General features: G+C 35.1%; 1 long non-coding RNA gene and 1 pseudogene across 2 annotated transcripts; both read left to right on the top strand.

The window, feature by feature from the left end:
- Positions 1 to 30,639: 30,639 nt before the first annotated feature.
- LOC120532868 lies at positions 30,640 to 99,406 on the top strand. 2 transcript variants are annotated; one of them, XR_005634394.1, is made up of 3 exons: positions 30,640 to 30,837; positions 60,462 to 60,530; positions 98,940 to 99,406. It is a non-coding gene; the product is annotated as an uncharacterized LOC120532868 (long non-coding RNA). The 2 variants fall into 2 exon arrangements; XR_005634393.1 differs by lacking the exon at positions 30,640 to 30,837 and adding an exon at positions 33,606 to 34,203.
- Positions 99,407 to 133,472: 34,066 nt separating this feature from the next.
- Positions 133,473 to 135,675, top strand: LOC120532076 (annotated as a pseudogene).
- Positions 135,676 to 144,179: the final 8,504 nt, after the last annotated feature.

The raw sequence follows: 144,179 nt of genomic DNA, 5'->3' as shown, positions 1-144,179 counted from the left end.
TTAGTATTGAATAAAAAAGTATTTCTTGTCTTTTCAATTAAGTAAAAATATAAAATGTAACATAAATGGAAATGAGCCATAGTCAGATTTGCTTATAGGTAACTATTTTTTCCCTGTTATTGGGTACATAATTGTCTATTATATGCTTAACAGACATATTTAAAAAGTGTATATTTGTATGGCTTTTTTAAAATTGAATTTCTTGAATTAACTAAGGGAATATTCAGTGATGTACGAATAAGGTGTAAATTGTGTTCTTTTTTTGATGCTTTAAGAGCAACGTTTGTAGAAAACTTACAAATCCCAGCCTGCTGAAATGATGAGAACATTATTGATTCCATTGTTTGTAAGCTCATGAGGTGGTGAAAAGGTACACTGATTCTCATACATGATCGACTACATCACTCTTTCTAAGAAAGCCAGAAATAAGCTTGCAAGCTTTTCACACCGGTTTTCAAGATTTTCAAGAAACCAGTCATTAATCTTTCTTTCCTTGTTTAGAAATCCTATACAATTAATTCTTTTTTAATATGCTAAACATTAAATTTCTAGTTTATTTGTTTAAGTAAATTGAATGTTGAAATGATTTACTGTAAGACTTTCTAAATTATTTGATTGTTCTGTAGATAATTCAAAGTGATAGCCAAAAGTGTGTTATGTGACATCATTTCAGAATTGGTATTTTAGAGAGGGGCATATAGATTTTGTTGTCCAAGTTTGTGGATATTGTGTGAAAAACAGTGGTTTTTTCTAAGCAGAAAAACTCTTTCCAGGAAACAAATTTTTGAATATTAATTTCAACTGCAGTTTTGTTTAGCATGTAGGGCTCTTGTATTTTGGTAACATACAGTCTCTTGACTTTTGCTAGTTTAAAAACAATTTCCTGGTATTGGTGCTATACTTTTGATTGCCATTTCACTGTGGCAATACAATGTTGATGTCAAAAATGACATAACCTAATAAATAATTGCTTTGGTTTTTTTTTTGGTCAGTAGATTGAATTTTACTTTAAATTTTAGTCGTGTATAGCTGAATCGTAAAATGTCTTGTCTATTTATTATAATTTTTTCCAGTATTGTTGATTATCTCTGTTCTTCTAGGTTTTGGTTTATGTGACAAATAAGAAATCATGCATTCTTTAAAATATGCTCAAAGTGTTTAATAAATGTAGTGGAAACCATTATGTAACATTTAAGTTACCGTATATACTCGTGTATAAGTCTGGTCTTGAAACCCGAAAAATCAATCATAAAATCAGACCCCGACTTATACACCCGTTCAAAAATACAACACTTAATTTATTTTTTTTTACATCTTCTTGCTTCCTCTAATCTTGCACCAGTTTCTCAGACACATTGAATTTTGTTACAGCAGTGTAGTTACCAATTTCTTTCGCCACTTCAACGAGTTTTAATTTAAAACCAGCTTCATATTTTCTTCTGATCAAACGTTCCATCGTAGATAAGGGATGCTCTTACAATAAAGGTGTATGAGGATGTGAGATACAAAAAACACAAAACAGTGCAAACGTCACTTCAGAATAGTTTGGGTATTACCATGTGGTCACGTAGGCACAATACAAAGAAAAAAAGGCAGCGTGCTCTGTGGTTACTCTCTCAGGTGGATGTTAGTATATATTAATCTCTTGGACCGATAGCGTGAGTTTTCCACATTCGACTTATTCAACCAACATTGTAAAATATCGAAAACAACAGGGTATAATCAAGCCTCGACTTATCCGCAGGAAAACTTATACATGAGTATATGATATATTGCCTTTTGTCTAACTGCTGTAAGAAGGATAAGTTCATCCTAGTATGCCATCCCTAAAGAGCGCTCCTGACTTGGAATGAAATATCATGTATCTATCTGTGTAATGTAATACAGGATGATCTAATGTCCCATATCTGGACCAATTTATATTAGACTAACATGTCATCAGCTATATGCTAACTATTCTCTTGTATATTCAAATTCTATAAACCCTCACTCTTGTTTATGTCACACAGTGAAATTAATCACCTTTGCAATCTAAGCTCCTTGGTAACATCAAATTATTTTTCATTTCTTAAGACTTACACAAACTAGGCTTTTGTCAGTAATGTATATGAAGCACTTTCAAGGCACTTTTTTGACCGGGTCTCAGCAGAAATAAAGAAAAACATGATGTAAAGCCTGTGACAGAGATAAGCCACAATGAAACAGAATTTTATTGATTTTAATTGGAAGAAAATAACATTCCATACAATCAAGCATAACAAAACCAAAATTCAACCCTCAGCCAAGAGAAAGACAGAAAACCCAACAATCAAAGCAAATCTTTAAAACCAGTCAGGAACCCTAACCCTATATAGAAGTTTATTTTAAAATGTTATTGATTAGATACTGGCATATTTTAAAGAGGTTTTGAACCAATCCTCTTAGTAAGATTTTAATTTATTTCCAATTTCAAATAGTATAGAATTTCAGTTACCCACTGACTTAAAAGAGGTGGAGTGAATTCTTCCATTTGAGCAAGATAAGTCTACATGCTAGTTATGAGGTAAAGGCAATTACAATTTGTTTGTCCTTCTCCACTTTAAACCCATCTAAGAGTGCAAGAAACACAGCTCTTAATGGTTTAGGAGTGATTGTGACACCAAGGTTGTCTGATAGACATTCAAAGATTTTTGTCCAAAACAATGTTAATTTGGTGCACACCCAAAACATATGGCCCAGTGAGGCTGGAGCTCGATTGCAATGTTCACAGGTTGAATCTTGCCCTGGAAATAATTTGGACAATTTTAAATTATAAAAACGTGCTCAATAACAGGTTTTAAGTTGAATGATTGATTGCTTTGCACAATGGAGCTAGATTTAAAACTTAATTTTTTAGTGCATTCTGAGTTGCTGTTCAAAATATAGTAGTAAGAGAATGACTGAGTGTTAGTAACTTTTATTGTTTCATAATGGTAGACATTTCTTCAAGTTCACTTTACAAACCGGATTCCAAAAAAGTTGGGACACTATACAAATCGTGAATAAAAACTGAATGCAATGATGTGGAGGTGCCAACTTCTAATATTTTATTCAGAATAGAACATAAATCACGGAACAAAAGTTTAAACTGAGAAAATGTATCATTTTAAGGGAAAAATATGTTGATTCAGAATTTCATGGTGTCAACAAATCCCCAAAAAGTTGGGACAAGGCCATTTTCACCACTGTGTGGCATCTCCCCTTCTTCTTACAACACTCAACAGACGTCTGGGGACCGAGACCAGTTTCTCAAGTTTAGAAATAGGAATGCTCTCCCATTCTTGTCTAATACAGGCCTCTAACTGTTCAATCGTCTTGGGCCTTCTTTGTCGCACCTTCCTCTTTATGATGCGCCAAATGTTCTCTATAGGTGAAAGATCTGGACTGCAGACTGGCCATTTCAGTACCCGGATCCTTCTCCTACGCAGCCATGATGTTGTGATTGATGCAGAATGTAGTCTGGCATTATCTTGTTGAAAAATGCAGGGTCTTCCCTGAAAGAGATGACGTCTGGATGGGAGCATATGTTGTTCTAGAACCTGAATATATTTTTCTGCATTGATGGTGCCTTTCCAGACATGCAAGCTACCCATGCCACACGCACTCATGCAACCCCATACCATCAGAGATGCAGGCTTCTGAACTGAGCGTTGATAACAACTTGGGTTGTCCTTGTCCTCTTTGGTCCGGATGACATGGCGTCCCAGATTTCCAAAAAGAACTTCGAATCGTGACTCGTCTGACCACAGAACAGTCTTCCATTTTGCCACACTCCATTTTAAATGATCCCTGACCCAGTGACAACGCCTGAGCTTGTGGATCTTGCTTAGAAATGGCTTCTTCTTTGCACTGTAGAGTTTCAGCTGGCAACGGCGGATGGCATGGTGGATTGTGTTCACTGACAATGGTTTCTGGAAGTATTCCTGAGCCCATTCTGTGATTTCCTTTACAGTAGCATTCCTGTTTGTGGTGCAGTGTCGTTTAAGGGCCCGGAGATCACGGGCATCCAGTATGGTTTTACGGCCTTGACCCTTACGCACGGAGATTGTTCGAGATTCTCTGAATCTTCGGATGATGTTATGCACAGTTGATGATGATAGATGCAAAGTCTTTGGAATTTTTCACTGGGTAACACCTTTCTGATATTGCTCCACTATCTTTCTGCGCAACATTGTGGGAATTGGTGATCCTCTACCCGTCTTGGCTTCTGAGAGACACTGCCACTCTGAGAAGCTCTTTGTATACCCAATCATGTTGCCAATTGACCTAATTAGTGTTTATTGGTCTTCCAGCTCTTCGTTATGCTCGAATTTACTTTTTCCAGCCTCTTATTGCTACTTGTCCCAACAAATTTGTTGACACCGTGAAATTTTGAATCAACATATTTTTCCTTTAAAATGATACATTTACTTGGATTAAACATTTGATCTGTCATCTACGTTCTATTACAAATAAAATATTAAAATTTGCCATCTCCACATCATTGCATTCAGTTTTTATTCACAATTTGTTTAGTGTCCCAACTTTTTTGGAATCCGGTTTGTATGATTAAGCACTTACAATTTTAGGCTTCAATGACAGTACAGCATCTTGATTTGTAGAAATTTAAAATCTGCGTTAAATAAACAAAACCTTTAATCACCTTTATAACATTATTGAATGCTGCTACTGATGTTCTCTACTGTAATAATGCAGGGACCTGCAGCAGTATCTGTAAACCTCAATGCCCATAAAGCTGTAAATGCTCTCTGTAGTCCAGGGATTGAATTACTCAACAAACAATTCAGTTTTGTTTTAATGTTTTTTTAATGTGTGTTTGAACATTAATGTTGAGTAGTGAAATTTTCTAAAGCATTTTTTGGTGTGAACATTCTTTGTGTGCCAAATAGTTTCCTGGAAATTTGCATTGGCCAACTTAGAATTTAGGCAGAATTGGCACTCCGGCCACCAAAAAAAAACCTCACACTGTTCCACTCCGTCTGAACTAGTGTGGTGCTGAGGTATCACCTGTTGCATGGCTATACTCAGGTCCTAATCTGGTTTGTCGTGTGGTGGGTGCGGCAATGCACTCACTGTATCAGTGCATGCTCCTAACCTCTCTCAACTTAGATGAACTTTTTTCGGTAACACCCCATGATGCGTTACAAAGCCAGTGTGACATCACAGAGCTATAGTGAAAAAAAAATTAGTGAAAACGTGTGGAGCCAAATACATTTAAACACAAAACATGCACACAGAAGGAAATTGGTAATATGACAATGCACTTTTGCCTTAGCAGTAATGTTTTTTTTATATGGATTTGTATGTGACCTGTGTGTAATACATAACCCTATCCTTTTTACAATCTTACCAAGAGTGCTATGCAGTTATTACAAATAGGAAGAACTGAAGAATCCACATGCTTAAATGTTGTGCTTATTTTGTAGCAGCTGCAGCGAACAAAAAAAAACAAACAAAACTATACTCTTCGGTTTGAGAGAAGTGAGCACCCACTGTTGAATCAGTGGGGGCAATCCTTAGTTATTTTATGCTTCCTATTTGCCAATGACTGCAAGAATTTGTATTGTTTTGATATTTAATTCTATTAATTTTACCTCAGGAATGCATAGTTGTGCAGTGGTTGGTACCACACATTCACAGCTCAGGTCATATATTTAGTCACAATAATTGACTCGGCATAGTTTGCAGACGTTTCCCTAGTCACCAGGGACACATAGAAGACCATTGCACCATTACAATTCACTCAAAACTAGTTCCGCGTCTTCTTCCCCATTAACTTCCCCACTGACTTCAGTGACGTTCCAGAACAGTTCTACAATTTTACCAAACCCGAGGCAAAACTAATTCAAAAGGTTTCTCTCATCAGTATTCATGAACTAACACTAAACCAGGAAATACAAAGAATTTGTATTTAATAGTTGAGATTTAAACCTAGTTGTTAGCAGCAAATTAAAAACTCCTATGGTACTGTGTCTCTCTGGAAAATCCTTGGGTACCGTTGGTTTGACTTCCTGTCAAATGAGCGGTTGCTCATGGAGTCCCGAATGAGGCACATTACCTGCATTACGAGGGAGCGTCAGTTACGGCACTACAGCCATGTGGTGATCCGATTCATAAGATCCTCATGGTTAGGGACCCAAGTGGCTGGACCAGGCCAAGGGGTCACCCACGTAACACCTGGCTGCGGCAGATGGAGGGTCATTTCCGGAGAGTAGGACTGGACTACATGTCTGCCTGGGGGGTTGCCAACCGGGATCCTGAGTTGTTTCACTGTGTAGTGGGTGCAGCAACGCACTGTACCAGTGCATGCTCCCCAACTTGACTTGATGGATGTCAGTGGAAACAGTCAAATGTGTCCATAGTGAACTTCTAGTGTATCTGTGTTTTTTCCAGCTAAACCTGAGAATCATCAAAAGACAGCAAAATGAGTTTTCTTTATTTTAGGTAGGTTTCTGAGTTCCCATAGCATGTGCCTGTTATTTTATAACTGTATGGAGCTTTTTTTGAAGTAAACCATTTAGTTCTAAACTAACATGCAAGTGTTTTCTCTAATGGCCATAAGTGTAATGGTATTCTCTTTTCATATAACTTAAAAAAAGACCCTCTTGCTGCAGCCATAGCTTTTTTTAAATAATATCTGGCTTTGATGTTATCATTTACATAGAAGTTAAATGAAATATAAACAGGTACATAAAAAACAGTATGTTAACAGACCACAGTAACATTGATTACTAATAAATGATTAGCACACCAGCTACATGGCTTGTCCTTTATTCAGCCTAGCTACCACCATCTCTTTTTAGTACTACAGTGCAGTCAAGGCAACACATTTCAAACTGTATTAATATTCACTGGAGTTTTAACAATTGCAGAATATCCATTCTTACTCATTTTTCATATGTGCTGTTGATCTTCCATGTTTCTGTCATTATATCCATTTTCAGAAAAGAGATAAGAACTGGGCTCACAGTACTATTTTCCTATCCCATGGATGTTTAAAATATTAGTTAAAAAAAGAAAAAACAAATTGACCCATGTGATTAATCAGGCTGGAATAACACAGCAAAATGTGTGAAGAAACTCTTACCTCCTGCAGTGGGAGAAATCTGTTGATTAGCATAAAAAATGACATATCGTAAGAGCATGTTATTGTTGAAGACTGTCAGCAGAACAGTATCAATGCTGCCACTTTAAACATATCTTTATATATAATACGCTACCGTGGCTGTTTGTTTGTCTGTCCAGGATTTTAAATCACCCATAGCTCGCAAACCTATTGACTTGAAACTTGGTACACATATACTACGTGATGTCTACTATCCACTTTCAGGGTGATGATTGACCTCCAAGGTTATTCCTCTTTTTATTTTATTGTAGAATCAATTCTCGGCAGTGGCCAGCCGTGCGACACATTTGTACTGGCGCCTTTCTCATTCCTACCAACTTTGCCGTCACTTCCCCTAACCCTTTATATCTTAAATCATTCTTGAGGCAGATTGAAGTCTTAAGTGCCAGCTTAAGTGAAAAATGTAAGAACATGCACTAAGTAATTGCAACACAAACACTGACTTAATCAGTTTTAACGCAAAAAGGTGCTGACGAAAGAAGAGAAGAAGTGAGCTGCTAGAGTGGAGTAAAGAAGAGCTGCTCAGGAAATAGCAAGCGCATCAATCTCTGAGCAAACGAATGCTAAATGTACAGAGAAAGAGTGAAAACTATGAATGCTCAAGTCAATTGTATTCGTGCAGTGCGACTTTACTAGTATGTGAAATAATACTGCTGTAAAATATGTCAGTAAAAGTTTCCATTGTGAATGACAAAAAAATACTTTTTAAATGTAGAAGTATGCTGCAACTTATGCATTTTTTAATGGTTCAGCCTAAACATTATGAGTATCACACAAATTTCTTTCCCTTAAAAAGCTGCGACCAAAATGATTGTGTAAATTTTCAGGAATGTTCACATATACTTTACAATTCCATGTTTGCATGCACTTCAACAACCCAATTTTTCACAGACACCTGATTTCTAAAATGCCAAGTAAACCCTACCTCTGATCAGACAAATCAGATTATTGGCCTCTAAGAAATCTGACTAACAGAGGTAGATGTCTCTGTGAATAATCCAATTATGTGGCCATGTACTGCGGTGGGTTGGCACCCTGCCCAGGATTGGTTCCTGCCTTGTGCCCTGTGTTGGCTGGGATTGGCTCCAGCAGATCCCCGTGACCCTGTGTTCGGATTCAGCGGGTTGGAAAATGGATGGATGGATGTGGCCATGTAAACTCATAACTAGGTTTTGTACTCTGCGCATGTTTTTTTGTACTCTGTCAGCCAGTGCATGTATTTCACATGCTTTAAGCAGCCACTGGTAGAAGCGTCCACAAAATACATTTTCAGAGGCATCTGTTAGGGCAATTATATTGTTCCTTTTACTGACTAAAATAATCCATCCATCCATCCATTTTCCAACCCGTTGAATCCAAACACAGGGTCACGGGGGTCCGCTGGAGCCTGACTAAAATAATCTACCTCCATATTCCAGAAATTTCTAAGTTTATGTTGATAAACTGAGCATACAGTGATAAGCTCAGCAATGCAATCTTGAGAGCAGTACTTAAAAGTAATGTGTGTTACGTAGTCCGATTTTATTTAAAGCAACAAGTAACCTAATTCAATGCTTATCTTAAAAAATACTTATTATTAAATAAGTATTACTTAAAAAATGATTATTATTATAATTATTATTCCAGTAGCACTGGGTTTAAGACAAGAAGCACATATACCACCGGTGCTTTGCCTGACCGAATTGCACAGCCAAGCAGAGAAGAGAATGCTGTGTGCATTCTGTTAACAGAAACCTGTAATTAAAAAGTCAATTTGACATAATTTATTTATAAAACTCATGAAAATTATTACAGATATCATGCTTTTTTTTCTGTCTCGGAGTGGCCGATTATGATGTTTTGCTCTTTTTAGTGCAGTTTAATGACGTTAGAGCGTTTTACCAAAGAAGAAATCCAGAAGATTACTTACGCATGTAAATGCAGACTATTAAGAAACCAGGTTTTTACCTTAACCTGAATGTGTGTGCATGTAAAAGCTCTGAATGTTTTGCTGCATCTATTATGATGAAGATGTAATATAAACCTTTAAAAATGAAGGTGCACACAAATGAAGGGCACACTTTTGACAAAGCATTTTTACTAATTTGTCATTTTGTATTTCTTTCTTCTTTTTAAAGGCCTGTCTGAACTAAGGAGGTTCCCCTTTAAGAGGTTACAAATGAATAACAGCCTTTTTAGTCATTCCGTTTGCTGTCATAAAGCTGTGTTTTTTCCTTTCCATGTGGATGCATGCACATTTCTATGACAAATATGTGAATGTTTAAAATAGTAATGGTACACTTCTAAAAACTGTTAATATCTTTTTTGAATGTGTTAATAGGTGGTAGGGAGGAGGTTGAAATTTATAGGAATTTAGAAGCAGCAAGACATTTATAGGAAATATAATCACTACAGATCAGATTAGTAATAATTATACAGTAGGTAGGTTTATGAACACATAATAACAGCAGTGGAAAAGGTAAGTTATATCAAAAGCCAGTTAGAGAAGAATTTATCTGAGAATATAAAAGTCAATTAAAGAGGTTTTTATAGTATTCAAGTGTTAAGAGAAATGTGAGAGAATTGTTGAGGTATATCTGTATAAGTAAGGGGAAATAAAATACTGTATGCAGAAATGTCATAATTCATATTTTCTGATTTCTTAATCTGTGAAGACATTGAAATATAAAGGAAGTATAGAATAATTTTGAGATTACAGAGCGGTGTGAACAACCGTAACAATTAAAGAAGCTGAAATCAAAACATTGTTAGAACTACGAAACATTTAATCAAATGTGTTCAAATAAGTTACTAAATACATATAAAATTTGCATCAAAGACACAAAGAGAGATAGCACAGTAATGCTTATTAAGTAACAAGGAGTCATTTCCAAAGGTATCAGGTTTAATAGAATTCCATTACATTCATTAGGACTGTACATAAAATACATGTGTTTTAATAGCATTTTACAATGCCAAGTAGTTAAGTACAGAGCTTACATAGATTTATGGTGGCTGAAATAGCCTTTAAATGGGGTACTCTGCCTCAATTTGTGTAAAAACTAATGTTTTTGTATTCATTTTAGTTGATGGTTGTGGAGGGCTTAAGGGTTTCTTACTTAAATATTCAGTACCTCAATAGATAAAGTTTTTGTTGAATTCTCCAGCTAACATTATTTGTTGCAATGAACCATATTGAATAACTGATCATTTTGGTGCTTTGCTGAAGTGTTAAAGTATCAAAGAAATGCTGAATTATCAATATCTGCAGAAAGTCCAGCTGTAATGTATTTATTCAGTATATGCATAATGGCATAGTAAGCAAGGCCCTGGGAACACAACCTTAAGTTATGTGACATTGTTTTCCTTCCTTGGACATCTTACTTTTACGGTTACAAAGATCATTAACTTAATCAGCCAGAACAGTGACTTGGGGTGGCAGAGGAGAATGGGCTGACTGATTCAAGCTGATAGAAGAGCAACTTTGACTGAAATAACCACTCGTTACAACTGAGGTATGCAGCAAAGCATTTGTGAAGCCACAACACGCACAACCTTGAGGCGGATGGGCTACAACAGCAGAAGACCCCATCGGGTACCACTCATCTCCACTACAAATAGGAAAAAGAGGCTACAATTTGCACGAGCTCACCAAAATTGGACAGTTGAAGACTGGAAAAATGTTGCCTGGTCTGATGAGTCTCGATTTCTGTTGAGACATTCAAATGGTAGGGTCAGAATTTGGCGTAAACAGAATGAGAACAGGGATCCATCATGCCTTGTTACCACTGTGCAGGCAGGTGGTGGTGGTGTAATGGTGTGGGGAATGTTTTCTTCTTAGTGTCAATTGGGCATCATTTAAATGCCACGGGCTACCTGAGCATTGTTTCTGACCATGTCCATCCCTTCATGACCACCATGTACCCATCCTCTGATGGCTACTTCCAGCAGGATAATGCACCATGTCACAAAGCTCGAATCATTTCAAATTGGTTTCTTGAACATGACAATGAGTTTACTGTACTAAAATGCCCCCCACAGTCACCAGATCTCAACCCAATAGAGCATCTTTGGGATATGGTGGAACGGAAGCTTCATGCCCTGGATGTGCATCCCACAAATCTCCATCAACTGCAAGATGCTATCCTATCAATATGGGCCACCATTTCTAAAGAATGCTTTCAGCACCTTGTTGAATCAATGACACGTAGAATTAAGGCAGTTCTGAAGGCGAAAGGGGGTCAAACACCGTATTAGTATGGTGTTCCCAATAATCCTTTAGGTGAGTGTATGTGTTGATCAATTTTCTTTTATTTTGCTTATTTATTTTTTTTACAATTGTCTCCACTATTTTTTCCATTATACATGTTAAACTAACTGAACATATTTTTCAAGATTAGTCCAATTACCTTTTGTTTGGGTATTTTTTTATAAAATGTGAAATATGAAACTACACGGCTACCAGTGAATCAATTTTGTTGAAATTGGGTATGCTTATTCTTATTCTTTAAATACATTTGCTAAAAAAAGTTCTCAAATAGACCACACTGTACAAATTTTTGAAATGATCTGTCTTTAAACAGAGAAACATTTTGAGCAACCTCAATTACAGATTAATAATGCTTTTAAATTTACCTTGAGAGAAATCCTTTCTCAGCAGGAGATCAGCATGCAGTTGGTAAATGTGACATGGGCTGCAATTTTCAGTCACTAAACTTGACATGTTGTAGCAGTGACTGTGGTCAGAAAATCTGACATACCCAATGACAAAAAGCTTTGTAATGGGACATTGGCTTCAGTTATTTACTTATACATACTGTATACTGGTCCAAATATGGGACATTAGATCATGCTGTATTACATTACACAGATAGATACATGATATTTCATTCCAAGTCAGGAGCGCTCTTTAGGGATGGCATACTAGGATGAACTTATCCTTCTTACAGCAGTTAGACAAATGGCAATATATCATATATACCTTGATTTTACCATATAATTCCAATATTTCCTATGATCAAGTGAGCCAAGCAACCATTTGTAGGAATCTACTCAGGACATATGACAATAGATGATAATGGGGATGTAAACCAACCAGTAAATCAACAGTTTTGTCACCATCACAGCCCAGTACAATGGCGGTGGTTCTGTAGAGCAGTTAGGTTAGGTAGAAGCTCCCTGCGATTGTCTGTTCTCTTCCAAATGTGACAGCACCTTCTGAGAATATCGGGGTCTTATAGTCCACAGGACAGAAGGGGCAGTGTCAGTTACCCATATTGGTCTTGTTCTTGGTGCTGTGAGTGGATAAAGATATACCGTATATATTTGCATTTAAGTTCTCCCATGGATAAGGCGGGCTTGATTTTACTGTATAATATCCCGTATTTTATAATGTCAGTCGTAAAAGTCGAATGCGGAAAACTAACACTATTGGTCCATATGATTATGATATGCTAACACCCACCTGAGAGAGTAACCACGGAGTACACTGCCTTTTTTTCTATGTATTGTGCCTACGTGACCACACGTTAATACCCAAACTATTCCGAAGAGACATTTGCAGTGTTTTGTGTTTTTCGTATCTCACACCCTCTTACACCTTTATCGTAAGAGCATCCCTTATCTACGATCATTCAATCAGAAGAAAATATGAAGCTGGTTTTAAATTAAAAGTTGTTGAAATGGCAAACAAAATTGGTAACTGTGCTGCTGTAACAAAATTCAATGTGCATGAGAAACTGGTGAGAAATTGGAGGATTCAAGAAGATGTAAAACAAAAATTTAAGTGTTGTATTTTTGAATGTGCGTATAAGTTGGGTCTGATTTTATGATCGTTTTTTGGGGTTTCAAGACCTGACTTATACGTGAGTATATACGATAAACATAGTTTTTATTAAATGCTGCCCATTTTTTCTTATACAGTACATACTCCAACACAATCTTGCATATTACAGCTAGAGCATTCCAGGTGCAATTCTCATGGTTTCATGTACACCTTTTTGGCTATTGTGTGTCTGGTGTGAGGCTGTTTGTAGTGGTCTCTCTGTCTACATTCCTTCTTTACTACTTCTTTACATTTGTCCATCACTGCTGTTTGGCTTACTGCTCTGTAGTGGTTCAGATTTTCAGCCACTATTAGAGGGTCATATTGTAATTCCATCTGCCCACAGTCTTAATTCATGCCATGCTACATTCATCTTCTTGTGTATGCATATTTTAGCTTTACTTTAATTTACAAATCTTCCAATATTTGTTGTATCATTGAATACACTTTTACATCTTCATTTCCTTTCTTTCTTTCTTTCTTTATTGAGTGTTTCTCACCATACCTTATCAGTGAATGAATGCATTATAAATTCATGCTCCTTAAAATTTTTTTTCTTTGTTAGTGGGCATTTTTATTTTTTTAATACACATATTTAAATAAATATCTGGTACTGCATTTCCTGTCTTATTCTTTTAATTTAATATGATTTTGGTATTTCACTTAAAACTGTACTGTATATTTCTTGACTTATTGCGACTTAAATTTCTTATTATTTAAATGTTAGCAAACAGAGACATTTATATAATCAGAATAGGCTTTGGCTTTCTGTGACCAGCAGTCTGGAAACACAGGCTGCAAAATGAATGAATAAATAAATTCAAACAAAGGATTAATTATTTGGTATTTCTGTTACTGTTCATTTGTTTCTCTTGGAGTTTGCTAACTGCAGTAAATTTTCACTGCAAAAAAAATTTTTTTTTTGTTCTATTGTGTCATTCATATGACTTTATATCATTGACTTTTGCGCATTGCCCCACATGAAGGTACCATGTCCTTCACTGCTTTAAACAGACAAGAGTTTAAAGGGAACATTTTCCACAGAATGGTTTTCAATCTTAGTGAATGCTTTTATTATGAAGCTCTGGAAAGAGTTGAAAGAGTATGCTATTTTTCTCATCAGATGTTTAGAATTGTCATATTTTCCCTGTTTTAGTTATTTTATATCCGCTGAGTCAATTATAAAACATATAACGAGAAAAAATATCAAAATAGAAATAATGTAAATCATTTGTTATATAGTACATCCATCCGTCCATTATCCAACCTGCTATATCCTAACTACAGGGTCACCAGGTGTCTGCTGGAGCCAATCCCAGCCAACACAGGGCGCAAGGCAGGAAACAAACCCCGGTCAAGGCGCCAGCCCACTGCAGGGCTACAGTACATTCAAGACAAATAATTTGAAAAAGATGAATTTACTATGTGCTGCTGTTTATCAGTATCAGTAAGCAAGCAACATTTAAGACAAAAATGTACTTAATATTCTCAAAAGATCTTAATTTAGTTCAGGGTTGCAGGAGGCTGGATGCTATCCTAGCGGCACTGAGCACAAAAGGAAAAACAAGAAACATAATCACACTTGGGCTAAGTTAGATTGCTCATCCTAGAACAGGTGATAGGAAAACTATAAGAAAAAAAAAACATTCCTAGCTGAAGGATGCATTTATGTTATTGTTTAACTATAGAATGTAATGACATTTTAATTGGTCCTGTCTTGAATTTATTTTTTTTTGTTTCTTTGTTTTTAAGACTGTTTTAGTATGTAAAACATACAGAGCGATGGATAGATCAAAAGACAGAACTTTATTTGTCCCCAGGGGAGACTTGGCTTTTCATTAAGTACAACCTGATTATCCAAGGTAATGTGGACCAATGATACTTTGGATAACTGAAAACCTGGATAAAATGGATGGCTATGGCCACTTCGGACTAGAAATTACGGATATAACTGACTTTGCCAGTTAAATTGTTCAGTATCACTTTTAAGCCTCATTCATAAATTAGTGAATTTAATGTTCTTTGCTTCTTTGCTATAGTGTTTTGCAGTCACCACATCATCAAAATGTCAGCAGGTGTAATGTGTTCCTGCTGCTCAATATACAAAAGTACTGTTTTGATAGCATTTAGAACATCTGTATGAGAAATCTTGTGAGGATTTTCTGTGTAGTCCTCATTGCTGTATACACAAATAAATCCTATGTAAACAAAACAGTAGAGCATGTGTACATGGTCATTGCTGGCAACACACTGAGGAGTGCAGTTGGAGAGGGGTGAGCGAGTCATGCCCACACAGTCATCAGCTCTTAGACTGCTCACTCAGTACAGATGAGTTTAAATGTATAGTAATTACATGCTTGGTGCAGTATTCACAGCAAAGCTTTTATGAATTATAAGAAAAGTAGTTTATTATACTTACACGTTTGCCTCTGATAATGCTGAATCTTCAATAATCAGGGCACAGATCAGGGTTGTAACATGTACACAGCTCAAAAAAAAAAATAAGGGAACACTTAATCACCATTGTGTAAAACTAAGTCAGTTAAGCTTCGGGAATATCAATCTGCCCAGTTAGGAAGCATAAACGAAAGTGACAACAGGTACACTGAAGAGGCAACAACAAGACAACCCCTAAAAAGGGAATGGGTTTGCAGATAGTGGTTACAGACTTATTGCTCTCTCCTTATCCTTCTTGACTGATTCTTCTCTAGTTCTGTGTGTTGCTCATGTCTTTATCACTACTGGCAGAATGAGGTGGTACCTGCAACTGATTCAGGTTGTACAGGCAGTCAGCTCATCACGTGCCATCAGAAGAAGGTTTGCTGTCTCCCAGCACAGTCTCAAGAGCATGGAGGAGATATCAGGAGATGGACCATTGCACAAGGAGAGCTGGACAGGGCCATAGAAGGACAACAATCCAGCAGCAGGACCAGTCTCTGCTCCTTTGTGTGAAGAGGAACAGGAAGAACATTGCCAGATCCCTACAAAATGACCTCCAGCTGACAAACTGTTAGAAACAGACTCCATGAGAGTGGCATTAGGGTCTGACGTCCTCTAGTGGGACCTGTGCTCACAGCCCAGAGAATACACAATTGCCAGCTCCGCCATTGGTGCCCCATTCTCTTCACAGATAAGGGCGGGTTTACACCGAGCACATGTGACAGAGGTGAAAGAGTCTGGTGACACCATGGTGAATGTTATGCATCATGCAACATCATCCAGCATGTCCCATTTGGTGGTGGATCAGTGAGGGTCTGGGGAGGCATATCCTTGGACAGTCGCAAAGACCTCCACATACTAGGCAATGGTATCCTGACTGCTGTTAGGTACCAGGATGAAATCCTCAGAGACTTTGTAAGATCTTACAGTGGTGCAATGGGCCCTGGTTTCCTCCCGGTGCAGGACAATGCATGGCCTCATGTGGCCAGAGTATGTAGGCGGTTCCTGGATAACAAAGGCATTGATGCCACTGACTGGCCTGCACATTCCTCAAACCTGAAACCAATTGAGAACCTCTGGGACATTATGTATCTGTGCATCCAACACAGCCCGGTAGTGCCACAGACTGGCCAGGAACTCATTGATGCCCTAATCCAGGTCTGGGAGGAGATCTCCAGGACACCATCCACTGTCTCATCAGGAGCATTCTCAGACATTGCTAGGGGAGCATACACGCATGTGGTGGCCATACACACTACTGAGTCACATTATGAGCTGCCATGATGACATTCATGCCTGTGGAATCAGCCAGTGATTTCAATTGTTGACTATGATTTTCACTGTAATTTTGAATCCAGCCCTCAGTGGGTGATTTTAGATTCCATTGACTGTTGTTACATCACTTTGTTCTCAATGAATTACATGGTATTACTCAGTAAGGATTTTCTACTTGAATATTTCATTCATTGATATCCAATGTGTGATTTAAGTTTTTCCTTCATTTTCTGAGCAATATATGTACACATGTACAGTATATATATATATTCACAACTAAGAGGATGTGGCGGATATTTGCCGATTCACCGACCAACCACACGTGTTACTTGGTAGGTAACCATCCAAATAATCAAATTGCGATTCAGAGCTATGAATGTAATACTCTGATCTTCACCCTGTCAAGTAAGCAAACCAGCCGCCGAGGCTTTGCTTCAGATGCTGACATCCGAGGTCCGAGATTTGATCCCTGTAAGGGGGGAAAGCAAAGAAGCACACACCTGATGAGCCCCAATTAGGATATCATGTACTCTTTGTATTCTTTTCTGAGTACTATGTCATATATATATATAAACTGTATATATATATATATATATATATATATATATATATATATATATATATAGTACTAGCTGTGGAAGCCCATTCTGTACAAAGCCTATTGAACTATTGAAATCGTCAGAAAAACAATTGAAATGCAGAATCTGTGGTTTCATTTTGCGGATGTGCTTGCACCCCTTGTCTATGAGTGGGTAAGCAAATTTCTCTCATCTTGGAGGTTTTGTTTTCCTGATGTGCTCGCCTCACTTGTGTATTAACGTCTAAATGAGTTTGTCTCTGTCCCGTTAACTTGGGGCTGCCTTGCCGGCTGTTTGAATTTTATCCTGTAGCCTCGCACTTATAGGCCGCCTTGCACTTCAAGACCTGACAGACAGGCACACACACTTCCACGTGTAGATGTTTATATATATATATATATATATAAGTATATACATGTTGGTGTGTGTGTGCGTGGGTGTGTGTGTTACAACCAAAACCCAAAATCGGCCAAAGTGGGAAGTGTCTGGCCAAATTAGGAAATGGCAAATGTCGCTGTAAATTGACCAGCCAATATCCGATCTTTTCCTTGATTTCGGGATTTGGCCAGCTGGTTTGGAAAATAGCATGGGATGATCGGCCAAAGTCAAAAAAAAAGGCATTACCAGCGATTTGTTGTGCACTTAGTAGTGCAATTGCATCGAGCCTTGGCAGCTCTTATTCAGAAAGTGGACGCCACTTGGTTGTTTCACAATAATTAAGATTAGGTATATAAGTAGGTTTCACATTTCTGTTATCATTTTAGCCTTAAAATAGTGACTTAAAATCAGGGACCTATTTTATTGTCCTTAAGGTTAGTGTTTGGGTGAGGGGAAGGCGTCTCAAGTAATGTCCGCTTTCTGGACAAGACCCACCTTGAGCAGTTTCTCGTGCAGAATGGAAAAGTCACTTCTGAATCTTCATATGAAATTTTTAAGCATCAGCACATTGAATTTTGGCCAGGGAGTTCTTGCCACTTTGCGGAATGGCCGGCCAAAGTAGCATATACACTGGTCATTTCTAGTAATTCGGGCTTTGGCCACACCTCTAGGCCAAAATGCGAAATAGCCAGCGAATTTGGGAACTGGCCGAACGGGTTTTGGCTGTAACACATATATATAGTATGAGAGTAAGAGAGACTAAGGTATGAACACACACCAGAATGACTCAAACAAAAGGAAACTTCTGACTTGGAAGTTACCTGAGGCGTTACGCAGGTGTATTGTCATTGGTATAAAGGAGCACCAGTAGCGTTGACACATGTCTGTGGAATGATTCACTGGCTGAAAGTCCTCAGTGTTAATGTGTCAGAGATAGGATGTGCAGCATTGTCTATAATGAAATTCAGTTTTGCATTCAATCTCTCCTTTGTTACAACCACCAGGGGAACCAGAGTGCATCCCACAATTGAGCAAGTCTTTTTAAGTAGGTTGTTGTTTTGGTGGGCCTTTCTTAAAGTGATGCTACTGGGCCAGCACATCACAGCACAGAAAATCACACTGGCAGAGTTTTAGAATATGTGAAATATGTCACTACTGACATTAAAGGAATGAAATCTCATAAGTAAAAAAGTAGTCTGTTCTGCCCTTTCTTATACAGTGTCTCTGTATTATGAGACCAGTCCAGCCTGTCATTGATGTGGACCACTAAGTACTTGTACCAGTGCACCTCTTCCACATTAACTCTCTGAACAGTGACTGAGTGAAGACGTTCTTTGGTGTGGTGAAAGTCAATAACCAGTTTCTTGGTTTTGCTGATGTTACGTTGAAGACAGTTCTTTCTGCACCAGGAAAACAAAGTTCTCCACCTGACTCCTAGAAGTCTTTTTTTAGAATGCAGATAATATCATGAGTTTTGCAAGGGTCAGCACATGATATTTCAATTTCAATGTGCTTTGGTGGTTAAATTTAACTTGCATGTCTATTGTGCAGTATTCAACATCATTTTAAAAACAAATTGAAAAACATTATGTTACTTTATATGATCATTATAGTACATATGCTGTTGTATAAAAGTGTAAAAAATGATTTATTTTCTAAATTTACTTTATTCATATGATGGTAGTATTTTTCTGATGGCCAGTAGCATCACCACAATTATAGCAAAATTGGATTCTTTCACTTTGGATAAGTAACAGGCATATTGGTCAACTCCTTGAATGCTTAAAATGTAAATATAATTATTAGTAGAAGAACTGTACTTCCATATAAACTTTTATTGGTAATGTTGAGATTACTATAATTTATTAGGTAATGAACCCCCGGTCTTTTTTTTAATCTTTACATTGCATGAATGTGATAATCCGTAAATTGAACACATTCATGTTTAAATTTGGTCAGTATTGTATAATAAAGGAAAGTAGATGTGTTAAATAAGAATCATATTTCCATCAATTTCTGGGAACCCTGGCATACAGGAAGGGGTGTTACAGTTGGAGAAAAGTGAAGTAGGGAGTGAAAAACAAAATTATTTTAACATGCTTTGATTGTAATACCAGGCATGCTTCAGTCCATCCGCTGATCTGCGTAATCGCCACTAGAGGGCTCGCGTGTACCGTTCATGAAAAGAAACCGCGCGATTTCTATCTCCATGCAATTAACAGGTCCTTTAATTAATCACGTAGTCTGCGCCGATTTAATGACTAGGAATTGCATCGTCTTCCAATAAAAGCCACGTCATTGTCTAAAACGGAATACAGATAGTGCTTAGAAAGCAGGAAAATGCTGGTTAAATTTATATTTCAATTTAAAGTAAGTAATGTTTTAAAAATTGTTCGAATAGGAATGAAGTAGTAACGTATTTTTAAACAGTGCTCTGAATTCATTATTCGTGTGATTTCTAATTCAGGTTCTTGATAATGAATGATAAACGTCAGCTTGAACGTTATTTCTCGTGATATCGCTTCTTGGTGATTAAATAAATCAAGTTGCTTTAAGCTTAGTTATTTACATAATGCTTTCGAGAAGTAATTACTGTAGTTATTCGCGTAGTCATTTGGTCTGTAATCTACTGGAGTATATATTTTTTTTTCTAATTTTGCAATTTAACTTGTTTATATACCAGTCCAGGCACTGTACAAAATCTATATTATGTACAGTAATATAAGAGTTTTTTTGGATAATGTTTAGTTTCCCCTTGGTTTCTGTATTTAGGAATATTTAATGGATCGTTTCATTAGAATATTAATACTAACGATCGCCGGTCATGAAGAAGAGGTTCTATAATTCCACAATTATTTTTTTCCGTTTCTTAAAGATGGCATCGATAACTGAGCATATTTAAACAATTTAAAAGCAGCACATTAAGTATTATTACGTTGTGCTGGTAAATATGTTTTTAAAAAATGCATATGATACCAATGAAGGTAAGTGACCGTTTAGAAAGAACACACACTTGTGTCCTCATAATTTAAAAACACATTCCTAGGTTTTATGTTTTTTGTGCTTGAAGTTTCGGTATAATTTGTATTTGATTATTTTCGGGGATTTATGATTGGTGCTTTTTAGCATTTTCTCTGTATACATCTGCAGAACATTCTGACATCATTAAAATGGGTGCTTGTGTATACAGTATTTGTTTGTTAGTTCTCAGAAGCGCCATTCTCGACAATACATTTAACTGTGCAGGAGAGTAAAATCTTAACGATGTAAAGGTGGTTTTTGTAGTTATTTTTACTAAATTAATATGACAGTTACCGCACATCTTTTCAAAGCCAATTTATTCTAGTTGTTGATATATGTTATTAACACGTGTAAAATATGAAATTACATTTGACACACATCTGAATACATTGGAGTAACTGGGATTCTCAAAATCCTAACCCACTCCAACTCTTTAGTAAATCTTCATATCATACAAACGTCAAAAAAGTGTTCGCAATATATATATGACTTTCTATAACACGTTATACAGTTGAAAAGAGGCTGACTGAGTGTTACGGACACGCCATAAGGCTGATAAGCAAGCTAGTGGATGAATGTCCTGCTTGGGAGGTCTGAATCTGTATGCTCTTATTGCGTTTCCAGCCAAAAATACTTGAAGCAATCACACCTGCGGAAGTAAATGACATAATTTAAATCAAGTCTCAGACAAACACAAGCCAAAACAGGTTTATGTATAGCCGAGTGACGAAGAATAATTAAAAACTACGTAAAGAATTAAATAAGGCTTTTGTATTATTAGTTATGTTGGCGCCCCCTCCAGAGCTGGTTCCTCTATTACTCCAGTAGATGTTCCGATATCCCTCGACAACTGTAAAGGCGGGTTATAAAAACTGATGACTGTATTCGGGTAATTAAACTTTGATGCATGTTTTCGATGCCGTCAGGCTTTACGTACAGTGAAGTTGGATTCGAGATTTCGCCTCGCTGGGTACACAGGAATCGACCGTCACCGGCAGCTCTGAGTCTTGACCCACCATACACAAAACGCGTTGTTTTGCTGTCTGTTCTCGTTTTTTGACCCATATATTAATTTCTCATTTTACATATTCCACAAACGCATTTGAATTCATCTGGCGTAATCTGGCAGCAATGAGTGTGCGTTTTAGCTTGTCTGTATTGGGGTACTTTCTGTCTGGTTGCTACTCTGGATGCGATGCCGTCGGGGTAGGCGTCAGCGTCCCGCAACACTAAGAGATAAAAGACGTAGTTTGTGCAGATAACTGTTTTACATTATGGCTGAAACAACATATTAGGGAAATAGCGCCATTTAGTTAAAGGGTACAACGATATTTACTAATGATTTGTTTTATTTCCCTGATGATGCTGTCATAAATATCAGCGGTGTACATTTACATATTTTACTTCTGTTTGTGATCATGCCTGTTTATTTCCATTTGATATTTGTTTTAGGTATTAATGTTTTCATTAGTGTAAATTTCTTTGATTTGCTTTGTTGTAAATATTCCGCTGTAATTATAAACGTATTACTATACAGAAATCTTCAGGCAAGGGGGCATTTGTTTTTGCAAAGGAGGACTTGCCAATTACTTAGATTTCACTCTTAATTAATTCCTGAATTTTTTTCATCTCTTTCAGTGATAATAATTTATATTTGTTTTATTACACTTATTTACACCATTTTTATTTAATTTCTCTTGTTTATTGCTCCACATCGAGTTTTCGTGTATTTCATTGCTTTGGACTATCACGCTCCCAAAGGCTTATTTATTTATTTATTTATTTATTTGTTTATTAGGGCTGGCTTGTTTATGGTGCCATTTTTCATGCGTTATGTCCACGCTATTTTTTATAATAAGGAGTCGAAAGAATTTGGCAATAAAATATCTGCCGAAAAATTAACAGCGGAGAAAGGGGAAATTCGTTCCTAAAACTCCGCTGTCGTTAACAGGAATGGACTGTAAAACTTTGTCAAATTTCCATAAGCAAGTCTTTCACTTGTGGATTATTTGCCATTTCCTCCCCATAATACCGCGTGTAGATTTTACTGATTAGTTATTCTAAAATTAGAATGGATGTTTTGTCAGCATTATAGTATATCAACTATACACTTTATACATTGGATATTAGGTTCCACTTGTACACATAAGCATTGTATATAGTTTTTAAACGATTCCTACGTTAAGTAACTATGAAGAGATAACTATTTTTTCAAAGTAAAATGTGCTTAGTATTCTTTTGTACTTGTAATATCTGTTGAACAACTTTGTAATCATCGAATAAAAACTTCATATACAACTAGTATTGTATAAACCTTACTTCCGATGAATTTATCAAATCTTTAGATTCACAGGTTTTAAAACTGTCGCCTATGAAATATTAGGACTGCAAAGCCTTTAGCTAACTAAACGAGCTCAGTGGACTTAATCATCTCCTGTCGTTTGTAGAACACTCTTATACTCCTCTTAATATATTCAAAAAAGTGTAAAATACTGCGTACAGTTAATATTCGTTATGAAATATGACTCGCAAATGCATTTCTTATATGGATTAGATTAACTAAAATATCATATTGTCCTGTAACTTTTTTTTTTTGCAGCTGAAGGTAAAAATGCTAAATATTAAAAAATTAGGAACAGATGGAGAAGGTTATTTTAAAAAAAAAAATGTATCTAGATCTCGATTTGTTCTGCTTTAACTGTTCTTACATAGATTCTGTAACTCGGAATTTTTAATCGTTAATTTTAAGTTAACGTGGGTTAAAATGCATTTTTTAAAATGCCATTAGATTTTCGGTTGTTTTGATATGGAGCTATATGGGTACACGTGTGTGGCTATAAATGTCAAATAAACATTAGTCCGCGTTTGCAATCTAGCCTGTTCCTAACGCGTTCTTTCATATGACCATTTTTAATTATTGGGCACTGTCGTCCATACAGAGTAAGCAATTAAACGATTAATATAAATAAATACGCCGGGGAGGGCGGGAGGCACGGAATATAGGTCAGCCAATAAACTACTAATAATACATAACCAACCAATAATCTCCTATATTCATAAAGAAAATGACATTTATACAGTATGTTCAGTAACATAAAGAAAACGTGGCACGTTTAATTTTAATGGCAAAGAATTATAGATCGTATGGATAGTTTGCACCTTTGTTTTATACACGGAAATAACTAGAACACTGTATTTTGATTTACAGAACAATGTGTCGGATTACTGTAACGCAAAATTGATTACCAATGCTTTGTATGAAGTATTTTTTGATTAGCAGACCATTTAAGGTAGATACAACTCCTTATGGAATTATACGTTTCAGATTTCACCTGTGAACCTCAGGTACATACATCTAAGATTTATTTTTTTTGTTTCCGCTAGAAGTGCTACTACATTATCTTTTAACATCCAAAAAATATTGTGTAACTTATATATTAGAATAAACGGTAATGTTACCACGAAATTGCACATATTTTCCATATTTCGTTACTCAAACATCTAATGTAGATTATAAAAAGTATGATTCAAACGAGCAGACCAATTAGTTAATAATGAGACGACTAAAATATGGGACGGTAGGTCAGCAACCTGTAATTTTCATATCTTTCTGCGAATATTAAATACCTAGGGAGCTAGAGAGCTAGAAAACATGTTATAAATAGACAAACAGACAGATAGATAGATAGATAGATAGATAGATAGATAGATAGATAGATAGATAATCATGTCAAAGTACTTTAAACGAGTAAGGTCGGAATGCACTCGTGGCATTAGACTCAATACCTGATAACTTAAACTCGGTATTTTATTGCTTTATGCCCACCAGATTTTGTTCTAGGCCGTCAAAGATGATTATTTCTTCGAGTAGAGCAAGTAACACCTTGCTTACATTTTTAATGTATTTCCACGCAGTACATTTCATAATTACCATATATAACTTGTAAGTCAGTGGTGACTTCCAAAACCCATTTTGTATATTTAATGTTTAATATTGTAAGTTAGGAAAGAGCCTGTAGAAAACCTGTGTAAGAAATTACGTTGGTTAGAATATAGAGAGAAGCCAAGCAAAATGACACCTTTCATTGGCTAACTAAAAAGATTACAATATACAAGCTTTCGAGGCAACTCAGGCCCCTTCTTCAGGCAAGATGTAGAAATGTTCAACTTATATAAATGTTTAACTGTTTAATAAACGTTTAATTATTTAATTGACTTACTCGACATTATTGGATATGGCGTTAATAAGTATCTACACAAAAAGAAACGGACAATAAATTAATGAATAAACAGACAAAATTAAATATTATTTTCGATATACTTTGAAGAGGTAATGGTTAAGATGACAGTACAGTATATTAATCCAAAAGTACATTCAGAAGAGGTATTAATTTATCTTTAAAATTAAGTCGATCTTTTTTGTCAATAATGCACAACACAGAAGTCACATGCCTTACTTACCTTACCTACTTGACTACTTTATACAGACCACAACACAAGGCGGACTTTCTGAGCAAACACAACCTTTTTGTGCAGAAGTCACAAAGTATGTAGCAGTAATTTTAATTTTCCATGCCATGTTTTTTTTTTTTTTTTTGCCATTTGTGTTTGTTTTATCAATAAACATCAGACATGTTTTGTTAATGCAGTGTAAACTAAGTTTTCCTCTTTTGAAAGCACTTTATTACATAACCAAACGTTATTGTAGAGCGTTTTTAATTCCAAAAAGTTAGTGGAGAAAAGAAAACTTTAGTCTGTAATTTCAATCATACGATTAATAAAAATGATTAATCATTGTGTCTGTAATAAATGTAAAAACAATGTTTTTTCATACACAATTCACAGGTGTGTTTTCGTGCAATACTGCAAATTTTGGCGGCTAGAGATCAGGCATACATTAAAAAAAATAGCTTCAGGAGCTCTAACTACCCTTTACCTCGTATCCTTACCCTTTAACTATGTATGAGACGTATACAAACGTCCGAAATTCGGTTGTGTACCAGTTAAGTACACTATTGTGTAAGAAGTATTGTACCGCGGCGCAATCCCCGCCACACGTACCACACACACACAGCACGCGCAGAAAACAAAATAAGTGAGGGGAAAGTAACTGCCCAGCTGAACAAGTTCGTTAAAATGGGAGTTAATTGTGACCAAAGAAAAAAAAGACAGGAAAACAGTGTCCGAATTTTCCCACAATTTAAAATGTCTGCATTGTTTATGCGTCAAACAGCAAGAGACGGTTTCTTAACAGATAGGCTTTTGTGTCTTTGCTTCCGTTGATTAACTTTGAGTTGCAGACACAAATTAAACAGCTAAAAGCAGCTGGCTTGGAGTTCCCAGCACAATTCGCGGATAAAATGAGCTTTTGGCTACTGTTCAGTAATTTGTGGTTAGCCTATGAAAATCGCAAATTAATCTTTGCGGCTTGAGTTAGACGAGAAGAGAGCTGCACTGTCTTACTGTGCACGTGTAATTGTGGAATTTGAGCCAGTGGGCCGGATTTACATTTGACATTACGCATGGGTAAGTATAGGAACCACTGCGCTGGCTGTTTCTGCTATTTGAAGGAGTTGGTTTTTCTCTTTTGCTTTGTGAACTTGGACTGTGCTGAAAGGATTCAGCGGTTGATGCGTCTCCAAACAAATTTAGGGGAATAAGCGCAATACCACATTTTAAAATGCACAATGCATTTAACGGTCCAATTGACCGTTTCAATAATACACTTTTTGAAGGAAAAAGAAGTCCGATCGCTGGGATAATTTACTTTTTGCTGTATTTCACTTTTATCTGTACATCGATTGTTTATTCGTCTTACAGTTTTCTTGACTTATGTTTAAAAATGATTTAAGGCTATTGTATTATGCAGGAAACACGGGTCATTGGTACATTATTGTGCAAATAATGCGTTAAGTTCGCAGAAGACCAAATACGTAGAATACATTTTCTGTCTTAATCGTTTTTCATTCACATATATATATATATATATATATATATATATATATATATATATATATATATATATATATATATATATATATATATATATTGCTATTATAGAAAAATAAGCACTTTTGTCGAATTGTTATTGCATGTTTTTCATAAAAAATTACAAAAGATAGTAGTATCCTTATTTCTTTAATTGTTCGTTATTACGTCATAGCGAAAAAAGGGCAACCTTAGTCGATACTGGGTACAGACTTTAAATTAAAATTGACTCATATACATAGTACAGAACATCACTCAAAACAGTTGATATTTGTATGTTCCTGCATTCACACACAAGTAGACACAAAGGACCAAATATGTATATAACAGAATGCGATCCTCATAGTTATTAAAGCTGAATATATTTCTGAGATGTACAATCGTTGTACTTTCTCTTTGGTCTTTATTTCAAACAAAACAATGTGCATAATATACTATCATGCAATTTGCACTTCTGGTGTAGCCTGACTTAAAGATATGAATGGCTGCTGTGGAAAGGTATATTGTACATCTCTCCATATTTTGTACAATATTTTGCTGGTAAATATTTTTTGGAAATATATGCTTAATTTACTCTAGTTTTGGTTATTATTGTGGTGCAGCTCAATAATAATGAATTTAAAAAGATTATCTATCTATCTGTCTCTGTTTTGTTGCATACAAATCACGTTTCTGGCAACACTAACTCTAATTAGCTTAATCTAAGATATATATATATATATATATACGGTCCTTCTCAAAAAATTTGCATATTGTGATAAAGTTCATTATTTTCTGTAATGTACTGATAAACATTAGACTTTCATATATTTTAGATTCATTACACACAACTGAAGTAGTTCAAGCCTTTTATTGTTTTAATATTGATGATTTTGGCATACAGCTCATGAAAACCCAAAATTCCTATCTCAAAAAATTAGCATATTTCATCCGACCAATAAAAGAAAAGTGTTTTTAATACAAAAAAAGTCAACCTTCAAATAATTATGTTCAGTTATGCACTCAATACTTGGTCGGGAATCCTTTTGCAGAAATGACTGCTTCAATGCGGCGTGGCATGGAGGCAATCAGCCTGTGGCACTGCTGAGGTGTTATGGAGGCCCAGGATGCTTCGATAGCAGCCTTAAGCTCATCCAGAGTGTTGGGTCTTGTGTCTCTCAACTTTCTCTTCACAATATCCCACAGATTCTCTATGGGGTTCAGGTCAGGAGAGTTGGCAGGCCAATTGAGCACAGTAATACCATGGTCAGTAAACCATTTACCAGTGGTTTTGGCACTGTGAGCAGGTGCCAGGTCGTGCTGAAAAATGAAATCTTCATCTCCATAAAGCTTTTCAGCAGATGGAAGCATGAAGTGCTCCAAAATCTCCTGATAGCTAGCTGCATTGACCCTGCCCTTGATAAAACACAGTGGACCAACACCAGCAGCTGACATGGCACCCCAGACCATCACTGACTGTGGGTACTTGACACTGGACTTCAGGCATTTTGGCATTTCCCTCTCCCCAGTCGTCCTCCAGACTCTGGCACCTTGATTTCCGAATGACATGCAAAATGTGCTTTCATCCGAAAAAAGTACTTTGGACCACTGAGCAACAGTCCAGTGCTGCTTCTCTGTAGCCCAGGTCAGGCACTTCTGCCGCTGTTTCTGGTTCAAAAGTGGCTTGACCTGGGGAATGCAGCACCTGTAGCCCATTTCCTGCACACGCCTGTACACGGTGGCTCTGGATGTTTCTACTCCAGACTCAGTCCAGTGCTTCCGCAGGTCCCCCAAGGTCTGGAATCGGTCCTTCTCCACAATCTTCCTCAGGGTCCGGTCACCTCTTCTCGTTGTGCAGCGTTTTCTGCCACACTTTTTCCTTCCCACAGACTTCCCACTGAGGTGCCTTGATACAGCACTCTGGGAACAGCCTATTCGTTCAGAAATTTCTTTCTGTGTCTTACCCTCTTGCTTGAGGGTGTCAATATTGGCCTTCTGGACAGCAGTCAGGTCGGCAGTCTTACCCATGATTGCGGTTTTGAGTAATGAACCAGGCTGGGAGTTTGTAAAAGCCTCAGGAATCTTTTGCAGGTGTTTAGAGTTAATTAGTTGATTCAGATGATTAGGTTAATAGCTCGTTTAGAGAACCTTTTCATGATATGCTAATTTTTTGAGATAAGAATTTTGGGTTTTCATGAGCTGTATGCCAAAATCATCAATATTAAAACAATAAAAGGCTTGAACTACTTCAGTTGTGTGTAATGAATCTAAAATATATGAAAGTCTAATGTTTATCAGTACATTACAGAAAATAATGAACTTTATCACTGTATATACATGCAGATATATTGATTAAAACGATCACTTTTTTGTTATATGATGTCACAAAAATAGGCTAGATTATAAAAACTATCTAGAAATGTATTATAGCGCAAGGTAAACACACACACACAAACAGTATTGGGTCAGTTCAATGAAAATGAATCATAGAAGTCTACAAAGTTATCCTTATATTTTACACAATGCATTATTTTTAGAATGAATGTCTTATTTCAGTCAACAATAAATATGTGAAATACACAAAGGTCTGGTACTCTTATTCTAGAATAATCTTCAACCCTAATTGTGTTCTTTATTTCAGATGAACTTCTTTTTCAGTATTTTCATTCATTGCCAGTAGTTTAGTGACTTCAAAATAATTCGTCTGAAGAAAGAAAGAAAGAAAGAAAGAAAGAAAGAAAGAAAGAAAGAAAGAAAGAAAAAGAATAAATATAACTCAAAATTCCCAGAGAGGAATAATGCTTTTGGCATAGGCAATTTTATTTTGCAGCAGTCAACAATATGTGACCAGGAGGTGTCGCGATTTTACTGCAAGAAACAAAATGCCCTCTAATGGTCAACAAACTATAGCATTCGCAATCTTCAGTGATGGGAGAGGCAAAATATAAAAGCAATATATGTATTGTATTTAAATAGTAAGGAGAGCCATGAAAAACGTTTTTATAAAATGCAAACATAGTGCATTATATTTATTATAGCATATTATAATTATTATCCAGAGTTTTCCTTCTTGTTGATTACACATACATCGCCTATTATAAAACAATTTCAGCTGAGAAATGACAATTGTCAAATTTGTCAACTGTTTGCGAAAACAATGAGTATAGTCAGGGAGTGAAATAATGACTAAATAGTGAGTACAATAAAGATGCATTTGTGAATACGTTGAACTGTGCAAAAATAGTGCCATGCGTTACATTTTGTTTACATGCATAATATTTTCTTACATTTTATTTAAAATCTAAGGTTATTGTTAATGTACTTTTACTGTTTTATTGATACTGATCCTTATGATTAAATTTCGAATTGTTTCGAAAATGTATAAAATTTATAGCGTCACATGAACTATTTGTTTTACTCTATAGTCACAAATGATACAATTGTTTTAGCCACATTTTAAAAATCCCGAAGACAAAACCTGATGTTGTATGTTATTTTTATTGAATAACTACGTATGATCTATTAACTGTAATAAAGTGTAGCGCAAGTAGCACTTTACTTACATATTGATGTAAGTCAAAAGTAGATTTTTTTTTCTTTTTTAAACGTGCGATAACTGAGACAAAGAAAGAGACATTTTTCAGATTAAAAATACATTAATAAATGTTCAATCCGTTTAATCCACATTAAGTGCTACACATATTAACGCAACTGGTGTTCGCATTTTGTCACCGGAGTTCGTATTTGACGAAGGCGGCTCGATGTCATATATATATATATATATATATATATATATATATATATATATATATATATATATATATATATATATATATATGTGTGTATAGTAGTATAGTATAGTAATATTATATATATATATATATATATATATATATATATATATATATATATATATATATATATATATATATATATATATATATATACTTTTTACTTTTAGGGACAGACACTTTTAAAGAACGGTGCAGGTTCGAAACACTGGCTATTCGAATTCTAGCAATTAGAATTCGAACTTGTCATTTAGAAGGGGATGATATGCGCGTTTACTGATGTGCAATAGGTCTCATGGTTTTCTTTACATGAGTGACGACTGCTGCTATTTTATTTTCAGTGAATACCCATAGATATGATAATCTTGTGATCGTCCAGAAATGTCTTCGCGACACAACTCCAGCAACTTTCAGGGGTACTAGAGGGGAAAAGAATACCAGGTAAGTATGTATCTTTGCGCCATGTACGTTTATTAATTTGTTTAATATATAATATGACAGTGTATTTTGCCTGAGATATTAGTTATAGCAAATAATATATAGAGCGCTGAGTAAGTACGTTTATACACGTACTCAGTGCAGTCTCCATAATATTTGTCAGTGTGTAGTGATATTATATTTTTTTTACTTATTTAAAAAAAATGGCTTTTTACTTTTTAACCTTAGTAAAGTTTTATTATATGACGCGAAATACATCACTAAAGAAACCTGTTTTTTAACCCCGTTAAACGAGTATTTATTTACTTGGGCGTTTGTGATATAACCAATACATTAACGTTGAGCGAAGTCTGGAAACAAATGTTTTATTTTTGAATTACTTCGGTTAACTAAAAACAGATATATGTTTATACAGCACTGACATCTTCACATTTGAATGAAAAGCCTGAATAATGTTAACAATTAAACAGGAATAATCTGGTAATAATAGTATAACATACTATACTACGTTCATTTTGCATTTAATACCATCTATCAGTCGGTCTTGACAAAAAAATAAATAAATAAATAAATACGGAGGGAACATCAGACAACAGTCTGAACTGTCTTTATACCACTCGCACAAGCAGAGTTTGACACGATATTTAAAACGTTAAACTGTTAAAGCAACGTTAATTTATAAATTGTTAGATGCTATATACCACATACTAAAGCAGTTTCCGTAAAAAAATAAGCATTGCTATTGAACACTAGAACGCAGAAAATGTCTAGCTGTTATTCTGTATTATCCTGCTTTATAACGGTAAAACTGAAGAATATCCAAATTATTTTGTCTTATGATTGTGTGTTTTAACATATGTGCGTGTATGTGCTTATCTTCAAGAGAGAGGGAGACCAAATGTAAAGCAGGAAAACGTCCAAGCTTGTGAATTAAACGTCATAATTAAATAGTTTTTAAACTGTGTTTCTTTGTTTCACTGTAAAATGTAAAATTTTAGATTCGGAAAAATTTGAAGATGCGCATAACATAAATACCATTTTTACAATTAAAGAGAAAAAAACTTGACAAGGAATAAAACCATTAAGAGCAATTTAGATGACTTTCCTTCAAAGAACCACGTGAAAAAAAGCATCCAGTAAAGAATAAATGCAAATATACCTTTACATATGCATCAATATTAAAAATAATACACAGGCAGGAACCAACGGCGGCGGGGGTATGAGAATGGCGCAGCAGACATCTCATTATGCGCAGACGATCTCTTCAGCATCAATCTCTGCCTCTTCACTTGTACGACGCCGACATCACCGGACACGCAACACACAAAAGAAGCTCGAAAACAACATTCGGACAGTTAGAGAAAATCATATGCATGCTAGAAAACAAAATATTAATTTTAGTCCTTCGACTGGAACAAGAGACTATGCAAACCGGATTTGCATATTTTGGTGCACTAATTTCCTTCATATATTTAAATATGGCTGGACGTAGCAGATATGCTAGACGACGTCATTGGACGTGACCTCGCAGTTAAACCTGAACGTGAAGCAGAGGGGCTGACGAAGAAGCTTGCAACAGGACCAATGAATCCGCGTTTTAAGGAGCCTTCTGTCTTCATCTACCGAGACAACGTTTGATTTTCAATCTTTTAAAAGAGAAGTTTATATATATATATATATATATATATATATATATATATATATATATATATATATATATATATATATATATATATATATATATATATAGTTTAATAGATAAGAAGAACATTATAAAACCTTACTGGAAAGTCACGTTCCAATTAACCTGGGTTAAAAAATCCGATGACAAAACTTGCTTTATCCTAAACATCTACAAAGGTAATATAATAGAAAAGGTGCAATTACCAGTAACTCAGTCAGTGTTGTCTTTAATTTCACTTTACGCAAATTTAATTTTTTTTTTAAGCCATTATGTGTGGTTTAGATAAAGATAAAAATACTTGTAAAGTTATACAACCTAATAAAGGTTTTTTGTGAAATGTAGAATCCTTAAATCGGTTTGCGAACATATAAGTAGACACGTAAAGGTAAAGCAGAACAGAAGGCGTTCTCCAACGTGTTTTTTTTTCCCTGTTCACTGTTCATATGAATAGTTCCTGCCTTAACAAACAAGCTATTTTAGTTGTTTGCATGAATAATGTAAATTTTACATTTTATCTTTAATGTCATCCAAAGATTGAATGAAAACTATACATTGTAAAAATCATAGACCCCAAAAAATCAGACCCCTGTATTACTGTAGTGTTATACATTTATATCGTGCTTGTTTATACTACACACGGTGTATATGAATTTTAAATCTAATGGTTTATTTCCAATCATTTTCATCGCAGATTTAAAATTACCATTCAGTATTATCTTGCCCTAAAATTAAGGACGAAGTTTAGTATCTGAGGTTTTTCGAAAAGTCCAGAAAAACAGGTGTTTCCGATATTTTTCATCAAACTAGTATGAAACATAAAATGAATAAACCAATAAAACAGTTGTATCGTATTTTAATCTAATTATAAAGAAACAAACACACTCACAAGTTTTACACATATCCGCGAAATACAGTAGTGATATTCTTCTTGTTTTCTTCTTCTTCTTCTTAATAATAATAAATAGCAATAATAAATTTGTATTATTACTGTGTTATTTTTTTCTCACTGTAGCAGCATGCTGTATACCAGGCGACTTTTGCTTAGTTTTTTTTGGAAATATCCACTTTTCAAAGATGAATGTTTAAAAAAATCTAATTTGTTCCGTCTGTCAGACGAAGTCTGAAATGAGGATTGGTGCAAATTCATTAGGCCATTGCCATCAACGGGTAACCTGTTCTGGGAACTAAAAAAAAAAAAAAGTCCATGGCAATAAATGAACAATGGCTCTTCAGTTTAAACAGTAACAAAAGAAACGGGGAAGTTGTTTGAATTTCAGAGCACGTCCTTCTTAACATAGAGGGCTGGACTAGACCTTGGCCAACCCCAAAAACTTGCAGACACTCATCTCTCTCAACAGTTCACTTTTTCTTTTGGCTTAGCAGACAAAATATGTTATGCGGGAAATCGTCTTTAAGGATGGAATATATTGCTGTCCAAACCACACCAAGGGGAGCAAGTATAATTATTCCAAGGGAAGCAAATATAATGAGCTGGGAATAATTGACAATTTTAAGTTAAAGGGTAGAAAAATGTGATGGCCTAACATTTTGGGACGTCTTCAAGGAGCTTATTTACAACTACATGTCGGGTGGTCGTTGGATGCTTTGCAGACTATGAGGACTGCAAAGAAAAAAGGAGTTGCAGCGTATTACAGAGTACGTGTCCGCTCACAATGTACAATACTGTAAGTACAATTTATACTACCGTTAAAGAAAACTTGCGTAAATTATGTTAAAACTGTTTGTAAACGTATAACTTTTTATTTTCAAAAAATATGCCGTAAAGAAATGCTGTCATATTCTAAAATGCGTTACGAATGCCTGCATGTTAACTCTTAATATTTTAGAAGGTTCTCATAGACGTTTTAATAGGCAATGTAAATAATGTTTAATGACGTTTTTATTTGCTATTTTTTAATAACGTACATTGCAATTTGGTAAATTTGGTTTTTACACATTCTGTAGTCATTGACAATTTAACTCCTTTCTGTATGGGGGTATCTTAACATTAATATGGGATTACAACGGCCTAATTTCATGAAGACTTTAGAATGAGTGAAGTATAGATGGATCACTTGCTGACATTAAAGCACTCAGTTTGACACTTTCGCCTAAAGTCGAAACAGAGACCAGTCCAACAGCGTCTCATGGCCAGGGTCACTGCCACCTTGGCAGACGATAAAAACGAATACAATAGGATTGGAAGAAAGATACTTTAAACTTGTGTTAAAATAGCATATAAGGACACATCCGACCAAGAAACATGCCATCTTTAAGATAAGGTATTAACAATACGATCTATACTTATGAGATTAATTCCAGTATGTCACGCAAAGCAAATGAATATAAATAAAAAGTATATTAAAACTTGACCATTCTCCAGTTAAAATTAGGAACGGGCTTAAAAACTGAATGGTGTTAAAAAATATAGTGTTTCCATACCCTGGCTCCTAGAAATATATTAGATACAGTATAATATGGGTCATGAATAAAGATAATTGCCCCGAGAAACCGGTACGTTACTGTCGCTGCTTTCTATGCAGAGTTGTCTTCCTGCCGGCTCACTCATTTACATTACTGTTTTTTTTTTTTTTTTTTACAAAATGTAAAGTGACGTCACGGTACTGTTCCAATTAGGCAATTAGCTCTTGCTCTCAAAGCCTTCGTAACTACATTCTCTCGCAGTCATTGGTCAGTTTCAGCGCAGTTAGGATTGTTTGATTTTTTACTTTATCATTTCTTACCACGCGAGCAATGTTTATATTTGTAGTTTGAAGTTTTAATGTTTTTTTTTTAATCTTTGGAAAAAGAGTATCAAAATCAAAAATGTGGTAATGGGTATATATAGCACAATAAAATATGTTCAATAACCTTGGATTCTGACTATCTGTCTACGTCTGTGTAGTCATATATTTAAGGAATACCTGAACACTTTTTAAAATGTTTTTTTTTCTCCTTGTTATTTATTTGTAATACATTTTTTATAATGTAAAATGTTATAAAACAAAGCTATTTGCTTTATTACTGTTTCTCCACCGAAAATAAATACACAATAAAGCAAATACTTTGATGCCTCGCCTGAACAAATTACAACATATGTCGACAACAGTAATGCAATGTGTAAGTTAAACCCTCTGAATAAAAAGATTGGTAGATGCTATTGTCACGTGACGGATAATTGGAAAGGAGTATCTTCTGCGCTTTCTATTTGTGACAGATGTTGGTGTTAGAAACAGGTTTTGTAACTTGACCACAAAATAAACTACAAGAAGTATACAATAGGATATACCTTAGCACTGACATGTAAAATGACATCTTTGTACAGTACCTTGTGTCAGAAAGCAGACATGGGAGTAAAACATATTAAAACTGAATCAATATTTCTGAGTCCTCGAGACTAATTGTAGGCTAGTAATCTGATACCCCTCACCTTTGCGAAATATCGTGAGATGTCTCACTCTGTGCCAATCTGGAATCGGTTATAAATTGTTACTTTAACGATGTAGTCATGGATTTGTTTTATTGCTGTCACATATAAAGATGAAGTCAGAGTAAGAATAGCAAGTTCAAAATTGGTGATATGACTAGTGAACACAGAGTACATAATTGCCGCTTTCGCTATATTGACATTTCCTTAGCCTCTAATTATTATTACCATTAAAGCCAGCTTCTGCGTATGAAAGGCAACTTACTGCAAATGGCAGGTAGTTATTTCTAGTGGAGTCATGCTTGACACGTCAAGACTGTTGATGACGTTATTTTAAATATGGCTCATAAGGCAACTCTAAGACTAAAGACTAAGAATGATACAAAAAAAAAAACCAAAATTGTGCCCCTCTGAAAGTTGTTGAATCAGTCATGTCAGTTCTTCATTTGCTCTTAAATTCTTATAAATGTGGAATCATTACGTAAAGTCGTGTCCTTTGAGAACATGCTTGCAAAAGGTTAATTAAAAAATCAGAGTAAGCTCACAACACTTGAATAGGGCTACTTTCAAAAAGTAGCTTATTCTGTCAAAGTATATTAACCCATGAACCGACAAGGGGTACAAATGATACGAATTAACGTTATTATGTTAGAATCCTAACAGTATGTATCTCGTGTGAATACATCATTGTATAAAAAAAAGTCTTAACAAACACTGACAAGACAGAATATGTAGGATTGTGAAGAGACATCAGATGCTACAATAGAACTGTCAGACTACCAGTTATATAAGGAGTGGAGCGTGTGTGTTGGAAATTTCGTCGAGTATAGGTGTGAATATGGTTTGCCATTGCCTTACCATTAGGCGTATTAATCATGCCCATCATGGATAAAACTTTTATTTATTTATTTATTTATTTATTTATTTATTTATTTCAGTCGCCTCTGTAGTTCTATGTACCTGAACAGGGGCCTGAATTGGGCATTCTTAGCAGTATGCTTGCGTTACAGTGAACAGACATTTATGACGTTTAATTTGTGTAATATGTGAACCGAGGTACTTTCGTGTTTTAGTCATTCGAGGGGACACATTGCTGACCTCAAGGCATTTGTCCAGACTTACGTAACAATGTCTCTGTTATAAATCAAATCACATGTTATGCCATATAGCGCTTTCACCTTCGTATATGTAACATAATCTTCATTTTTTTCAGCAGATGTTACATCTGATGTGTTAGATGGCATGTTACAGCAGTTAGTTAAGCGTGTAATGGTGCTAGAATTTCATTGAGAATTGCGTGAACATAGTGTAATGCGATGCTGAAAATATCCTACCTGCATTTAATGCACTAGCCTGGAAGAGACGTGAAAGTAATGTTATTTGGATAAAAAAAGAACGAGACTGAGAAATGTATGACACAGGAAAGCGATGAGGCCAGCACCTGTACCTCTCTGCAGCTTGGCTGAACAGGAGCGAGATGTGAGATGTGAAGCCATTAAAACAGAACACCGCGTAAATCGTCAATGTAATTACACATCGACTCACTGCGTTACACAGAGCAGAGTCCCAGTCCCACAGAGCAAGGCCCCTGCTTTATGCAACAGCAGCAAAGTGCCTTGTTTCTAAGCGTAGGCTTCAGGAGGAGAAATTCAGGCAGAGGCGCAAAACACAGATCCAAATGCTTTCATCTGTCCTCAGAGAGAGATTTTTCCAGTCTTTGGATATTACAGCGATCTGCATTGACAGCATCAGCAGCAGCAGCAGCACACGAAGGTTTTTCAGGCCGCGTTTTATGATTATTATTTTTTTATTCCCCCCCTTTTTCCATTGTAAACCAGAATGTATTTGCTGAGCAAAATTAAAGGAAAAATATATGGCGATGTCGTTTGGTGGCGAGAGCAGATTGTCGATCACTCATGCATATCAATTAATGTGTGTACTTGAGATTTCTCATGACATCATCATTACCTTAGTCTCCGGCGGTCAGGGACCTTTGACCTCGTCGGGTTGGTCCAGATTTTGGCGGGTGCACGCCGTCTCCCCTTTAAACCTCAAAACCCCCACCCCTCCAACACACACACACACACCATCACATCTTTCTCCGACCTCTACCCCTCCCCAAAAGATGGCCCTTTTCTCCTTTCAGTCTGTTGGCAGCAGCAGCAGCACAAGCCAACAAGACGGCATCTTCGTTTTCTGATCTCCCCGCACATGAGACCAGCACTCTCCCCCCCAAAACTCACGCTAGCTGCGTGTAAGCGAGCCGCCACCATTCGGCAACATAGATTCTTTCTGCATAATTATCAGAAGCGATCACGATGAGGTCTTGTGTATCGGCGAAGCACTTTCTAGCACAACCGGGGATTTTTTTTAATCTCAGCGAAGGATACTGGTTATACCTCTGCGGTTTTACGCCTGGAAAGGAGGGCTTTTATTATGAGAATGGAAATATTGTTTTCTTCAACGTCAGTTCCAGTTTGGCCTGTGTAAGAATGGATGCCCCTCGTTCTTAATTACTTCCTACTTAAGATGTTCATCAATGGATTTCATATTTTCTTCTAATGTCCAGGATGACAACTATCTTTTCCTGATGTCAGTCAGTGGGCAACAAAAATGAATAATTAAAAGTTGGGGATAAACTTTAAAGGAAGAACGGAGAAGCTACAAGAAATTAAGAATCGTAAGAAAAAAATAATACTTTAAAGAAGAAGGAGAATTATAATTATAGAAAAAAAATCTTCTTGTGTAGTTGACACTGAACTTTTTGGGTGGATTACTATTAATGGATAGGAAGTGGGTTGTTATCTTTGGTTATCTAGCTGTATGAGTGTGTTGGTCTTCATAAAGCTAGATAACCGAAAGTAAAAACTGCTTCCAGGATCATCGTGGACCTTTGGAGGATGTTAAAGAAACACGTGGCAAAGAGAATAATTAAACGCTGAAAAGCAAGCTTTGGCTTTATGAACTTTTTATTCTGGTAAATATAAGAAACTGCCTTTATCTTTAAACATTTTTTAGAAAATGATGTACGTAAGATTTCTATTTTCATTGCAACGTCACCATTGTGCATATTAAAATAAGAAAATCGAGAGAAACATTTTACATTTTATTTAATCCAGTGCTAAAAAATAGTAAACACATGTTGTTGTTTAGCGTATTTCAATATTTCTGGTGGTCGGCATATGACAAAACTTGCCAGATCAAATGATGATTGGGCACTAGAAAGTTTTATATCACGTGTTCGTCGTGTACTTCACGTTTTAAGATGAAGCCGAGAATTCCAACAGTCCGAACATAAAACAATGAGAAACCTTTGCAGTCATAAGTAACATTAACAAAATTAATACTGAGTTGTGATTACTTCCCCACCGTCTATTCAGTATCCGAAACAGATGCTTTCTTCTTCTAAGAGGGTTTCCTTGAGGAAGGCACTGAAGCAGAAAGACATGATGGAGACGAGATCGCCTCCCCCTTGTCAAACTGCTCTGTGTCTTACTTGGCGCATAGCATTGGAAATGAATGTGACATTTACGTAGAAAACCGACGTGTGTACCCTAACCCCCACCTTCGTCTCTCTCTCACTCTTTCCCTCCCTCTCTCTGTCTCCGTCTTCCTCTACCCGTCTGTGTGTGTGCGTGTGTGTGTGTGTGTGTGTGTGTGTGTGCGTGTGTGTTTTCAGGCTTGATCAGCTCCATCTAGGAAACGGCATTGGCATTCCAAACTGAAATAATTAGGACGTATAGGGCTGACAAAAATGGAAAGGGGTGGAGTGGGGCTGCTGTGAGGTCTGCCTTGCTTAATTGATTCCGTTAAACGTAGTGTAAGAGATGTGAACGGCTGGACGCTCCCATTCCCACGCTCGGGGGCAAGTGGCAATGCCATGCTCAGGCCGCTTATGATAGACAGTGCTGTGGTGGGGGGTGGGGGTGTGGTGGGGTTGGCGTGGTGTGAAGGGCTGGAGAGGTTTAGGTCATGAAGAAACATCAAGTGCACAAGACTAATCTGCATTTCTTAAAAAGAGACACAGCCCCCTTTACCGAAGTATATTTTGAAGTCACAAGGAAAGGGTTTGGGCTGCACTGTGCAGTCTATACCTAAACTTTTCAATGCATCTTACGAATGCTGATGACCGTAGTTGTATTTCAAGTGTTTTTACTAAAATATTTTTTGAACACCTTGAGAGTTTTCTTTCCTAATTTATGATCTCTTTGTTTTGAACTTGATTTTGAAATAAATACATTCTGTACACGTTAAGAGTCGGGGTATTGGATTTATTACATGTTAATGATTCCATTTATTTATTTATTTACTGGTAATTATATAAAGCTATATAACATACAGTATATATAATGGCATATCCGCTTCATTAACATTTCTGTTTTCAATTTCGGTATATATGAGTAGATAAAATAAAAGGAGGTCAGCCCTTTTGTTTGACGTGATAATGTTTTACCAGCCCATGTAGGTTAAGTGTTATCTCTTCTTCAGTAGGCTACAGGGCTCAAATGATTGAAATGTTGAACTTGAAACTATTGTTGATTGTAGAAACATTGCTACCACAGAGTTTGGAACAACAATCAAAGGGAAATCAATTCTCTCCTAATACTTCAGTTGCATAAACTGGCAAATTCTGATTTTATGTAATTTCATCATGTAGCCGCGATAGTGAATAACATTTGCGTATCTATTGCAGAAACGCCTGTAATTGCACTGGCGCACTGTGGGCTGTTAACCGCAAATGAATGAACTAAAGAGGTGATTTCTGTTTGGTTCGATGCACGTGCCAAACTTTTACTACTGTACGCCCATAGGGCGACGGCTGTTTATTTGCATTAGGAGTAATGTTTAGGACAAGCGACCATTGACTTGTAAAGTGGCTGTTAGTTCCCTTGTTCACTGTGTCTAATCCAGGGGAAGCGTAAAAGCAGGCTCTGCTATTTAACTACAGCTTATTGTTTGATACAATCAGCATTTACATCACAAAGTGTAAGTGGGTTCACTGTATTCTTTTTTCAAAGTTGGTTCAATTAAAGCAATAAGTTGTTAGTTTTCGAAACTACAGGGTAACCTTTTGTTACTCATTCTTAACTCAATAAAGTCAAATGGAGTGTGAATGTTTACTTTGAACCAACAAGAAATAAATGAAAATATACACGTTTTTTTAGTTCATCGTTTATTTAGAAAAACAGATACTTTTAAAATACAGCTTATTGACATCACATATCAAAAATGCACAATATGTGTAGTCTTTTTATTTCACGCTTTAGTGATTATAAAAATAATGATTGTATACTAATATAGTTCCAGTGCCAGAAACTGATCGACGCAGAATTTCTCATCACATGGTATTTTAAGAAAATTGCGTTTAAAAATCCCAAACAAAAGTCTGCACGTTGCGTGAGTGCGCATGTTAACTAGTGGGAACTAGCGGCTCATCTATTGTGGCTGGAGAGCACAGCATTGCTATGCAAGGCCAATGTTAAAAAGCAGCTGAATTTAACACCATCTGGGAGAAAAGATCTCTTCCCAACTTTCTCACACCGTCAGACAAAACTAGTGTCTCTTGTTCTGAACCCTTGTCTAAGCAGCTATACAATACCGAGTCATTATACTTTTGCTGAGAGAAAATTTGAGAACACAATATGGGTAAGCAGTGAATGACCAAGTTTCATTGTGTCCGCTTAAGTCGATTGAAATCTACGTCTAGAGCTATGAATGGTGGCATTGTTTTCCCAACTGGGGCTGCACTAAATGTCAGCGTAGTGTAAAGAAAATCTAGAAGTCTGCAAATAACTGACCAAATCTGAATCATTTTATTTCCCACAGTAGAGGAATATCAATATAGTTTCATACAATAAAGACAAATGTAGCATAACATTTAATCATGATTGTTTAATGTACATGTTGTTATAAGATATGTGGTCATTTTGAAATTGGGTTAGAGCAGATTTTATTAATTTGTTTAACCAGTAGTTTATACTTATAGTTAGCAGAAATAGGTAAAATATATTAAAGCACACTGTTGAATTTTTTGTAATTTTTTTTATTTTAGAAATATCTATCACTCAAAATAGTTTAGGAGGTTAAAAGCTCGACTGCCACTACATCATATATTTAAGTAATCATGTTGCCTTTGTTTCTAAAGATGTTTTTGTAAAAAAATCCTTTAAATCCCAAAACAGTTTATAAGAAGAAATAAACAAAAAAATCGTCAGTGACAAAAGTAGTAGTTTAATGCTAGTGCTACATGTAAAACGATTACAGTATAAAGTATAATAAGAGAAATTTTGGGCGCTTATATTAACGTGCAAGGAATGAAAAAAATCTAATGAGTTGCATTGCAGTCAATATTATTTGTTTGTTGAATCTTTATGACCATTTCATTATTTCTATGCTCCTAAACTCATAGTACCTAAGATAAACTTAATTCCTGAATATTCTTTAGCTATTCACTCTACCAATAAAGTTGTATTATTTGGCGATAATAACGTTGACATGTAGACACATCATGATGATTGTAATTAACTTTATACACATGATCATCCTTAGCCACAGTGTTGAAATGGCGCACGTTTTAAAGTTTATAGGAAATCTGATGTAAATATAAAACCTCACAGAAAAACAGTAGGGATATCTTTGCTCTTTATGATGTTTGGGATGAGCCTTTGTGAGTTGCAGAGGAGAGTGCTGTTTTAGTGGTAAGTTACCATCTCTGACAACGTTAGACAGAAGCTCCCCTTTTTTTGAAGGGAGGAGATAATATAGCCTATAAATATCATAAGCAGGGTTATAAAGATAAATCCAGGTTAGAAGCACGTGACAGGACACGTTTGCCAGAGATCGGACAGCATTAAGATCGCATAAGTACATTTCAGTTTGAGAGAACCTTCTAAATTGCTACAGCTAAGTTAATATTACTCATATATGTAATTGTTTGTGAACATGTCACGTGACTTGAAACTGCCACACTTTACTATCCTGTTACCCAACTCTCGTTTTCCCAACATAGGCTAAGAAATGTAAAATTACTGCCAAGTATAAAACAAAACCCATAAGATTGTTTGATGGATTTTATTGATCCAAGATAATTACATAACTAAAAGTATATATGAGAATGCCATTTCTTATCAGAGTACATTCAAACCAGAAAAATTTAGAAATAAATGTTTACATATCGCTTATTGCTGAACAGTAACATCTGGGTGAGAATGTATCCTCAGCCAGCTATCTATCTATCTATCTATCTATCTATCTATCTATCTATCTATCTATCTATCTATCTATCTATCTATCTATCTATCTATCTATCTATCGTCATACATTTTACGAATTATACGGCTGATTCCATTCAATTTGGTCTTGTGGGATATATGAGATTATTGCGTTTTACTTAGCCAAGCAACGCCAGAGGTGGATTTGCAAGTCCACCCAACAGCCGCATGCTCACGTTGTGCTTCACAGCTATCCCACTGATTGGCGTTTCCCTGGTAACAAGAGGTGAGCTCCAGGAGCGCTTGCTAGCACTGACACACTCCAAGGCGCCTCGGTTTAGGTGTTTATTTCAGAGCACACGCGCGTGTACGCGCATCGCGCATGCTCAGGACATAACTTAGAGTTAAGCATTAACTATCAGAAGAACACCTTCTGATCACGCAGTTCTTGCTTATTTTTTATTACAGAATTAATCAACTTACGTAGTTGATTTAAGGTGTTTTGTATTTGTCTCAATGTGTTCAATTCTAGCTTTCAATGTAGCGTACCTATACAAATGTGTAGGATATGATATTTTTCAGATTCCTTAGTCTGCACCAAAGGCCAAGTAAATTTTTTATGTAATGATTTGTACATGATAAAATACCTTGCTAACGTATTTTTTGCAATGCTTAAGTGTTTTACAGCATTTTACATGAGCAGTATTTACTCGGAAAGCCTTTGAGTTGTACCGTTTTGGAGGTGTACATCTATCTATCTATCTATCTATCTATCTATCTATCTATCTATCTATCTGTTCGTCTGCCTGTATCCCTCTCTGTATGTCTTCCACAATTTCCTGACTTTGTCACAGACATAAACAAACATTTTCCAAAAGAAGCAATTAAGCATGGACATTTAAATTTAAAACTGTTAGCGAGGATAAAACAGATGCTTTGCTGTAGAGTGTTTATGGGTTTGTTTTAACAATGTAATTTCCATAAACATGTTGACTCCCTTTAGCTCGACTGTTACAAGTAGTACATTAATATAAAACAAATACTGCTTTGTACTGTCAGAGAAACTGTTTATAGCAAAAACACCCACACAAAAGATGCATTGTATTTACAAATCCGTTTCATTATTGTACTTGCACTTATACAAATACTGTGTATATACTGTATATCCATACTTATATAATATTAATTAAAAATGAAATACATAACAGAACTGTACACAAATTATACACAACTGTATTTACATTTAGATTTATGGTGCATGAATTTGTGTAATCAAAAGTAATCTTCTTCTTCTCTATATAATTCACATTTGAGGTTAGCACGACTGCATCTCAGCTCCGGAGGCCTTGATTCGAACTTTGGCTGCTGCTGTTTCTATTGAGTGTGCACGTTTTCTTCATGTTTATATGAGGATGTTCTCTGAGTTCTCCTACATTCCAAAGACACAAATCAGAACTGAGTGTAGTGTGTGTGTGTGTGCCTTGTAATCAACTAGCTAACCGTTCAGGACTGATTGGTGCCTTGTATCTACTGCTATCAATATTAGGTCTGGCCCTTCAGCCCTGAATAATCTAATGATGAACTGATAGTTTAACAAATGATTAAAACAAAATAACTTTAATTAGTGACATTTTTTGAATCAGTTAATAATAGTTAAATTGTCCTGTCAAATACACATATATATGGTAAGCTGAGCCTATTTTTTTATTCAGGTATAAACTTTCACTATGTTATACTCTTAAGATAAAGTAGTTTTATGGCACTAAATAATCTGGATTAGTAAATAAGTTTTGTATATTCAATGAAACATCCCTGTTTAATAAAACAATTCCATATTAAACCATTCTGACAGGTGAACTTTGTCATCTTTACAGACTACAAGTAAAGACCTTTTTTTGCTCTTTGCTACTAACATGTGAGGTTATCTGTGGAAAGTGGGGATAATAAAATGTAGAAGGAATAAGAATAACACTCATCTATTCATTTTTAAATGGCTTCCAGGTAGAAATGTTGGTAATATTACACACACATATTACACATACACACACACACACACACACACACACATATATATATATATATATATGGTTTGTAGAAAATGTGTATTAAAGAAGATGCAATATTTCTCCTAAAAGCCTTCTGTTTAATGTTGTTATATTCCTAATGTGGCAAATTCTATGAAACAACTGTGACTCAGCATCCATCCAATAATAGTGAGGCATTTTGCTTGTCACTCATTTTTACCTTGCTTAAATCACAATAAGCACCATGCTTTTTTTTTTTTGCTAATTCCAGTTCACTTGAAATTATGTAAAGTTGATGAACAGTACAATATTTGCAAATGCATAATGATTGCTGCTGTAACGTGTTCAATAAGCCATGTTTCTGCTATTAGAATTTTGAAATGTTTGGCAAAGTTTAGAAGACTGTTTTGATTTTACTTGATTTCTCTCAAGGTTTAATGTCCAAAGTATAATCCCAGGAGTAAGACATTTTTCAAAAAACCTTGATGTTAACTGTCACATGGCCAAAAAGCATACTGTAATATTTAGAGAAGTAGATCTTTTCTGGTGATGCCACCATTTTATGGCTTTGGCTAGTTGAACGAAAGGGTAGAGTTAAAATGTCTGCTGGCACACATCTCCACCTTTAGTGTCATTAAACAGTGAACAGAATTGCTGTGAATGCCAATTATTTAATTAACACCTTTGTTAGGCTTGCATAAGAAGTCATCCATTTATATGCAGCCTTCAAAAGGTTATTTACAAGACTCATTTTTATTGGCTTCCATTACTGTGCTCGTTATTCACGTTATTCAATGCACTTTTAACACTTAGGTGGGAAATGCATACATTTAAAACATACAAAATGATGTTAAAATAATTTATGGAAGCTGTGTACAATGAATGTAGAAATTCATTAAAATACATAATACAATTGCGATTACATATGCTGCACAGAAATTAAAATTACATGTGCAGATTTAGTTACTTTTATATAAAAAAGGATGTTGTAAATAAACAAGCTAATGAATGAATTTACAGCTGGGTTCAAAGTGATTGATTTTAATTTTAATCAAGAAAATAATTAGACCTTCTTTTTTTCAACTGATGTATTACATATGTTTAGATGATTAAGCATTTCTGTATGCTATATTTCAGCCAAGTCATCCAGTGTAGTAGGTCAAGAATGTTAAAAATGGCAGGCATATTAAATATGTGTTCTGAGCATTCTTTTCAAACACATTTGATGACCGCTCAAAACACAATGTGCTAAAGTTCATTCATACAACTTTAAAAGTAAATATATGTAGATCCATTCATTTACTGGTCCCAAATACACATTTATTGTCACCAAAAGCTAAAACCTATATTGTACATGTAAGTGTACTGAAGGATGGATATAATTGATAGACATACTATTAGTATTACGTTAAGTTTTCTTCTTTTTTCATCATCTTCATAGTTTCCTTTCTACATTATAAATTCTGGGTGCTGTTTTTAATGGCATTGTTACCAACAGTTTAATTGACCTTTTGTACCTATTCCTCCAAATACCATTTCAGTTTTATCCATTGATATAGCCTCAAAAAATAATTTAATTATTCTTTCATTTATGTCATGTGTTCAAGTAATAAAGGGGCAGATGCCAACAAAAACGTATGGACTGATCCACCAAAAAGTGTATTAAGATTATTTATTTACAACATTTAATACCTTTTATTACTCCCACTTTTCAGGGAGTATGGAAAAAAAAAACACAGATTCTATTTATTCATTTTTTATGTATTTGTAGAATTGTCATGCTTATTATTTAATGATCTTACCATCATTATAGTTAAAATGTTACAAGCCTAAAATATATATGAATGCAGGTATAATAATAAGCCATATGTTGCAAAAAAACTCCTTATATTTAAGAAGACTAAGACTAAAAAATGTTACAATGTCATCAAAATAGCACAACACGGGGCACAGCAATAAATGTGCTTTACCTTTATTTTTGTTGAAAATCAAAACCTACACTTACTGATTCATATGTTCATATGTGCTTATCTGCTATTTGACAGGTAAAGTCATAGGGAAGAGTTTTGTTTGAACCAGAAAACTGAACACAAAGTTTATAGTTGTGCCTTTTGCGCTCAACAAACTCAATTAATCAATCAATCAATCAATTTAACAATAATAATAATAATAATAATAATAAAGATTTTTGTATCACTACACTAATATTATTTTGAGTAGTATATCCATATATTCTTAAAATGTTCAACCATGTGGGAGCAAAACATACTTTGAATGAGATCATATTTTATTTTTGTAACAATGAAGCAGAAAGAAAATAGAAAACATGTTCAGCTTAAAACATTTGACCACCCAATGAAGAACATTAGTATGTTTTATTTTGTCCAAAAGCACCGTGTTACAACATACAGTTATACATAATATTTGTTAAAAACATTACACGCTACACACATTTCTCTCTATAACAGAATACAGTATACATTTTTGTGTTTTTTGTTGACTTTTTGTAAATTGTAAGTAGTGCATATCAAAATTCTCAGTGAATTTTATCATTGCACATATGCATATATAAATATGTACACTTCTTGTACATAATACAGATGATATCATGAGTATAAAATTGCTCTGAAGACAGGCATATTTAAAAATTAATGCAGCAGGATTAGGATCTTCTGTTTGTATAGGAATACTATGTAGATAGATAGATAGATAGATAGATAGATAGATAGATAGATAGATAGATAGATAGATAGATAGATAGATAGATAGAAGTTCAGGGCTTATTGCTTGTTTTCACCCTCCCCAGAACAAAACCAGTTCATAAAATGGAAGTATACTTGTATTAAAAATTAAGGCTAAATGTTTTTACAAAATTGATACTAAATTCATTTATTTGGGCATTATTAATATGTGTTTTATGTGATGGTACAGTGAAGTTTTATGTAATGTAGTACATATGTATACTACACAAATGAATTGTCCCTTAGTATCAAAATATTTTGTTAAGAAATATCTTAAGATACAAAGGGGAAATGGTAATGTAGACAATGACTTAAACCCATGAGTACTTCTTTACAGATATTTTTATAAAGGCAGGTACACTTGTCAAAACATAAGGGAAAAGGAAAAGACTGCTACAGTGAAAAGATGTGCATTTAGAAGACATTCTTTAAACATTTATTACCCAGTTTGTGAATTTTAACTTAGACTAACATATTTAAACCTGAAAAGTCCATTTGTTTATCCATGTCTTCATCCATTTGCCATATCTGTTTTTCTGTTCAAGGTTATGGAGGCCTAAAAATCCAAAGGCATTACATGCTATTTGGGACACACATTTGATGCTTTATTAATACAGTATTTCTGAAAGACAGTATTGTCTGTTCTATTTGCTGTATATGCAACTATTATAATAAACATCGAAAGTAAGACTATAATTGTGTGAATAGGGTTGACAGATTACTGAGTATACATCCGCTCAACTAACACTGTAATTATTACCTGTGTGCCTGTTAAGATTTCGCTGTCCTGTTCTGTTGCTTGAAAGAGATGTCCATATTTCAGGTCCTCTCTTAATATCAGCTGTTTGACTTCTAAAACCTCTCCACATAACAGCTTCTTCAGTCAGCATAATCCTAAAACTTCACATGCAGGTTTTTTAATGAAAAAATGGATTCCCAGCCCAAACAGTGGTTTATGCAGCATACAATAGTTTTTTTTTTTTTTCCATGAACAGTTTTTAGTCTTTCTTTTTAATTTGTGACGTTTGTTCTGATATTACAATGATTATCAATTTCTTCCTTATACAGAGTTCAACACTACACTTGCATAATGAGTAATGAGACAAAGAGTAATTTTCAACCATACTGTGCATGTGTTAGCATATATCCACTGCCACATTTGTAATATATGTTGCTAAGATACGTCTGTGTCTATCTTGTCATATTACATTTTAGTATAATGTTTCTCATGAGTTCACTTTAAAGGGTTTAAACATTTGGGCATGTTCAGGAACACAATGCAACTCATTTAAATTGTGAATTGGATGGCTATTTGCCATTTACATTTTAGCACCTATTTTTATCAAAGCTTCTATAAATTAAGTGCTTTAGATAGATAGATAGATAGATAGATAGATAGATAGATAGATAGATAGATAGATAGATAGAAACTTTATGCATAATAAATTATTTTATACAAACCCAATCAACATAGGAGACAACTTGTCTGTACATTTCAAGTGAAAACAATAGCCAGACATTGCACGTGCAATTGGTTCAAACACTGTGTTTGTGTGAGTTATCTATGCTGGACTGAAACTGTATTAATATTGTAATACAGTGCATGAGGAAAACATTTCAAGATGAAATTAAACATGAAAGATAGTATATATCAGTTTTTTTTTCCTTGGGGTATTATGTTTATCATTTGATTTTAATCTTCTTTGTAGGCACAGCCTTGAACATATTCAGCTGTGGTTGGGTCATAAAATAACTAAAGTAATGCAATTAATTGGAAAATTATCCAGTAATTGAACACATTTTATCGTTAACACACAGGTAAAACATATCTGTCAATATTCAGTATATTATAACTGCTTAATTATATGCTATTGATGATTCACACCATAGAGCTGGTAATAGAAACCAAAGTCAGTTTGGATATCTGACTTAGTTGTTAGTGTTTATGTTAAGGTTTTTATGTGTTGCGATTTCATTTCTGTCGATCTTATCTTTGAAAATAGCAAACAGGCTACATACTTAGACTGTTAGCAGTCTACAAATGAACAGACAGCGCTTACACAAAAGAAGTTCAAGCCCAAAGGCTGGATACAAAGTGACCTCTTTGAACCAAGGGTCACTTAAGGTCACATTCTTCAGGCAACTGCATATTTATATATATATATATATATATACACAGCTATTTAGCAAATAAGGGAGTACACTTGGTACAGCCATTCTAATCAGTATGGATATTGCTGAGTAGCAATCACACATGTACAGTCTGACAAACCTTACTTTAACTTGACAAACATAATACTAATTCCTTCATAGCACTTTCCCATCATTCTTTGTTACAGCTTTTGAAAACTTGAACATTGAATCATCATGAAAAAAGTAGACGTTAACTTTTTGTTTCAGCAATTACTTGATAATGCAGTTTTTTCAGTCCTTTAAAAGTTAAAGTTAAAAACAGTATATACAAAAGAAGTATAAATACGTTGGGCTCAGATGAATGTATGTATACTCATACTGCTAAAGCCATATACCATTTTGTGTATCTTCAGCCAAATAAACTAGAGGGGACTTTTGAAAGAGAAGAAATAATTATCCCTGACGACATAGTAAAAAAGACAAGTTTTCAGGCAAATTTCATTTCATAATTACTCTGGTATTATACAGGTAACCACAAAATATGCTATAATAGCAACAACAGCAACAACAATAAAAATAATAGAGCACTTGCTGCATTATGTCCTTATTTGGGCATAAAACAAATAAACATAGGTTATGACTTTTTTATTTGCAAGTCTTTATACTTAAATATTTTTTTGATACTACATAGAATATTATTTGTTTAGGATTTATAATTCTATTACATGATAAATTGAGAAAATTTGAAAGAAATAGATCTGAAAAACTTACCCCTTTTACTAAATAAAAGAAAATGAGAATCAGCAAAGTGAAGCAAAAAATGCAAAAATATTTCAATTAGTGAAGTTTCTTAGTACTTCTTAATGTGTTTCCTTTCAAAACATGTATTTAAACCATGACATTACATACAGCATAGATAATTGTTTTGCTTGCGTTGACTGCATCTCTTGTTTAAATTGAGGATAGTTCAGTACAGTATATAGTACAATAGTATAATATTTTTGGTACACTGTTAATCCCTGAAGGAATATAAATCACGTCTCATTTAAAATCTATGAGGCAAAAAACGCACACTCAAACAAATATGTGATCCAGTATGTAACACTTGATTTTGGTTCATGTGTAGTTTGAATGAACCTGCCTGGGTTACATGGGTTTTCTTCTGTATCCCAGTGATGTACCAGTAACTTTAATTGCTGACTCTTAAGTTGACCGAATGTGGGTATGTGCGTGACTGGGCCCTGTGATGGACTGGTGCCTCACCCAGGGTCGATCTTCCCTTTGCATAGCTCACTATGACCGGGAATTGGTTTAAAAAGGTCTGAGAACATGTTACTATTATGTTTTAATAACATTCAACAAACTTCATAATTCCTAATTTGGGAATAAGGTTATACTCTTAAGTTTCCGCTTGTGAGTATACAGTACATACTGTATGCCTTCCAACTCGGATACACATTTTTGCACATGTTTTGCTTTTTTATTTCTCTCTCACATGAATCACTGTATCTGATTAGAAATAAAAGTCTGTTGTTCACATTTTATTTTATAAAATTAATTATTATTTATTAATTATAAATATTATACAGCTTTATCTATGTAATTATGGTCCTGGAACATTCAAAAATATACAGACTGCTAAATATTATACATGTAAAACACCTAGGCATAGTGCTTTATGTTCTTAGAGTACTAGACCATATGAGCAAATGTACATAGTTTATGATTAAAATAAAGAGTAATTTAGTTATGAGCCTTTCTACATAACATATAATGTAAACATATTCTCAGTTTCTGAACCAAATTTTGTATTTTCATGAACAATATTTTAGAAGAAAGCCATGCACTTTAGTTACACTACCTGATATGATTCAATAGAATTTAGGGTTTCTTTTTGATTTAAAATAGAATTTCACTTGGCTAATTCATGTCATTATAGAGAATTTGATAGCTGTTGCCTTAGGATTATTTATTTGCAGCCAAAGAGGTGTGCTGTCAGTTTGAGTTGAAAGAAGTGAGAAATATTTTGCGAATAAAAAATGTGAAATCTTATAGACAGGTCAATTTTCTGATCCAACTCAACCAAAATTCATTAGAATGACTGTAATTGTTCACATTTACAGAATAAACAGTTTATCATACATGTGAGGATTTATTATACATTCATTGTTATACTGCACCTATGAATTACCTCCCTTACGATTATGAACATGTTTTTAAAAGGTGTAATATTTAAATACGTTTCCTCATTATTTGAATAGATAGATAGATAGATAGATAGATAGATATCATTTGAAATTCATTATTATTGACCTGCACCACAATAATAATCAAAACAGAGTAAATTGAGCATGTATTTCCAAAAAATATTACCAGCAGAATATTATACAAACATGTGGAGAGATGTACAACTTGTAAAGAAAAGTCTTTTAAATGACGATTTCCACAGCAGCAATTCATATCTTTAGGTCAGGCTGCACCAGAGGTGCAAATTGCATGATAATATATTATGCACCTTGTTTTTTTTTTAAATAAAGAACACTAAGAAAGTACAACTATTGACCATCTCAGAAGTATATTGAGGTTTAATAACTATGAGGATCGCATTCTGTTATATACATATGGGGTCCTTTGTGTCTACTTGTGTGTGAATGCAGAAACATACAAATATCAACTGTGTATAGAGTGATGTTCTGTACTGTGTATGAGTTAGCATTTGATTGTATTGTATATAGTATATTAAGAGTGCCAAATTATTTTAACAATAAATGTACATGGAAAACAAAATTCTCCTTGAAATTTAAATACTGAAGGAACAAAATCAGAATAATTTAAAAATAAACCAACTTTTTTGCATTTTGTTCTGCTGCTGCATCTCATTTCATTTAAATGGATGGAAGCCACCCTTCTGAAAGATTAGTCATAAAGTGTTCTTAATGCTGTAAATGTAATGTTTTTTAATCAAAACTAAGAAATATAACAATAAAATTTAGTTAATCACAACATACCGTAAGTTTTTCAGGAATCACCATTTTATGACGTTCCTATCCTCAGAACAAAAAAGCACATACGTAATGAAATAATGCAAATGAATGCAAATTAGTAAGGAGGGTGGAAGGAAGAAAGCAGAGGTTTTTCTTCCTGCAGCTTCCATTTTTGAAAGAATTCTATTATAACAATTTAACAGAAGGAATATATATATATATATATATATATATATATATATATATATATATATATATATATATATATATATATATAAGAGAGAGAGAGAGTATATGCACACACAATATTCATATTCATTTTTCCCTTTTCTATCTGAACAGTGGCATGTTTTAATTTCTCTCTTCCGAGCCATGATGGATTCTCTGAACAGAATGCTGTGCCTGGCGATAATGTGAATTGCAAATATATCTTGCAGCACATCCCTTTTTATTAACTCCATATCAGAATCAATGCCTGCTAAAAATAGTGTCTGCTTTAAAATGTTTTACTAGTGATGACAGCATGAGGCTAATACTGAATGCATATGTTTTTTTACAATCAAAGAGACCAAAATTGCTAAAATCTGAAACTGTAAACCACAATGTATTATTTAATTATAAGAAATAATTAGGTGGTAGTAAGTGTGGTAGTTTCTATGTTAAGAGGGTATTTTCAGCATACATCTCTTAATAGCTTGTTTTTATTTTTTGCTGAAGGTAATTTCTTCTTAGGGTTTTAACTTTTACATTGTATATTTTGTTTGATGTTGATTTCTGATGTGTAGAAAGGAACTTTGTTGTGTTGTAAATAATGAGAACAATAATCAGTAAAACAAAAACCAAAAAACTGAATGTACTCTAAATTGGATAAGAACAGAATATAAACTGCCAATTTCAATATAAAATAAAAGATGAATATACCAATATGCCATCCTTTTAAAGAAAACTTTTGCACAGGCTTCACAGATTTCTTTATGTTATCCATTTAAGAATAATAATCTTGTCAATGTCTTAATTTCAAAACCTAAAAAATAGCTACTTGAAAACAAAGCACTTAATTTAAACATTGAGCTGGTTCTAAATTAAACTATTCTTTTTACTAGTCATCAAAACCTGATTTCAAGACTGATACCGTGCATTGGATATGAACCTATAATGATAACCTATTCCAGCAGTCTTTGTCTGTAAAAAATATTATGTTGACTTATTAATATATTGTCTTTAGTCCCAGCCAAATACGTCCCACAGTTTATTTATGTTAAAGAATAACTCACAATCAATGAAAACTTTTTCGATGTTACCGTTTGAAAATATCAGTGAATTATAATGAATCTTAGTACATTTTAATATTTCGCAGCCACAAGGTTTTCTGGCAACATGGAAAGCCTTATAGACTGGGAGACAGACAAAGACACAGACACAAACAATAATGCATAATAATGTTAACATTCCTGCATGTCTAAAAGCCTGGTGCTGCATCATGCGCAGCAGCTTGGAGAGGATTCTTACTTAATGCATCTTCAAAGACTATGCCAACAAATCAACATTCAGGTAGAAGTTAATAATTCATTAATTAGCTGACTTAACATCTGGGCCATCCAATGATTATCAGCTTTAATTCTGCTTACAAGCTTTAATACAGCTACGGTTTTTGAGCTAGCCATTTCTTTGAATGAGTCGAGTAAGGTTGACTGCACTGTATATTTCCATGATCAAAATGGAGTGTTATAGAATGTCATTTTAATGTATATCAGTTTCCAAATGAGTTCCAGAAAGTATCTGATTTCATTTAAATGATTAAGTTTTTTGAAAAATGTTAAAATTATGTTTTTTAAATGGTTTGGTATTTTCCGCAATGTCAAATTATTTGTCATTACAAGAAATTTCCACATTTCCTCAAAACCTTGACCATGATACAATTAGAATACAGATTCTCATAATAAGAAATTTTCTGGGTAAATAAGAATCTTGTGTACAGTCATTTCTTCTTTTTGCAACATGCACCCCAGTTGTACATTGCTTATAATATGCCGTACATGTTGTATGGGTCCTGAGTGGGTTTATGCCAATGGTATCTTTTGTATGCTTTGTATTTTTCTGCATCAAATGTCAAGTTAATTTACAGTGCCCTATCAGTGGAGTGTTTCCTTGGTTTGTGGTTTCATCTCTAACACAGGCAGCTGAGACCAGAATGAAGGATGGGGGAGGGGCAGCCATGAAAAACCCAGAACACATACAGTTTCCTAGTGTCTGTAAATTGGCTGTTTCTGCTGTGGAGGTCTGAGGAAACCTGAAGCATTCATTTGCATACTGCAGAATATAAGGGATTAGGCAAAACTGATTTTTGCAGAGGATTTAGACCTGCCATTTACTAAGTGGTTTGCAGACATCTTGAAGGAAACCATTTTCTGCAGCAACATATATGGTTGGCATTTGTTAATCTATTTTATTTAGATATGTACACATTTTAGTTAACAAGCACCTTATCAATATTTTAAGTTTGCACATTTTAGTGTATATGTGTGAAGGCATGTAAACTATAAGAATAATGAAATGTCTGTTAGAGAATAACACTTTCTTTCACACTTCAAAAAGTATAAGAGGAAATGCACATATTTTGAATGTACAGTACACCATTTAATATCTAATATTCTTCTGGAAGTACGGTAGATGATTAGTCCTTTAAGATGTACAGTCTCTATAAACAACATAGTCAGGAATGATAGCTATACTGTATGCCATTCATTTGATCTGTCATTATATTAAAGTTACACTGTACAGTATATAATAGAACATAATTCAGAATTTAAGACCAGTATTAATACAAATTGAAGAACCTATTTTGATTAATATGCTTAAATAAAAAGATGCATGAAACAATTCATCACATTAATTAAACAGGTATTATTTGTTCTTGGCATTTTAGTGTATCTGAATTTATAAGATGCATTACTGAACACCTTTGTACACTGTCATGTGTAAATATATTGAAATACTGAACTATTTTGAAAGTGCATTATGTGAAAGCTATAATAAAATGTGAAACAGCTTCTTTAAAAAAAAAAGTCACACATTATAATATCTACATGAATATTGCAGATTTTGTACTTAATATTACCTGGAACTCACTTCCACAAAAAGTACTGTGCATATTCATATATACTGTACACACATATGTTATAGAAAGGTGTGTATGTAATTACAATGTGAACACTCTTCATAAAACATTCAGTAGAAAAGGAAAAGCCAACAAGGTTACCTATATTAAAAATAATAAAACAAATGACAATCCAGTATTAAGGCATTAAGCTGCAACTCTAAAAATACTAATACAGAATATACATCATTGCATAATCTACAATTCAGTTTGCAACTTCAGCTTATATCTAAAACTGTGATGCTTTTAGTTATCAGGCAATCATTTATAATGTAAGCCCATATATTTGAAAGTGTGTACAGGAGAACTATTTTACTATTTCCTGCATGAGTCTGCTTAGCAAAGTTTATATTTCAAGAGTTACAGTTATAAACTATAAATTTATTTGCTGGCTATGTAAATCATCATTCTAAAGTCCAAAACTGAAAACTCTACAAAGAGTTTGTTATTGCTTACTAACATTCATTTGGCAACATTTACATTCTTTTCTTAAAAATGCAATGCAGTCACTTCTTTTTATTAGCTTAATTTGACACATAGTGTAACATAATGTAATAGCAATATCTGGTGCATAGCTGATGCTTAGCTTAGTGAGCTCTTGTTGTTCTCAAACAAAAATATGGCTTCTGAAATAAAATAATGGCTGTGTGATCATTTTTATTGCTCTTATTAAAGCCAGTGAAATCTATTCTTTTATCAATATACTGATGGGAAATTGCTGTTTTTTTTAACATGTTACAAGGTTAAAAATCCCAGGTTAAAAATATCCACTAAAAATTTGCCCTGCTGTAACAACATAGGCTCAGACACATCTCTTTGGGTGATCACTAAAATAGATGAAAAGCAAAGTGTGTTTCTTATATTTATCCTAACTGGATATTCTGTGGCATATCTATTAAATATACATTTAATAAATGTATATATATATATATATATATATATATATATATATATATATATATATATATATATATATATATATATATATATATAAAAGAAAACAGATATTTTAAAATATTCTGTTTGACCTGTAACATATTTCAATTGTGGAAACAGACTACATATTTACCGCTATAGTTTAAACTCATTTATGCTTCTGTTTTACAAATGTCGTTTTGGCTAGCCCAGAAAAATTATTCAGGCCGTGAATAATTATGCATATTCATGATGTCACTTTGCATATCGTATTTCAAATTCAACTGTAAAAAAGACAATAATAAGCAGTTAATGAAACAAAAATGGTCAGATGCAGTAAATATTATGCACTTTTTTCTACGTCTTTAATGTTCACATTTTTTGGGAGGAAAGCAGCCCTACCCATTACACATTTGGTAACTACATATCAATAAACCTTAAATGTGTCATTCTCATTTATCTTGCAGAAGAATGCTGTAATAAATAAATTACCATCGTGTGGAATTATTAAGGTCATTTACAATGTTGCATGAGTCATAATGCGAATGATTTCTATTTTCTCCCACCCCATCAAATAATCAGTTGTAGTGTATTATATTTTCTTTTGGCCATTGGGTTTTTTCAACACACCGATATGCAGATTTGTTATGCATGGACGTTCTGCACCCTGTAGACGAGCTGTGTGCAAATCAGGGTAGTCGAGCTCTTGCATGAGTGATGAAGATGAGGCCTTTGCAAGGATACAGTAAACCATAAGTGTGGGGGGCAAAGGGAATGAAGGAAAAGAGGAAGCCTAGTGGCTAGCTCAATAGCTCTTTGTGCTAGGGCTAGGAGCAGTTTAATCAGAAGCCCTAGAAGTAATTAACGGTAGAGTTTGGGTAGTACAACTGCTTGGGTAAACAGTGATTGTTCTTCGAACAAGATTCCAAACAGAGGCAACAATGCTGGTATTGTCCGTAGCCTCTCATTAAGGGGATTCAGAGATGGGAGCTGAGCATTCAGAGGCGGGTGGGAACCTGACAGACAAACTATGTTTACAACGAGTCTCCCATGATCCCATTACAACAGGCTGTAGCTTTTGGCATCAGCAATGCCAGCTGGAAGAAGCCAAGCCTGTCATACCATCTTCACATCAAAATGATCTGTATGCTATAGAAAAAAATAGCCTGAATTTAACAAAGATTAAAATAAAGCATAATAGAATGCATTAGATTTGGTTAAATAGATGCAGTCATTGAAAATTAGCACAGAAGAAAGAAAATCTCAGTGCTGAATGTTCTTCAAAGATGACATTTCATGTCTATGTTATGATGCATGTATTGGCCACACACTTTTTCTTCTACAAAGGTGTTATTTTCTGTAATCATTTTTCTATTCAAAAGAAATTAGCTTGCAAATATTCCAAACCTAAAGCACAACAGTTATGATTGATCATACTCTTTATTCTGGTTTTCTGCATACATTTTGGGTTATTGTTTTCCAGGCAAAACACTATGAATGTGGTTTACAAACCTACCACTCAAAGGGGCTCATTTCATATGTATGTGTGGTGTATTTGAAGCAAGCAGTAGGAGCACAATTCAAAAATGTTTCTCAAGGAAGCATTTAATATAAATAAAATATATTGCAACACTACTTGAAGAACAGGTTTTGCACTTAATAATATACTTAGAGCCATACTGTATTGCCTGCATAGTTCACAAATACAATAGTTTTATAGCTCAAATATAAACCTTTTTTTTATCTGGGCTAAAACAAAGCACTGTTTTTATACCTAGCCATAAAATGTGAACATGTTTTGTAAGGTGTCATACTCACAAGTCAAATACATCTTCTAACTGAAAATGGCAGTGTAACCTTCTCAGGAGCAGCCTGGTTTTGGCTTATGGCTGCAACCCACCCAAGCTCGACTTATATTCATCTTTCATTCATTTCCTGAACACATTTGAGCAAGAAACCAAAAGTAGAGTCTATCCCATTGACCAGTGTTTTACAAAATGCCAGTCCAATGCAGGGCACATCCATTTTGGATCACACATACAGATGCAGATACAGTGGAGCATTTTAGATTTACCAATCACTTTAAACACATTTTATAAATGTTGGAGGAAGTTGTTGTTCTTGGCAAAAACATTGAGAGAAAATAAAATTTATGCATAGAAGGTACTGCATCTAGGCATCTAAACTTGAGGCAACCCATCAGAAACCAATAAGACTTGGGTCTTCACCTTTGAGATCATGGAACCAAGCAATGACCCTATGAATGCTTAGTAATACACACACACAAGAAAAAACTGTCATATATCATATAGAGAAAAATTTATTATGGGTAATACATTAAATTAGCCAAATATATATCCATTATAAACTAACAGATGTTCTATATGTATTTGAGAGCTTTTTCAAAGAGTACAGAATAGGCCACAGTAGAGTCTACATTATTCTCTTTGCAAACACATTCCTTGAGAGCTAGTTATGGTTAATAATTTTTCCATAAATTTTTTTACTTATTTGATGGTACTTTAAAATAATAAATGATTATTCTGCCAATAAATCTCTTGTGTTTCAGACTAAACAGAGTTTGCTCTTTAAGACTTGGCAGAATTAAACTCTTTGGTCTCTCCCTAAGAGAACAATATCCACTTTTGAATAGAAGAGCCTAAGCAGTTAAGCAGTGCTAAAACATAATGCATACTTTTGAATGTACTAGTCCTTCAAAAGGTGAAAGCATTTGAATTATGTGTTCTAATTTCTTGCTTTGCTAGCACTGTAATAATTATGTTTTAAAACACACTAATATGTTTGTTTCCAATGATGTCATATAATGCCACAAGCTGTTGGTCTGTTAGTGGGACTTTGGCTTCAATATGAAACAACAAATAATCTCATACTTTGCTTAATTCTCAGAATGACTGCAGCTCACAAATAACTAAATTTAATGTTTCTAATGTTTCAAAACCTGAAGTGCGGCATAGCACAAGCTAGTCTTAATGAGTATGCAAGTGATTTAGCAGTATACTAGTAAAAATGAAGAAACACAAAATCTTTACTCTCTGAAACTAATGATGTATGTGATTTACTACGTTATTTTTAAAGCCTGTTGCACATTCATTTAATTGACCTATAATTATGTGATTGAGTAAAGGGATTCATTTATTCTATGGTATATAAATATTCAGTTCATATTTTGAGATAACAATATCTCATACATTGCAGGCACACACATTTGAGTTTTATTTCCTTCTTTTGTGCACTACAGAGATGTACTTCTAGAAAATGAATAAATGAGTGAATGATTGATTGATGGCAAATTATATTTTTAATGTGTTACTATTCTGAACTTTCTTGCAGACTGCTTCAACATGATGATGTTGGATTTTGAACCCAGGATGAGTGATTCAGAAGGCATTCATTTAAAAGGTAGAAACTTTTGATCTTCTGACTTTAAGCAGAGTATTCTCTTTTTAAACTCCTAAACTGATAATGGTTAATTTGAACAGTGAAAGTAACACTATTTATTCCATTCTGGTAAAATCACCTCCATATTATATTATTTTTTGTTTATTGCAGCTTGCATTATTTTACAGTATTATTTTCTAATTCATATCTCTACAGTATTTTGTCATTTCCTCAGAAATAACACAGATAATCTAAGACAAAAGCTTTTTACAAATCATTTTTTCTGTCATGTGTTTTACATTAAGGATTTCACCTCAAAAAAAGGGAACCATGTTAATAATAAGAAAGTATAATATATTACAGTAAAATAAAAGACATTTCTGTAATATTGCCAAATGCACACTTCAGCCTATACAGAAGATAAAATATGTTTGGCATAAATTATGTTTTGGCAGTGCTTGAGTTCTACAAAAATAAACCATGTAATGAGAAGGAAGCAAGAATATTATATTGCATTAGCTGCACTACCCATCTAAGAGGGATTGAAATCTAAGTAATCAAAATAGACCTCAGCATTATCGTTTACAGTGCATCTATTAGAATGTATTTTGTAATGCACGTAGTAATAAAATGCATTGAATCACAAGCACTTGTAGTAATAAAATACATTACTACAAATGCTTGTGATGTGTCATCTGTTGGAATGACAAATGCAATGTGTATGCCTCTATTAATGCCATTTGGTATAGGATTAATAAAACAGTTTTAATGTTTGTTATGCACCATTTGTTGGGATCAGAAATGCAATGTATTATATTGCTACAAATGTTCATGATGTACCATCTGTTGGAAAGACAGAGACATAGCAATCAGGCAGACACACCGATACATGTCCTTTTATTAAGTTGGATTGCATTATACAGTCATTGTCTATAGGCTGGTACGTTTTCCCTTATCTACATGGGGTTTCCTCCTCCTCAAGACATGCCAGTTAGGGTAATTGATGACAGTAAATTAGACCCAGTGTAAGTGTGAGTACGGGTGAGTGCATGAGATGGATGAGCACCCTGCTCAGAGAGGTTTCCATGTAAGGTTAGCTGTTTGGCCTGTATCTGTACTGTATGGGGATTCTTTCCATAGACCAAAGACAAGCATGTTAACATGTAAGTTAAATGATGGCTCTAAACTGTCCTTGTGTCAGAGAGTGTAGGTGTGTAAGAGTACATCATGTGTTGGACTGGAACCTGAACAAAAGTTTATTCTTTCTGGAGAGGTGGAGATATGCTCTAGAGAGGAGAGGAATGAAGGTCAGTAGGAACAAGACAGAATACATGTGTATAAATGAGAGGGAGGTCAGTGGAATGGTGAGGATGCAAGGAGTAGAGTTGGTGAAGGTGGATGAGTTTAAATACTTGGGATCAACAGTACCGAGTAATGGGGATTGTGGAAGAGAGGTGAAAAAGAGAGTGTAGGCAGGGTAGAATGGGTGGAGAAGAGTGACAGGAGTGATTTGTGACAGATGGAAATCAGCAAGAGTGAAAGCGAAGGTCTACAGGACGATAGTGAGACCAGCTATATCATATGGGTTGGAGATGGTGGCATTGACCAGAAAGCAGGAGACAGAGCTGGAGGTGGTAGAGTTAAAGATGCTAAGATTTGCACTGGGTGTGACGAGGATGGATAGGATTAGAAAGTGACAAAGTCAGAGAGGTGAGATTGCGTTGGTTTGGACATGTGCAGAGGAGAGATGCTGAGTATATTGGGAGAAGGATGCTAAGGATTGAGCTTCTAGGGAAGAGGAAAAGAGGAAGGCCTAAGGGAATGTTTATGGATGCGGTTAGAGAGGACATGCAGGTGTTGGGTGTAACAGAGCAAGATACAGAGGACAGAAAGATATGGAAGATGATCTGCTGTGGCGACCCCTAACGGAGCAGCCGAAAGAAGAAGAAGAAGAAGATGCTCCTATGTTATGCTGTAGTTCCCCATAATCCTATAAACTGCATTAAGTGGGTACATAAAAGAGATGGAAGGGTAGTATAATCTCTGTTCATTCAGTTTCACCATTATGAACAAGCATATGTTTAGGGTTCAAAATGAAATACCTCAAAATAACTGAAAAACTGTGCCCAGAATTGGATTTGAACCCAGGACTCCAGACAGTGCTACTTTGCCACCTCTAATAACTGAATGTATGCTTGTAGTATATATTTTTTTACATTTGCAAATTGCCTATCAACAATAAATAAACAATAACTGTGACAAATAAGCTTTATTGAATGAGATAAAAGACCATCTGAAGCAACAAAATGTTGCCATAGGATTTACTTGTTTTTGATTAGTAAAAATTTAAGGAAAAAATAAAAGATTTCTGCATGCCTGCATTCAAATTAGACAGTCTTGATGATAAATAGTTTTATCATTGCATTGACTATTATACCTCTTTTTTTTATTTATTTATGTATTTGATTTTATTTAAACAAAAAAGAATATCTTCTCAGCACAATGCAACCTTGGTTTTCAATCACTTTGTATGGAGTGATTTGGTGTTCATGTGAGCACTTGTGACACGAACATGAATAATTCTATCTTCCATACTGAAGTGGCCTTGGCATTTTTAACATGGTAGATAGACTTCTTGCCAGGAAGTCTTAAATATGTGCATTCCACTTATTTTCATGCCGTCTCTATTGGCTGGGAAATAAAATGATCAATCTAATATGCTTATGAGATTTATTTGATGGCAAGACTAAAGTAGAGAAAAGGCATTCTTTGTGTTTTTCCAATGTTTTTATACAAAAGAAGGCTAATTTTTGTAGATAATTTGCCATTTTCCAAAATTTCAACTGCCAACAGAATGTTTCATATTGAGTTACATACAGTATATTAGCTGGTCTTTACTACCAACTACAAGAAAGTAATTTCTTAATTTTATAGCTTTTATGAGGCAAACTGGCATAAGGTTCCTAGACATGCCTAATGACATCCATACATACACTTGTGAGATCCTTGCTTTCATTATGTTGGAATGGTGGGGTGGGGATACCAACACCATTTTAATATAAAATGAGTTATAAATCTCAGAATTCTATTTAAGTAAGATGACATGCATACATTTTATCAGAATCATCATTATAATAAATAAAACTATAGTTATTATGGTTCAGTCTCTTTCAGCTCTAAAGAGGGACAGTGTTTTGTTTTTTAAATTCTGTTTTAAGGATATTTTGAGTACCTAGATTTCACGTGGTCATGTCTCCTCTAATTTTATTTTATGTTTGGTTTAAAGCTTTTAGTTTTTCTCTCATTCAGCTCCTCATTCTGTTTAAGAAACTGGAAATATAACCAGAACCATCAATCATCTATTTCACTGCACCAAATGACTCTAAAATCAATCACGTGCCCATTCCCTTTCCCCCACTACCTAATATCATTTTTTGTGATCACTGAGCCAGAAAAAGATTTAAATATTTAATTGATGCATTTATCACAGATCCACATCCTATACTCCTGAGTTCTGACTTTGCTTGGGTTTTTATTTTGTTTTTGCCGACCATTATTTATTTTGTTGTATTAATATAGCTTGTCAAAATGTGCTCTCATAGTTGTGCTTTAAAGAGAAAATGTTCGAGCTACATTTGCTGAAGAAAATTTTGCATCTTGTATGCTTATCTGCTACAAAGTATTTACTTTGTAATAATAATAATAGTATTTTTTGCTGTTTACAGTATTTAAAAATTTAAACATGAAAATAAATTTTAAAATAGTTTTCCCAATATGATTCCCAGTTCTATAATTTTAACAATTAGAACACTAAGAAACCAATATGCTACTCTAAGAAACAGCCTCTTACATTTTTGCATCCCTCAATTGTCAGTGCAACAACATTTATGAGCATTTTTTAATCTAAACATTTAGTGCAGCGAGATGGTGAATGTTGTGTTTTCACTGCCATCACTGTATTTGAAACTTTTTATTTTAATATTTCATCATGTTCAGAGTATATTGAAATGGTCATGACTGACAGCTAATACAGTGAGATCAGCAAACTAAATATAGGCCAGAGGTACTGCGGCTGTAGGCAAAGTGATGACCTGTTAACCTGATTTTCTTTCACAGTTCTCTGAAGCACACATTTTGCAATTGCATTTTGTGGCAAAAAATGATTTACTCAAACCATTGTATTTCTAAAACAACAGAAACAACCCAATGCAACATTTTTTCCACATCTATTAGCTTATTGACGATGTAGCTATTCAAGCATTTGCTCAGATTACTTATTAATGGAGGTTTACCTCTTCAGCTTCAGGGAGTAGCTGACCTAATTGTGTAAAGGAGTACTATAGTAATTGGATTTGTAAAGAAACAAAAAAATAGATAGATAGATAGATAGATAGATAGATAGATAGATAGATAGATAGATAGATAGATAGATAGATAGATAGATAGATAGATAGATAGATAGATAGATAGATTTAATTTTTAACAGTTAAAAGATTATAAAGAAAATGTAAATGAAAACATGTAATAATTTGTTGAGTATATTTTTCAGTCTGTGATATGAATAATGTATTCATAATATATAATAACATAATATGAAACACAAAAAAAATTATGTAATATGTTGTTAGCAATATTCAAGCATATCTCTATCTTTAAACATCTTGCCTGAAGAAGGGGCCTGAGTTGCCTCAAAAACATGCAAATTGTAATCTTTTTAGTTAGCCAATACAAGATGTAATTTTGCTTGACTTCTCATTTTAAAAATTTTAAATGCATTGACATATTAATAGTTAAATAGATGTGTGCTCTAGTATTAAGCTAAGATCAGCTATGAACACAACATAAAAACTAAATTCCAGGTGGGCAAATGGGTTCTGGGTAGACTTTTCTTGTGTATGTTAGTACTGTTCCATGAATATTTGCACAGCAGCCCATAATTAAATAAGCAAATCAATTACAAAATGTATTTTAAGTGCATGTTTAATCTAATAAGAAATAAACTATGACTCCATATAATAGAATTTAGGTTATGCTGAAATGAGGTTTAATAATAAAATTGCCTTATATATGTATACATAGTTTGCCTCTTGCCCTGAATTTGATAAGTGGGTTATAAAAATGAATGGTTGGAATTTAGTAATTAAATGTAAAATCAGTGGTGTTTTTTAAAAATTTTATGTTATTCTGTTTGTTCATTGCCAAGATACCAGGAATGATCTAGAAAGAATAATACAGCATTCATGTAATTTTTGTAATCTTTTCAAATCGGTATTGATTGATTGGTGAAGAACCAATTATTTGCAGATAGGCATATGGTTTTTATTTTCTCTGTTGTCAAAAGTATGCAAATTTGTAAATCCTGCACCATTTTACTATATAAGTCATTCCCCCCATTGGGAAAAAAGTGTAAAAGTGAGTATATTCATAACTGGGCTATAGACATATTTCCACTAAATTCAAAGGAAATAAAGAACATTGTTCTATGCGTGGTGGCGCAGTGGTAGTGCTGCTGCCTCGCAGTTAGGGGACCCGGGTTCGCTTCCCGGATCCTCCCTGCGTGGAGTTTGCATGTGTCTGCGTGGGTTTCCTCCGGGCGCTCTGGTTTCCTCCCACAATCCAAAGACATGCAGGTTAGGTGGATTGGCGATTCTGAATTGGCCCTAGTGTGTGCTTGGTGTTTGTGTGTGTCCTGCGGTGGGTTGGCACCCTGCCCAGGATTGGTTCCTGCCTTGTGCCCTGTGTTGGCTGGGATTGGCTCCGGCAGACCCCCGTGACCCTGTATTCGGATTCAGTGGGTTGGAGAATGGATGGATGTTCTATGCGTAATTCTCTATTAACTATCACAAACAAAATATTTACTCCCTCCAAGACACAGCGCTCACATATTTTCCCCCTCAGTATTGGTAATTTGCACATTGCTTGTGAATACAAATTAAGTAATTATTTCTAAAACCAATTCAATAATTTTTCAACAAATGGGTGCAATATTTGTATTCAACATGTTGGGATCACCAAGCAGGAGTGCTAACCACTGTGCCATCATGCCAACCTTAAAAACAAATATTTTCTCCAAATATATTTCTGCAAAGTAGGCTTAGAAAAAAAAAGGCCTTCAAAGACATTCAATCAGTTAATACTGAATTGGCTGTTTGATTTTATCTAAGTATAAAGAAGTATCTTTAATTAATTCCAAGATTGTATAATAACAGTTGATAACATTCATTCTATATAAGAACAGCAAGTATGTTAAGTGAAAGTGCATTTAAGCTTGTTTACAATTAATCCTTACTTACTCGAAGCCCATCAAACCCATTTATCTATCTTGAGGAAAACTATTCCCGTAAAAAAGTGACAGGAAAATTCCATTTCTCTACTTTTAGGGGGCAATTTATATGCCATTTCCCTTTTGCTTCCATAGTGATTGTGTCTCACTGGGATTCAAGTTGAAGTACAATTTCACTACTTCTTATAGAAGGTACAGTGTACTGTATACTTGCATTTCTCCCACAAACTAGTGATAGTAGTTATTATTTACTTATTTACTAACAGGAGTGGCTGTTGAAAAATCTCATGACCTGTGGATAAAAACTGTTCTGGAACATACATATATCTCCAGATGCTAATTGTCTTATAAAATAAAAGAGAGAGAAAAGGCATTCAGATGGCTGGTCTTCTTTAATAATACTGTTTGCCTTTATTAGCATTTGTTATATGCAGTATGTTTTGAGGAGAAGACAGATGAATGAAAACATTCTTTGCTGACTTCACCACCCTCTGCAGTGCTTTGCAATCTTGGGCTATGCAGGTGTCATACCAGAATGTTATGTAGCCAGTGAAAATGCATTCCACTGTGCACCTATAGAAAAGTCAGCTTGTCTTTTCTCAGATGTCTTAGGATATAAAGGAGTAAGTGAGCCTTCTTCTCTATCGCTGAGTTGTTTTTTGTTTATTTCTGGTCGCCACTGATGGTGATTATAACCGAGATGTTTTGTGTCCACTTCTGGTCCTCAGTAATGGTGATTTAAATGGTGAATTTAAATCTGCTACCCTTTCCCACATCATTCCCTCCAATGTAGATAAGAGAATGATCTGCCTACTACTTCCTAAATTCTATGATCAGCTCCTTGGTTTCTGTGACATTAAGGAAGATATTAATGTACTGGTACCACAGTGCAGTAAGCAAACTTCTTCTCTTTAAGCCATATCATCAGTGCTGGTGATCAGCAATGATGATGACCATCAGCAAATTTAATGAAGGAATTGAAGCTGTGTTTGGCTATACTGTTACGGGTAAACAAGACGTAGAGCAGGGAGCTCAACACAACATACGAGTGCCAGTGTTGATGGTCAACATTGAGAATGTTTTGCTACCAATCCACACACAATGGAGTCTGCCAGTTAGCAAATCCAAAAACCAGTTGCAGTAGATGGCAGTGAATCCCAAATCTAAGAGTTTAGAGATCTTCTTTTGTGGCACAATAGTGCCGTAGTATATAAAAAAGTACACTCGCATAGTATTTTTATTTTTTTTTATATTTTTTGATATGACAATATCCATCCTGCCATTGGTCTATATCATGTGTAATATTCCGTTTATATCCATGCACCATTGTCTCAAAGTATTTCATTACAATTTCAATAAATGATCGAGATAGTCAACTTTTGTTTTCTTTGGCACAGAGTCAAATTTTGAATTTTTGAAATGATGTTCAATGTTAAAGATGGTTTGCAAAACTTTAGCTAGTCACTACAGATTTTTAAAATGGGCCTTTAAATTTTAGCAGAACTTGATGCCTTATGGTCGACTGCTTTGAAAATCCTCCTTACATCATCCACATAAACAAAGTTCAATAACTCTAGTGGCCCTGCAAGCAATCAAAAGTATTGTTACCAGAATTAAAGACGGTATAGAAAGCATTAATTTCACCTGAAAGAGATAATATGTAAGCAACGGTATTAGTCTTTACTTTGTAATCTGAAAGAATCTGTAAACCCTGCTACTGTTTATTGGTATCCCTACTGCTGGTGTTCTGTTTATCTCTTTACTGACATTTAGCAACTTTAATGGTTTTCCTAAGCTTGTACTTCTAGTGCTTGTATTTTTCCATGTCGCCAACCGGAAATGCAGTGTACTGTGGGCCTTTGATAAATTTATAATGTCACTTTTGATCCATAGTTATCATTGAGAAATATGCCACAGTCATGGACACATATTTTTAGATGAATCTGGTCTCAACAGCTGCACACTGATACATTTCTGACTAGGAATCCCCAAATATGTCTCAATTTACAGACTCAAAACAATCCTGCAATTTTTCCTATGCCTCTTTAGTGTAGCATTAAACCTATTCTCACGTTGGGTCCTCCTGCCTCCATCTCTGCTTTAAAGATGGAAGCAGGAGAACTATGACAAGGACTGATTGTCCAAAATTAGCATGGTATAAAAGTTGGGAATTGTCATTTGACTTTGACGTCACAACGATCCACTCTCGGATGGGCAGATGACACACTGATTATATTTAGTAGGAATATTCCTAAATTTTGCTTCCATAGCTATTAACATTTTCACATAATGCCTTCCCTAATTCTAACTCTCCCCATTTATCCAAGCTTGGGACCAGCTGCAAAAATGAAGGCTGAGTTATTCCTAAATTTGCTTTGTTGAATGTAAAGTTAGCCTAGGCGATTTCCAGTTTAATTGTGTTCAATACACAGGGATATGTTTAATTAACAAAGGAGCCAAAATAAGAGTTGAATACAAAGTAAAATGTTTAGTTACTCTTATAATAAATTGAAACATTATCAGAATTAGAACTCTCTTCTGTTAGCACTACAGGCAAGCCAGCTGAGGTTATCAAAATACCATTAGAAATCTTTTTGTAATTGTTTATTGTTTCAGTATTTTTCCATTTGCTCTTATCAGTGATATGTGGATACTTCAGTAAAACATTTTGGAAATTTATATTTAAACCATGTGTTTAGGGACAACACTATTTTACCTTTTAAACCTTGCACTTAATAAGCTTTGTGAGCGCTATGCATAGCACATAGATGACTTGCATCATAATCACCTAAAGTAAAATTTAGCAATCAATTAGTAAAAGTATAATTTAGCAATCAGTAGTAAAATGTGGATTTCAAAAATTAGTTTTACTTATATTTGTATCACTCTTTGTACAGTATATTAACTAGGAATTCATTGTATGCTTTGTATTCACAAGCTTCAATATGAGCTTGTCAAAAAATTGTTATTTTTTTATTTTCACATAATTATAATTAAAACATAATCTTCTGTATTATTGTAGTTATAAGCCTTTATGTGTTGGCCAAGGAGTAGCATAGTGATGTATTAGTCACCCCTGCTGTCTAACAGATTTGTGACTGGCTTAGTATGACTAAGCATGTGTCCGGGTACTAGCAGCTTATTCTGGGTTTGGAGTCTGATCAGTTTTGGCAATGCCTTGCACTCTGTTTTGTTTTTTGTTTTTTTTTTTTCAAAAATGGAGTACCTGTTAATCCTGTAATTGAAAATGAAAATTTAAATAGGTAAAAATAGAAAAAGATAATAACAATTTTGTAACTCCAATGGGTGGTCTAAAATAGAAAGATAAATATTAGTACAAGTGAATGTTTAGTTGTTACCTTTATTTAAATCAACTTATAAAGTCTAGATATATTAAAACAGTTTGCATGTATTTTTACAGTTGGAACACAGGCAGGTTAAAATACTTGCTTATTGACACCCAGTGAGTTACTGCCAGAGACTGAAATGACAAACCTTTGGCTTAAGGGTAGTGCTTTTAGGCATTATATAGTATATATGCTTTTTATATGTATCCAAAATACACACACACAAGCATACAAACATACAGTATGTTATATATTACAATATATATATATATATATATATATATATATATATATATATATATATATATATATATATATATATATATATATATATATATATGTAATATGTTGGTCACCAACTTGCACCAGAAAGTATGAAATTAATCCAGGTTTCCAAGAAAATCAGCTTTATTGCAGGCACAAAAACAGAAACAGGGTTTTTATTCACAATGTATGTGTGTGTGTGTGTGTGTGTTTGCACGTGTATTTTGGATAGCATGAATTAAAAAAAACATAACATTAAAAGGGTTGGTAAATATGTCTGAAAACTTGCCTGACAGCTATGGAAAAAAATGCATGTTTTATGGATCAGTCCCTTCACCCAACAACGTCATCCTAGCAATGTGTGATATGGTGGTAATAGAACTGTACATTTCAAGAGTCGATTAAGCTTTTGAGTCTGTTGTTTTTCTTTTTCCAGCATGCTGAGACAATATGGCTCATCTGCATGTTTTGGTAGCTTTAAACAAAACATTTATAGTGACATTTTCATTTCAGTTGGCAATTTAAACATAAGCATAATTTGTAACATATTGCCCTTTTATACTTGCTGCTGTTACCTTTTAAGGTATTGGAATGAAAGAATGATGATTATGTTATAGGAATATAAATTACTTTATATGTATTGTAAAATAAGGCAATTCACGCAAGATGACTATAATGTTGTATGAAATGTGGAATGCATATGTACTTTCACACCACTGCTTTGTGACCTGTTCATCTGTTATTATGCATTTTGGCTGAGAGCATCTGAGTCTTGATAACCATGAAGCATAAAATGTAAACCAAAGGTTTTTACTACAGTATTTCTGTTTTTGATACAGTCTTTGCAATTGCTATTAGTGTGGTATGTCATCCAATCAGATATTATTTTGGTACTACGTGAGGTTTTGCTTGCTTACATTATATGATGTACATTGTAATGATAATTGTCATAGTACAGTAAAATTCTTACTTGAATATCTGACCAACATGTAGTATGGTAGCATGATAAACAAGATTGTATTAAAACGCATAGCTTTATTTTACATAGCATGAATGGACATAATGTATATACAGTATGATGTATCTCCATATAATAATTATCAGAATGTTTAGGTGTTCACTTTATGAAACAGTTGCTGCAGAGTAAACCTAGTGACAAAAATAAAACAGCTTTAATTAGTAAGGTGACAATAACAGTAAGCGGAGGTGTAGAAGTATCAGTTTCTGTCGATTCATTTCATGGAAATTTGGATGGTCAAAAGGAATTTCTGCTGCACAAGGAGTTAGCATGAAAGCTGCTGGTTCACATTTTTTCATGTTCATACAATGTAAATATCCAACATTCCAGCCATTTTCTGACACACTTAATCTGCTGAGTTTTCCAGAGCAATGTCCATAAAGTCTGTCCATATATTTTTAATGTCCATGTTAGCCCTACCTAGTTCACAGTTTATCAGCTTATTTTTAATGGAAGTTTATTCTCTATGCTCCAGAGAAGCGGCCACGGGGACTGTTTTCCCTAGTGTTTACACAAGCAAACCAGCATAGTTGATATGCATAGCATAACAGAACATATTATACATCAACGAGCCTTAAAATTAGAGTTCTGGCTAATATATTATTTTATAGAGCTTTTGAACTCTTGATATTGATGAAGTTAGTTGTATTTTACAGTGTTAGAGAGACAAAGGTGGATTTTTAATACTATGTATTTATTGTGTATTTGTGTTTTCCTAGATTGGTGATTTTCTAATGCATCCTCATTTTCAGCACAGTCTTACAATTAAATGACTATTTACAGTCGCATGCACTTACCTATACCCCCCTATATAATATAAAATCTATACGAAATGAAAACAGGACAATTGAATATAAATATTCTTATTTAAGGTATTGTTTAGTGTAATGATAGTGCAAGACAAAAAATAGAGGAATTAACTTTAATTTGATGTTAGAATGTTCCTAATCTCTAATATCAGCAAAGTTGCATAATACTGATATGTGAAGCCAGGGTGAATTGTAAAGCTTTCAGTAAATTCATTTAGTGTGACACCTTATGTCCCTATAATTCTTTAACATCTGTTCATATGCATTTTAACAAAAGAAGTACAAAGCCTGATTTAATATTTCTTTGATGCTACTCTCTTGTGGCATCTGTTTAGATTGTTTTAAACACTTAAAACCATGAAAGTCATTTTTTAGATTGGTAGCATCCTTGAATTTTTTTGTACAGTATACTTAATCATAAACGAGTGCTCCTGGCAATGTGTATGTTCTTCTGATGTTAGTATACAGTATCAAGCGTGCATGCCTTTAGTCTAATAATTAGTTTAAATTGCACGTGTGCATGTGCCCTGATGTAGACGATGGATTACCAGGAACCCACCAGAGCTGGTTCCTTCTTTGTGCCCAAAGCTGGAGAGATATCATTCTACTTTGTGTAAATTTTGGTAAATATGTGGATAAATATCTAAGATAAACTTAAAATATTTCCTGCTAAAAAATATAAAAATTACCTGATATAAATAAGCCACACAACAAAGAGTAACTTATTTCAGCAAGTTCAGATCAGTAACTGTTAAATTTTCACCAACCAAATAGATATCTAGCTTTTTTTCTGTATAGGTATCTAAAATATACTTCTTTTGCCAAAATGAGTAGGATGTAAGTAAAAAAAAAATAGTCAATTAACAAGAATATGAACAATTTTTACTTTCTTAATGTCACGAGTCTTCCAAAAAATGTATTACATTTTACTCTTATTCATGTGAACAATTGGGCTAATTAAATACTAAGCTATGCTATCTTCATAGGACAAAACTGAAAGTTAACATGTCTTCAATTATACCGCAGATCATTTTCACGGAGGGTGGCTGTAAGGTTTATAAGGCTGTTATTACACTTTTTATGCAAGCATTATTGGACCTAATTAAGAACAATATTTATAAAATAAACTAATTGTATTAAGTAATAATAGGTTTCTATATTCTGTAACGAATCAGAAATCAATTTGCAATATTTTGCTTATGTTGTATGCCACAATTTACACAGAACTGCAATTATTTCACTCTTAAATATTTGTTTCTAGAACATAATTCAACATGATATAAACACAAGTGAACTGCAAAATAATACATAAATACTAATGTGGCAGAAGGATATGCACTGAATGTGCAGATGCAGTTGGCTGTAGCCGTATTATTCAAAGTGCAGTACATTGTCAGGGCAAGGGCACTCTTTGCCTATCAGCATGCTCCTGATTGACTCTCCACTGCAGTACACAGTGCCAGCCATCTGTATGTGGCCCCCTCCCTCCCCTCCTCTCTCGCTCTTTCTCTTCCTCCTCCTCTCTGCCTCCTCTTTATTTGTTGGTAAAGCTTTCTGTCTCTTCCATGTTGGAAGGAAGCATTCTAATTCATATTTGTACTACCTAACACATTTTCCAATACAGTTACTTACATTGAATGTGAACCTGTATATCTGTATTTACATTTCAATATATCTATTTACATGTCCATTTGTGTATACCTACACACATGTAACATACAGACATTATTTTAAATGTACAATAATTAATTGTATTACATGAAAAGAAATTCAAGACATGGATATCAGTCATATACATCATAAAGAAAAAGCAGTGCTGTATGCAAAATGTCCATTATGAACAACTTTCAGAATACAAAGAAAGAGGCGTGCATTTCTGTGTTAGGTTTCTTTTGTGTCTTGACTCGGTTTCCTTTCAATAAACACGATGCAAGTAACAATGCTCTGCTTGTGCTTTTTCTTTCCATTTAGTGTTTTTTTTTTCTTGTTTCTCCAAAGCGGACATCAGCCTCATTAGAATGCTGAGCATACTGCTACATCTTCACTAAAAACAGAGCATTCATTTACAGTCATTAGTAAGGCCTGGCTATTGTGGTGAAACTCTCCGTGAAGTGCACAGACTACCATAGGAAGTGCAGGAAATAGCTGGTGCAGAAGGCCTCCCTGCGAATGCATGTACCTACTGTTGCTGGAGTCATGGGAATAAAAACTAGTTGGGTTCAAGGTCACTGCTGACACTCAGCTGCCATGGACTGCATTGTCTGCTCACCCAGCATGCCCTCCCCCTAGTGCCTTGACACTTTGAAGAGTTTTTTTCTGTAAACCAAAAAGAATCAGTCAATTGATACCATTACACTCCACACTACTGGCCAGTATTGAAACTACAAAGATGTATTTAACTTTACTTCATTCCGAACAAAATAAATAAATAATTTAATCTACCCCTAGTTTTACTTTGTAAGGCTGAAAGAAAAAAAAAATGTCTGTCTGGCAAACATAACAAGGCAAAATATATACGTGTAGGAAGAGCCTAAATAAAAAAAGAGAACTGATTATGGTTGTTTTAAAATTTAGAAGCAGTTAGAAGTTTTACATTTAAAAATGATGTTAAGACCTAGAAATGAAAAGATAGAAAATGTAAGCTTAAGTCATGCACCGTACAATGATTAGCTCCATTGTTGGGCGCCTTTTGAGCTTCATTGGTCCCAAAGAATACTCCACTAATGAATCTATCGAAGCTTGGCAGAACTTTCTATGAAAGTTATGGTGGGCTTCTGAGGCATTGTAGAGTGCCACAATTACATAGAACATTTGCACATATGGCCTCCTTATTTGAGAGACCATGAGAGCATTTTCTCATGTCTACCAAGAAAAGCGGTGCATTTTGATGGAAGGTTTTTGTTGGAAAGAATGCGCACAACAATGTAGCAAAGTTGAATTAAAATTTGAAGGTATGAGAAGAAAACTGAATTAATATACAGTGTTAGTATTCCTGTTAAAGAATTATACCAAAATTTTACACATTTGTGTGTAAGTTGTTTAATGGCATTTATTTAAGAATCATATCTAATTTCAATTAAGCAGGTAATGGTTAACATACTTTCCAGTGTTGTTGTATATGAAACATCCATAAGTGCTTGTCCCCTGCTAATTCCATTACATGGTGTTCAGATGCTTTACTTGTTCTGATAGATTCAGATGCAAGGCAAGAACCCGAGCTGGATGGAATGCCATTCCTTTTGCAGGGCATAAACATACTGATTTGTTTATATTGGGCCAATGGCAAGTTACCAGTAAACTTAATATGCATTTCTTGATGGTGCGACAGGAATTCAGAATATGTAAGGAAAATATGAAAGAATAAACTCCACATAGAAAGTGGCAAAGACTCAATATGCTACTCTTTATATACATACGTAATCTCTTTTTATTACAGTTAAAATCCAATGAATATATTAAGTGGGATTTTTAAAAAAAATAACTGTTAATAGGCAATAAATATAAAAAAAATAGAGTATCTTTTCTTCATTAACATTTTGCAGCAAAAAGAGCACGGTACCTTTCAAAAGATACTGTCTAGCATTGAGTGCAAAGGTAACACATTTTAAAAGATATAACTAGCAGATGGTGCTTGGTTTGAAAAATTCAATGTTTTATGTCAAATAAAAAATATGACAGATAGTTACTACATAACTAACACCTTTTTGGGGACTTTAAATACTTGATGTAGAGTGCAAAGGCAACATGCACCTTTTATTTATTATTTACAGCTCAAAGCAAATAAGACATTTTTTAACAACTCCCTATTTCAGATTCGTCCATAGTATTTGTTTAAATATATATTTTTAGATAACCATAATTATGAGCAAGTAATATTTATTTTTATTTGTAATTTCTTTTCACAGATTTATGTTTACACCATAGTTATCGAAAAGTGTACACAAAATAAAATTGTTAATGTTACGGATTAAATAAAGAAAAATTATGTCAGAACCTATTTGCCTTGATAAAGGTCTTATAAAAACAATTGAAGTTAAAAAACATATTGATAATTTGTAGGGTAAAAAACAAATAAAACTTTCAATGCGTTGATTGCATAGCTGTACACACACTTTATAATAGAATGGAAAATGCGTTCAGATTTAAGCAATCACACACATCCATAGACAAAGGTAATTTGCCTTTATCTGACATCAAAGTGATTGTGGTTATTTCCAAATAAAATCTATTATTTCTTAAAGATTATTCTGAAGACTTCTTGGTTTAATATAGTGCAGAAATAACCTCAAGAAGCTAAAACAAAAGATCTATGGGATCTTATCATTGAAAGGTACAGATTAGAACACAGAAATATACATTAAAATCATTTTAAAGATGTTGCATACATCATGAAGTGGACAAAATATTACACCAACAGATCATGACACCCCCCCAAAATTGATAATAGGACAAAAATAAAGCTAATATGAAACTTTACCAAGATGCCAATATCATCTTTACAGGACCTACAGGAATTTGTGCAAATAAATGGCTATTCCCTCTGTGCTACTCCCGTTTTGCATATTCTCCACAAATATGAGCTGTGGAGTAAGTCATAGGCAAAGCACTAATCATTTCTCATATTAACAACATCCAAACCTGTATGCATTTTGCAGAAAGGCATATTAACTCTCCAAAAACCATGTAGGCAATGGTGTAAAGTCTACTGAGACCAAGGTACAATCTTTAGGCTTTAATCACAAAAGTTATGTTTAGCACGAATACAACAAAGCTCATCATTCAAGGAGCACCTACCAAATGTTAAGCATGGTTGTGAGAACCTTATGTGGCGCGTCTTCTTCTCTTCAGCAGAGACAGGAACTCTGATCAAGGACGAGAAGGAAATGATTAGCTCCCTGTATCAAGATATTTTGGGTCCAAACCTGCTGGCCTCCAGAAAATTGAACTTAATGCAAAACTAAACTCTTCAGCAAAATTCTGATTAACTATTAGCTAAAGTATATGCCCCCTTACACAAACATGGCATTGGAAGGAATTAATTTTTAACTTTTTTTCCTGAAATAATTGATTTGGTTTTCACTTGAAATTATGGAACATGATTTCTCTGGATATCTGTTTTTATGTCAAGAAAAGTTGAAATTTCAGTGGGAATGTGTAGAATTGTATATCCACTATCATTTTCAAGGTGTTTCCACCTGCAGAACTGCTGTTCAAAGAATTTTTCTTTTATCAAACCATTTTCTGTAAATACTAATAATTACAGTAATTTAAAATATGAGTGAAACAAATGTTTGTGAGATGCTGGATCCACTATGCCTGGCACCAATAGTAACACCACGGTCAAGATTGCTTAGCTTATGAATCATGTCCATTCTAATATTTGATAAAACAATAAATAAACCTCCTGAACTTGTTTACATGCTATTCAGAAATATTGTGTTTCATCCGCATGGTTGGCTAATATATAAGAGTGGAGTAATGAGCAGATGTGTTTAAGAAAGGTTGCCTGTAAGTGAATATAGAAAGAAAATTTTAATTCTAGAAATATTTGTCCTCATTCAACAACAACAACAACAACATTTATTTATATAGCACATTTTCATACAAACAGTAGCTCAAAGTGCTTTACATATTAAAGAATAGAAAAATGAAAGACACAATTATAAAACAAAATCAACATTAATTAACATATTAATTAATATTAATCAATTAAATAAGAGTAAGGTTCAATGGCCAGGGGGGACCGAAAAATTCTTGGAGAAACATTGCTTATCCAGCTATGTTTATAATTAATTGAATGCAGTCTATGACTTTGTAATTAAGATGTTTTGGTTGGATTTAAGGTAGATAAAGCTATCAATGAGAAAATGAATATATGGTTAACGTATCTGCTAACAAAAAACAAATTCACTATACACTAACAAGTTGTGGAAATGCAAAAATTGGCAAAAGTTTATAAGAAAATGTTTAAGGAGTTGACATTAGTCTAAAGCCTCGTAAACTCCAAAGTACAGATATAGAAGAGATAGGGGACAGTTTTGAATTTGTGTGGAATTTGTAAATGCTGACAAAAAGACATTAGTCAAGAAGAGAAGCTACAAAAGGCGTGTGGCACACTTTACAGAAATCACAGTCTCCCAAGGGTGAGAAAGCTACTTAACAAATCTTAGCCTCACAAGATAGACAGAAAATAGCTGTTGTTTTTCCAGAAGTCTTAGAGAGAGAGTTGGAGATCAAGTGAAACAAGATTCTATGGTGAGACCAAACTTGACCTTTTCAGCAAAAGTGATAAACAGTGTGTTTGAGAAAACTTTGTTGTGGAGCATGGGGGTGCCTGGGTGGCAGCATCATGTTGTAACAGTAGTTTGAGCAGGGTCTTGAAGACTTTTGGAACGGTAGGCAACATATGTGTTCAGAAAAATCTTGAAAGAAAGCCTGCTACAGCATATTCAAAATCCAGTAAAGATTTAATGTATCTTCTACCAGAACAATGACCCAGAATGTATTAACTAAACCAGACTGAGGCCTAAAAACAAATCTGTTTAACAATATATTGGAGGAGACAAACGTTGCTGTTCAAAGGTCTCGTCCAAATTGAGAGAGCTTGATTCATTTCGCAAAGAAGAAAGGATAAAATAATTACTGCCAAATATGCATTTACTGTAAAAAGTTATTTTTGTTTAGAATTATCTTGGAAACATTTGTAGCATTTTGTTTAACATTGGCATTAGAGTTATTGTTCTGTACAAAAGCACACATTTAAATGTAATATAAAGATGAGTAGATTTGGTTGATTGGCAACTCTAAATTGAGCGAGTGTGTGTGTGTGTGTGTTTGTGTGCCTTGAAATAGAGGTAGTTCTTGCATTGCATCCAGTGCTGCAGGAATAGGCTCTGGCCCACTGTAACCCTGATTGGGATTACACAAGTGAGGTAAATGGATGGATTCTATATTGTAGCAAAAAAAAAAAAAAAGTGGAAAGAACTAAATAACCTCAGTACACACACACACACATAAATACACATATATTGTAAATATATATCATATATGCTGTTGACTATACAGTTTGGGTCTGATATTTGGCCAAATGGTTATTACTCTGTAAATTGCTACCCTGTGTAGTCTAGTAGAATCACTACTAAAAAGCTTAAATGTATACTACTTTTCTAATATTAAAAAGAATGGAGAAAATGTTTACATAGGAAAATGCAACTCTCCCACCATGTGAAACTTGAACTTTCCAAATTCCTGGGCACATCTGCAAATAAAGAGTATAAAAGTTGACTACAGCAGGATAAATCAACTTGAATTTGAAATCCACTGCAGCATATTAAATGGCACGGTCTCATTGTAAGAGAGGGTGACCCCGCGGCTCCTTGCAGTTTGAAACTAATTGTTTTCGTCAGGATGGGAACGTCTGGAAGTCCATTGCAGTGTCCCACCAGTAAGACTTCAGTAACTGAGCCGGCCTGCAGAGAATGAGCCCACTTTGTAGCAACACAGCGGGCTCAAACACCACCTATTCTGCTCTCCAAACTGTCATGCATAACAACTTTATTGTGCTAAATTGAACTTGAAAGCAACCAAAGGCTATGAGAAGGAGAGGCTATGAGAAAAGCGTGCTGTCAGTGTTGGCAAAGGGCGTCCTGGAAAGAAGGCTCTAAGACAGGAGAATAAAAGACCAGGCCCCATGAACACAGCATATTGTTTCATTTTAGAGTATGATTCCCATACTTGGGGAACATGGCAAATGGGATGTAAATTTATTGAAATGGATTCCCCCGGCTCAAAAGTTTGCTTATCGCTCTCACCAAACTTTCCCAGCTCGCTGATTTGTTGCTTTCTGTGGAGCAGTAATGATATATAGCCATCATTGTATAAGGTTCTTTGCAGGGTTACAATCGTGATTAATAGCTGGCTGCACATTTTCACATGGGGGCTGAAGCAGTATACAATCCAGTAGCCACAACAGTTATCAAATCCCTCTTTTCTGTTCTTGTAAAAGAGTGTCTTTTCTGGTGCTTGTGAGGGAAGCCTATCATTGACCATATCAATCCAAGCAGCTTTTTCTTATTTTTCTCTGTTTTCTTTAAAATAAATAAATAAATAAATGTGTCTAAAACTATTGCTTATTTGAATTCCTGTTATGAAAAAATACCATTCAACATCTACAGGAGTACACTTGCACTACTGCAGCAGTTATAAATACAGCCTACAAGTTAACATTCAACTTACTTTCTTGTGGGGTTATATTTGGAAATGGCTGAAAGAAGCATGAGCTTGCAAACTCCTGCTTTGCAGTCATAAATCTGGGGCTTGGCCAGGGTACTTTGAGCCCTAACAATAGGCCTCTTCTATTATTCTTACCACCACGTGTTCCCTTGGGGGACCTGCTATTGTTAAAGGAGTATATTAGTTTTCAAGACAGCAATGTTTATTCAATTTATAGTTGTAGCCTGTGGTTAATAAAAAGGATTCACCTTAGGACTGGATGTGCTAGAACAGTATATGGCATAAAAGTCTCTTATCTTATTAGAAAGACATAGGATATAAAATGTAACACAAACTGTTAATTTTAAATCATGCACATTTATAACTGTATCATAAATATTGTTTTACAAATCAAAGCCCCTTTCATTAGCCACTTTGAAAAATAAAAGTAAAATGATGGTCTCCAATATGTTTTACAGTATGGCTCATTATTAAATGTTGGACTGGTATTTACACAGCAAAGCTTTTTCAAGAATGCCATTACAGTTGGACCTTATTTATGTTCAAAGGCTTCTGTAACAGTGAAAATTACAAACTGCTGGAATGACTACGTGAATGAAAAGATTCTTGTTTGCTAGGGAGCTCTGTAAATGCTTGTGTTAAATGAATACTCCATTCAGAGAGATCAAGAAAGAAGGCATTTTCAGCTCTTCCCACTCTTTGCTTTGCTTGTCCACGCACAAATACGAAAAAGAAAATGTATAGTTGTTTTGTGGTGCTTCATAGTGTACATTCAATGAAAGTAAATCTGTAAAGCTTTGTCTTTAACGCCAAAATCATTATTTTGGATTAGTTCTCTCAGTTAAAAATACTGCTTATTAGTGTGCTAAAAAAGTACAATAAAGAACATTTGGGTGGTTTTAATACACACAGAAAGCAGTTTTTTAAGTAGAAACCTTTAAAATGAATACAATACAATTTATGTTTTGTATAGCCCAAAATCACACAAGAAGTGCTGCATTGGGCTTTAACAGGCCCTGCCTCTTGACAGCCCCTCAGCCTTGACTCTCTAAGAAGAGAAGGAAAAACTCCCAAAAAAACCCTTGTAGGGAAAAAATGGAAGAAACCTTGGGAAAGGCAGTTCAAAGAGAGACCCCTTTCCAGGTAAGTTGGGCGTGTAGTGGGTGTCAAAAAGAAGAGGGTCAATACAATACAATATTCTAGTGTAATATTGTAAAGGGGTTTAGAGTAGAGATATAAAAATTATATACACCTGCGTTCCTTTTTCTGTTGACTTGATAGCTTATGGAGCATTTAAGGTTTTCTGTTTTTTTCCAGCTCCAAATGTCAGACTTTGTACTCTGCTTATACCCATTGCTCACCTTCTGGGTACTTTTGTGTAGTTTGTTGAATCCAACTTTTAAGGAGAAAAGTAAGTTTAATATCCACCATGTGGGAATCATCTGAGTAGGGTTGTGGGTGACTGTTAAATTCTAAGATCACCTTATACCCCACTCCTGTATCAATGCAACCATCAACAGTGTTCTGCATTTTGTACATCAACCTTTGAAGACTTCTACCAATTACACTATAACATATGTTATTCTTATGCGAAACGAGGGGTCTCCTGGTTTCTGAGTAATGTCTGTTTCACAAGCTTTCTTGAACAGGAATCCTTTATAATTTGTTTCTCATGGTTTTACTTTTTCTGCATGATGGTATTCTGCAATGTTTTGTAATATATACTCGTATACTTATATGTATATATATATCCATCCATTCATCCATCCATTATCCAACCCGTAAATATCCTAATTACAGGATCACAGGGATCTGCTGGAGCCAATCCCAGCCAACACAGGGCGCAAAGCAGGAAACAAACCCCGGGCAGGGCGCTAGCCCAGCACAATATGTATATATATGATTGAAAAGGTGTTATTATCAGGAAACTACCAATGTTATTATCAAGTAACATAATTGAGCATGAATCTTAAAAACCTTGAATGTTTTTTCATCCCCTGTTCTCCATGGCTTGGTCCACTAATGCGCCATCCAGTTCAATGCCTGAAGACGAAGAGCAATTCTTCTGTGATAGCTGCACTAGCGACAATCAATTCGCCGCCATTCTGTGTTCGAATGCAGCAAGGGTTGCCCAGTCCAGCACATCGTTACTCCCATTCTCAGGATCCATAGTGATGTCATTTTCGATACTTTTCACACAGTAAATGCAACAACCTGTGAAACGTCATATAGATAAATTTGGGCCACCCTGTATATATATATATATATATATATATATATATATATATATATATATATATATATATATATATATATATTATATATATATATATATATATATATATATATATATATATATATATATATATATATATATATATATATATATATATATATATATATATATATATATATATATAATCAGTGCCACATGGGTTGAATGGGCATCTAGACCAAAGCAGGGGTCTGGCTCCTTCCTTTCTCTTGGCTGTGATTCCTATCTCCTGCCTGGAGACTCCCATCCGGGTGAGGAACCATCCCGCCTCAACCCATGTGGCACTGACAATATATATATATATATATATATATATATATATATATATATATACTGTATATATCATATACTGCAAAAGAGGGTGCTGCTTTAGAAGTATTAAGGTTATTGTCAGTGAAATCAGATATAAAAGAGAAAATTGTTTTTATAATAATATGTAGTTACTTATTGTATTGTTTTTCATGTACTCTACATGTTCCCATTTGTCTCATCAACAGTTCATCATGCATTGGCCAAGAAAAAGAATGTAAATTCAGACTGGTCGACACCTTAAGAAAAGTGAGCAAAACTGGAGCAGCTGATTCTTTAATACCATGTCCTAATATAATATATGCCCTCACCCATTCTTTAGAATACACAAAAGATTTTTAACACAAATCTCTGCAGTTTTTTTTTCTTCCTAGGAGATAAATTCTTAATAGAAATTACCTGCTCTTTGACATAGCTTCAATACCTCTCATTGTTGGGATGTAACCAGATGCGAAGCTGAAATGTTTGATCCCCTGTTTTTGAATTCAAAGCCTTTTTAACTGAAAGATAAGGCTTGGTCAGTAGAGATTCTCCCTTTCCTTTAGAAACACTAGCTGTTCTAGAGTTCCCTTACACTGCCTTATCCTTTTGGTTTCAAGTTTTACATCTGCCATTTCATTTTAGCCTATGTGAAATATAACGCTGGTTTGAGTTGTTTAGTAAAATATCTCTCTTTTGATGTTACACTGTTAACAACAAATCACACAAACTGTGGATCACCTTTTATCCATGCTAAGCTCATTAAAAATCCTTTGGCAGATGCCAAGGAAATAGGTGTAAAATTAAAGATACAACTTCTTGAGTGCTGTACATAGGCTTAAATCTGCTACAAATTAAACGTACTGTGAATAAAGTAATACAATTTATATAAATCAGGAAGCAACTAGAAAACCTTTTGAGTATTATTGTGTAGGGAAAATCTGACATTGAATAATATTGATGGCAGAGTGCATTTTAGCAGCTTCACTGCAACCATTCTCGGTAGAATACAATGGCAGTTCTGTTGTGGTTTTCAAAGTAGTAGCTGTGCCTTGCTGTGGGCAGGAGAAGCTGATGTTTTAATGCCGCAGAATTCAATGGAAAACCAAAATCATTATGCTGCTTCAATGGGACTTGTCGACTTGCCATCAAAAGAGCTACGTTCTTAACGATGTGTTTGCAAAAAAAAAAAAAACTCCCTTTGTTCCTTTAAGTAATTTTCATGTATTAATACTAAAAAAATAATAGCAAGAATGACAATACCTGAGTATGGGTACTGATAGATTTTAATCAGTTATATTGTCACTTGAAAAGAATATATTTCCATTTGCTAATAAAATGATCCATACCGAAATTGCTACTTGCTGCTTGATTCAGATGATTACTTCAGCAGTGGGTAAAAGCTGATTTTGTTTTTGTGCTAACTTCAGACACAACCATGATATTAGTAGATGGTAGCAAACTATTCTCATATACAGCTTAAAAAACTACACCATATATATTTATTGATGAAAACTATGCTTGTTTGTATCTTCGTGCTTATATAATATAGAGAGTAAACACACTGAAATGTAGCAACGTCATTAGCCCTTTTGTCCTTCTAGCCCATTTTGTTAACTAAGTTTCTCCTGAAGCCATGTAAATTCAGACATTAGAGTCCTACATAGTTCACTATCTACCAGTTTTGTAGAACATCAGTTTTTGAATGAATGATATAGTTATTGTCCGAACATTAGTAAGATCGACATTTTTATAATTACAGATGGATTTGGAAAACTCCTCTTGATTGTGTTTCATCACGATGCATAACGTTAATAAATATATTACTGAGAAAATTAATTTAATGCTCAGATCAGCAATAGAGCAGTAAACTGTTTAACATTGAGGATTAAAGAAAAAAGTATATTAAAAATATCTCAGCATGTAGTGGTTTTTATCTTGCTACATTTTGCTTCAGTCTTTACTTATATTCCACTGGGTTTTAAGTACAAGTTCAGTAACACCATTAACATTACAGAGTATTCTACTCTATTTAATAAGCAAGTGTATCTTGACAAATTCTTACTAATAGCTGACATGGGGAATGCTCTGGCGAAATAAAGAGTGCTTGTGAAATGCATTCATTATAGATGCACAATAAGCAAGCTATCACTAGTTATTTATTTATTTTTATCTTTTTGTTACTATCTGATGTTTAAATTACTGGAAAGACAAAACGAAACGTGGGTTGATATTGAATTTTTAAAGGAATCACTGTGAGGTTCGATTAGAAAAGAAACACTTTTCTTGATATTAAAGCTTTAAAAGTATTTTTTACTCATGTTTTCATACTGTTCTTTCCAGTTGTAAATACACCTTTCCAAACCTGAAAGTCATTCATATTTAATAGCTATAAGTAGGATGAATGATCCCAATTTAACAAAGGTTTTCTCATGTGTTTACTATGGTAGTCTGTGTATTTATCAGTGGCTACTAAAATGAATGCTGATTTAGATTCTCTCAATTTAATATTATTAAAGTGAAATGCTGTAAAATGGATCTTACAAATATCAGAGAACACATATGGTGTCCACTAAACATGGAACTGTTGTCACATATGTGCAACTTTGCAGGGGACACTTCAGAGAGGGCTGGAAATATTGAAACTCGATGAGCATAATGTTTTTGTCTGCATAAGATATAAAGCAAAAGGGGAAAGTGCTTGTTGACAATTTGTGTGCAAGTATTAGTGGAGTCAGCTCTGGGAAATGTGAGAATCCGTTAGTCAATAAACAGAAGAATAATAGACACATGAAATTAGTGGTACAATCATTGAAGGCTGCTTGCTTTAGGTGTACATGGGTAGTCAATGCCGCCATATAATAAAGAAAACAGCATAAAGCTCTGTAGTGGTTACAATTTTTTTCTTACGCGTTTTCTTCGGGTGCCTTATTTGAGGGAGTCATTTTAATTAGAAAACTGTCATTTTTGGATGAATGCTGTTGTAGTGATCATTCATCGGTTCAAATGTGGACATGTGATTATAGTGGCTACACTCCAATTATGATGAATAGGAACATTTAATATTCGCAAGCACTGCTGACTTAAACACCTATATGTAGTAAAGCAGTGTTAGACAAGAAAAAGCAGGGCAAAGCAAATATCTCCATTTAAGGTGTTTGTTTCATAATTATGAAGTTTAATTTATAATTAGAAAAGAATGCCACACTCTAAGAGCATCCTAATTCACTGTTTCATATGCGTGTCTTGCTCTTTGCTGCAAACACAAACACTCTTTCACTAAACGGCAGCCAAACACATTCACCTATTGTATATTCCTTCTGTTTTCGTTTATTCTGGTTTTGGAGTTATGATGTTACACCGCTTATAGTTGGCAGCACTCTGCATTTTTTATTCATTCTTATAAAAAATATGTTAGCAAACTAAAAATAGCTTGTCTATGAAATTGCTTCAACCTACCTCCTCTCTGTTCCAGTCCATCATGGCTATGTTTATTATTTATTATAATTTCAATTATGATTGGCCACAATTATGATGCATGCATGAAAGAGTTAAAGAGATGGTGGTCTGTGACTGGCTGAAATATTCAGAACCTAAACCTAGTTTTGTTACATGGCAACAATAAAGACAAGCTTTTAGGTTAGATGTGTGAAAATATCTCTCGGAGAAACTGCATACATAATTGAGGCCCAAGTAAAGGGGACTGCCTTTGAAGTTGCCAGATTATGTTTTATTATTTCTGGATTGCCTTTTATTTATATTTTCTCACATTTTACAACTTAACACCTTTAGGTAAAAGCTGTATAAACATTTATTTCAATTATACACACAATGAGAAAGACCTATTTACTATTCTATGCTTAAACTTCCAAATCTTCTTTTAGTAAAAATTATATTAAGACGTGCATGCTAAAAAACACTGTTAAAACCATAAGCAATAATGTAGGCCATCCATTTAACAATTATTGCACACTCTTGAACACAGCAGTGTCATGACTGAATCGAGTCTTCCCATACTGTAATCCATTCATCCATCCAACCAGCCAGCCATCCATCCACCCTTCCACTTAATCTACTGTAGCACAGTGTCATCAAATAAGTGGTTGGTCATCTTTAAACTTTTCAAAATTAAAAAACTCAAAGTAAAAACCCAAGTTCAGTTTCCTCTGTCATCCATCTGGAGGCTCCATTAATATTGTAAGCCAGTGACATCCTTATGTACATTTTCTGTACCTGTTTGTCCATGGGGAAGTGAAAATAATCCTGATAGCAAAGAGTTCTGAAAGGGAAATTGCAGTACACAATCAAACGCATAAAAAAGTATAAAGATTTGTTTAAAACAAAGTAAAAATTGCCACAGTTATTTCCATTTAGCACTATCAAAAACCTGTCAATTAACGAGTGCCATGACAACAGAAATTCAAACAAGAAATTGCTTACCTAAGTACTGCTTTGCAGAGGAAAAGGGCAAGCAGATTTTCTTATTTTTGTTTGAAGAAAAGGTTCAGTTTTCATGTCATTAATACATAAGATTGCTCAAAATGTTACCAATATCCTCATTGCTGAGTGAATTTATCATTATTTGTAATTATATTTTGAGTTCGCCTGTCATAATTTAAAAATAATCCAGAAAACTCAACATAAAATGTGTGCATTTCTAGTGAATTTAAATATAATACATAAAAAACAACATGACGGTATGCAATGATGTAATTCTTGCATTTGTGATGATGTGCATCAGCTCAAATAGTTAAAGTACGCACCCAGAAAACACCTAATTGTCATGCAATGTAGAAGTAGCCAAAATGCATGTACCATATTTCTTGTTATTTCATATACTGTATTAGCCTTTGATTGCAGCACAGGTATACTTTATATCTGACTAATCAGATTAGGTATCAATATATTTATATAAAAGGGACAGTTTAGAATTAATATCTAAACCCGTTTTCTGGCATTATTTTCCCATCAAATGTAAAAGAAAATGCCCAACATTTTGGAAATTGTGGGTCATATGCTATCACACCTTGAAATCTCCAGTGATCATAAATTTGCTGCATGTATGTTCTTGCCTGCTAGATTGAAAACTAACAGCAGTAGTTAATGAATTAGATCATTAAATATTCTTCACCAGAATGATTCTTTGACTGAAATAATGATATATATCAAATAATGGAAGATAAATACATGAAATTGATATCATCATCAAGTGCATTTTTTTTTAATTTTCTGACCTTGCTGACTGAAGAAAGATGGCTGTGTTGATAAGGAATAAATGTGTCTACTTTCTATATGTGCGTGGGATTGTAATTGTAATATGCAAGGTTCTTTACTCCTGTTTTTGTTCATAAAGTAAGCAAACAGACCTAGAATCAGTCCTTCGAAGGCCTTGTTCTGGATCAGGCTTTCTACTGATGATAGTAGTGTCTTTGGGTATCCATGACAACACAGTAGAATGCCAAGGAGATACCAGAGTTATTCTGCCAAGGGCAGCAGGATTTTAAAGAAAGGCACTCTTTTAACTCTTTGTTACATTTTGCATACATAAAACAAAGCAATATAGATGTAACCATCTGTATTAGTGAATTTGGATTTTTTTTTTTTTAATTTTAGTAACCTTAGGCTCTTGCAAGCATATCTGGAATAGGCCAGGCTGGGTCTTTCTTTTAACAAATGATTGACATTACAGAAAATTAATAATATTAATTGCTTCAGCCTCTCATGTCATCTAATAAAATGCTTGAAGCTGATTCCTGTGCTGTATTACGAACGTTTTTGTTAAACATTTGCATTACAAAGAAAAGAGATAGCAGCTTATGTAAATAGCGCAAGAAAATGAGAAAAATAAGTACATATAGATTCAGTTTTGGCTGATGTATACACTATACTTGTTTCTAAGCATTATTAACCTTAGCTTATTTGTAATAAACTCAGCTATCTCATGTCAGCTATGCATAGCAGATAGGTGTATATATTCATAGCCTGTAAAATAGTTTGTATTATATGATATAATATTTTATATACAATATTATCATGCATGTTCATGTGTGCACATATCTGTTTATCTGTATAAGTGAGACTAAAGTTACACTGCAGTATCTATTGTCTCCCACCATATGCAAATCTGTTTAACACAGTTTTATATAGATAGATAGATAGATAGATAGATAGATAGATAGATAGATAGATAGATAGATAGATAGATAGATAGATAGATAGATAGACAGATTTAACACACACACACACATATATATACATACACATATATATAAATATATACTGCATATAGATAATACACATAAATGTATACATATTTATGTAGGCATCATATTTTATATGTATGTATTGACCAACAAATACAATGCTAATAGAATAATAACAAAAAACTATGAAAGATTTTCCAATATCATACATTCATATTCACAATTAGATTTCTCAAATTCAGTAAAGTGAAAAGAAAGAGTACCATAGCATTTTTGGTGAGTGTGCAGCAACACTGCCAAAATTAGGTCCCATGATTTTATATATTCCCAGCTGGTTTCAAACCCCTAACATATCCCATTTGCATGGCTAACTGTATTAAAAATTCTGTTTCTTTTTAAAAATCCTTCACATCATAATCATCAAATGCTTTTTAATTACATTGTACAGTATTACTGCCATGAGATTTACATTTCATATGGAATCTCTGGGGAAAAGAGAGCGCGATGAAAAGGTTGTGTAAAAACATGTTCCTTCTGTTTTCCTTTTTTTTTTATAATTACATTTCTATATTTTGATAAAATATGCCAATTAGAAATGGCAACATGCTTTCTTGGTGCCAGGCCCTGAAGTGTTTGGTCTATATTATGACTTCCAGAAAGTTGACCTTTCATGGCACGGGCTTGAGGTATGTCAAGACAGATCTCACCCACTTACTGATGCCAGTGCACAGCCAGCTACAGTAGCTCCATGTTCCCCCCTGTCACACATACAGTGAAGTGGGAAAAGAAAAGAACATTGTGTCTGCCGCTGTGAAAACAAGAATAGTGACATGGCTGAGGTTATCAGCAAGCCCTAGGGAATAAATGGACGAGTGCTCTGAATTCATGTCTTCTGAATATCATAGTCATTTGTTAAAAAAAGAAATATATAAATTTGGACCAAGGCACAAAATAGAATTCTAGAAGTACTTTATCAGCCTTTATGAATGAAATAAAGTTTACATACTGAGCATGTTTTACTCTATCTTTGCTTTTTATTACAAAATGAAAATTTTAATTTCACACACAAGTTTGTGGGGAGGGCTTAAGTTTTAACTAAAGCAGTGTATTAATTGTTATGAATAAATATATTTTCAAGAAAAATGCTGTGTGTATTAGTGTAAAATGTCGTTCCTGTTCTTTTAAAGAAGAGTGTAAATTCTTTAAACATTTCTTAGCAATATAATGACTTACATGAAATAAAGGTTACTTACTGAATCTATCTGTAATATACTTTATCCTAAACAGATACAATCATTTTAACTCCATACCAATACATTTTTATTTACATGTATTATTCATCTAAACTACATATAAATCACAAATGAATTATACATACTAGAGAATTGAAAATGACTTGCACAAGGTTAATGTCAGTGGTGAGGACTTAAACACAGCCTTGTAGTTTACATTGCACTGCCTCTTTGTGTGATTTTTTTAGAGAGTTCTCCTTGTTCCTTGCCATAAAATTAGTTGTACAGACTTGTAGCAATTATTTCTAGGAAGCACCCCAAGAGTAGCCAGCCTGATGGGAGATTCATCAGATGAACAATGGCAAAATAATGAGTTTCTAGTATATTTTTCCAGCTGTGATAACTACGCAGTGAATATTTTAGTCACCACAGACCTGTTTGTAGGAGTAATTTGTGACAGATGGGTATCAGCAAGAGTGAAAGGGATGGTCTACAGGACGGTAGTGAGACCAGCTATGTTATATGGGTTAGAGACGGTGGTACTGACCAGAAAGCAGGAGACTGAGGTCGAGCTGGCAGAGTTAAAGAGGCTAAGATTTGCATTGGGTGTGACGAGGATGGATAAGATTAGAAATGAGTACATTAGAGGGTCAACTCAAGTTGGACGGTTGAGAGACAGAGAGGTGAGATTGCGTTGGTTTGGACATGTGCAGAGGAGAGATGCTGGTTATATTGGCAAAAGGATGTTAACGATAGAGCTACCAGGGAAGAGGAAAAGAGGAAGGCCTAAGGGAATGTTTATGGATGTGGTTAGAGAGGACATGCAGGTGTTGGGTGTAACAGAGGACAGAAAGATATGGAAGATGATCCGCTGTGGCGACCCCTAACGGAGCACCCGAAAGAAGAAGAAGAAGATGCTCCTATATTATGCTGTAGTTCCCCATAATCCTATAAACTGCATTAAGTGGGAGGAAGGCCTAAGAGAAGGTTTATGGATGTGGTGAGAGAGCACATGCAGGAAGAAATGGAAAAAAATGATCTGCTGTGGCAACCCCTAACAGGAGCAGCCGAACAAAGAAGAAAAAGAAGATCTGTTTGTACTGGGTTGCATTGTGACACACAAGTAGCTTACTATTAATATCCAGTATTTCAGACTACTTTTATGCTGGGGTTTCCACTACTATGAAGTATGAGATATTTCTTATCCAAATAAACACCTGCATTGGAACAAAATATGTAGAACACTCACCTATTTTTTGTCGCTTGCAAATAATATTTGTATAATTTACAAGTTTCAATTTACAGTGCTGTATATTTAAAAATGCAATATATCTTTATTTTTGAAACCCCTTGAACTGCTAACAATCTTTTTTCAACCAACTTTTCCACAATGTTTGGAGTGCACTATAAAAACATCAAAAAAGCATTTGACACTTACTCTTTATAAAACTTTCTGAGTAGCACTTAATATTTTCTTCTGTACCTAGTTGGAAAATTGAAAGAGATTAGCAGTTTAAGATAACCTTTAATCAATACAAAGTGAAATAGGCTGACTGCCTGTGAAAAAGCTTGTAGATTCATAAATATATAATATTTAGGGTGACCTATAATGGCATTTTATTCATTTATCATCAAACCTGCTTAATCAGGGTGACATGGACTTGAGCCTATCCTGCTGATACCAGGTGCATGGCGCACTCATGCTTACAAACACATAACTACTCACTCCAGGTTCATTTAGAGTTACCAGTTGGCTGTACCTGCTTGTCTCTGTGGTGTGAAAGAAAAACTCATTAGAAACTGGCATAACATGGAAACTGTGCACAAACAGTGAATGGGCTAGGAATGAATTCCAGGAGTCTAGAATTGCCAAGCTTTAGCAATAACTACTGTGACCATACTATGCAATCCAAAATTTGCAAGTTAATTTACAATGCTGAAACTCACCATCATGATTTTTTTAAGCAGATTGCCTGACACATTTTATTTTCCAATTCTACTCAACTAACTCATCTAAATATACATGAAAATATAGCCACTATGGATTATTTAACTGATGTCTGTTTATTTATCACCGATGAAGAGGAACAGGATTTGCACTGCAGGGTATTTAAACGTTTTAAAAATATGTATACTTTTAATCAGGATGACTGAATATTTGTGCATGGAAAAATCGATACTTTTCAAACAATCACCTTCTATATACATTATTACATTTGTGGAAAACACACTCTAAATGCTCCCAGCTATGTCAAAGGAAATCATGAGGCCAAAAGTGCGAAATCCTATACAGTATATACAGCATATCTGCATATATTTGGTATGACAGGAGTCAAGAGGAAATCTTGAGGTTTCAACCAGGCCACTCCATTTAGTCTAATAATAAAATAACTGAAAATAGCAGGTGCTTGATGATGCGATAAAGAAACAAAAGCAAAATTTAGCTATTTGCTGTGGTTCTGAAGGCTCTGGAGAGTGATCAGGCTTCAGGGTCACAGCTCTGTAGCATGGGTGGCTCATCTTCTACTTGAGACGCCACTTTCCAGGAGTGCCTTGCTTTTACAGCTCCTGGACTGGAAGGAGTGGGGTCAGTTGACTTAACCAGCATCTTTTCTGACCTATGGATGACAAAAGAGACGGAAGAGTCACAGATTGCACCCCTTGGTGTCCAGGGGTGTTAGAGCTTAACTCTGATGCGGCCAGAAGGTGACCCTATGACGTGCATGCAAGGATATATATACAGTATTTATTGATATACAGATATAGATATGAATTTAATTGTAGAGCTGGCATAGGTATTTAGATTTTTCCATTCATTTCTGTTAATTTCATTTTGGTCTAATGTATGGATAATACATGGCCATGTAATTATGATTGTAATTTAACACCTACATAATGTACATTTTCTTGGTCGAATACTACCTGTCATCTTGTTCATACATGTGTAAGTTGCTGTAAATACTTTAAGGCTACTTTTAAGGGTATTTTTCTCTACTATCTTGTGAAAAGCAAACTGACAATACTTTTAATCTTTACACCTTAAAATTAATGAAAAACACAATTTATTACAAACAGCTTTACAGAAGTTCTACACTGGGTTGTATCAAACATGGGCAAACCAGTGAAACAGATCCAATTTTAAAAAAACACTGGACTTTTACAACATTATGATTTCTACTGCATTTATATTTGACTGGAAAAATGTGTGCAATATGGGTTATATGGCTTTTTTACGGTCTGCATAAATGGTTAAAAATGGATATATGCAAAGCTGAGTGTTCAATATGAAAAAACAGAATTATCGCATATTGCTGTTTTAAATTATTTCTTGATCCATTTACGTAATACAACATTTTTGTTTATATTTGAAAAGATCGGATTTCTAATTGTATAATATTTTGCTCAAAAATAGATTATACCTTAACAAAGACAAAAAATGCCTTATTGTAATAAAAGATGCACTGTGACCTTTATTTAAGTTTTCTCCTGACTTCATAAATGTACTGTAAGATCACTGAAAATGACTAAATTTCACCTGAATTACCCCATTTATGGTTTATTTCAGCCTTGATCTTGTTCCTACCAGTTACATTTCATGATCCTGACAATTTTGCACACTTTTAAAAAATGAATGGATGGACAGTTAAAAATGTCTTAAAGGTTCAACATTGATACTCCTTCATTCTAAATTTAATTCAAGCTTGGTTGCCTTCTTTTTGCAGGTATTACATTCTTACTGTGTGTTCACATGAGCTTCCTCTTCCAAATGCATAAAGACATTCTTGTTTGAATAGATTGGAAACTGCCTCTTTGTATTCTGCTTTGTGAAAATTCTGGCATTTCGCACAGTAAACAGACGTAGCGCTCTGCCAAGTGTGATAGGCAATTGTACCAGTGAATGGGAATGAATACATTTCAGAAATTGTGAAAAAAAAAACAACTAAAAAATAACTGCAATACATTTTGTTCTTACTTTTGCTGCATTGTTGTTCATATTCACAAGTAAATGAAAAACGTTTCAGTTAAGTGTAAAATGGAGCAAACTATCTGCTCTAGTAAACCCAAACATAGTTTCATTTTTGAAATCAGACAAAAAAAAAAGAGTTAGTGGTATTAATTCTGTGAATCGAGCAAAGATTACGTGACAACCTCTTCATTTTCTGAATATTCCTATTCCATTTAAGAGTCACTTTAAGTTCTGTCTTATTCTGACAGCATTAGGCACAAGGCAGGAACCATTTTTGCTCAGTGAGCCAGAACATTGCAGGGTACTCTTAACACACACACTCTTATACTGAGCTCTTTTTCATGGAAGTGGGTGCAGACCAAATTATCCAAAGAAGATCAGTAAATTATAATATTTTATAACTGGTATAGTTTTCAAATCCATTGACATGTCTACCATGAAAATGTTGTTGCTTGTTTGCTTGCTCTTGCAGATAAATGTGCCATTCAGGATGTATTCCTTCTTTGTGTGCTTTGCTTTCATGGTTGGTTGTTGCCCTTGTTGATCACAAAGTTAAAGTGGATTTGAAAATAACTGCATAATTGTACGTGACTGGTGGAAAGTATTTGCTTTGTAAAGTCATTTTTGCTTTCTGTGGAACTACAAAACATATTAGAAGGAAAATCCTCGAACTTACTTATTGAAATGTACATATCGTAAATCTTCGAATGTTTCGTAAATGTTCACAAGTCATATCTACATTTCCATGTTGGTTGCAGAAATTCCTTGACATGTGTTAATTTTCTTTTGATTAAATTGCTAAATATACCATGTAAATGCTGATAATGAACAACACAGTCACATAATCTTTCCACCATCCTCACATATTTTTAACCCACAAAAGCAAAATAAATAAATAAATAAATAAAACAGGAATAAGTGCGTTGGCACACAAATAGTAATTAATACAGAAATATTAATTAAGATGGTTGTATGTTAAACTTGTCATGATTTTAGTATTTTTTTTTTTTTGTTATTTTGTCTTATTCGTGCATTGCATATGACAACTCTGACATTTTGGACTTTTGGTTGCTGTGCAGCCACATGTCAACTGTGAGTGTGTCACACTTGTCTATGTGTGATGTTACATAAATGTGGTGGCCATCTTATATAAGGCTGAGGCATTTGTTATACTGTTCTCAGATCATTGTATGTTAAAAAAAAAACAAAAAAACAATTTTTCAAGTGAGAGAAATTATATTATTTCCTTCCAAGGCTGTTTTTGACTTTTGCCTTTTACCTTATTTGTTTCTAACTTCTTGTCCATCTTTAAATCTCAGTTCAGTGGATTCTTTTGACCATTGGTGTTTTGAGTGCTCTGTCTTGATATCATTTACAGTTTCAGCTAGAATTGTTTCCGTTTTAATCCTTTGTATCCTATGATTTACCATAGGTTTGTGAATATTGTAAATTGCAAAAAGCAGTATGTGTTAAAAATGTACACAATTTTCTACAAGGTGAATATAATTGTAATCGTTGTTTTATTTGGAATAAAACTGGCATTGTTTTAGATATTACATATTTTTGATTTTGTGATTCGTGTACAGGTATATACCGTACAGTTATACAGAATGTACTGTATATCATCAATTTCTTCCTTATAGTAAACGGTATGTGCATTTCATTAAGGTAAAAAAGGCAAAATAACCATTTGCTCTTTGTACTATAAACAGCAGTGAATTCAAATCAATCTTAAAGTAGGTGCGCAATATCTATTCACTTTTGGGTAGATGATTTGAAAACATGACATGTATAAGATTTAGTACGAGTTGAATTCTTGATTGATTTTTGTTCTACTCCATCCATCCATTTTCCAACCCGCTGAATCTGAACACAGGGTCACGGGGGTCTGCTGGAGCCAATCCCAGCCAACACAGGAACCAATCCTGGGCAGGGTGCCAACCCACCACAGGACACACAGAAACACACACTAGGGCCAATTTAGAATCGCCAATCCACCTATCCTTCATGTCTTTGGATTGGGGGAGGAAACCCACGCAGACACAGGGAGAACATGCATACTCCACGCATAGAGGACCCGGGAAGCAAACCCAGGTCTCCTAACTGCGAGGCAGCAGCGCCACCGTGCCGCCCTGTTCTAGTCATGTAAATGCAATTAGCAACCAAATGCAATTGGTTATTTTAGGCTGATTAAATCAGAAAGTTACATAATCAGAAAAATTCTATGTGGAAATTGAAGGAATATGTTCTTATTTGGAATTAAATTGGAAAATTAAAACTGAAACTTGGCCAAGATTATTTTTCTGTTTCTGCTGTCTGTGCAACCTCTTGTCTTCAGCATGTGACAATCTGATTCTATATGCTGTTAAATATAGCAAAGCACTCGGAGAATTTGCATACAAGGAGCATGTGATTATTATTGTTTGCAAACCTACACTCCATCGACATCTCCATATATTCCATCCGCTGTTGAAAGTTGCTAAATATCATTTCACTAGGACGTTAAAATGTACCTACTCAGAATGTGGAATTTAAAAAGTTACATTATTTATTAATAATTTGATTTGAAAGTTATTTCTGCATAACAGTCATTCAGATAGATGCATTGAAACTCAGTCACATGATACACCAGAGGTCATATAGTAAGTCAGTGTTGAATATCCGGCTTGATACTTAACTTTCCATACTCAGAAAAATTCTTGAAGGATGACACAACTGTATTTAAATTTTTCATTATTTAATTTTCTTCAGGGAAATCTATCTGTGTCAGGAGGCCAAAAAAATGAAATATCAAGACTGGCTTCTTGCTAGAGAAGAACTATTTAAGTTACAAAATGAATTTTCAGTATCCAGAATTAATCATTTAGTAAATAGTATCTATGGTATATCGTTCACCCTCATAATAGAAGTACATTAATAATCCAAATATGTTAATTATAGTTATTATAAATAGTAACAAAGCAAAACTGTTTATTGCTAAAACATTTTCTTGTTATTATATTGTTTTAAGCACAAAAAAAAGGTCTTTATAATTGGAACTCTTATACCCCTGAAAAGTCAACTGAAGAACTTACAACATTGTGTACACGAAGCCAAAAACATAAAAACAGGCCTTCCCTGGGTCAGGGTGATTATGGGTGAAGTCAAAGTGAGATTTTCCCTGTATCAGGTGTTTTTTTTTTTAGTTTATAACCTAAATACTATTTCTTTGCTGTCAAACATTTCTTTCACTTAAGAGTTTAATTGCTTTCCTTTGTAATGAAACATAAGTTGAACTCATTTTAAGTGAATATTACAAACAAAAAAGCTAAATAAATTAATAAAAATTTCATTTGCAAGGTATGATACCCCTGTTGAAAATAAGAATCTTTAAAAAGAAAGATTCTGCTTCCTTAGACAAATCAAACATAGACAGTACTATGAGATGTTCAGTAAGTCTGCTGCAAAGAAAAAGAACATTTGATATCATTAGGTGTCTCTGTGGGTGAAGGAAAAAGTACAAATGAAAAGACAAAACAAGGGACCTGTTATCTCTCTGGGCATACAGTATATACATTCAAATTCCTCTAATAAACCCAGCGTCTCCCCATTAGGCTGGCTCATTCTCTTGCCCACCTCTTAAGTACCCCTCCAAGCACTCCATTTTCACTTCCAGTCTCTCTCTCTCTCTCTTCTCCCCATTCTTCCTGCCGGAGAGCCATTACCCCCAAACTAAGCTCTATCTGACTCTAGACTCATCTAGCTATCTAGCATGGCTCAGCTTTCAACCTCTGATGTTTCAGTGGTCCTTATATTCAGTATCCCCAAGACAGCAGACCAGTAGGATCCTCTAAAAATGCATTACAGACCCACTCCTCTACTGTACATCTCAAGGTCTTGTGAACCTTTTCCAGATGGACACCTCTCCACACTCAATGATGTCAATCCAAGGAATCGACTTAACTTTGTACCGACCCTATTTTTGTTTAATATTACAAGAAGAATAAAAATCCCAGAACCTTCACATTACACACACACAGTACAGTATAAATGCCATTTAGTTCATAAATAGTTCAGTTCAGTTTTAACTTTTGGGTTTCCATATTCTAGAAGAAAAGATGACGTGATTTTGCAAGCAAGCAATTCAAGGAGGAGGTGCCCATAGGTAGTGAAAGCAGCAATGATCATAATGTTAAAAGAACTTGCAATGCCCATGGACAATTTTTTTCTGTATCACTCTTAAACCTTTTTATGGCTACAATATAGTGACTTTATTGATTGGATTCAATACAGGTTGTTTTTGTATATCATTTTTTTCTTCTTTCTTGCACAAGTTTCCAGGTATAATGATACAAATCATACATCATTTATCATTTACATATATTGATCCATGCCTGGGTAGAGTTGCACAGAATGAGAAAAAAATTTAAAGCCATTATAAATGACAACCTAGATGAAAATGCTGAATTCTGGTATAACTAAGATTTCAATATTCACTATATATACTGACCTTGTTTTATTTATGTTTTTTAGGCAATAATATATGTTTTCTCTGAAGAAGCTACTGTACAAGAATGCAATGAGGAATGGACAGTCTTGGCAACACACCAGCTTTCAACCTTAAATTATCAAAATGCACAAGTCAATAAATACAGATCAAGCACTATGGAACTAATATTGTACTCTTTAGAAAAAGCTGCAGCACTTTAATATAAAAGAAAACTACAATATTTTTATTAGTATATTTTTTGTTTAATTGCATGGTTTTATAAAGAGCTCCAGGGTACAATAAATGCTGATAAAGTCAAAGCACAAATTTCTTCTTGCTAAAGAAAAATAATTAATGCATGCATCACTTGTCATGAAAGCAATTAATGGTAAATCATTTCAAAATTATGTTGTCCATTTTTGTACATGTCTATGAATAAAATATATGTGCAATATAAAGTAATTCTGTTTGTTTTTCATGTAAACAAGCAATTAAAAAATCCCTAATGTTATCGAGTCACTATCAATACTAGTACTTTAGCTTCTTTTAATTTACATGTAAAGTACATTTCTGGCAAATTAATATTAAGCATGTTCCATCAGCATACTTCCATTACTTAATATACTGCATAAAGGCACATATTTTGATTGCTCTTTGGTATTTAACAGTTGTAGGAAATGAAAATGTGTCATATGTGATTTTTCATATATATCGAATGTATTGACCAGTTCTGTTAACATGTAAAATGTAATGTTAACACATCAAATGGCAGAGGCTTTATTTCAGTGACAGGAATTAATTTTGAACATAAGTTGTTCAATGTTATGAGAGATAAAAAAAATAATGTTAATCACCTGGCATTGCGAAAAAATACTGTTTTGATCAAAAGACACATTGGTATGTATCTAAATAGTCTGACATAGACTTTTTTCTTCAACATAATCCTACTAGATGGTGTGTGCAAGAGCAGGACAGTGATGTACAATAAAAACTATAGGTGATACGATAAAACTTGTATGGTCGCCATATCTGTACATGATATTATTACCTAGAGAAATAGGATGTGTAGTTTCTGGGATTATTGTAACTATGTACATTGATGATATTCCTGCTAAAACCAGGAGCATTGGCAATTGTAGCAACAGGAAAGTTAGAACTTGAAATGAATTTACATAATGAATGCATATTGTGATAGTTTATTACTGAAAACATTTTATCAATTCTAACCTTTATAACATTTGCATTATGAACTACAGCATATGAACTTTTAGTTGTCAGTTAAACAGAATAGCTGATTAGGCTAGAGCTATTTATAAATAATTAACTTAGACTAGCAAGGCTGATATAAGACTAGGATTTTAAAAGAGATTTAATATGTAAACTTAAGAAAGGCAACAAAGTACAAGTTGAGGATTACAGTACTTCTGTCAACAGAAACTCATATTTAGCCCATTCAGTTATGTCATTACGAGGTGTTCAGCTTTTGATACCAAGTGGATGGATGAACTTGCCAAGTTTGAACCACTGGTTAAAATAAAGCGAGAACATGCATGCCTACTGCTGAGGGTACAGAAGTTAAGCAACAAAATAAAAAAGCCAAACTTACTTCCTACAGAGATGGTGTCTACCTGGCTTGAAGAGAAACAATACTTTTGGCAACATTTCCTTTCCTAATGAACCATTATTTTTTAATTTTGCAAGTTTTGCACTCTAGGTCCATCAACATCAAAGGCAGAATATGAGAAGAAAAGAATGTTTATTAAATTCCAAGTAGCTTCTTGCAATCAAATTTAAACAAATTTAAAACTTATTAAAGAAACATTTACTTTGGGGATACAACAGATTGAACTGCAAGGTGAAAGAACTATTTATTCACATAATACAAACAGGAAAAAATATAAAAATATAAAATATCTCATAAGTCATATTATCATATAAATAGGATAATTATTTTGCTGATATCTCTGAGGATCTCAACTGTCCACCAGTAATCACAATCTGGTTTAATCCAGTGAGTCAGGGTACATCCCTGGAGAATACACAGGCAACTTACTGCCTACATCTTCTGTCATATTTATTTTCTAAAACCCTGAATGGTGAATTTTAAAAAAATTAAATGACTTGTACAGGGAATTAATAATTTATAAACGGTACCACTCTGGTGATTTAATTGATTGATACATAAAAGAAAAACAGGCACATCTTGACAGTTTTCTAAATTAAATGGTAGTAGTTAGGTGTCCCAATTCAAATCATAGTCACATCAGGAACCCATAAAACTAATATGCCCAGTAAAATCTGTGATAAGGTGATTACTTTTAAAAACAAAGTTCAAACTAGCTTTACACATGCACTGGGTGCTTAAATAATATGGCTGCCAAGAAATTCTATGCAGACGCATAAGCCTAGTTAAACATCATAGCAACAGCTCCACACTTCTCAGATAATATCATAAAGACATGACCTCACACAATCAAAAATCTACTGTAGTAAGAAATAACATTATGAAAATAATGTGTAGTGTTTGAACGTTATTTGATTCTGACAGACATAGTAACACATTGGTTAGCACTGCATCTTTACATCTCCAGGAGATTGAATTTAAATCCCAGTCTGTGTGGATGATGGGCATTCTCTCTGGATCTCTATAGATTTTTCATTGGACACCTCTGTTTCTTATCTGAACACTAAAATGTGAATGAAGAGGTTTCAGGGGATTTTAAATTGGATCCATCGGAGTTCATGTGTATATTTGCATGAGTGTGCCCTGAAACATGCCACAATCCCATCCAGTGTTGCTTCCTGTTTGCGCTTGATGCTGCTGGATACCAACAGTAGAGTTTGGTCCCCAGCAAACATGAACCGCATTAGGGATATTTGAAAATAAAAGAAGATATAGATATATAGCAAAATAAAATTACTGTGCGAGTTCTTGCACACCTACTCCTTGCCACAATTACAGCGGGGACATCCTGCGGCATCCCCGTTCCCCTGCATGAGATCATACTTGCAAATATATCCCAAGTCACAAAATGTAATTATTAAATACTAAAATTAAATGTTGCATTTAAAAAGTCATATATGCCGGGCAAAATATGTTATACTATTATACTATATAACGTTATAATATTTTATATTCAAGGTAATAGCTTGTGACCTGAAATGCTTACAAGAACACTTTTATCTACAATAAGCTAATGTTTTGCAGTACTTAAACTCATCTGAAACAGAAGAAAGTAACTGAAACATGGGCACAGTTTTGCAGTTTAATTATGAAAAATATGCTCGTTGTAGTGCTATAATGTTATTATTAGTTTCATCTTAAATTCAAACTGTGATTTGTACTTTCACTTACTAGATAAGAACATTAGACAATTTTAATCTGAACACACCATTAAGGTCAATATAGTTCCTCAACCCCTGTTCAGTTGAATTTTGAAGATCCTGAAACTATTGTACAACTATCTACAATCCTACTTGGTAATTTATTCCAAATATATGCGGTTCTCTGAGGGATGAGAAACTTGCTAATATGTGCACAAAACTTACATTAAAGGAGCTTCTGTCTGTGCCAATGTGTTTTTGTTGAATATATGGGCACTTTAAAATAATAGATGAAATGTGCAGCATTAAATTTCTTCATGATTTTGAGCACTTCAGTCATGTCTCCTCTTAATTTTCATTTTCTTAAACTGAAAATTTTAAAATCTTTTAATTCTTTTTCATAAATTATACATTGTAGTTCTGAGATAAATCTAGTTGCTTTTCTCTTGACTTTCACTGGGACTGTTACTGTATTTCATTTTTCAAATATGGAGACCAAAACTTTACACAATATCCGCATGTAGGGAAGGGAGATTGAGAGACAGAGGATGGAATTAGCCTCTTTATGCTGATTGCTTATGAGTGGCCCTAAAAAGGTCATACCACTCAGGTTTTCAACTCCCAACAGCTTTATCTCTTTGCCTGCCCACATACGTAAATTGGGATTAATAAAGTATCTATCTATCTATCTATCTATCTATCTATCTATCTATCTATCTATCTATCTATCTATCTATCTATCTATCTATCTATCTAACTTAGCTGTGCCTCACTTCGCTCATCTTCGGTCAGCGGCAACCCAAATGCCATACTATTCTTCCAGCACTCTATGAGCCAACCGAGTGGGGTCCACATCTGAGGTTTGCAAGTGGTGGGCTGATGAACAGCTGTGACAAAAGTGCTCTCTAAATGCTGTCTCTTAGCCCCATTCAGTCTGCTGCTCACAAGGCTTTTCTTCTCCAGGTATTCCTGCCCCCTCAGACATTGTGCAGCTACCCGAAAAGTGGGTTCCTTTCAGGTTTCAACCCTGGGGACAATACACTAATAATCTCTCAGTTTGTACCTGACACACTATGCTATGTAACATTTTGTCTTTTGTAAATCATCTAGATGTGGAGAGAGATTAGTCAACTATGACTCTTAAGAACTCGTGCTGTTAAGTTTCAGAGCCCCCATTACATATTTAAATGTAATAGTTTTATTTCTGATGTGTAGTTATGAGTAAAACATGCAGGGTTTCAATTCTCAAATAGCTTTGCGAAAATAACACTAAAATTACTTTTGTGGGTTTGTTTCACAATTACAAATGGAAACTCACTAAAAGGAGTTTTTGCAAATGTTTAAAGGTTTTCTGGGGTAGAAATCAAGGAATATTACCTGTGTTCTTTTTGCATGTAATCGTTTGCACATCAGTGAAATCAATGCTATTTATGGCTTTTGTTCAGATCATTATCTCTTAAAAATGTGGCATGCTGTGTATTTTCTACACAAAGATACACCAAAATGCCCCCCGTGCACATTCATGTGTTTACTCTACAGGAAAAGCTAACTACCTGGGAAACCACAATGTTAACCAGCAACACCTTTTCTTGTTTCTTGATTCTTACGGACGAGGTTGAGGATATGCATTCTTCAAGTTCCATGGAGGTTCTAGCTTGTTTTCTGTTGTCAATGCATCAGTGTAATTGCCGAGATTGCCATTAAAATTGCCAAAGTGGGAATTGTGCTACCAGAACAAGTCTGGCAGCTGAACACAATGTCTACATGTAATAGGAAATAAGTCTGGTGATTTTTTTTTCGGTAAAGAACATTATTTAAACACTGAATAACAGGTAGATGCATACAGAATTTATGTATTCTGTAAACTCCTGTCTTCTTGTGTCAATATCATAAATTTTATTGGAAGTGAAAATAAATTTGTTTGGTAAGTTTTTTATGACCTGAAAAACATACTTTCACTTCAGAATCATAGGTAATGACTACCTATGTGTAATTCTTTACATTTACTTACAATAAATTTCATCTGCCGCATTCCTGCCCATGTCTGAATTCTGATCAGGTCCATCTACAATGATTCTGGTGACTCTTTAGTATCCACTACTACACCTACTTCAATGATAGCAGTGAGCATAACCAAATTATTAGTTTCAATTTTATCTACATCATTTATATAAACTAAAAAAGAACAGGGACCCTAGGAATGATCCCCGAGGGACACCATTTTTAACTTTGTCCAATTTAGAAAAAAATCCTTTTTCCATAACCCTTTGATTTCTATATTTAAGACAAATGTTCAGACATCATTGCAGTGCACCTTGACCTCCTGCTTTCTTTTTGTTTGATTTAGAGCATCATATGGTACCTTATTAAAAAGATATTGACAATCAGGATAAATAATACTGTATAGATCTCTGCTGAAATATTTTTGTTATTTCTTCAAAAATGTATAGAATATTCAATCCAAAAATTATCTTTTTATATGTTACTTACACTATGTAGTTTGTAGTACTGGCTGAAAAATAATCTCATGTTTTTACCCAGAAAGGAGAAAAGAAAACTTATGGAATAATAGAAATCAATGGTGACCAATGCTGTACAACAGTAAACAATGTGAAAAAGTCCATGGAAAAAAAAAATCTCACCTTAATCATGCTGCATAATCCACATGTTATCCAGTTGTATGCTCAAAATGGGCAAAATGTATGCATTTATTGCTAAAATACCATTAAATAGATACTTCCAGAAAAATTGGAGCACATCACAGAAGACTTTCATTCTTTGGTCAAGACGGTGGATAATCATTTACATAAATACATTTAGATTTATTTACAACTAGCAGAATACCCGCGATTCGCAGCGGAGAAGTAGTGTGTTAAAGAAGTTATGAAAAAGAAAAGGAAATATTTTATATATATATATCAAAATACCCGCATTTGGCAGCGGAGAAGTAAAAAGAAAAGGAAACATTTTAATAATAACGTAACATGATTGACAATGTAATTGATTTGTCATGAGTGTTGCTGGCATATATATATATATATATATATATATATATATATACATATATACACATATATATACACATACATATCTACATATATACTGTATATACACATATATATACAAATCTACATATATATCTACATATATATATTAGGGGTGGGACTCGATTAAAAAAATTAGTCCAATTAATTAGAGGCTGTGTAATAATTAATCTTGATTAATCGTATGTAATCGCACACATAAATTTGCCCCAAATCGCAAATGTTTTTTTTAAATTTTAAAGGGTTTTAGTGGTCGACAGAATCAAATAATAGACATGGACATGAATATTGTAAACTCAAGCTCTTTTAATTTCTGAAAAAAAAAATGCTTTTAAACTGCATTTGAATTTAAAACAGAAACAAAAATATCATCCCTGGTTAAAATTGGGCAGACTTAAAAATAAAGTGGTAGTTTAAGTACATTTTCAGAGTGGTATTGTCTTTAAATAATAACCAAAATTTCAACATTAAGTGCAGTTTTTCTTCTTAAAAAAATAAGACAGAAACATAAAAGGTAATTTCACCAACTTAATCTTTAAACTCTGAGTAACCTTAGCCAAAATTATTTTGTACATTAGACTACAACAGTGTGATCATTGAACATTTTGTAATTAGATGTAATTAGAATTACTAACGGTCACAGAAGTCCAATGATCCCCAGTAAGAGCCACAAAGTCCGCTTTCTGTGATGCATCTAATTTTGCTTGCTTTTCAGTGTGCACAAAACCATGCTTTTATCAAGGCTTCTGTCAATTAGTCTTTTAAAATGAAATTTTCCTCCGATCAGTCGTAGGAACGCGCTTCATTCCGACTCTAACATTTTTGTAGCTGTGATGTGTGCATCAGTGTAATCGATGTACCAGGAAATCATGCATTGACAAAAGTTCCCCTTTGCTTGGAATTGAAAGTGTGATTAAATGCGTTATTTTTTGTTATGGAGTACATGCATTGAAGCTTCTCAGCTGTGCTTGTGCTAAGAAAAGGAAAGATTTTAAAAATAACGTAACATGATTCTGCGTTAACCGCATATTTTTCATACGTCCCAAACCAAGGAGATGCGAGGTTAAAATGAATCGGGAAGCGCGCGTGCATACTCAGTACATCCCCTCTCGGGAATCAAACCTCGGATGTCGGCGATAGAGGCGAAGCCTCTACAATTGCGCCACGGCGTGTGGCTTGTCTATTTGAGAGGATAAAGATCGGGGTATATATATATATATATTCGCAGCGGAGAAGTAGTGTGTTAAAGAAGTTATGAAAAGAAAAGGGAACATTTTAAAAATAACGTAACATGATTGTCAATATACAGTAATTGTTTTGTGAGTGTTATTGAGTGTTGCTGTCATCAAGGATTTGATTATCATTATTTGTTTCAATCAGGGTCGTATTTGTACGATGTGTTGTGTTCAAGTTACATTCCGCGTTTGTCAATCGTTGTAAAGATAAAAGGTTTCATTCATCGATTCGTTTCTTACTGCATCAATAAACAGCTCATGTTCCTCTTTATCTGAGATGTGACACACTGCATGCACGGGTTTTTTTTTTACACTGTCTTCTTTTAGCGGGACATTCACTTTTTCCACCGTGTGCTTTGTTTCTGCAGTAGTTGCACTTATGAATATGCTTGTATGTATCAGACGCATCATATTTTTTTGCTGCCTTCTGAATTGTGTAATTCGGTTTTTGTTCAGCACTCTTTGGAACTGTTGCTTTTTGTCTGTGCACTGCGTCAGTTCACGTGAGCCGCTTGGTGTTCTTGCATCGAAGGTTCCCAGCTGTGCTGGTGCCATCTCGTGTGATGTCCACGGCTGTATGTAATGTCAGCTAAGACCCGACACTTTACGTTTACACCGTGCTTTGATTCTGAAGTAGCAGCACTCATGAATATGGTTGTATATGTCAGTCGCTCGGTTCTTATTGTTTCGCTGCCTTCTCAATTATATAATGCATGTTTTCTTCAGCGCTTTTTTGAGCTCTTCCTGGTTTTCTACATACTGCGTTGATAGTCAGTTCACGTGATTACGTGGGAGGCGTGATGACGTCACACGAAACTCCGCCCCCCATGGCCATCCAGCTCAATTCCATTACAGTATATGGAGAAAAATAGCTTCCACCTATGACCATTACGCGTAGAATTTCGAAATGAAACCTGCCCAACTTTTGTAAGTAAGCTGTAAGGAATGAGCCTGCCAAATTTCAGCCTTCTACCTACACGGGAACTTGCAGAATTAGTGATGAGTCAGTCAGTGAGTCAGTCAGTCAGTGAGGGCTTTGCTTTTTATTAGTATAGATTGAGGTAAACAACCAAATAACATTAGGCTAGGGGCTGTTTGTTCAGCAAGTGTAATACGACTGGTAACAAAAGTTGATTGCCACAAGTGAAAACATGTTATAACTCAAATCAATTCAAAAAGGTATTCCCAAGGGCACTTGCGTTTCCTGTTTATGTCATGCTTACTATATTACGATCAGTAGATAGTAATGTTCAACCATATTCGCCTGCTGAATTCTATTTTGATTATTACAAACTAACAAAACTAGATAGGCTTTTCCTTTTGTTCATTAATGAACATACTGAGTTTTAAAAACAGACAATGATTACAACTAAATGACTTTGAACTTCAGTGCTACACTGTTTATAGAACTTTCTCAGTTTATACAAGTCCCTAGTACTACAGCATCTCAAAATAAATTTGCTTTTATTTTTAAATAGTTTCAGATTGACACTTCTGTTTCAGTTAACACACACTCAATGCCAGGCTTCTTTTGTTGTTGCTGTCTATTTGAATCCATATATCGTCCTACTTAAAGCAGATTCACCCACTTAACAATTACAGAGTAACTCAACATTCTCATGCAAATGCCTACCTCTCACCTTTTTGATTGTGTTTGTGTTTTCTAATTAGAGCATATCTATTTATATTATACACTCCCCCATCTCTAGGACTTAAGGAAGTTTCTGTAACTACTATAACATCACATTTCTATACCACCACATCTCCAATTTACATCCAATTCATATACATCTCCAATTAATTTATTTTATTTTTAATATATCTAACTTATAGTGGTGCAGTGGTAGCACTCCTGCCTTGCAGTAAACAAGACCAGGATTCACATCCTGGGTCTTCCCTGCATGAATTTTCCCTGTGTCTACGTGGGGTTTCTCTGGGTTTCGATTGTATAAAGACATGCAAGTTAGGTGAATTGGCGATGCTAAATTGGCCTGAAAATGTGTTTGGTGTGTGTATGTTGGACTGGTGCCCTGTCCAAGGTTTGTTCCTGCCTTGTGCCCTTTGCTGGCCGGAGCAGTTTCTGGCACCCACCCCCTGCAACTGTGGTCTGGATTAAGCAAGTTATTTTATGATTTTATGATTTTTATTTTATAAGTACTTGTAGCATATGTCTATTTTGTTTTAATCCCTTAACCATCCATTACTTTTCAGTAAGATAGATATATGTGTGTGTACTGTATTTGTCAGTATGGCAAGGTTTTATCCTTGTCTTCAATGAAAAGCTCTATGTAAGAATACATTAAAATCTAATTTAATGTAAGAAAAATATCTGTTAATCTTTCATAGTTTCTGACCAACAATGAAGTGAATTAGATTATGTGGGTTTTAGAATGTTATATTCTTGTGAATTTAATATCACATAAAAAGTTTTAAAATGAAAAAATATATATAAAACAGCAATGCTTGGAAAAAGCAAGATGTGCATGGATGATCTACCCTCCATCTTACTTTAGCAGGAAGAATGAACACTGTCAAGGTGAATATCCTTCCTAAGCTTCTGTTTCTATTTCAAAACTTCCACATACACATTAACAAGTCATTTTTTTAAGAAATTAGATTCAAACATAGCTTAATTTATTTGGAATTGAAAATATCCATGCATGCAAAGGGTGACTCTACAATGACCTGAATCAGAAGATGGCATGGTTCTACTTAATATTCAGTTTTATTACTGGGCAGCAAATATACAAGCTACAAAAACCTGGACATTGATGAACACACACTAGCTTGGTCCTCAATAGAAATTAAATTCTGCAGTACTTATTTATATTCCTTGCTTTGTACTCCAGTAAATACAAGATATCGTCAATATACTAACAACCCAATTGTCCTTCATTCAATCAGAATATGGAACCAATGTAGGGAGCACTTCAAGTCAGAGAATATCTGTGGCACTTCTACATGATAACCACCTTTTTCCACCCTCTCAAATTTACAGTTTTTAATTCTTGGAAAACACATGGAAACAAACTTGGCTAAACAAAATCTGCCCAATTCATAAGAAACGTTGATCAGTCTTGAAGACTCAGACAGCATTTCTATAATATATAAAACATTTAAAAGTTTCTTCTTTTTCAAGATCTCAGAATACAGTGGGAAAATGATCTCTCACTCAACATTTCAGAAAAGGAGTTGAAGGCAGCCATGCACAGAATTCACTCCAGCTCCATATGCGCAAAGCATTCAATTATTCAACTTAATTTTTTTATCAAGCCTATCTAGTTTAAAACTGTCCATAACGTTTCCAGGACAAAATCCAAACTGCAAACGTTGCAACCAAGCTCAAACCTCACTTGGACACATGTTAATTCACTTAAAATAGACTTTTTCAGCTGATGTAATGAAGAGCTTCCTGTTTAAATGGGACTGTGAGATGTGAACTCAGCTCTTCGGTGCACCTCATTTGATTTTTTCCAGCAAAAAAAATTTTCAAAACAAACCGCATGGACTCTAATCAGAGTCGGAGTAATAATTATGTTGGCGTGGTCATTTTAGATCTGACATCAGGTAAAATTTAAACAATGACCGTTGTTAATACCCAGCTGTCATTACTCAGTTTGCCAATAGATGTCAGATGGACGGAGGCCAAAACCAAACTGCCCAAATATAGATTTCGACATACCAAGCAAATGGCGATACTTTCTAAATTACTTAAGGTTCCGGAGCTGTCGAAGGGTTTAAGTCAGTCGAAGATGTTAGTCCTGGAAAGTACGCCCCACCAAACCAACGTTCTAAAAACCAACCGAACTTACTGTTATCTGCTCAATCCAACACTATACTATACTCGGCCGCCCAACAGCGTCACCGAAGCATTCGAAGATTCTTAGCCAATCATGCAATACTGTGTCCGCGCTTGCCACGTTATGTTCTAACTACAGAGAATGAATTCCATTGCATGGTTCTACCTTGTATTGAGTCAAGATATTGACGAGAACACCATACATACGGATAGTATCAAATTATATATAAGGATTACACTACAAACAACCTCACAGCTTTGTAGATAATTCTAAAAATTTATTAATGATTCACTGAAACTATGATTTATTGGTAAAAAGCCACAATGGCCTGCTGTTCATTATCCACTGCTTTTCTGCTACCTCTAGAGAGGCAGAAGTGATGTAATTAAGCTTTTAGTATTTAAAATAGCCAACTACTGAACAAAATGGTGGTGTGACACATTAGAAAGAAAATGGTAAAGATGAACAACTAATTGTAAAGATATGTTAAGCTATAAAATAGTATAATACATAAACCCTTTATATTCTCTTATATATTAGGTAAGATTCGTTGAAATTATTTATGTAAACACACTATTTATAAACTAGATACAGACATACAGTACGTATCATATATCATTGAGGAGTTTTATCTAATACGTAATACAGTTTTAAACACATTGTAATTGATTAGGTAATATAAAAATAAATGAGAAATCTACAACATGTAAATATAAATAAAACCTAAATGTTATTTTAAAGATATTGAGAGTCTCCGATATCACATATGTCACAGCCATTACGATAGACAGGCCACCTGCAATAAATATGTACAATGCAAGAACTAAAATGTGTGTACAGTTACACTAAATGATGTAGAAAATTAGTAGCTGTTCCCTTTCTTCAACATATCCAAAACTTTTCTCAATCTCAAGGACTTAGACACCATCTCAGCAATATATAAAATCATTTTACAATCCCTCCCTTTCAAAGATCCAAGAGGTCACTGGGAAAAAGATCTCTCAATTAATATATCAGAAAAGGAGTGGAAAGTAGCAATGCAGAGAATTCACTCAAGCTCCATATGCGCAAAGCATACAATTATACAACTCAAAATTATATATCGAGCACATCTGTCTCGACTAAAACTCTCCAAAATGTTTCCAGGGCATGATCCAACCTGCGAACGCTGCAAACTAGTTCCAGCCTCACTGGGTCACATGTTCTGGGCCTGCTCCAAATTAACATCATTCTGACATCAATCTTTAATTACCCTTCAGACAGCCTTGGTCTCACAATCCCTCCTAACCCATTAACAGCTGTGTTTGGTGTTCTTCCAGATGGGCTTAAAGTGGAGAAGGACAAACAAATTGTAAATGCATTCACTACACTTTTGGCAAACTCTCCTTTTAAGTCAGTGGGAAACTGATGTGTTATACTATTTGAAATTGGAAAAAATCAAATACTCAGTTAGAGGATCCGTACAGACTTTTTTCAAAACATGGCAGGATCTAATCAGTAATGTTTTAAAATAATCTCATAAAGCACAGAGAATCTATTAATTTAGGTATGTTTATAGGTCTTAAATTTCATGCTGTTTGGCTTGCTCTCTCTCTTAGGGGTGGGGATCGATTTGTTTTTAACTCAAATTTTCTTTATGTAAAACTTGATTGATTTGTATGAAATGCAATAAAATTAATAAAAAATAATAAAAAAAAAACATATCCAAAACTTTTACATTTTCAGCAGTTGTTAGCATCTTCCATTGGCGTTTGGGCACGGCTCTGGAGGCAGTAGCTGGAGCAGATCGTTTTGGAGACATAACGAAGGGCTTGACTATGCACAAAGATAAACACAAAAGAGCACAAAAAGTTAACTCTTTACACAGCGAAACACGGTGATGCTGAATGAGCGAGATGAGAGGCTGGCTAACGCAAAGCAGAATCGAATGCTGCTGTCCGTCGCTGAGCCAATCAGCATCCAGGAACTTAACCGCGCACTCTGATTGGGTAGCTTCTCAGCCATCCGCCAATAGCGTCCCTTGTATGAAATCAACTGGGAAAACCTACTAAGGAAGCATGTAACCATAAATAAAAACACCCATTGTCCACAGAAATCTGTGAACCAGCGAAAAATCTGCAATATATATTTCGATGTGCTTACATGTAAAATCCGCAATAGATTGAAGCTGCGAAAGTCGAAGCGTGATATAGCAAGGGATTACTGTACTGCTAATTGATACAAAAATATATCTGCTTTACTAGTAATGTAATTTTAAATAAAAATAATAGTAAATAACATGTATATAGTGCTTTTCTCACTACTTAAAGCACTTTACATGTACTGTAGACAGAGGGGCCCACTTCAATGACTACCAATGTGCAGCATCAACCTGGATGATCTATTAGGCAGTAAAGGGGTGAAAGAGATAGTTAGAGACAAAGGGATGATTAGGAGTCCAGACAAATTAGGCTGTGGTAGATAATGTAGCCAGGACATCTGGAGACACCCTACTCTTTTCGAAAGATACACTGGGGTCTTTTATAACCACCGAGAGTCAGGACCTCAGTTTTATGTTTCTTTCAAGTGACAGTCCTTACCTTTGCCACACAGTGTGCACATCACTGTACTGGGGCATTGGTGCCCACAAAGACACCATAGAGGGGTGCCCCCATTATTAATGTTAATAGGAATGTCACAAGAGTGCATGCAATTTTTATTTTACACACAACTTTATGCTGGATAATATGGATTCAAAAAATGAAGAAATGGATGTCTTTCTTTTGATTTAATGCTACACATTTTTCTGATAAAATTAATTAGTATTTGTAAGCCTGAAATGTTTTCTGTATTGTAGAGGAGTAGGTGTAGATTCAATTTCAATGAATAACTCCTCCAATAATATGTTTAAGATATTTTTTAAAAGAGTTGATAATCAAAAGTAATTGTTTTTCGAATTATACCAAAATGTCTAAGACCTGGCATTTTAAGTATAAGGACATTCTCTTACATACAGATCACAGTTTTATTGAGTCATATCTTCTGCTCCGTCTGTCTGCTTAAAATAATATTCTTTTAAAGAAACCAAGTTTTCACAAAAAATGCCCACTTTACAAACATTTTCTCACTAGTGTCAGGTTTAAGTAGTTCTTCTGGCAGAAGTTACTGGTGACATAATAACCAATTTTATATTTAATTTTTCATGGCACTGTACATTGTTTCAGGTTTGCACACCTACATGGCAACTATACTTTTTCAAGGAAAAGACTTGCTAGTTGAAGAAGACTATTTTTGGAAGCAATGTTTCTAAGGTATTGTTTCTGGTTTTTGATGTTTTACCTGTTTGAATTGTTGGTTTCTGCTTGTTTCCTTGGTTTTAGATACTATGTTGATTTAAGGTGTAATGATCTGGTCTGTCTAGGTTTTGTCCAAGAAATCACCATTACTTCCATCTTCTTGCCATTCTCATTTGCAAATTAATCTTGTCTTGATTGTGCAAATAGATACTTTTAGAAATTTGATATAATTAATTTAAATAATTACATTATTTTAAGCACAAAGTCAGTTATCTGTTTTCTTGCTGAAACTTGGCTTACAGATTTTAACACTGTTCCATTAGTTGAGGCCTCACTTTATGGTTTAATCCTTTCCCATCAATCATATACCATAGGCTGTAGAAAATGATTTAGTATAATGAGTTCCAAATAACTCAGAAAAAAAAATCCAAATAAAAATAATATCCTTTCACATCCTTTCAACATTATTATATTTAACTGTATTGTAAATATCACTCAGTTTGTTATTATGATGCCCTAGGTCCCTGCAGCCTTGACATTACCTGTTTCCAGGACATTAACAGTCATTTATTGAGGATTGTCTAGTGTAATGAGGACACAAAACAAGAAGTTTTAGTGCAGAAATGGAAAATATGGCTTATTTCCAGTAGGCAGTGCCCAAATAAATAATGCATTGCATTCTTCAATAAATAATCCACAAAATCCAGTGCTTATATGTGGGACCTATTCAGAAATAAAAACATCAATCAGCGTTAAAAATCAAGAATAAAAACACAGAGTTAAAACTGGATTATTTTTCCTCCTGTCCTTGTCTCAGTGCTTCTCTATTTGTTATCTTCCCTCATTCGCCCAATGGGACAGTCCACCGTCAATCGGCTTCTATCCCAGCCACCTCATTTGGTTGCTGCTGGGACATCCAAAGCCCTACTTTATCATCCCACCACCATTTCTTGGTATCCGTCGACAATCTGCAAAGCCAGTGGTTGCTCCTGCTCCCTCTGTGCTTAATAACAGCAACCTGCCCCGGGAGCACCATTCCTCTTGATGACCGTTGAGTCTTCCAACCACTTTGCCTCCAGTCTACTGCACCAGCTCACATTCCTGATCTTCATGAAATTCTCTCTTGATTTTTCTACCTTTCTTTTCTTTTTTTCTGACCTTTCTTTTTTTACTCAATCCTTTCTTTATCCTCTGTCTATCCTGCTCATACTCTTTATACCTTTGCGGATGCAGGTCATGCAGAGTATCAATGAGGAATGGCTGCATTGATCACATTTGCACATGAACAAGCAATCAACCAATTTCCTCCTTTCACACTCTGCAGCTGCACGGCTTTCCACCAGCATGAACATTAAACCATCAAGCCTTAGTCCCACTGTTTTTAATAAAAGTCATCCACCACCATGGACTCCTAATTCTCTTCATCACAGTTACTGTATATATTGTGTTTCTATTGCTGATGCTGCTTATTTAAAAGCCAAAGTTAAGAACAACTTGAGAACCTCAGATCCAAGAGATGACACTAACACTAATGTAGGTAAGTTTAGAAATAACCCCAGTTCTTAAGTAAAGAGGTGATAAGATAAAGCAGCTCTTCTTTAAATAAGGATGACTAAAGTGAAAGGCCTTCATAATGGTTTAAAATACAACACATTCTCATGTATTAAACTACTGAAAATTAGAAAGCAAATAAAAAACAACAAAACTGCACATACACCCATCTGCATGAATTGAAAGCTCACCTTATATCTGGATTACTTCTCCAGATTAAGAAATGAAAATATGAACACTCCTCAGGTTTTGCTTAGAAAAAAAAGCTAGCATGACAAAAAAGACAGTTGAGCTCACCTATTTTTAGTTTTAATCAGTTTTATTAAGTTATATAATAATAAAGTAAAAAAAAAACCATGAGATTACAGACTGATAACTCGGCACAAAAATTTAGGACTCCTTGAGCACAATATCATTGCATACATCATGGTTAGTAAACTTAAATTAAATACAGAAGACAGCATTTTTTCAGTTGCTTATTCGCAACACTCCAAAAACTTTTTATTGCATTATTTTGCAAAAGTGTATTTAGTTATTTCACAATACTGATTTTTGTATCATGTTATTTAAGAAAATAATTTCGATATTTTGTAAATATTTTGCCTGCTTTCAGTCTGTATCATTGCATCCATACATGTTCCAATTGTCTAGTAAAAGATAATGACAGTATTTAGCAAATGTTATTTATGTACACTTCATCTTAATTGTGCTAAATATTAATCATTTTGTACTGATGTTTTAACATAGGCAGAATGATAGCGCAGAGCTAGTTTTCTTGCCTCATCATACAGTATGACACATGCAAGATTGAATTCTCTGATCAGTGTCTGCAAGGAGTGTGCATGTTCTCCACATATATTTGTCGATTGATTGGTATCAGTTAGTGGTTTTAAGTGCAGAAGATTATTTTAAGACAGCATACTGGAAATGTGTCAGTAATTCTTCTCAGTTACCATACACTATGTGGCCAAAGATGTTTGGACACCTGACCATTTCACATCCCATTTCAAAACAATGAGCATTATTATGGAGCTGCCCGTATACCATTAGCCCCACTTCCAAACTTTAAGAGCCTCCACTCTTCTGGGAAGGCTTTACACAAGATTTTGGAGTGTGTTGGTGTGAATTTGTGCCAGTTACTGAACGAGAAGACCTGGCTAATAACTGATGTTCAAATTTATCCCAGAGGTGTTCACTAGTTTTGAGGTCAAGACTCTGGGCAGGCCACTCAAGTTCCTCTGCACCAAACTTTTCATACCATTTCTTTATGACCTGGCTTTGTATACAGGGATGCAGTCATGTTGGAACAGAGAAGAGCCTTCCCCAAAGTGTTTGCACAAAGTTGAAAGCGTACAATTGTCTAAAATGTCTTTTTGTGCTGTAGCATTATGCACCTTTCACTGCAACCAATTAGTCTAGTCAAAACCCTGAAAAACAGCCAGAGACCATTATACATCATCAACCAAACTTTACAGTATGGCACTATGTAGTTCAGAAGGTAAGTGCCCTTCTGGAATCCTCCAAACTCAGATTCAACAACAACAACAACATTTATTTATATAGCACATTTTCATACAAAAAAATGTAGCTCAAAGTGCTTTACATAATGAAGAATAGAAAAATAAGAGACACAGTAAGAAAATAAAATAAGTCAACATTAATTAACATAGAATAAGAGTAAGGTCCAATGGCCAGGGGGGACAGAAAAAACAAAAAAAAACTCCAGACGGCCAGAGAAAAAAATAAAATCTGCAGGGATTCCAGGCCATGAGACCGCCCAGTTCCCTCTGGGCAATCAACCTAACAAAAATGAAACAGTCCTCTTTGTATTTATGGTTTTCACGTAAGGATTTGATGATGATGATGATGATGATGATCACGTGGACTTCTGGCTTTTAGTCCATCAAATTTCGTCAAGAAAATTTTCATCAAGATTCGTCGATCAGACTACCAGCATCAGATACTGAAGCATGATTAATGATTCTAGTGAACACATTTTCACTGCTCCCCGAGTCTAATGGTGGTGTGCTTTACACTATATCAGCTGATGCTTGGCATTGTGCGTAGTGATCTTAGGCTTGTGTGCTCCTGCTCAGCCCTGGAAACCTATTTCATGAAGTTCCTAACACATAGATCTTGAGCTAATTTTGCTTCAGAGGCAGTTTGAAACTCTGTTGTGAGTGGTGAAGAAGAGGATAGATAATTTTAAGCTCTAGGCGCTTCAGCACTCTGAGGCTGTATGGCCCACCACATTGTGGATGAGCTGTTATTGCTCCCAGATGTTTCCATTTCACAATAATAACACTGTTGACCCAGGAAAATATAGCAGGGCAGAAATTTCACGTGCTGATTTCTGGCAAAGTTGGCATCCTATGACAGTGCAATGCTTAAAGTCACTGAACACTTCAGTATGACCCATTCTACTGCCAGTTTTAGTCAATGGAGAGTCAATGTTTGATTTTATGCACCTCTTAACAAAGGTTGAACTCAGTAATTTAGAAGGGTGTCAACATTTCATGTCCCTTGTGAGTCCCAAATCACATAAGTCCCAAACAGTTTTAAAAATGCCCAGAGGAAAGGGAAACACCATCAAAAACCCAGCCTAGTAACATAGGGGGCCACACAGAATCTTTATAAATAAAACATGCATTAATGCAAAAATATTCTGTAATAACAAGACGCTCCATTGAACGCAAAAGGCAAAATGCACTTTCAGAAATGACAAAAGTAATCCAAAGTGAACAAAATCCCAAAAAAGTAATCCAAGGCATAGTAAAAAAAAGAGCAAAGCTTCAAAAACCAAGGTAATCACGAAACAAAGAAATCAAGAGAAATCCCCACACCAAATCACAAGTGCATCCAGATGAACCCACAAGGGACCGTGGCTTTCTCTTGCCTTTATAAGACAGATGCCAGTCCCTGGCGGTGATGGATAGGTGACCGTGCCTCTTTGGGGAGCAACCCACAAAACACACAGAACTTAATACAGGCATAAATAACAATAGCAGTTAATTTAGAAAAATAACATTAACATACAAAAGGTCATAAAGCAAGGAACTGAATGCCAGCCAGGGGGGGAACCCTACTTGAAGTACAACTCCACATACGTTAGGCCGTATTGTGTATACCTAGTCCTAAATGTGTTGTGAAGCAGATTACATCCATGGTCTTTCCAATAGGATATACAGCTTGTTATGCATGTTGAATCTTTATTGTACCTTAATGCTTGTAAATTTAATTTTATGACAAAGTTTTAGTTTTATAGTTTCATATCTTTTGATAACCATAACATATTTTGCATATGCTTTAGCAAACAATATCCATCAATTTGTAACTAAAAATCTTATTAGTAGTTTTGTTTTGCAGAAAGCTGTAATGCTTTGAAAGTTTATTTATTGCTTTTACTAACCCACTAACCTTACCTGTTTCATGAGGGATATACTGTACCTATCCTTCCAGTTTCATACACAAACTAGGAATCAATGTATACAATCACACCTTATTGACTCTGTGCTTATTATTTAATGATCTGCTTAAGTTAAGAATTACAGTGTAGTTTTGTTTTGTTCACAGAGCTTTGTTGCATTTCTTGCTGATGTGAATTGTCGCTGAATAGGACAGGAGCAAAAATTGCCTGGAGAAGCTTCTGAAAACTGCAGACAAATCTGATGTGTAACCTTTGTTGAGGTTCCTTGCTTCTCAACTTTCTTTTTGATTAAATCAGCTTGTAAAAAATAAATTAAGTATACATTTTTCTTTAAGAGCTCCTATCAGTTGGCGCTGGAGAGACGGCCCTAGTTTGTTATGTACCTGATTTGAATATGTCATGGCATGTAAATGATATGTTTCATATAAATCTGTTTCTTGGATATTACACTTTGAAGACATAATGAATCCAAATTCTAATGGATATGGACAGAGTATTAGAATAGGAACCTGTGTAGCAGTACTAATATCTGATGCACATGATGATCTATTGGAAGAATTTTTTAGGCACATATTGCTTTAAGGTTCCCAAAGTTGGCATACCACGAATTATCACATTACTAAAAAGATTAAAATGCCTAAACATTGTTTTGATTGCATCAGGGATTGTGTGTGTCCAACAGATGCTTAAATTGTATTTTAGACAATCAGGAGATCATGGACTTTTAGAGGAAGAATGCAAAAGAACAGTGATATGTTGGGCAAGTGTTTATGCATTTATAAAACCAGAGCTGTTTTATCATGGGAAGACTTTTGGGGACACCTTTCTGGAAATTTTTAAATCATCTTCTATTAAATGCACAGATTCTTTTCCTATAGACTACAGTTCAATGTTACACCTCTGTCTCTCGTTATACACTTAGCAGCCTTTAGAGATTATCCAGTTCACAGTTGCAATGAACTTGCATCAAAGACTATAGTTGACTTTCTTAAGACTTCACCCAGATATGACTGTACTGCGGCTTATTTCTTACACACTCAAAAAAATTTCTTGCTGAATTTACTTAACTGAGTTATGTCAACAATTTCCACACAACTGAGTTGTGTAAAACAAGAATAATATTTTGTAGTATTATCTCCTTAAACGTCTTACACTCAGTCAACATAATGTGGTCAAGTTAGATGAAGTGATTTTTTTTTATGTTCAACAAATTAAATTAACTAACGCAATCTCAACATCGCTTTACTTTGCTGGACCAATTAATGTTTAGTAGAATGAACTAAATGAATTAACATAACAGTAATATCACAGCATTTTGTCTTTACTTAGCTGTAGTTAGAAGTACTAATGGAACTATTTTGAATAGCCCCCAGTAAGTGATCTGTTTAATATGGATTGCTTTTTATTTAACTGGTTTAACAAAATATATTTCCATATAATTCATCTATATAAAAAAATGACAATTATGGTGCCTTTTAAACTGCATTTATTAACAAGGCTACAAAATACAAAGTTGAATTATATAAAGCAACAATATAAACATTAAATAAAAAAAAATATTGTATAAAATGATATATTGGTCTTTATAACACTGATAAAAGTCATGGAAAATTGTCTGAAATCACATTTAACAGTGGTGGCAACAAAAAAGAGCCTGTCCCTTTTAAAAATAAAAAAACAAAAAAAAGGGCCTTAAATTTTTCCTTTAAACAGGATTAGTTAGAAAAAGAACAACAAAAAAAAATAAACATAAATAAATTGTGTTGTGCAACACCATCAAAGTCATCAGTAGGTTCTGCTCCTTCATATATGATGACGAATATGCCAATGGTTGTCTGGTTCATGGCTTCCTGGCTGTCTGCAATATCCTTGAAAAAATTAAAAAGAGACAAATTATTACCAATAACACATGGCAACAATACTTCCTTTTGAAAACAGATTCTTTCTCAGTTCTAGTTTCTGAGGCATTTTTTAAAATAGAAACTGGCCAAAAGTAAAAGTGTGTAAATTGCTTTTCATGCTTTGGTAGTTAGGCTAGCATAGACTGGTGACTCACTACTGAAAGACTGACTGTAAAAAGATACTTGAACAGTTTTATTTAGATTTCAAATTAAGCGATACACTTCAAACCTGGTAAGAGCAGGGGCTTCATGTATAAATGGTGTGTACGCCCATTTCCACTCTTAAATCACAATGCATAAAAACTAAACTTGCCGTAAAGCCACACACATTTCCCAAAGCAGCCAATCCCCCTTGAATATGCAATTTTCTGCCTGTTTTTGCAAACTGGTGTACCCAGCATCAAAACAGTGCTGCTGATCCTGTGTGGTTTCCCTTTCTCTTTTAGATTCACATCCATGATGCAGGCTTTATCAAATACCCTGAAATTAACGATTATAAATTTAAGGTACCTGATTGTAATCAACCTGTAACAATATAATGATGCATGGAATGACCAAACTATTTCAAATACCACAGCTGCTTTAGCATTGTCACTCTCAGTGCAAAATTCAAAATGTTTTAACCCATTGTATCTGAGTGTGGTATCATAGCTATACAGAAGCTGTTCGGAAAGCTCTAAAGCGAGTTGTGTTGAGAACGCAGAGGATGATCAGGATAGAGCTACCAGCCCTGCAAGACATTTATAGCATCAGGAAAGCTACCAGTATGTGCATGGATTGTAGTCAGCCTTGAGCACAGTCTATTTGAACTTCTCCTATTCGGCAAATGCTTCAGAGCCTTCCCTGCATGGACCTCAAGGATCAGAAACAGTTTCATCCCAAGACCTCTAAACGCACTCAATCAGTCCATCAAGAGCTGATCCCAGGGCAGACAAGCTAGATAAACAAGCTAGACAATCAAGCTCACTCACCCAAATATCACAGGACCAAATTTGTATCCCCAATTCACCTAACCTCTATGTCTTTGGATTGTTGGAGTACCTGGAGTAAACCCACATAAACATGTGGGAAAATGTTTACAGATTTCTGGTCCATGGAATAAAAACATTTTGGAAAACTGTGATCCATAAAGCATGCCTTTTACAATAAACATGTGTTTGCATACTTACAAGGTAGTCTTTTATGATGTCTTCAGGATCCTAATTTAGGTAAATGATAAGTATTTTTAGTATGCAAACTCTTCTCATGTGTTCCAATAGGCATTTCCGTAAGGAACTGGGAGTGGATAACTCTATGTTTTCTTCTTATGAGCATGTGTAAACTTCTGATCTATGGAAACCCTTAATGGACAAAAAACAAGCCATAATATTTGCCTTGTGCGATTTACTAAATGCAGTTTTGTAAATACAACAAAGGTGGCTTTAGTGTTTACAATAATGTTTTTATTCATGTTCATGTTACTAAAGTGCCTTATGTTTTTGCTTAAAACACAGCTCAGTTATTTAAATTTAGAGTAATTAGTTTAGGAATTCAAACAAACCACAAAGTTCATTTTTTGATTGCACCCTTGATTGACTTAGCTGAGAAAAGATCTAATTTTCCCAGATGTTGGTGACACAGATAGATCAAAATGTACAAGCGGTTTTAATCTATACATAGAATAGTAACAAAAACCAATAGCAAAATACAGATGTGACTTCATACCATGTCAACCTGAATCATCTTGTAGTTGTGAAAACAAAGATCAACACACACTCAATATGTCGATTTCAGGAGGCCCATAATCTTAGTAGTTACACAAAATCTCTGGTTCAGTCATTGTTTCTGTTCGTCCCTTTCTGATCACTATTCTCTGTGGAAAGATTGCCATCACTTCTGGTTTTTTGTCAGCTCTCTCCATGTCTCTGTCCTCTCTCTGTGTCACTAATCCAGCTCATAAGTTGACTTCTCGTTTTCTTCTTAACACTGAGGCTCATAAAACCAGCCTTTCATCCCATAGGCTTGCTTCCTAAAGGGGTAAGCTGTACTCAGTCTTCCAAAATCATCTTGTCCCCATTTTAGGAGTTCATACAATGTAAAGATTTTCTGTCTCTGATATTCAGAGCTCATATAACTAAAACCATGCTTCAGGCATCACAAATAGAATATCGAAGAGTAAAGCATTTTCAATCACGGTACTTCATAACCATGTCAAATGTGGCAGTGTGCATTTACAGATTATGTCACTTCAAAATAATGTCATAAGAAGAACCTTCATTCCCCTCCTACCAACACAACAAACTTCACATCCTGAGTTAGTAGTTAATAGAATATCTTAGAGAAGCTGCGGAGGAAGTTAAATAAACATCAAAACACAACTGTTCATATTAGTAAAGCAAATCCAGTCTCCCAAAGCAATACCTCTTACAGCACAGAATGCTTACTCATTACAAAACTGTGTCTTTCTTTTAAATATTCAATTCAAACTTTACTTATTCTTAAAAGATGTAACATACAACTATAATAATTCTAGAGTTATAAATACACAACAGAAAAAGAACATTAACAAACAAAACAAGTGCACTTTGTGCAATCTCTAAATCAGTTTATTTTAGTTTTAAATCCGCATTACACACAGCACTAATCACCAAAGCCAAAATGAGCCAAAACTAATAGTCCAAGATGTTAACACTGATACTTTAGCCTTTCCATAAGTAGCTAAATACAAATGAAAGAAACAGAAGTATGATTACCTCTTAAAAAAAACAATTAAAATTACAAAACTAACACATCCAGAAATTAAACATGACCTAAAAATATTATAAATTATAATATTAACTTTTTTACCTCAATAAAATGGAAACTACCCAATGTATTGATTTTTTTCCTCCACTTCTAATATTAAAGGCTGTCTTAATATGCAGGTTACAGAAATTATAATGTTATATTTACAGGCTTCAGAAGTTTTTGGATTATTATACAATTAATAAAAAAGATCATATGTAGATCCCATAAGTATGCTGGTATAACTTTAGTTTTTAAAGTACCGCTGTTTTTTAGGTGTACATCTTATTTTAAAGACATTTCGATGTACAGTATAAAGTCATATATGGCCTAGTTAGGCTTTAACTTCCAGAACTTATTGTTCTTTGTATGCTGCAGCATAACCTGTAGTCACAAAACACTGGATTTAGAATCCCCAGAATAACTAAAACAACTATAAATATCAACTAATTTTAATAATGGGGCTGCCAAAAGTAGTATTATATACTTTCAGTATAAATGAAGTCTAGGAAGTCTCCAAACATAAAGCAATATGGAAGATTTATTATTTTAGCTTATTGCCTTTCTAATAATTATGACAGTTACCATGATTGGCTCTTACTAAATTATTCTCTTTCTTTATTCCTGCTGTGTTTACTTTGATGGGGCTGAATGTCATTGCTGTTTTGATAAGGTTATCCCTTCTCGCCCTGGAAGAGTACTTTAAAATAAATGTGTTATCACCAGTGGTGTAACCTAATGTTATTCTTCTGTAATCAACATCTGCTTGCAGAATGCTGAGGAAGGTGTTGGAAAAACATCATGCTAAAGCCAGACAGATTTAGGTTGGTCATTTTCCTAATGAGTGTGAACTACAGAGACTTATTTTCTTTGGAATCTGTTTCGACTGTAATTTTATTTTTTTCTTCTCCTTCGGAAAAAAGCCTTACCTTGATATACTCCTATATTACCATTTAACATATTAATATTATGTACCTTTAACAGCTTAATTTTTCAAACTTTTCTGGAAATATATATGCCATATATACATTTCTCCTTCCATTATCCAACCCGATATATCCTTACAACAGGGTCACGGGGGGTCTGCTGGAGCCAGTCTCAGCCAACACAGGGTACAAGGCAGGAAACAAACCCTGGGTAGGGCACCAGCCCACTGCTGGGTGGGCACACACACACACCAAGCACAATTTAGAATCGCCAATGCACCTAACCTGCATGTCTTTGGACTGTGGGAGGAAACCCACGCAAACACGCAGAGAACATGCAAACTCCATGCAGGGAGGACCCGGGAAGTGAACCCGGGTCTCCTAACTGCGAGGCAGCAGTGCTACCCACTGTGCCACCTATATACATTTCTGATATTGTAAAAATGTACACCAATTGTCACTGCCAGTGGATAATAGAACTAATCCAGATTAATTACTAAGTGGAACATTCATCTCTGTGTCCTGTCTTTTTACCAACTAAGAAATAACTACTGATGAATTATAAAATAAAAAAAGTTGATTAGTCAAAGCATCTGCCTGTTTAACACACTAACTGTAAAGCTCAACTATAACTGAGCATACAATATTAACCTCTGTTTGAAATTTTATCCTGAAAAAGCTAAATTATTTTGAATAACATCATTATTAAAGATGAGATATTTATCTACCACTTTGGACTAAACAGCAAAGTTGAGAATATGGAAACATCTAATGTTTCTTGCCTGAAAACATCATATTGGATATATGCATTGTTTTAGAAAGTCAGTAGTTTTTTTATATTTCACTCAATGATCCTTAAACACTTCTTCAGTTCATGCCAACCACATACAATCTAAATGCCTATAAGGAGTCAAGGAATGTCTCAGTGGTTAACACACAACAACTTCAAAGCCACATATTCTCAAGAGTTTAAAACCAAACAGCTCAGCATCGATTTATTCCCCATGAAACATTAACACATTATCACTAAATAAATGATCTCTTGTGCATTTTTAATGAATGATAAAATGCACTAGAGAGGTCAGCCCAAGCAGTGGTCTGTTGAGAGATGCTGTTGCCAGAATACAGAATACAGTTTGTTGCATATATATTTAATGAAATGCTCACTGTAACAAAACTTTGCCATGTTGCAACACTTCCTTTAGTCAGCTTAAAGGATGTAACAATTCTGTTAAAAAGATGTAGAATATTTCTGTTTGAGAAAAACTGGAATTTTATGTATTTAATGTGTCCGCCCTGAATATATAGAAATATAATAAATCATGTCACCTAGAGTTTTTTTCACTAACCCAAAACACTAATTATAAATACTTTCAGAGTGTTTTATTTACTGATTTAGATTTCCTAATGTAAAAGTGTTTTTCCCCTAGGAAAATATGAGAAAACTTTATATTTTTTTCTTTAAAAACAAATAAAATAATAATCTGTATTTAAAAGGAACAAAGCCTGAACTTTAGCAACGGTTTAAACATTGGAGTCATTCATGAACCAGAATACTTATAAATGTAAAGTGCTTTGTGTTGATTTGGGAATTTCATTCTATTGAATCACATTATTTACAGTATTTCTCTTAAAATTAAATGCACAACACTCCTGTATACAGGAAATCAGTATTCATGTAATGGGTATTGATATTGTATGAGCAAAGGTATGGTGGTGCAGTGGTTAATACTCCTGACTTAATGTATTTATTCAGTATCTTGGTCTCAGATTCTGTGTCTGGTTGTTTTACGGAGTTTTGATATTCCCACCATGTCTGTGTGTTTTTCTCTGGGTTCTTTGTTTTTTCTTTAACGTACCCAAGGACATGAGTGTTATGCTGATATGCAATTAAGTGTTTGAAAGAATGGACCTTATACTATTGACTTGTGTCTGCATTTGGATTCCTTAGCAGTGCATGAGTTTTTTCTGAAAACAGTGCTTAGAGCACAGTTGCAAGCATTAGCATGGCCATGGTGTGTTGATGAGAGAATTGGGGGAGCCCGGGTTCATTCAGACATGTGCAGTTCAGTTGATTTCCTTGTTAGCACTCTAGGGTATGTAATTAGGTACCTGCAACCACTGAAATATAAAAGGAGGCCTAGGACAGAGAGGGGAAAGACTTGGAGAAATGAAAAAGGTAGAGATGAAGGCTAAAGGAAAGGAATGAAATATGAAGAAGCTGGATTCTGGTTGAGCTGATGCAATAGTGGGGAGGAAAATGGTTGGGATGTGGCCCATAGAGGAGCAAGTGGTTGGCGCTCATGGGGCAGGGTCGCTCCTGCTAAGTGGCCAATGAACAGGAGTGACAAACCACTCAGAATGGGCACATGAAAGTAGCTGGGCTTGCAGGGTTCCCCACTAAGGCCACAGGATTGTGTCAGAAACACAAGCAAGATTTGAGAGACAACTGCACTTGTTGAATGGAGACTCCTACTGTTGAGTAGCCCATAGGGGTGAGTGGCAATGATGTGGTTTAGAAAGACTTAACTTAATACAAAAATTTTCTGTACTTTAGAAAGACGTATGGATGCTCAAAAATCATTTTAAAAGGAAGGCTGACTAACTGTGTTTTAACCGTTTTGGATTATTTATTTATTGATGGTATTGACCTCTACCATGAACACTGTTTTAATGGATTATTTATTGACTAATTTATTGAAAATGTCTGCACTGTACTTTTGTTGGATGCTTTATTGATAATAAAAAGCATGTAGAACCATTGATATACCAGTCGTTGCTGTCACTGCCTACGTCATCCATAGTTTCATGACTATCGATGACCCTGGTACAAGGAAGGGATGCCAGTCGAGACTGGATTGTATCCTTGCATCCAATGTTAGTGGGACAGACTTTGGCCCATTGATCATTTTGAAACTGTTATGGTATTCATTTTATATAAATACTTATGTAATGTGCATTATTAACACTGAACATAATCCCAGATAAAACATCATCAACCAATACACAGCAATGATTTAAAAAGACTGAAAGATACAGCTTTTTCACTTAGAATATTTATTGCCAGATCATTAAAATCACTCTTTTAAGAATACTCATTATTATCAATGCCCATCTTAGACACCAGGTGAGAAATGGAACAGTGAAAAACACACCTATTGATTGCATAACTTCTTGTCTTAGCTCTCCCTGGGGTTCTGCTTATTAGCAGTTTCTAGGAATCAATTCTTTCAGTTCTTTCTATTATAGGCTGTTCATTTGTGGTTTGTGTATGAGTGCGTTCAACTCACTTACTCACTCACCCAATTTTTATCCACTATTCCTAGTAAATCTGATGGTGGTAACACACTGAGCTGTACACACCGTGTCCCCATGTCTCCAGCATCTCTCTTCAGCTCCTCCTGTGGAATTTGCAGTCCAGCTGAGAGATGCAATCTTTCCAATGAGCCCTGGATTTGTCTATGAATTTTTCACCTAGTGAGTACTGTGTTATTATACCTACTAAATCACCTCAAATGGCTCTTTTCATTTCAGCGAAGTAACAGCTTTCCTTAGAGTTCCTTAAATATCACTGAGCTGCTTAATCCATCATTGAGAATAAGTCCAGGACCACAACTTCTTGTACTTAACAGCCTCATTCTTTCAGTTACATCCCAGAGTTCATATGCATAGGTGAGGACTAACTAAAAAGTAAATGCTAGTTTTCTCTGAGGATTTAGCTCTTCCTTCATCAGTAAATTTCACAATTATCTCTACTCTGACTTGTGGGAAACACTTTTTGCTATCTGAGCTCTTCTACTGGGGCAGTTGCTACTCATTTACATATAGGCAAGCCACTGTTTTCGAGGATAGGCCAAAGATCTCACTTTTGGAAGTGCAAAGTCTCATCTTCACCTTTCATATTATTTATAATATTCATTGATGTTCAGTGTTTTCAGAAATCATTAATTTGGAACTCAAGAAAACATGTAATGATTAAATGATAACTGATACATGGAGAATTATAGGGTTCAAAGATATGAAGGTTCATTTACCAAAAGAATTGCACATTACAGCAAAAAACAATTCGTATGACACATGTGTTAAATGAGTGTTACACTAACAAATTTGATTGTTAAACTAATTAATAAAATACATTTGATCATAAAGAAATACTTGTGTGAGACATTTAGCATATAAATGTACCAAATACATTTAAGCTACTCTTTCAGGCTGTGATTACAAGATTAAAAGAAAAACATTGAAGAGCAAAAGGAAAAAAAAAATACACAATATTCTGTTACATCATTACAGATAGATGGTGCTTCACACTTGGTTTATTTGGTTTGTTTGTTTCAAACTCTGATGTGATTTCCCAGAATGTGTGGTTTATTAAGGTTGATGTGAACATGCTAATCACAGTCTGGTGTAGGCTAAAACAACTCGACAAAGAACTTTTGGAAAGGATGGTCTCTGTATGGTACCAAATGAATCCTGGAACGGTTTGCACAAGATGTGAAAATGTTCTGACAAATGACATGAAATACCCTGTATTACTGTTGAAATTGTTCGTACTGGGCTGTGCTAGTCTTGTTGTGCATCTGCTATTGGCAATTAGGGAATTTCATTCACAGAATAATTAATATAACTCAGCTACAGGGAATGCACAAACCAGAGTGTTTTTTTGTGCATGGCCCAAGCCCAGATAAATGGGGAGGGTAATGTCAGGAAGGGCATCCGAAGTAAAGTTTTGCCAGATCAACATGTGCACAACAATACAGATTTCCACACCAGATTAGTCGAGGCCCGGGTTAACAACGGCTGCCACCAGTACTGTTAACCAACAGGGTTCTGGCAGAAATTGGGATACAGTTGGCTGAAGAAGAGGAAGAGGGGAAAGGCATATATGAAGAGAGGAGGAGGAAGGTAAAGAGAGTGAAAGTGAGGGTAGGATCTTTGAATATTGGCAGTATGAAAGGTAAGAGAAGAGAGTTAGTTGATACGATAGAGAGAAGGAAGGTTCTGCATTCAGAGCTCAACAACCAAAGAAACTGAACAACTCATTTTTAAATCAAGACATCATTACTATGAACATAGAGAGAAAGCTAATAAGCTCTTAGCTCAACAAATCCACAAGCAAGAAGTTCGCAATGCAATCCCAGAAATCACCAACAAGAACGGAGATAATATCATTGACCATGAAAATATAATGCACACATTTAGAGACTACTATAAATCCTTATATTCTACTGAGTTTAAAGACGACAACACACAATCTACTGCATTTCTGGATACATTACAGATCCCACAAATAGATACTTTTAGTGCAGAGGAACTGGATTAACCTCTGGCGCTATCAGAATTACTAGATGCTATAAAGTCACTTCAGAGCGGGAAAGCAGCAGACCCGGATGGCTACCCTGTTGTATTTTATAAGAAACTAGCAAAATACCCGCACTTCGCAGAGGAGAAGTAGTGTGCTAAAGAAGTAAAGAAAAAGAAAAGGAAACATTTTAAAAATAACGTAACATGATTGTTAAAGTAATTGTTTTGTGTACTTGGCCACAGCGTCACGAAGTTGTTTTCGTCTAGCTGCATCACAAAAATGTACCATGACGTCTGACACGCCTCCTTTTTAGTGTTTTCTCACAGCTTGGATTGCTGCTGTTATAATCGGTTTGAGTCTTCATATATATATACATATCTACATATACACATATATATATATATATATATATACATACCTATCTACATCATATATACACACACATACATACACACACACAAATTATATATATATGTGCGTGTGTATGTATGTATGTGTGTGTATATATATATATATACATACACATACATACATACACACAGGTATATATATATATGTATGTGTCTATATGTGTGTGTATAGCTTTGGTCACTGAGTGAAAGGGAAAAATAATAAAATGTAGTCTATAAGTTATTAAACAGTAAAACATTAACGTTTTAAGAAGTAAAGCTACATTGAGCATTAATGGAGTGGTTTCGGGTAAACTACATTTTAAAGATGGTGTAATACAACAAGTAAGTAGTACTAACAGCAGCTAAAATGTATATGGATGATCTCTCGGTAGTAGATCCCTTTTGAAAGGCGCTACATGGCGGCTGTGGTATGGAAATTACATTTTCTATGTGAACGTCCTAAATTAGTGCCTCTGGTAATGTGCTTTACCGGCATTAATAGCAATTAAAGAAAATTAGTTTTGTGTCCTCTGTAGTGTTAAGAGAGAAAGGCTTTGGTTTGGGATAAAAGGAAAAAAGGTGTAAAGAAAGGAAAGTTGCCTTTTTCTTTTATATAGTGTAGAGAGATGTCTTCGCTGACAATATGCGCGCCTTTTGAGGTCATTCGCAGTGGGTCTTGTGTAGACTGGTGAGACGTCCCTGCCATTAATCGGCTGTGATGGCACTGTTGGTCCTCTACTCTTGTGCGTGTCTTCATAATCTGAGCTGACGACCTCATAATCGTATATGTGCAAAAGAAAGTGCGAAGCGCCTTAATATTAGTTTGCCGCGGTGTAGAAAAGGGATCCCGTGTGTACACTTGTCTGGGCTATAGCTCATGGGAAGGGGTAAAAAAATTAAAAGTGTTTACTTTCACTTAAGGCAGAAGCGCAGTCAGCATCTCAAAGGCCGGCACAACTACGCACTCACGCGCATGCGCGACGGCTGCCCGACTTTTGTAGTATTTTTTGCAGTGCAGGAAACGCCACTTTTTGCAGACACGTTCACGTGAGCAAAACTCTCCGCGCTCTTTAGAGGTCTTGCTTTCTCTGCGTACTGTGTTCATAGTCAGTTCACGTGAGCCGCTCGGAGTACATGCATCGAAGCTTCTAAGTTGTGCCTGTGCTATCTTGTGCGATCTTGCGATGTCCACGGCGTTATTTAATGTTAGCTAAGACCCGGCACTTAAAAGTTTCTCGCTACAGCAATTTTAACTCAGTTACAAAGTGATCCAAAGTCTCGTTTATAGCTCGTGTCTTCTCATTAAACTTGTATCTCGCGAATAAAGTATTCAGCGTTTTTCTTCAGCACTCTTTGGGGGCTCTTCCTTCTTTTCTACGTACTGCGGTCATAGTCAGTTCATGTGATTACGTGGGAGGCGTGATGATGTCACATGCAGCTCCGCCCCCCACGGCCATCGGGCTAACATCCATTACAGTATATGGAGAAAAATAGGTTCCAGTTAAGACCATTACGCGTAGAATTTCGAAATGAAACCTGCCCAACTTTTGTAAGTAAGCTTTAAGGAATGAGCCTTCCAAATTTCAGCCTTCTACCTACACGGGAAGTTGGAGAATTAGTGATGAGTGAGTGAGTCAGTGAGTGAGTCAGTGAGGGCTTTGCCTTTTATTAGTATAGATTCTCGACTCAGCTAGCTCCCCTCTTATTAGCAACATTTACAGAAGCTAGAGACAATCAAATCTGCCTCAAACTTTTCACCAAGCATTAATCACCGTTTTTTCCTAAACAAAATAAAGACTTATTACAATGTGCATCATACAGACCAATTTCACTTCTAAATAATGATGTTAAGATACTCTCCAAAGTCCTAGCTAGAAGGATGGAGGAAGTGCTGCCTTCAGTAATATCACAAGATCAAACTGGATTTATTAAAGGCTGACACTTAGCTTCCAATCTTCGACGCCTGTTTAATGTAATATACTGTATTCACGTGCAAAATCAAACACCCCAGAGATATTATTATCGTTGGATGCAGAAAAAAGCACTTGATATGATTGAACGGAACTACCTTTTCACTATTTTAAAGAAATTTGGGTTTGGCCCGAACATTGGACCAAACTACTGTACACCAATCCAGAAGCTTCAGTTTGTATTAACAACATTTGTTCAGACTACTTTAAACTAGAACGTGGTACCAGACAAGGATGCCCCTTGTCACCACTGCTATTTGCAGTTGCCATTGAACCACTGGCAGTTCACTGTCGAAATGCTTATCAGATTAAGGGGATTATCAGAGAAGGACTTGAACAGAAAATTTCTCTATATGCAGATGATATGGTACTGTATATATCAGACCCAGAAAATACTGTGCCCGCAGTCTTAACAGCACTTACAGAATTTCAAAAGATCTCTGGTCTCAGAATTAATTTGACTAAAAGTGTGCTCTTTCCAGTGAATTCTCAAGCATACATTATCAGATTGGACACCTTTCCATTTATTATTGCAGATCAGTTTAAATACCTAGGGGTAAATATCACAAGTAAACATAAAGATCTTTATCAACAAAATTTCACCGTCTGTATGGAAAAAATTAAGCAAGACTTGCATAGATGGTCAACCCTTCATCTCACTCTAGCTGGAAGAATTAACGTTGTTAAGCTGAATATCCTTCCTTAGCTCCTTTTTTTATTTCAAAACATTCCAATATACATCAATAAATCATTCGTTAAGCAATCAGATTCAACCATAACCTCATTTATTTGGAACTTAAAACATCCACGTATCCAAAGAGCGACCCTACAAGACCTAAGGCAGAATGTGGCATGGCTCTACCTAACTTTCAGTTTTATTACTGGACAGCAAACATACAAGCTATAAAAACCTGGACACAAATAGATGAACATACACAGGCTTGGTCCGCAATACAAATAAAATCCTGCAGTACTTCTTTATTTTCCCTGCTTTGTGCCCCAATAAATGCAAGTTATCACCAATATACTAATAACCCAATTGTGCTTCACTCACTCAGAATATGGAACCAATGTACTGTAGAAAGCAATTTAAGATGGAGAATCTTTTATCTTTGTCACCTCTGCACGAGAAAAACCTTTTTCCTTGAACAGGAATATGGGTATGTAGGAACTTCTTGGAAATGGTTCAGGTCATACCTCACAGGCAGAAGCTTTTTAGTCACCATGGGGAGTCTCTCCTCAACCTTGGTCCCTATCACCTGTGGGGTCCCTCAAGGATCTGTTCTGAAGCCTATTCTTTTTTTACTGAACCTGTTGCCCTCAGGATCCATTTAAAAAAAAAACTCAATATTTCTTCCTATTGCTGCGTGGATGTTACTGTTGTGTATTGTATGTTCAGTAACAAGTTCAATTTATATTGATGTTGATTGATATTCCTGTTGTTGGTAACTTCCTGTAGAATGTTAGTGGGTGGGATTTTCGAAGGAAAAAGGAAGTTCTTAAAAAAAGGCATTCTGATCTTTTTCTTTGTACTGAGAGAACCTAATGAGAAACTGACACATTTTCACAGTTATAAGCAACTGCCTAATCAAAGTATGTCATGCTTCATTGCTGAACTGAGAAAACTTTTAGTGCATTGTAACTTTGGTGAACAACTCGAACATATGCTGCGCAATCACATAGTCTGTGGTGTGGCCGATCCTTTACTGCAGCGTCAGCTACTAGCGGAGCCGAAGTTAACATTCAAAATAGCGGAGGAGCGCGCTTTAGCGGCAGAAATGGTGAACCGGAATGCGCAAATACTGAGGACTGAGAAGACTCTACCTGCTAACGATGTGGAAGAGGTGCATAAAATGATTCAATCGAATAAAGCTCAGAATACAAGATCATCTGTATTACAAGAAAATGATGGCAGAAAGTGTTTCCGATGTGGCGGGACTCATACAGCTACAGCATGTAAATTTAACACATCTGTGTGCCATTACTGTAAGAAAAGAAGACATTTAGCTCGCGTGTGTTTTAAAAAGGCACGCTCTACTTTCAGATCTAGAAACTACAGCATTAGAGACACAAGAAACCAGTATAGTCACAGTGAATGCCCAGGATGAGTATGTGGTACATAGTACAGAAATGGAACATATAACCCGAAAGAAACTCGCGTATAAGACTACAGTGAATGGCCAGCAACTAAGAATGGAAGTTGATTCTGGATCAGCCTTTAGTTTGATTAGTGATGATACTTACAAAAACCTGTGGCCAAATAACCCATCTCCACTGGTACGTACAGATGGTATATTGCGGCAGTGGTCTCAGGCCCCACTCCAAGTGCTAGGTAAGATCAAAGTTCAGGTTGAGTATGGCCACAAAAAGACCGCCTTATCATCTTGTTGTTCAGGGCCAGGGTACTAGCTTGTTAGGACGAGACTGGTTTGAAGCACTTGGAATAGAATTAACAGGGGTACACGTAATTCAGCAGCACTATGTGACAGCTCTCCTGGAAAGGTATGCAGAAGTGTTCCAGAAAATTGGCGCGTGTAGAGGACCACCCATTTCAATTGAAGTGGACCCTACAGTTTCACCCAAATTCTTTAAGGCTCGTCCTGTACCTTTTGCTCTTAAGCAGAGGATTGATGAAGCATTAGATGATCTGGTTGACCAAGGCATTTTTGTACCAGTGTGACACTCAAAATGGGCAACACCCATTGTCTCTGTCACAAAAAGGGATGGAAGTTTAAGAATCTGTGGTGATTACAGATGTACTGTTAATACGGCAGTAAAACCTGATGTTAAGAAGCCTCTTGTATTGGTATGCGATGCCTCTCCTTATGGCCTTGGAGCTGTACTGAGCCATGTAGAGCCTGATGGTATGGAGTCCCCAATTAGTTTTGCTTCACGGACACTGTCAGCCACTGAATGCAATTATGCCAAATAGATAAGGAGGCTCTTGCTGTTAATTTTGGTGAAAAAAAATTTCATCAGTTCTTGCAGGGGCGTCAGTTTACGATTTGCACAGACCACAAGCCACTCCTTGGTCTTCTACATCATTCTAAACCCATGCCACAGATCTTGTCACCTCGTATGCTTCGCTGGAGTCTCTTGTTGGGTGCATACAACTATCAGTTGTGCTACAGACCAGGAAAAGAGTTGAAAACCGCCGATGCCTTGAGCCGCTTGCCTATAGCAAATCCTGTGGCTGATACACCACCTCCTCTTGAGGTCCTGCTCTTGGAATCTGTGCCTAATGCACCTATTCATGCTAACCAAATTGCTGCACTTACTCAGAAGGATCCAGTTCTGTCTCGTGTACTGCACTGGCTTTTGCATGGCTGGCCCCATGAAGTCCCAGGTGACGATTTCATACCCTTTACCAACAGACAGAATGAACTCTCAACTCACAAGGGTTGTGTTTTATGGGGTAGCCGCATTGTAGTACCTGTTCTAGCATGGGAGGATGTACTTAAACTACTTCATGACTCCCACCCTGGCATAGTCCACATGAAGGCTCTGGCTTGAAGTTATGTATGGTGGCCAGGAATGGACGGACAAATAGAGAAAGCTGTTAAGTGTTGTACAACATGTCAACAGTCGCGACATGCACCATCAAGGACACCACTTCACCCCTGGGAATGGCCAGCTAAGGCTTGGTCTCGGATCCACATCGATTTTGCTGGACCATTTCAAGGAAAGGTCTTCTTTATTTTGGTAGATTCCCATTCCAAGTGGCTGGAGGTGTCTCTTCTACGCTCCATGTCTGCAAATGCTGCCATCTTGCATACTTGGCCAATAAATGAGATTCTTTTTTTCTTTCTTTTTCTTTTTTGGTGGCCACCATTTTGTCACTTTGTTTCCATGGTTCTTGTTGTTTAAGGTTGTCATCCCAGTTGCCAATTTCTCTTTAGAATACTAAAAGCTAAATGGCTCTTTAAGAATATTTTAGCGTGAGTACCTTTTGCTTTTCAACATTTGCTTTTGTTTTTGATGCACTGATGTACAAGTTTTCTTTGTTTCAGGCATCTGATTCCTGCCTGTTTAAATAACTGACATCTGCCTGCTCCTGTTTGTGTCTGTTCCTCTCCTTTCAAGCAAGTTTAATCCCAAACACTGACTCGCAACAGTAAACAGGTCATTTAACTTACCTAGTCTCTAGTAAACAATGCAAATTAAACAACTGTATTCTGATGTAGCAAGTCCCCTTGGAAAAATATGTAATAATTATAATATTTGTGCTTCAAGTAAACTCTCTCTCATGTCAGTCTTTTGCAATTATATTATTGTGTAAGGCTTAGCCTAAAGGCATTTAATATGATGTATGGATATTTTAAGTCTAAGTATTATTCTTGTTATTTTACAACATTGCTCCAGTGTTTCTTCCACCTCTAAGATGTAGTGTTATTTGGAATATGTGCTATATTGAATACTTTCTACTATTGATATGTATCACTTGATAAATATGAATTTAAATTTATGACATTTTTAGCAGGAAAGATTGACACAAGTTAATTAGCAACTCTGAAAGCAAAAGTTTGTTGACGACACTGCAATCCTGGGCTGCATCAGGAGTGGGCAGGAGGAGGAGTATAGGAAACTAATTAAGGACTTTGTTAAATGGTGCGACTCAAACCACCTACACCTGAACACCAGCAAAACCAAGGAGCTGGTGGTGGATTTTAGGAGGCCCAGGCCCCTCCCGGACCCCGTGAACATCAGAGGTGACTGTGTGCAGAGGGTACAGACCTATACTGTAAATACCTGGGAGTGCAGCTGGATGATAAATTGGACTGGACTGCCAATACTGATGCTCTGTGCAAGAGAGGACAGAGACGACTATACTTCCTTAGAAGGCTGGCGTCCTTCAACATCTGCAATAAGATGCTGCAGATTGTCTATCAGACGATTGTGGCGAGCGCTCTCTTCTACATGGTGGTGTTCTGAGGAGGCAGCATAAAGAAGAGGGACACCTCATGCCTGGACAGACTGGTGAGGACGGCAGGCTCTATTGTAGGCATGGAGCTGGACAGTTTGACATCTGTGGCGGAGTGACTGGTGCTGAGCAGGCTTCTGTCAATCATGGAGAATCCACTGCATCCACTGAACAGCATCATCTCCAGACAGAAGAGCAGCTTCAGCAACAGACTGCTGTCACTGTCCTGCTCCACTGACAGACTGAGGAGATCGTTCCTCCCCCACACCATGCGACTCTTCAGTTCCACCCATGGGTAAACGTTAACACTATACAAGATTATAGACTGTTATACCTGCCTTACACTCTCCATCTTGCATTTTTTAACTTGCACTGCGTTTTTATTGCTCTTTAATTAATATTGTTTTTATCAGTATGCTGCTGCTGGAGTATGTGAATTTCCCCTAGGGGATTATTAAAATATCTATCTATCTATCTATCTATCTATCTATCTATCTATCTATCTATCTATCTATCTATCTATCTATCTGAATTGGTTACTTTTGAGTGAACATAAGTGTATTTCAGTGGTCTGGCCTCCTCTTCAGACCTTAGTCTCTCTTAAACAAGAGATTTATGTATTATTACTAAGAGGTTTTTTTAAGAACTTCTATATAGTTTGCTGTTAAGGCAAGCAAAATATCTTTAAAAATGATGCAGTACCCTTGAAGTGCTGTTATTAACTTATCAACACCGAGTACACAACCTCTTGGAATATGACCTTTCATCACACTAACATTACAGCTGGGTGAAGACACAATCAAAGAAAGGAACTGTTAAGCAGAAAAAGGTAATTAAGCAATAAAATTAACAGGTATTACAAAAGCATCTCAGAGAGCTGAAAGGTGATATAAAAGGAAAGATGCAAAAAGTAAAGAAAAACACATTGAATGTTAGTAGATAAGGTAAGATGTGAACTTCTACCTCAATTTTAAGTTCTTGGATGAATAGCCACAGATATAAGAGTTTAAATTATTGTACTGGAGTTTTTTAATCTGCCCTGTATGAACAATATTAAGGTTGAGAAAATCACTCTCAAAGAAACAATCGAGAGATTACTGAGAATGTATAAACTAGTTTAAATGATGGAAAATACTTTTCAATTTATTAAGTTTTGTGTTGGGGTGATTGCATGTTGGTGTTCCATGATAATATACAGTATACTGCAAGGATCTATTCTGAGTCCACTATAATTTTCATTCTACATGCTCCCATTAGGCTAAATTATTTCAAAACATAAAGAGAACCACCACAGCTACGCAGCTGACATACAGCCATACTTATGTATACCAAATGAAAACCCTCTGTGTCCTGTGATCAAAGGTCTTATTAGCATTACAGAATGGCTGAGTAGTTTTCGTAAGCATAAAAAAGAAAAAAAAAAAACCCAGAAATTTCAGTTGTTGGAAAAAAATTAAAATGAGGATATTAGAAATAAACTCACTGGCTTTTTAAATCATACCAATATGTTACTATGGATTTAGATCTAAACTTCAGACTGTAAATTAACTATACTACTGAAACTGTGTGTTTTTCTATTTACGAAATACTATAAAGATTAAACTTTTTTTAACATTTCAATATGCTGAAAAATGTTTTTTTTTTAGCTGATTAGATTACTGCAATGCACCCTTAATAGGAATCCCTAAGACATAAATTGATTGCGGCTAGTTCAGAATTGAAGCTGCAAGAATCCTAAACAGTAAAAGTAAGTCTGAGCCTATCTCACTGATTTTAGAATTGTTATATTGCTTGCTTGTGTCCTTTAAAATTGGATTTTAAAATACTTTCAATCACAGACAGACAGACAGATAGACAGATAGATAGATAGATAGATAGATAGATAGATAGATAGATAGAAACCTAAAGTTATTTTTCCAAAAAAAATCTGAAAAATATTAAAATTATTTAGTAGTATTATTAAAGCAGATAGATAGATTAGCTCTTTCAGGGCTGATGTTGACTTATGTCGAAATTCAGGGGTAGATGACAGTAATCGGCTGTAAACTGCGAACAAAACGTGCCCTTATGTTTTAGTTCAACTCTCTTTGCTTGAGGGAAAGTTACATAGCTTTGTTGATTTGACCTTGATTCCCTGTGCATGAGTAGTGAAGAGCAAATAGCCTCTAAAATGGCATTGACATATGGCAAGACTAAAGCAAATGTGCAAAGCAAAATTCTCCTTTTATGCATTATCGCTGAATCGGACTCCATTTTTAATGCAAATGATCTGGAGATGGATAGCAAAAACAAAAGTGAGGTACCAGCATCAGCCTATCGGTCCCCAGCTGATCGTGGTGTTGAACACGTTTGTGTAGCTAATACGCCTACAGCAGTGTTTACCTAGGAGGACCACCAATTATGATGTCAAGAGGTACAAACCGTATTGCATCACACTGCAACTGCTGTGCAAAGACAGAGAGGTAGCCAGCCCACAGTGCATTCCTGCTGGCCATCAAGCCGCACCTGCGCAGCCACTACTGCCAGAGATGCCAAACAGGTGCCAACTGCAGCCACAGCATGTAGCAACAGATGTTTTATGTATGAAACCAGTGCATTGTGTGCTTTTCAGAAAACTTTTTTTTGAAAAAATATTCAGCCCTCAAAGAGTTTGTATGGAAAGCTTTTTACAGAAGCACTTGAAACAAATAAATACACAATAATAAATATAAATAAAATATAAAAATACATAATTAATACACAGACACACACACACATATATATATATATATATACACTATATATATATATATCGTGTCACGCACGCGCGATTAGGAGACCGCGGACGGACCTTAAACCGATTCAAAAGACGTTCGCCGGCAGGGAGTGGCGGGGTACTAACCTTTCTCCTTTGATTTCTTCCAGGAAAAAAGACGCTGCGCCATCATAAGCCTTCCCGCAGTACATTTACTTCCGCCCTTCCTCTGCCATCTTTCCTGACGTCATCAGTCCCATCCTCCCTCACGTCTTCCCCGTGCTACACAGCCCAAACACAGTCCCAAAGCACACACTGAAAACTCAATCAACAATCCTTCTTCTCTTCTTCCACTACTCCTCCTCAAGCTTAGTCCTCCTCCTCCCAACCCTGGCTCTCTGAGTGGTGGTGGCTGGCCCTTTTTATAACCCACCCGGAAGTGTTCCAGGTGCTTGACCACCTGGTCCTAATTGCACCTCCGGGTGGGGCTGAAGATTCGTCCAGCCAGTCTGCTAAATCCATGCAGCTCCCCCTAGCGGCCATCCGAGCCCCCAACCAGGCTGTGGAGGACTCCATCTCCCATGGAGCCCTGCGGGTGGTTGGGGAATCACCGTCAGCCATGGAGGCTGCCACCAAGCGTCCCGGGGGAGGTACTGGAGTGCCCATGGTGGCTCCCCCGGAACATAAGCAGCAGGGGCATCCCTGCCGGGTATGGGACCCAGCTGTCCGTCACAATATATATATATATATATATATATATATATACTGTATATATGTGGGGTTTTTTTGTTTTTTTTTTAAATGAGAAGAAAACTGACTTGGCAGTCACAATCACAGTGAGGTATTATGCAGGCATATTGCTGTTGGTTTAAAGGAGCCCCAGTAGCATTTTTTTGACACAGTTTTGCTGAGTAATTCTCTAGCTGAAAGTACTAAGTATTAGTGTGTTAGGAAGATGATGTGCTTCATTAATAAAGCTATGTATAATCTTGCTCCTTCTTATATTTTGAAGTGCCTGTCTCCTTATATTCCCAGTTATTATCTTAGATCCTCAAACACTGACTTACTTTTTATTCCAAGAGTGAAGCATTAAAGAAGTGGTGAGAAGTCCTTTTTCTGCTATGCAACAAAAATCTGTAATGTTTTACCAATACAGGTATGACAGGCTAATACCATGGAACACTTAAGAAAAAAACTGCTAAAAATCCCCTAATTTAATTTGGGTTTCTCATAGTTGCTATTTTTCATTTTTGTACCAATCCTAATAATATAACATTATAGATCTTGTTATATATAATAATATCTTGCAATGTCATATACTTTATACATCTGCAATTAGTAGTATCCTCGGCTACTTTCTGTTTTCCTTTCAGGTTGACCGAGGTTGTGCCTTGTGCCACTGGCATTTGATCAAAATACTGTGTAGCTACCTGTGATGTTAGTAGGAATGTGGACACCCCAACTTTAGATGAAACCCACTGAATCTAATTTCCTAGAACAGTTCAAGAAACAAAATAATGACAAATTTTGGCAAATTTGTTTAGTAGAAAGGCCACTGGGGGTAAGTGGTTCTTTCAGCTTGAAGCCTCTGTAGTTTTTTTTTCATCCTGCATCTTGCTGGCTGGAATTTTTATTTTCCTGGCCTCCATGGTCATCTGATCACAGCATAGAAATTTAATTAATACTTGACAACTTTTCCATTTCTCTTACTTACTTGTTTATCAGTATCAGGTAAGCCTATGTTAATTTTATTTTTTATTTATATATTTTTTGTATTTCTTATTTATTTATGTTATTTATTGTTTTCAATTGTATTTTTCCTTAAGTTCTTGTTAAGATCTTTGAGCTACTTGCTTTGTATGAAATGGTGCTTTAGAAATAAATGTTACTGCTGTTCCTTTCTCATGAAACATATTTCTTCTGTTAGGCCTCTCTGCTCTCTCTCTAGCTTTTTATTAGCATATGTAAAGTCTCTTTCTGCTGATTTCTTAAAGTCTTTCTTTTATAACTTGATACTTCACAAGCTCTCTGTAACAAAGATCAATGGGTCGTTTTTCTTCAATATTAATATTAAAAAGTCAATCTTTAGTGAGTAGCTGGTTTAGTGACATGGAGGACAAATTGTTCTGGACCCCTCTCTTTTTAACATTTTACTTTTGAGTTGAGTTGAGCTGCTACCCTGTCTCACGGCTACTCATAATCTGTATATAAATTCATCATTATCCTCACAAGGTGGGGGTTGGGGGAGTCAGGCAGAGGTGTATGAAGACTGTCTTTTATTTCTTTTTTCCTTTTCAAAAAATATTTATATTTGTTTGTTAATGTATTTGTTCCACTCAATAAAAAATTTACTACAAAAAAGAAAAAAATGGAGTTAGCATTGGAAGTAATGTGAATAAAAAGAAAAAAAGACTCTACAGATGGCATTGTCCCAAAGTGAGGCTGAACCCGAGTTGAACTATGAGGAGTACTGCTACCCACTGAGCCATTATACTTATATATTGTATTACATTACCATGAATTGTCCCATTTTACCATTCACAGATTCAGATCCACCTACACTCATTCACTCATTTGAAGAAGGAGAATAATCTACCATGCACATATTTTCAAAGGTTGAAGGAAACTCACAAATGCAGGGAGAGAGTGTAAAGTTAACACAAATGATAACCAGGCTGTGAACTGAGGTCTTTGGAACAGTGAGTTGGAATGAACCACTTTACTATTATAATATAATATAATATAATATAATATAATATAATATAATATAATATAATATAATATAATATAATATCCATCCATCCATTATCCAACCCGATACATCCTAACTACAGGGTCACGGGGGTCTGCTGGAGCCAATCCCAGCCAACACAGGGCGCAAGGCAGAAAACAAACCCCAGGCAGGGCGCCAGCCCACCACAGATATAATATAATATAATATAATATAATATAATATAATATAATATAATATAATATAATATAATAATGCAGCATCCTTGGTTCGAATCTTTCACCTAGTTATTCTGCATGGAGTATGCATTATTTTTCCATGTTTATGAAGGATTTCTTCTGTGAGATTGCGAACAGGGATGTCTGTGTTAAGTGGGTCCTATAATAAACTGGTTTCCAGTCTGGGGCTACTTGTAGTCTTGCAAACCTCCTCCAAACACTACTGGGACAGACTTAGCCTCCATGACCGTAAGTGGGTATACAATAAGTATAGCGTAGTAATATAATACACCTTAATAAAAGGATAAATGTCTGTGTGACTGTGTATCTGTGTGTCCATCCAATTATGATGTCTCTGTTATTCCAACAGATGGCACATCACAAACACTTGTAGTGATTACATGCATCGTATTTGTCATTCCAACAGATGGCACATCACAACCATTACCACTGCTTTTGTGAATCCCATAAAAATTGTCATATAACAGAGATATTTTGTCATTCCAAAATGTATTGCATCACAAACATTTGCAGTAATACATTTTATTACTTCAAATGTTGATGATGTGCCATCTGATCTCTATGGGTCTCCTCTGGGTGTACCGCTTTCCTCCCACTGTCCAAACACATGAAGGTTAGGTGAATTATCAATGCTAAATTGGCCCTAGTGTGTGTTTGATGTATGGTTGTGTGTATGTTATCACTCTGTGATAGACTGGCACCTTGTCTAGGGCGTGTTCCTGCCTTGCAGCCTATGCTAACTGGGATAGGCTCCAGTAGCCCTGAAACCCTAGTCTGGATTAAGCAGGTTAGAGAATGGCATGACAAAAGACATAATACTGTATAATATATCTAAAAAATGAATCTTATTTTTTAATAGCTTCACTTATTTTTAAAAACAGTGAACTAATAAATAGTTAAGAAACTTTTTAACAATTTAAGTTTGGTGACTGGGGCTGTCAAGAAATATTTTATATGATAAGCATTGATGAAGCTTATAGCTGGCAAAATCATTTAGCAAAATGTCATGACGTGAAAGTAATAACATGATCTAGAAAAGGTTACCTCTAAAATGTGTTGTCAGCGTCAGTAATTTTATTTGATGCTGGCAATACTCTTTATTTGTTAATGGGTCCACCAAACACATTGAAGATGGCAATGATCCTTTTTTATTTCTCAAGGGATGTGATGAAAATGAAAGAATGTTGCTTTGCGAATACTCACTTTAGTAGGGGAAATGATTAGGTATTGCTTTTTATAGCCAAGTGTCACTGGAAAAATTTCTTCACCCATGTAACACTTGTTGGTTCTATATATCAGTGGCAAGGTGCTGGCTTTATTTTTCTTTTAACATTGCAGCTCAGCTTTCTTATTGTAAATGTGTTTGTCCTTCTGTGGTGAAACAATACCAGGGGTTCAGTGCATGCATGGCTTTAGTTTTTGCAGAGGGAAATTTAGTTAAAAGATGAAGGCACTTGGCAGAAGATTCTTTCACATTAATCTAAAGGAAAGTAAAATTTTACACCTTGGGCTACATTTTTCAAAAGCATTCAGTAGAATACACAGTTGACAGAGCAAAAATTGTGCTCTGGCGTGTCGTTTCAATTGCACTGCACTGTATTTATCAACTGGGGGTAATTTAATGGGTCATGGCGTATTGCAAGTAATTTGCATGTATTCTGCTGACTTCATGCTCCACTGAAACTGTACCTACTTTGCTTCTGTAGGCCCATTACAATTTCCAGCTAGCCAACAGTGGGATTCTTC

The sequence above is a fragment of the Polypterus senegalus genome, chromosome 7 (genome assembly GCF_016835505.1).
Source record: "Polypterus senegalus isolate Bchr_013 chromosome 7, ASM1683550v1, whole genome shotgun sequence".
In the NCBI taxonomy this organism is placed as follows: domain Eukaryota; kingdom Metazoa; phylum Chordata; class Cladistia; order Polypteriformes; family Polypteridae; genus Polypterus; species Polypterus senegalus.
Note: the sequence above shows the minus strand (reverse complement) of the source record. Positions and strands in the feature narration are given on the sequence as shown.